The 144,179-nt window shown below is 36.3% G+C and overlaps 1 protein-coding gene and 2 pseudogenes across 3 annotated transcripts; 1 reads left to right on the plus strand and 2 right to left on the minus strand.

Moving 5' to 3' along the window:
• The first annotated feature begins 12,074 nt into the window (after positions 1-12,074).
• On the plus strand, positions 12,075-82,994 carry LOC114258583 (myosin-6-like). 2 transcript variants are annotated; one of them, XM_082877779.1, is made up of 39 exons: positions 12,075-12,502; positions 13,128-13,256; positions 25,041-25,184; positions 25,508-25,653; positions 25,752-25,908; positions 26,906-26,964; positions 27,066-27,225; positions 29,512-29,661; positions 29,739-29,875; positions 29,981-30,127; positions 30,224-30,325; positions 30,729-30,786; positions 30,880-30,981; positions 42,143-42,180; positions 42,327-42,453; positions 42,562-42,732; positions 42,821-42,952; positions 43,048-43,157; positions 43,288-43,348; positions 46,996-47,173; positions 47,306-47,511; positions 62,879-62,998; positions 64,569-64,667; positions 74,280-74,510; positions 74,790-74,929; positions 75,087-75,201; positions 75,286-75,306; positions 75,408-75,482; positions 76,951-77,121; positions 77,840-77,974; positions 78,174-78,359; positions 78,890-79,012; positions 79,101-79,171; positions 79,258-79,357; positions 80,279-80,335; positions 81,019-81,075; positions 81,386-81,466; positions 81,589-81,671; positions 82,417-82,994. In XM_082877779.1, the coding sequence occupies exons 1-39, from the start codon at positions 12,500-12,502 to the stop codon at positions 82,529-82,531; spliced, it is 4,497 nt and encodes a 1,498-aa protein (XP_082733905.1). In that variant the 5' UTR covers positions 12,075-12,499; the 3' UTR covers positions 82,532-82,994. The 2 variants fall into 2 exon arrangements, with proteins under 2 accessions (XP_082733905.1, XP_082733904.1); XM_082877778.1 differs by lacking the exon at positions 12,075-12,502 and having other exon boundaries at positions 13,122-13,256.
• LOC145795045 (trans-cinnamate 4-monooxygenase pseudogene) lies at positions 16,603-17,750 on the minus strand (annotated as a pseudogene). Its single transcript, XR_014335214.1, has one exon. The product of XR_014335214.1 is annotated as a trans-cinnamate 4-monooxygenase pseudogene (transcript).
• On the minus strand, positions 70,599-71,298 carry LOC145795047 (pyrophosphate--fructose 6-phosphate 1-phosphotransferase subunit beta pseudogene; annotated as a pseudogene).
• Positions 82,995-144,179: the final 61,185 nt, after the last annotated feature.

Here is a 144,179-nt window from a genome sequence, read left to right on the forward strand (position 1 = left end):
TTTTCTGCCGTCGCAAATACCCTCTTTTTTTGAGACGGTATTTTCTGCCGTCGCAAATACTCTGTTTTTTTGAGACGACATTTTCTGCCGTCGCAAAAAGTGACTTTTTGAGACAGCAAGTGTGCCGTCGCAAATAGTTCCGTCTTATAAGCCCACTTTTCTTGTAGTGTACACATAAGCAAAAAAAATGGGGGGATAAAAGTCTGCATTTTTACCAAAACTAATCATTTTTTAAAATTAAAAAAAAAAGGTACTTTTTACTTGAGGGTTGTTTTGAGAAGTTGGTAAACGACTGACTTTTGACTTTTTACCAAGCTTTTTTGCTTTTTTATAAGTGATTTGGGAAGTTGGCTGCCAAAGACATTAGCTTGACCATAACTTTCAGTTCATTTTTTTAAGGTAAAAAACGAAGGGTTAAAGTTTAACACATAACTTATTAATAATATGTCGTTGGATAACAACCCATCTCGTTTTTGCATATTTGGTCAACAATATCTTTAGATACAAAAATTGGTTTGAAAATTACTTTTTTAGTTTTTTTTTTCCTTAAATGTTTTTTAAAAAAATAAGGTATTTGGAAAATAATAAAAACTACTTTTGTTTTTATTTTATTTTTTACTTTCTAGATTAGAAAGAACTGCAAATTTTTTTTTAAAAAAATTTGAATGCTTTTTTTTTTAATTTTCACTAAAAATAAATTAAAAATTTGTGATTTTTTGTTACAATTGTCAGTAGAAATGAATTTTGTTATAAAAAACTTATTTTTATGAAAAAGTTAAAAAAATATTTTTTACAATTCTTTTTTTATTAAAAAATCTACAGTAAAATAGGAAAATTTAGACAATTGCATTTTTTCTAAAAATAATGCTATACAATATATATATATATATATACTAGTGAAAAAAGCCCGTGTAAGGCACTGGCTAATATGACATTTGACTCCAATGTTTTATTGAGTTTACTAAATGAAATGGAATAATATGACATTTTTTTGAAAATATTTATATTATATTTGTTTCATTCAAAAAAATAATGCGTTGTAAAAAGAAATAATAATTATTCCATAAGAAAATAAAAAAATAATTATTTCTTTCCATTGCACTTCATTCCATTCAACTACCTGAACTTTTTTTTTTTCAAAAATAAGCTTTCTTACAAAATTGAATAGAGTCAATGATTAAATATATGATAGAAATTTTAATTTCTATTACAAAGTATAATTATGGAATAAATAGATGAGATAAAATTTTAGTGCAAATGAGTGAATTTTTTTAATTATTTTTTATTAGGATGGAATAATCAAATAGTGATATTACACGCCAATAATCACATGGTATCACCGTTAAAATTTCATTTAGTTTTATTTGTAAAAAAATATTTTTAGACCCGTGCAAGGCGCAGGCTATTTTTTGATGAATTTATATTTCAAAAATACAAATCTTATAACAAATTATTTTATTTGGTTTGATTTTTTAAAAATTAATTTAGACAAATTTTCATTTGTTTTAATAAATTTTTTCATATTTTATTCAAATCATTTTTTTTTTCAATTTATTCTGTTAATTTAAAAATTCTAATAATGAATAGTTGTAATTTCTAGTATTGTAGGGACATTTCATATATTAATCTCAAGGGTGTATTTGTATTTTGTCCAAAACCAAACTTATATGTCATAACTGACCAAGAATCTTTGCATTATTACAGAAAACCCCTTCACTCAAATTAGTACCACCAATATTGATAAACATTACCAAAGAAAAGGGTAAAATGGGAAAGTCAAATTGAAGGGTACCATTAGTAAATTATACAAAATAAAAGGGCAAAATAGGAAAAAAATCTCAGGGTGTATTTGCAATTTACTTAAAATCAAAATATCTATATTTCATAACTAATCAAGAATCTTTGCATAATTACAAAAAATCCTTCATCCAAATTAGTACTATCAATATTGGTAAATAATACAAAATAAAAGAGTAAAATAGAAAAACTAAAATACAAACCTCTAATAGTAAATAATTCCAAACCAAAAGACAAAATGAGGGGAAAAAAAAATACGAGCCTCAAGCACCTAAGTACTTTATATATATATATATATATATATATATATATATATATATATATATAGGACAAAATACATGTTAGTGCAACTCTAAAAAATAAATTACTGGTGGATAAAAAAATCAACCGTGCTAGGTCCCCCGAATTTGAAGCCCCCGAATCCCCCGAAATCAACAACGCAGAAGAAGAGGGCAAAGAAGAAGAAGATGAAGAAGAAGAAAGAAAGAAGAAGAAAAGAAAAGAGCAGAGCAGAGAAAGAGATCATCATTTTCATCATCAACCATCAACCAAAAATCAAACCCACCACAACACATCATCATCAACACAGCTTCATCATCAACTAAAAATCAAACCCACCCCATTCCCTTCATTTCAGATCCAGAAAAAAAAAAAAAAAACCGAGCTGGACTGTGACAAAGGCGGAGGCGGCGACGATCGGCGAACCGGGCTAGGCTGCGATGATCGGAGGCGGAGGTGGCGGTCGATCGCCGACCCTCTCTCTCTCTCTCTCTCCATTCTCTCTTCCCCTCTCTTCTCTTTCTCTCTCTTTCTCTCTTCCCCTCTTCTTTCTCTATTTCCCTCTTCTGCTTTTTAACTGTTTTCAGACATAAGGAAAAAAAAAAAACTGCCCAAAACGACGTCGTTTTGGGCGGTCGGGGGATTAGAGGGGAGAGAGATTCGAGCTACAAAGCTTTATTCTAAAAAAATCTATCATTTTATATTTTAATATTTGTAAAGTTTATCAATAATTTATAAATATTTTTTCAACCTACATTGACATGTAATTTTTCCTATATTTGAAACGAATATAGCTAAAATAGATAGTTTTGTTGAAGGAAAATGCTATTATATATACCTCTTGAAAGAGGTGTACCACATTTATCTCTAGTTATGTTATCTTCTTCTTTAGTTAAAATTAATTTTCTTATTTAGTTATAAAATTATTTTAATTATGGTTCAAGAAATCTTTGGTTATGTCTCATGTGATACTTGGCTATAACTTTTTTTTTGGATAAATTACACTGACATCCCCTGAGGTTTATATTTATTACAGTTCCCTCCTCACCTTTTGAAAATTACATCTCCCCTCTGAGGTTTAAAGTTTCATTACAGATTTCCCCCTCAGCAATTTAATTTTTTTAAATACCAAATTTTGCCCTCACTAGGTAAATTACATTGACACCTCTCACATTTTAGAAATTACAATCCCTTCCCTCAGGTTTAAAGTAGTATTACCAATCGACCCCTCGGTTAGTATTAATTGGAAAAAAAATTCATTGAAAAAAAAAATTAATTGAAAAAAAATTTTGTTAGTAAAATTTTTAAATTTCTATTTAAAAACCAACGTAAGCTCATTTTTTGAATTTACGTTTTTTCCTCAAATTTACAAACTAAGATAACTATTTATAAACCAAAAAAATTATCAAACAAGTTTTTATGGCAGTTTTTAAAATTTTTGTAAACATAAATTGAAAATTGAAAACGAAATGGTTACCAAACATGTTTCAAATGGTAAAAATGTCGTAAAATTAACAAATAATTAAATAAGTTACCAACGTAAAAAATGACTTATCAAAAGATTCTTAGACTATGTGTGGTTTGATTTTTAGAATTTTTTTTAAAAAAATTAAAAATTAATTTGGTTAAGAAATAAAAAATAAAAAAATAATGATCATTTTTATATAATTTTTATCTTTCGAGTAGTTAAAATAATTTTTTACAAATTAAATTGAAACAGCCATACGTATTTATATAACCTACTCAAAAATTAAAATGATAATTATTTTTTACCCTTAAATCATAATTAATTTTTAATTTTTATGTCTTAACCAAATTAATTTTTAATTTTTAATTTTTAAAAAAAAATCTAAAAATCAAACCATACATAGCCTAAGAATCTTTTGATAAGTCATTTATTACGTTGATAACTTATTTAATTATTTGTTAATTTTACGACATTTTTATCATCTGAGACCTATTTGGTAACCATTTCGTTTTCCATTTTCAATTTATATTTACAAAAATTTTAAAAATTGTCATAAAAATTTGTTTGATAATTTTTTTAATTTATAAATGGTTGTCTCAGTTTGTAAATTTGAGAAAAAACGTAAATTCAAAAAATGAGTTAACATTGGTTTTTAAACAAAAATTTAAAAAATTTACTAACAAATTTTTTTCCAATTAATTTTTTTTTTGAATGAATTTTTTTTTCAACTAATACTAACTAAGTGGGCAATTGATAATGCTACTTTAAATCTTAGGGAGAGGATTGTAATTTCTAAAATGTAATGGGTGTCAATGTAATTTACCCAATGAGGGTAAAATTAGTATTTAAAAAAAAAATTGCTGAGGAGAGAATCTGTAATGAAACTTTAAACCTCAATAAGGATATGTAATTTTCAAAAGATGAGGAGAGAATTGTAATAAATATAAACACCAGGGGTATCAGTGTAATTTACCTTTTTTTTTTTTTTTTAACGTTATCAAAGAGGCCAAAATAACGGTTCCCCTCCCCGACCTCGCGGAGCTTTTTATTTGTGGGCCCGACAAATCGCTGCGACAAACCTTGGCCGTTAGATCCTGAAGTTTGGTGGGTTAACCGACGGCCAAGAGATGTGTCCGCAGATCGGTGGTAGTGGATGAAGTGGCATTTTGGTTGATTACTAAAATGCCCATCGGGTTGTATGGAATTGACAGGAATGCCATGTGTTCGTGACTTGGCTAATATTTGATTTGATGTTAAAGTATCAATTTCCAGATAAAAAATAAATAAATGGGCAAATTACAAAAAAAAAAATCCTAAGATTTAGCATGTTTTTCACATTAAATCCCAACATTTTAATTTTAACAATTTAAATCCTGAATTTTTAAAAGTGTCCCAATGTTGACCCTCCGTCTGTTTTCGTTGGCTTCAGTTAACTTTTTACATTTATTTGATACACGTGTCACTTTTTGATTTGTCCATAATTATTATATTTCTAAATTACTTTTTTTTTCCTATCAGCTCTCACTTTCTCTCTTTTTGTTCTCTCTCTCTCTCTCTAATCTCTTTCCACCTTATACTCTCAATCTCTTTGCTTTTCTTTCCCCATAAGCCGATGTAGCTGTTGATAGACCGCCCAACTGAACCACCTTTTGTATCGTCGGAATGGCAAATTAACGACCCCTGTTCCACCACTACTCCCATCATTTTCAATCTGGATCGCCCGTTGTTCTTTTTCTTCTTACTCCGTTTCTTATTCTTTGGTTGTTGTGTTCAAGCTCCTTTTGTTCGTGTTGTCGAACTTTCCTATTCTGAAGGACATCTTTTTGGCTGCTTTTGGAACTATGTTGTAGTTGTCATTTCGTGTTGTGGATTGAAGAGACCAAAAAAGAGGGTTTGGTGGTGGGAGGAGGATTGGACGGCGGAGAAAGCGATCACCGCCGTGGTTGAAAGTGGTGGTGCGGCCATAGAGTGTGCCAGCAATGCCACCGCCTCCACCTCCGCCTCCGCCTCTGATGGTGAGAGCCATGTTTGGGTAGATGAGAAAGGATTCGAGTTAAGATTTTTCTAGCAAAGCCTTGTGGATAAGACTTGATATCTGCACTCACTCCGGCGATGATGGCTGAGATGAGGTTGAAATGGGGATGAAGGTTATATGGGAAGAGGTCGGTGGATGGTTCCGACGGTTGCAGCATCGGAAAATCTAGGAATGGTGGTGGTGGTGGTGGTGGTGGTGGCCGTGAAGGCATTGTTGGACAAAAATAGAGAAAAACGAAGAGTGGATATATATATATATATATGTAATGTGTGTATATATATAGGTCAGAAATGGATTTACAGAGAGAGAGATAGAGAGAACAAAAATAATTATAATAAAGAGAGAGAGAGAACTGATAGAAAAAAAAGGTAATTTAGAAATAAAATAATTATAATAATTAAGGACGAATCAAAAAGTGACACGTGTATCAAATAAGTGTAAAAAGTTAACTGAAACAAACAGAAATAGACGGAGGGTTAACATTGGGACACTTTTAAAAATTCAGGGTTTAAATTGTTAAAATTAAAATGTTAGGGTTTAATGTGAAAAACATGCTAAATCCTAGGTTTTTTTTGTAATTTGCCCTAAATAAATAAAAGAAGGAAGAAAGTAACAATTTCAAAATTAAGGGCTGGTTTGGCATAGCCTAAAAAAGACAAAAAGTGACTCAAAAAGTTAAAAAGTTATCATTATTCACCAAAAAAAAAAATTAAAAAATCAATTTTCTAAACAAAAGTACAACTTTGATATCATCTGTGTGCAGTTGCTGCGCTGCGTTTGTTGAGAAAAATGAAATGATTTGGTGTAATTTTAAATGGTTGCTGTTAGGCCCATGGGGGCCATCACGGGTCCCGTTTTGATAATCTGAATCGTTAATTTGTAGAACTCGTCGAGTACTATACGTCTGTGAAAAATCACATTAATTGGATATCGATAACTGCATGATCAAATCAGTTATGTACAACAAATGGGTGACGCTATAATTAACGATTGAAAAAAAAACAAATCTGATCATATAGCTATCGATATCCGATCAATGTAATTTTTTAAGGACATATAGTACTCAACGAGTTCTACACATTGAACGGTTCAGATTATCAAAATGGGACCCGTGATGAACCCCACGGGCCGAACAAAATCGTTCAGTGCAATGCCCGAAAAGTAGCCAATAATTTCTTACTCCCATTTCACTTGTGCAGATTGTACGGCTGTGGCCCACACCTCTCCAATCTTCTTCTGCACACTTCTTTATACAATTTTTTAATACACATTCTTCCATAAAAAGTCAAAAAGTTAACCAAAACATTTATATTTTTTTCCTCAACTTTTTAGTCCAAAAAGATAAAAAGTGCACTTATTTAGGACACCCCAAACAACCCCTAAATTTTTTATCGTGTTAATATATTGTTAGGGCATTCGTTGCATAAATTTAATTTTAAATTTTTTTACTTAAACGTTCACATTCTAAAATATTTTATTTATAAAGATAATTCTTATAAAATGAACAAACTACCTCTATGGTCCTATTTGGTAAATGCATTTTTAGTTTTTTTTGTTTATTAAATTTCATAAAAAGACAAAATAGGTTAAAATAGTTAATAAGACAAAATGTCACATCAAATCCATAATCATTTCACTTTTCTCTCTCATAAACATCATATCCAATTATAAAAAAATTTAGGGCAAACTTTACTTTACCTCCCTGTAGTTTGGGCCGGGTGCGGATTATCCCTCTGACATTCAAAAATCACTACATAACCCCCACGTGGTTTGTGGACTAAAACGTATAGTTAGCTTTTCCATCCAAATTAACGAGTTGTGATTCACACGCCCATGAAGAGAGTAAGTCATGTTTTATGACCAAAATATCCCCTACACATATTTAAATTTTCAAAAGCTTGCCATTCTTCCTCCTCCTCATTTCTCATAGAACGAACAAGGTTGTTTCTCCAACCTTCCGTTTTTCCTATTAGAACTAACCTTTACAGCAAAGAAAATGGTGATATCAAGCTACTAAAGATGCTTTTTGATTCAAGATGCTCCATCTCCATTAATGGGCTCCAATTCTAGATCAGGAATGTTCATGATCTTCGACCAATCCAATCTGGGTCTCTACTATGGAGAGAGATCATTTTTGTTGTAAACAAATCCACAAATTCAAACCCATTTTTCTGATCATATACAAACCTAGTTCACATATACAAATCCAAACCTATTTTGGTTGCTATTGTTTGTCCTAATTGGATGATTCATTTCAGTTTCTTTACCCAAATTTGTAGCAAAAGTTCTTCCATTACTACCCCGTCGACCTCTATCTTTTTGAGCCATCGAATTGAAATCAAGATTGAACATAATTTGTATTGAGAGCAGATCAATTGTAACATAGATCAATCTCCAAATCACAAAAACCAAACTTGAGTTAAATCGAACATTTCAACTGGAATCAACCCAAAACCATCATGGTCAATAAAGAACTCCAAATGTTGAGGATGAATTTCAACAGATGGAACTTGTTTGGTACCAGAACATAAATCTTCCATGATCAAATTCAAGTAATCCTCTTTAATGGGTTGTTGCTTTACCTCTAAAACCAGACCTTTATCTTTATCACATTCCAAGTTGGATACAAAAATAGCGCAATCCATGTATGCATCATTGTCATTTGTGAATGACTTGCCCTCGGATATAAACTAGGAGCTTCAATCGAGTTTGGATCTCAAATAGCTTTAACAGAACAATTTTTTTTTTAACATAATCCCATATTTTTTAACATAACAAAAATTTCTCTTATTCTTTTTTTCTGTCTGTGTGTATATACATACATGTGTGTGTGTGTGTGTGTGTGTGTGTGTGTGTGTGTGTAAACTAGGAGCTTCAATCGAGTTTGGATCTCAAATAGCTTCAGTAGAGCCTTGTAGCTGATGCAACTAAGTTGCTTCTTAGCAAATTTTCATTATGCCACTGTTTGAAGGAGTTGAGATAGAGATAGACCTTGTGTGACTTCCTTGAAGACGTTCTTTACTGGCATTCTTCAAAATGGGCTCAAAAATTCTTAAAAGTGGCTGCAGGTGCGCATTATTTGTGAGACCAAGTTGAACACGGTAAAAGATAAAATACACAGTAAAAGATAAAGTGCACATTATATTTTAGATTTGAATTCAGAAATGAAGAGAGAGAAGAAGAAGATGAAGATAGAGGTTTCTCCTGAAATAATATATATATATATATAGGGGTATAATTGTCAATTTATAACTTCTGTTAACAGAAGTTGGTGTGCGTTTTAGTCTATCAACCATAGGGAGGTTATGTGGTGATATCCGAATGTCAGGGGTAAACCGCACCCGGCCCAAACTATAGGGGATAAAGTAAAGTTTGTCCAAAAATTTAACCATCTTCTCAAATACAAAATTTTTAACTTATTAAAATAATTTATTAAAATAGCCAACTTCACAAACGAGAGCTGTATATATGTATATACCCAAATCAAACCATTTCTAACCTCATTAGCACTACTGCACTGTGCGAGTTGACTATGTAGTAACCCAATATGTGACAACTACTATGACAAAACTACGAACCTTAGTTTATTTGATTATGTTTTTAATCTTTATTTTTTAGAAAACCAAAAAAAAAACTATTTGGCAATTTTTTTCAATTTTTTTATAAATAATTGATTTTTAAAAAATACTAAAAATTTAATTTTCAAATTAAAAAAATATTTCTGCACATAAATGAAAATTATGTGCAGACGGTAAGGTGCTTAATGTTTATAGTTTACTATTTTTAATGTATAAAAAAATATTTAGTACACAAGTATTTTAAAATTTGGAAAAATTACAAAAAAAAAAAAAACCTAGAGGAGTTTGACCTTTAAAATAAAATAAATTCAAAATTTTTAATTTTGTTAATTTAAATATTAATATTTTAATTTGTGGTCAATCTAAAACATTATCTTTCTATTGTAGCTAAATAAAATCAACAAATTTTTTTCATTAAACTCAATAAAAAAGATATTTTAGATATTTTACATACATTTACATTGAGTTTAATGTTTTTTTTTTTTTTGCCATTGAATTTAATGGTTAAACTACTATTTTTTCATCTTAGTTAACAATAATAGGTAAATGGTTTAGATTAGAAATAAATTTAAAAATTAGAGTTTAAATTAACAAATTTAAAAATTTAGAATTTATTTTGTTATAAGAGTTAAAGTCTTTTTTTTTTTTTTGCTGTAATTATTACTTAAAATTTGTTTCAAAAATAAATGAAAGGGGTGACTGTAAGAGATGGCATGTTAAAAGTGGTGGCGAAAGGTAATTACTGTTAGTAAAAGATGGTTAACGGAGGAGCTCATCGGCCATGATAAATGGTGATAGTGATAAATAATGAGTGACAATCAGAAAAGTTGGAAGAAAGAAAAAGAAATGAAAAAACAAAAAAATTAAACAAGTAAAAAAAAAAAGAGGGTAAATTACAAATAGATATTATATTTGAAATTTACTTAAAATATGAATAATTTCTTGTGGTTCTAAAAATTATATTTTATCCTTTGAGGTTTCTAATTTAATAACAAATGACCTATTTAATTAATAAATTATCAAGTTAATCTACAATTTTTAATGATGTTGTTAGAAATTTTATTTTTTCAAAAAAATTGTTAAATAAAATTTTCTGACAGAGAGGTATTTGTAATTTTTCAAATTACAGGAAACAATCTATATTTTAAGTAGACCTCAGTGGGCATTTGTAATTTTCCAAATTACAGGAGGTAATCTGTATTTTAAGTAGACCTCAGTAGGTATATTTGTAATTAGAAAATGATATACAAGCCTATTTTTGAGACCAATTTTCTATACCCAATGATGTATAAGTGATATAATTAGTTAATGCTTATAGAAAATATGAAAAAATATATATCCTTTTAATATCTTAATTGATTATCACATTATTATATTTGAAAAATGACCATAATGCTCTTTGTAATTTATCGCCAAAAAAATTAAAAAAAAATCAATCGTGCCTATTGTACAAGAGTCACGTGGAACCTTAACATTATTTGGATTCATCATAGCATTTCCAACGGTATATCTTTGTGTTTTTTTATTTTTTATTTTTATTTTTTTCACTAAAATTGAATAAACACTTAATTTAATATCAAGCGCTCTAACAAAATATTTTAAACTTTCATCAAAACGCTAGTCGATCGAGTGATCAGGCAAATGTCTGGTTGGTAGATCGATTAGTGTAATTTTTACAAAAAGATGGTCATCCGAGGATATTCGGTAATGAAAATGCAACAGCTATGAATAGTAAAATAATACAAATATTCTAAGGTCATCTCCAACCGTTCACAAAATCCAACATCAAATTCAAATTTGATGAAAAAAATGTGCTAATTGTGCTCCAACGTTTGCACCAAAATAATATTAAATTGAAAAAATATCAAACGTTTCACCAAATTGAGAACGGCTTGCCCCTTTCACCAATTCACTGTGCATAGCTGTTGAGTTAGACCCACCGGACGTCCGGCCGGACATCCGACTGGATGCCCCACCGGATGACCCCTTTAAAGCAGAAATTTGTGAAAATTTTACATTAAGGGGTCGACCACCTTAGCATTTTTTGAAGCAACATAAATGAAGGCAAAACGTCAAATTTGCTCTTACCGGACGACCGGCAAGTCGATCTCCCGGACTACCCTCTCTGTTTGATGCACGCTACAGTGAACGGTTAGAGCTGTTGGTATCAGAATGAGAAAATTGGCTTTTTTTTACTCAAATTTGGTGAAAAATTTGTTCAACCGTTGGAGATGCTCGAAGTGTCCTCAATTTGGTAAAAGATTGATACTTATTTAATTACACTATTAAAATAGGAAAAAAGATAATTTTTTATGAAATTCAAATTTAATAAAAAAATTGATAAATGGTCTCTTAGAGTATCTCTAACGGTGAACCAAAATTTTCACCAAATTTGAGTAAAAAAAAAATCAATTTTCTCAATTTGATACCATTTGCTCCAACTGTGCATCAAAAGGAAAGTGGTCGACCGGTAAGGCAAATTTTTTTTTTTGAACATTTTTGACTGATTTGAACCTACCTATTTGAAAGGGAACCAGTCGACCGATTGGTCAACCGGCCGGACAACCGGTTGGTTGACCGGTTAGCCTACCTCAACAGTAACACACAGTAAAATGGTGAAATCTGAAGGCTGTTCTCACTTTGATAAATTTTTTTGTTCCATTCACATTTTGATACTAATTTAGTGAAACTATTGAAACTCCAAAAAATAACTTTTTCACCAAATTTTAAATTTGATGCAAAGTTTAGTTCACTGTGGGAGATGGTCTTTCGTACCGAGCCAGGTGATTCGAACGATGACGTCAATTTCATCACCTGATGGCAACACTCGCAATTACAGAAAACATCAGGGGGCAAATCCGGAATACAAAAATTAACGACCTTTCTCACCTTTACGCGACCGTTCGTTCTTTCGTTCGTGTTGAGTGTTTTCGTTACAGAGAACGAGGAAGAAAGGAACTCCCGAACCGTAGAGAGACAATCTAGAGAGAGAAAATTGGGGTTGAGGAGGGAGAAAAGTTGCAGAGGGTTTTCTCTTTGTTTTTTGGTTTCTCTCAGAGGTTAAAGCCTCTGCAACACTTCCTATTGTTTCTAAACCCCCGCATTACCGTCATTTTCCATTTCCATTACCGTTTTCAGAGAGAAAATCCCGAGGAAAAGCGAGGAAGATATAGAGAGAGAGTCGTCTCTGGTGCGAGTTTATCGATTTTGGGGGCAAAAATTGAATCTTGTAGGTTATTCACATTGTGGGTATATTGGAAAGAATCAATGGGTTCGCCTACATTGCGCTTTTGAAGGAAATTTAGGGTTTGATCGCTCCCAATCTGATTGATTTGTGAGAAAATGGTATTCACTTTCAATTAATTTTTGCAACAATTTTGTTTTTCATTTTTTGTTGGAATTTTGATGATTTTTGAGTTATATTTGCTGACCTTAGCTGGTAATGGGAGCAAAACAGTCTTCCATTTCACCAAGTGATGCTGAGGCTTGAATGATTTTCTGTTCTTAAACTGGGTTTATTTTATTTTATTGTGGTTACTAATACAAACAGTGAAGGCACTCAATACCCAATTCAATGTTCTGTTATTTTACCTTTATCTGATGTTGAACATTGAGGAACTTTGCTGAAGCTGGAATTTTTATTATTTGTGTCATGGCTTAGTGTAGAAAACTTTGCTATTTTTTTTTTGAAAGTGATTGTTCTGTTTGTTTTTGTTTTGTTTTTTCTGAATGGTAATGAGTCACAATGGTGATGCCATTTGAGCCAATCTACATTCTCCGTGCTTATTGCTGCTAATGGATTTGGATTTCTATTTTGTCTTGAATCTTTATGATTTTAAATTAATTACATTGAATTCTGTAAGTACTGGTTATGGCATTGCAGATACTCTGATGTTCAGTTTTGTATATAATGCTATTTTTAATACCTACATCATGTGAAGCTTATTAACATATCCCCTTGTACATGCAGAGTTTCCCAGTTAATGTAGTGGTTGGATCTCATGTTTGGGTGGAGGATGCTGATGAATTCTGGGTAGATGGGGAAATCTTGGAAGTTAATGGTGAAGAGATTAAAATAAGTTGCACATCGGGAAAGGAGGTGAGTGCTCTTGCATTGAATGCTTGCAATAAAATTGCCGGAGTTTTTGTTTGAAAAAAATTCTCCTGCACAATGTCCTGTTTTTTATTGCTGTCATGTTTTACTTGTATTTAAGGCATTCTTTACTATGACTGGTATTGATTTATTTAGTATACAAAAACTATTTGTTTTAGGAAAATTGATTATGTTGAGCTATGTTAATTTAATTATATTAAGAACTAGAAGTAAGAACAATACATCCTAATCATGCAAAAGATGAATGATAACCCAAATTCATTTTCAATGACACTTAAACTACTTGTTCTCTATTAATAAATTTAATTTCCAATAACCACATAAAAATATCAATCTGTAGAAAAAATGAAAGTAATTGTTTTGGGTTAAAGTAGAAAATGTATCTATTAATGCAAAATAAAAATTGATGCTCACTATTTGTTATTTTGCTGCATTAAGGCCAGAATAGAGATAATGATTAGAATACGAGTCCAAAACAAGGGCCCCATAGAGTTAATTATTGCTGGTGCAAGATTTCTGGCATAGAATGATGTCGATATTATTGCTGTATGTATAAGCTGTAGGAGTTCAGGTTTGATGATAGACGAATTTTTGTTGTCAATTATTTTGTTACATAGACTAATAATTTGTTATATTAAAATATAAAATCTACTGTAAGCGAATGGGTGAATCTAATCAATGTTTTAGGTTTAATATTGTTTATAAAAGACCGATGATGACATACAACAATTCAACTTTAGGAATTGATCATTTATACATTTCTTGCCATTAGTAGGTGAGTTCAGCATGACTTGACTTTCTTTTCTTTTTTTATCTCAAACAACCCTTTGATTTCCATATAAGGGATGAGATATTGAATAAACATCTAGGGAGAGCACAATCTCCATCACCCTGGTGTAGGTCCGTTTATGTATGCAAGAATCATTATTAAAAATTTTAAGCCTATATAACTAAAGTATATTGAAAGGTTAAATGTTTGATTTATTCATTATTTGGCTTTCCTTTGGCTTCCAACTTCATATCTTAAGCAATATGGGATTCTGTTCCATGGTTGAAAATTTTCAAAAAGATTGGCAGGGTGGAATAGAATGTATTTGTCAAAAGCAGGGTGGCTAAATTTGATTAAAAAAAAAAAAAAAAAAACTCTTTTAAGCCTACCCACATGCTTTATGTCTTATTCATTATTCCATTTTTTGTTGCTAGGGTGCTAAAATGGTTGCAGAGTATTTTCTTTGGGGTGGGAATGTGCAACAATTTGCATATCATTTGGTGGGTTGGGACATTTTTGCACTCCTATTCAAAGTTGTTAAAATCGGGATCCTACGTTGGATCGTTGGAGGTGTTTATAGGATCGGATCGTAGAATCGGATCGAGGATCGTAAGATCCTACCGAAAAAGACAAATTACATGCCCCCCGCAAACTCAAGGAGGATAGAAACTAACCAACTTGAGTTTGGAGAGAGGAGCAAAACAAGAAAATACATAAAAATAAAAAAAGATAGGAGACACTGTATGGTCGTGTCAGACCGTTGGTGAAGACACTGAAAGGTGGTGCCATAATGTTGTAGAGGACACTGGATGGTTGTGTCAGACCGATGTAGAAGACAGTTTATGGGGTCATGTCGGACCGTTGTAGAAGACAGTTTATGGGGTCATGTCGGACCGTTGTAGTAGACAATGTTGTGACAGTTGTTGTGACAGTTTACGGAGTCTTGCTGGACCCTTGTAGAAACTAACCGGAATCAATGTCGGGACAGTTTACAGAGTCTTGTCGGACCCATAAAGGAGCTAACCGGAATCAATGTCGGGACAGTTTACAGAGTCTTGTCGGACCCATAAAGGAGCTAACCGGAATCAATGTCGGGACAGTTTACAGAGTCTTGTCGGACCCTTAAAAGGAGCTAACCGGAATCAATGTCGGGACAGTTTACAGAGTCTTGTCGGACCCTTGTAGAAACTAACCGGAATCTATGTCGGGACAGTTTACAGAGTCTTGTCGGACCCTTGTAAAAGTTGCACCCTCAAAAGGTGTGCCTAATTTTGTCAAAAGGCGTGCCATCAAAAGGCGTGCCCAATTCATCAAAAGGCGTGCCATCAAAAGGCGTGTCCACTTTATCAAAAAATGTGCCATGAAAAGGCGTGCCAGTTTGTCGGGCGTCAAAAGGCGCGCGATGCGCGTGGCTGCCTTGGCTATATAACCAAGACGAAGGCAGAGGCGGAGGCAGAGAAAAACTGAGAGAAACCTCTGAAAAATCCTTCGTGTTGCTGAGAAAGAGAGTTCCTTGTGCTGAGAGAGAGAGTCTGTAACACTCTGTTGCGAGAGAAAATGGCTTCGTCGTCCCGTGGTCTGCTGACTCTCTTTCCTGACCTCAACGAGTCAACAAGAGAGATAACGGGTACGGTGGCCAGTGAACCTCAACCAAACACTGCCGGTTTTGCGCCGTTGAACTTTCCGATGCGGTCGGTGGAGCAAAAAATGGCAGTGCAAACGGATGTGGAGGCTAATCAGTATACTCTGAAGGCATGTGTGGAAAGCATGACGGCGGTCACAAACTTGTCGAACCGGCTGCAGAGTAGGACAAATGAGGTGCAGCATTTAAACTCCCAGCTGGCTCTGCTCCAACGCATGTATAAGGATGCGCGAGCAGAGATAAGCGTGCTAAGGGCAGAAAACAAGGAGCTGAAGCGGAAGGCCACCGTGATGTTCCGATTTGGAGGTCCTCCATATGCTGCAGTGGAGGAGTATGGGGGAGTGATCATGCCCAGTGGAGTGGGAAACACGGAGGCAACACCGGCAAGGGCCGCCCAGGACGGAGGCAAGAAGAAGAGACCGGCGGCAGAGTAAAGAAGAAAAATCCCACCTGTGGATGTGGGTGGTTTGTTTTTTTTTTTTTTTTGTGTAAAATGGTGATCGGGGTGAGCCCCAACATGAATAAAATGAGTGTGGTGTGCAGTTCTTCTTCTTCTGTTTTTTTTTGTTTTTTTTTTTTTTGTTTTGTTTTGTTTTTTTTTTTTTTTAATCAATGTTTCAGTATTATACAAAAGATAAAAAAATAGAATAAAATAAAATAAAATAAAAGTAGGGATAGAAAAAAAAAAAATATTATAATAAAAAAATATATATTAAAGAAAGTGAGGATGGGCGACAGCAATTGTTTTTTTTTTTTTTTTTTTTTTTTAAATAAAAAAAAAAAAAAATGAAGTGAGTGGGTGACAGCAATTGGTTAAATAAAATAAAAGAAAGGAAAAGAGGGGTTGGAGTGGGGCGGTGGGAGAAGCAAAGAAAGAAAGAAAAAGAAAAGAAAAGAAAGAAAAGAAGAGAAATGGTTGGGTGTGGTGCCAGCTATTAAACAAATATATATAGATAGATATATATATATATATATATATATATATATATATATATATATTCAATCAGTGGGTTGGTGGATCTCCATTGATAATATTCTATTCTATTCTTTATCATAATATTATCATTGTAGTATTCTATTTGGTCTTGCCCACTTCCCTCCGTGTCTGGTTTACTTGCAAGATCTGCCATTGTTGTTGAGCATTCGAGCTCTCCAAAAATATGATCAATCGCACATTTTAGAGTATTGTTGTCCATGCTCTTCGTGCTTGCTAACTTCTTCCTTTCATCGACAAAATAGTCCTTGAAAAGCTGCAACCTCCTCTCTTTAACTTCTTTGCAGATCTTCAAGTACCCTCTCAAGAACGGCCTCAAAATCGGAATAAAATCGCCGTAGTTATACTCAAAGCTCTGAGCCAACCTACTCCTCTCTCCATTCAACGCCTTCAATTTCACGAACAACGGGTCCTCCTCGCTCTCGAACCTCGAATCAAACATAATCCTGTACATGTTATTGTACATCATCAGCTGCAACCGCCTCCTCAGCACGATCCCATTGGTCTTCGCTTCCGGGTTCTTCTTCACATCCTCCACGACCCGACCCGCCTCGTCCTCCCACCCGAGCCTGTACTGCTGCACCACCTTGTTGGTAAAAAAAGGAACCGTCATGATCCTCCTCATCTTCCTCCAGTGCTCACCGTATACAGTGAACACCATATCCTGACCCTTACCCGTAAAAATATCGAATACCACGTTCCGGGTTCGGGACCCGAACTCGACCCCCTGGGTGTGGAGGACTTCTTTGGCGAGATCCGGGGAAGAGACCACGACCAGGTTGCGTTAGCCCATTCGGAGCAGGAATATCTGGCCGAACCGCTTGGCTAATTGGGTCAAGTTGCGGTGGTTCAAGTCATCACCGACTTGGAGCCAGTTGCCGAATACGGGCACGGGTATGGGACCCGGAGGGAGTTTGAACTTCTTGCCGCGCAATTTAGAGATGGTGATGGCAAGGAATACGGCGACGAAGAGGCCCAAGAGGCTCTTCTCTAGGAGGAGAAGATCCATATTGGCGTAGGTTAGAGGGAATAATGGCGTATGATAGAGTGGTGAGTAATAGTAAAGGTATGTGTTTGTGATATGTGTTGACAAACTCCTGCGGGCAGCGAAGGCAAGGTTGCCGGCCGGCTGCCCGCCGGAAAGAAAGGAGTATAGGCCTAAATCTTATGGCTCTGATACCATGTAAGAAATAATGTATAGAGAAAGAGAGAGAATAAATTGTATGTATTATTATTGATTGATATTTATTGATTTATTGTATAAATTACAGATGGTGTAAATTACAGATGGTGAGGTACTCATTATATAGGAGAGGATTGGGGAGTAGGTGAGTGTGTGTGGTAGGTGAGTTGAGTGGAGGTGGTAGGTGATGATATATTTTAACATTACATAATAATTTAATTTAAATAAATATTTCTTATAAAGTATACACAAAATGAACCTATATTTTATTAAAAAGAAGTGAAGATATTGTGAAAAATATAATACTCCATGTAAAATGTACATATAATATTATGCAATAGAAAACTCGATGGTAAAAGTTCTGTATTTTATCAAAAAAGAAGGTGAAGAAGAAGAAGAATTCTATAACAAAATACTTTACAATGTACAATAATGCATAAAAAGTAAAGAAAAAATATTTAACAAAATTGGATATGAAAATAGATTAAGAACTCAAAAGAGTAGCTTAGTCGAATGATAAGGTTTGTCGTTAGCATCTCTGGTGGAGCGGATTCGAGTCACAAAAATAATTTCTCCAGAAATTGGGATAAAATTACAATCATTTTACCCTTCTTAGACTCCGCTAAAGCTAAGTTTGTTTTTCCGACTATTTAATTTTCTTAAATTACCGCAATATTTGAATGTTTGTTTCCTAGTTTGTTTTTCTTAGTCTATTTGATTCAATACTACTTAATTTTTATGATTTATTTTGACAACATAAATTGATATTTAGACAACAAATATAAAATTTACAACAAAATATGTCATACAATACAAAACAAGGCTTGTAAATTGGATCGGATAGGATCGGATTCGGATCGGGATTCCACGATCCTATAAAATCCCACTACCAGGATCGAAAGATCCTACCTATAAGGAGTTTTTTACACGATCCGGATCGATTGCACTCAAATGGATCGTAAGATCGTAGGATCGTAAGATCCGGATCGGGATTCTGATAACCATGCTCCTATTAGAGAGTGTGGCTGGCAGGTAGGAAGCTTGAGATTTTTAACGAAGCTTGCTTGGGGAAGTGGCGATGGCGATTTTCTTGTGATTGATAAAATTTGGAGAAAAATCGTGAAGTTTAAGCATGGGAGTGCATTGGGAAATGGGAGCTCATTGGAGGTTATTATGTTTTATGGAAAAAGGATTATGGAAACGTATTCTTAGTGTTTGGGACTTATTTGTGGAATACCAAAATGAAGGTGCAAAACGGAGATAGCATCCAATTTCGGCATCACACATGGAGGGAAAAGAAGTAGTTGGAAAGGGCTTGTCAAGCTATACACTATACGCAAAACTATGGTAAACAAGGAGGCTTTATCTCAAAAAGGGGGTCAACATGTGATAGGACATTGCTTTTAAGGGATTAGCAGGATTGGGAGGTAGGTAAATTAATGGCATTTCTTGAGGTGTTATGATATGTAGGGAATCCATGAGGGGCAAGATGAGATGAGGTGGGCCATTTCAACGAATGGGAATTTTGAAGTGAATTTTTATTTTTTATTTTTTATGATGTGATGTTGGGGAGCCAAGAATCATGTTTTCCCTTGGAAGGGGTTTTGATCTTTAAGTCTCCATCCAAGATGACTTTCTTTGTGTGTTGTGCAATGCACGACAAGATCCTAAATATTTACAATTTGTTCTGTATCAAAAGTGATTGTCTATCATTTATTTTTGCATTATCCTTTGTCTTTGACTTTATGGCATTAGTTATCTCAATTGGCCGACATTTGTAAGGCGGTCTCGACTACTTGCTCTCAATTGCTTTTGACTGATTGTAAGGGTTTTGGGACCAACAAGAAAGCAAAAGCTTTGTGGAACTTCGTTATTTCCCCCCCCCCCCCAACCCAATTCTAGAAGTTGTTTGGTTGGAGCATTATGCTAGGTTTTGTCATGATAAGTTTGAGGGTATCAATTCTTTATAGGATAGAGTGTGTTATTTATCCTTTTTTTGGGCTTCGGTATCTGCTCTTTTTAAGGGGATACCCTTATTATTGGTATCTAGCGATTGGTGGAGTGTGCGATTTGTAGTTTGTGACTTTCATAATTTTGCTTCTTCCCCCCCCCCCCCTTTGTTTTTACTTTGGCGGACTCCTCATCCCCCATTTTTTTGTACATATTTTCATCAATGATATTTATTTTGGAAAATTACAAGAAAAGCCCTAGGTTTGAGCCTGATAACAAAATAAACCTTGAGAATATGGTTTAGATTGTAAACAAATCACAAGATTAAGGTTTAAATTGACAAAATTTAAAATGCAAGGTTTATTTTGTTATCAGGCTCAAACCCTAGGGTTTTTTTGTTTTGGTAATTTTTTCTATTTATTTTGTTGCCAATAAAAAAAAATTGCTGGTATATGTGTAAGAGTGATGGGGAATCTGTCACCCACGTCTTCATTCATTGTCATGTGACAAGAGAACTTTGGGTTATGATCCTTGCCATGTTTGGAGTATTTTTGTTGTTTTTAGAGGGGTGGCAGAGCTTCTTATCACGGAAAAGGAAGAAGAACCTTTCAAAATGGATCCCTGTACACTATTGAGAATCATCATTTAAAACTTAAGGGCACACTAATCACACGTAGGCCTACCTCACCAGGGGCATGGCCTCTCTCCAACTGAACCTCAACAATGGTCATCCCAAGCTTGAGAATATGTTCCACAGCAAGCTGTCAAAGGCCAAGATGTGGCTAATTTCTAAGCGGCACACCCTATCCCATTCCAGTTGCTTTGGGGCATCAATTCTTTTTCTTTCTTTTGCTATTGATCTCACATCAAGAGCAACTCAATGAAAGGGAATGAAACTAGAAACCCCAAGTGCAAGTGATGGACGAGCATGAGCCTTCTTCATTCACTGATCTCAACTTGGTCGGGATCGGAGGGAGGCCAAAAATTAGTAGGGAAATAACATAGCTGTTATTGACTTGACGCCTCTCACTTAAAGGCATGCCTACTTTCTTTAAGATAAGAAACGAGTAGTTGAAAACGACTGTCCTTTTATGAAATTCTCTCCTTTCCAAAGCTGAGAATGCAATCCTCCCAAAACAAAGCCCCATCCCTTTTTTTAATCGAGATCTTGTTCCATTAGACCCAATTTGGTTAAAGTAGTTTCATAATATGGCTTGCTCGGACCAGCTTTCAATGTTTGGTCGGGTTGGAGGGCTTTTAGTGTTTGGTCGGGTAGGAGCCATCACTAATAATGCAAGTCTTCCTTATCGTTCACAATACAATAGTGACTTAGTTTTGTTTCTCTCTATTCACTTAATTCACGAGGTTTACAGGCTGGAGACAGAGACCCAAACCTCCCTTTTTTTTTGGTGGATGGGGCCTCCTATACCTCCCCTGTCGCAACTACCAGTAGACAAGTTTGCACTATAGGAAGGAATTCATGGGGACTTTTGATAGAGTAGACAGGTTTGCACTGAGAATGAAGAATTAATAAAAACAGAATCTAAGGTTCCTTAATACTTGGGTGCACTGCGTTTTCAAAAGCTTCCTATTGAATTGGCTCCTATTTCAATTTTTGCTGGACCAATTGATACAACAATAATCAAGTCTTCAGTCAACTAGTGAAAATTTAGAATGGTGGGGAAGGAGGCCCTCCCTACTTAAGTGGAAAGGGGGAATCGCTGTTTCACAGCTGCTCCTCTACAACTACTTTTCTCTTAACATGATCACACGATTCTTTGAACATTTGGAATTTTGTATTTTTGTCAGATCCTCCCTATCTAATGATGATAAGATGGGAAAGACTGATGCAGAGTATAAGAGGCTCAAGAAAGAATAAATTCAAAGTAACGACGATATTTGGAACTTGGCAAGATTTTAAAGAGAAACCGATAGTAAACACGTATAATCATATTTCTAGTATTATTAGAGTATTATTTTATTATTATTTTTATGTTTTCTAGGATTCTTAAGGTTAGGGATATTTTTGGTAATTTGCAGACTTTTTGAGTATGGGTTGTAGGGGTTGCCTATGGGTCGTATTGTGGGTCAAGTTATTTAATTGAGTTTTATTTATATTTCTTATTTGGTCTTAGATTAATTTTTGAAGTCAAAGATATTGTAATAGTTTCCTTCTTTAATTATAGTTGGTTTAGGAAATCTCCTAGTTCTATATCAAATCATGTAATGCTAATAATTTAATAGAATTAATATTTTATAGAATTTCAAGCTTTTGAAGCTTCTTTATGGATTGTGTGATGCAATCAAACCCTATGTGTGATGCCTAAGGGATTCTAGGAGTGATCTTTAGATCTATCTTCTTCTTTTCTCTTCTTTTCCTCTTTTATTTCTGCACTTTTAACAACACAAAACACTGTTCACGGGTACTGTTCACAGCCCCTAAAACAGCCCCTGTTTTGATCTCTTTCAACCGGTTTATCAATCCTAAACCTAAATCATTCCATTCATTAATTAGACTCCTAAAAATCCTATTCATTTTCAGCTTTAAGCCACCATAAAACTCACAGAAAGTCAGATTTACAATCTTTACAGCACTGTCCCTAATCGTCCTACATCAGACTCTTTACCTTTTAGGACGGTAGAGGTTTAACTCGACTGAGCTAGGCTAGGAAAGAGTGCTTCCAGCACAAGCATGCTATCCTTTGTTCACCCTTGACCACGTGGACTGGCACCCCTCATAAAACTGCATTGAAGTCACATCAAGACGCACATCAAAAGCTTTTGATGGTACCCCAAAAATAGATGAGAAAGGATGGAAGAAGTGGAACATTTCATATAAGAAATCATCTATGTCCTAAAAGCTTCTTTGAATCTACCTTTAGGGCGACTTGCCCTCAAGTACATGCTAACCAAAGCTACAAGTGCATATCTCTTCTTATGATTTGTTGATCCTAACCTATGTGATACGAGCCAATAAAGTCAATCAGAAGGATCGGGGAATAGAACTCCCATTCTTGAGGAGGGGAACCCTTGACATCTTTTGGAGCTTGGTGTGGACAAGAGTGTTGCTTTTTGCTCACGGAAACATCTGACCTATATTATAGTCTAGCTGTCCACGTATCTCTCTGATCTCCTTTTCTTTTACTTGTCAGATTTTTGGCTTTGACCGACTCAAGGTGAAAAATGGACAAGGAGGCTTTGCAGCAAGGGCGTCATGCCTTCCAAGTTAACATGTTAAGCTTTGGTGGGACATTCTTGCTATGGACAGGGCCAACCTCTATTATGTTATGCTAGACAAGTGATCTCGAAAACAAGAAATTCAAGAGATGCTGCTTGGAATTCTATTGAAAGTTCACAAGGCCATATTATTCATTCGATTGGGAAGACCCAAAAAATAAATAAAAAACAAGCTTGGAGGAAGAAGAGTTGGAAAAAGATGCAAATCTTTTCCTTTGGTACATTTGTTTTTGCCATGGATTGTTTGAACTGAGCAGAATCAAAGGACATTCAATAATGTTGATAAACCTGTGACCTGGTTGAAAACTAGATTTTTAAATATATTGTATAGCTGGATCTTGAGGGTGGTAAATCCAAAGCTCACTTAGATTTTTCCTTTGGTACATTTGTGTTTGCCATGGATTGTTTGAACTGAGCAGAATCAAAGGACATTCAATAATGTTGATAAACTCCTGACCTGGTTGAAAACTAGATTTTTAAATATATTGTATGGCTGGATCTTGAGGGTGGTAAATCCAAAGCTCACTTATATTTGGATTTTGAGTTCTTAGAGTAACAAGGTGTATAGGTTGGTTGTTGAGTTTTTGTTTTGTTTCTAGATGTGTATGGGTGGCACCTGTGGTTGATGGCACACACAGATGATGACGTTGTTTATTTATTTATCGAAAGGATGTGTTGTCATATTGATTGATATTTGCTTGTTGCTTGTGTCCATCTTTGGTTCTTTCTAATTATTGATGAGTAAATTTATTTCACAAGTTCTCCCCATAGACATTGGGGAAAGGTAGATCTGACAATTGGCTGCCTCCCCAACAACAAATGTTTTTCAATCTTTTGGAGGTCATGTTAAATGCATTAATTTTTTGGAGGTCGTGCTAGGCAAGGCTATGATTTTGTGTTTTTTTTTTTTGTTTTGTTTTGGTTGGTCCCTCACCAACTTTGGTGTAGTGCTAGCAAATGATTGGGTTTGCATCTCGGTACCAACCTGGTTGGGATCTATGAAGCATGGGTGTGGGTATGGATACTAGTATGGGTATGTTACGGGTACGTTGATGTGGCAAAACTTAAAAAAAATAGGATACGAGTATGGTTGGGATACGTCAATAAATTTTTTATTTTTTTTTAATTTATAGTTTTAGATTCAATCTAAAAATCAAAGTTCAATACCAAAACTAAAAGAAAAAAAATTATAAAACCAAAAGAGAAGTCATAGTTCAACAATACCATTACCAAAGCAAAGTCCATAAGATATTTTAATGGCATTAAATAGGAGAAATTACAAAACAAAGCTTAATTTTAAAAGCGAGCTAAGCAAAATTTGAAAACTTAAAACTTCAATTTTCAATTCCATCAATTTCATCATTGAATAATACATGTTTTATTTATGGCACATCAAGTAAAGGATTTGCAATTTCAAGTAAATTAGAACTCTCTAATAAATTAAACGTATCTCATAGTACCCATCCCATACCCATGAAGTACCCACGGTGCCAAAGAATGTATAAGAAGTACCTGATACACATGTAGCCCTATCGGTATGAGTGCTAGTACCTGGTAAGTACCCAGTACGAGTACGGTAACATTTTTGAAGTACCCGTGCTTCATAGGCTGGGATGTAGTGGCTTTGCTTTGATGCTCTACACTCGCTTTCCTTTATTGATGTTTGCCTCTGTATCGTGTACTTGAGTTTTCATCAATAAAGTTTCTTTCTTTTTTGCTGATTAAAAAAAAAAAAAAAGCGTTAAATTTTTCATATTCATTTCTTTTATTTTATGTAAAGCACTTTAATTTTATAGACAACAGTAATGATGTATGGTTAGTCTAACAGTATCTGTACCATTCTTTTCCTAGTTTCTCCATTGGCTCATAAGAATGGAGCCACCCTTTATGTTTATTTTTGTTTCTGAAATATAAATCTAGGGTCATTGTTTCTTCACTGACATAATTTCTAGTGGAGATTATTTCTGATTGATCTTGTTATGCTTATAATATAGGTTGTTGCTAAAGCATCTAGTGTCTATCCAAAAGATGTTGAAGCTCCTGCATGCGGTGTGGATGATATGACAAAGCTGGCTTATCTGCATGAACCAGGGGTTCTCTATAATTTAAAATGTCGATATGACATGAATGAAATTTATGTGAGTATTTGTTGGATGATCTGTATACATCCCCCTGTCCGAACATTTCTTCCATTTTGAACAATTAGGTTAATGTTATTTGATTGATATTTTATGCTAGTATTTGGTTTTCGAGCTGCTTCTAAAAAAATGCTGAACAACCAGTTTATCATAAGCTGCAGAAGCAAAAGCTCGGAAGCGGCACCAATAGGCTACATCAAAATGTGCATTAGTGTGGCTGAGCCTGTTTAGGAATGTGGATGTGAAATTTATTTGCAATATATAGAACCCATAATTCTTAGCATTTCTATTCTGTGAAGCTAACTCATCTGATGTTGTTTCAGACCTATACTGGTAGTATATTAATAGCTGTGAACCCTTTTAAAAGGCTACCTCATTTATATGACCGTCATATGATGGAAGAGTATAAAGGGGCAGCCTTTGGCGAGCTGAGCCCACATCCTTTTGCCATTGCAGACGCTGCATACAGGTAATCTGTCGTACTCTGCTGTTTCAAAATTTGAGTTTTTATTTTTTTATAATAAATATTTCATCGTACCTGTCAAACAATGACATTTTTGAATGCAGACAGATGATTAATGAGGGAATAAGTCAGTCAATTTTGGTTAGTGGAGAAAGTGGAGCAGGTAAAACAGAAAGCACAAAAATGCTTATGCGTTATCTTGCCTATATGGGAGGGAGAGCTGCAGCTGAGGGACGGACTGTGGAGCAGCAAGTCCTAGAGGTAAATGTGTTATGAAATTTCGGTTTATTAACACGGTAACATTGAAGGTTATGATTCTAATTTTGAATTTCTGTAATGAAATGACTTCTGCTTAGAAATTTGGCTGTCACCATTACAGTGTTGTAAAAGGTGCTCCTAAGCGCAGCTCATGCGACTTGTATGTGGCAAGGCGAGGTGCATTCCATGAAGCGCAACAAGGCGCACGCGCTTAAGTCGCAATGTGCAAGGACACAAGTCTTGCGCTTCATTAAAGATTCTAGCTTTATTTTTCCTTTTAATATAAGCTGTTTATTTATTTATTTTTCTATGTTTATATGTGCTGGCGCAGGGGATTAAAACTCTTCTTCTTCTTCTCTTCTTTTTTTTTTTTTCCCCTTTCCCTTCTTCTCCGGCACCTTCTTGGTTCGAGCCTTATTTTTTTCTTAGCTAGGTTGCTTCTTTTTCACATTGTTGATTCTGTTTTTTTGTTTTCTGCTTTGCTCCAGGTGTTTTTTTTTTTTTTTTTTTTTTAAATCTTCTTCATCTTTCTAATTTGCTGCGCCTTCTGGTTTACTTCTCCTCTTCTGAATTTTTTTCTACCTTTGTAGTTATGTGACTGATCAATTTTCTGATTTTTTTTTTGGATATTTGTGTTATGTTGAATCTTTGATTATTTTGCATTTGAAATGATATGTTCTTTTATGGCTTTGGAAATTCTTCTACAATTTGCGTTATTTTTATTTTTTCATTTATTTTTAAAATTTTGTCTTATTGCTTATTAGTTGTGAATTCTTTCATTTTTCTTATGTTGAAGTTTGAATTATTAGCCTATGTTGATTTTCCTAATTTTTTAAACTAAAAAGGTGCACCTTGCTTTAGTGAAGCTTGCGTCTCGATTTGTGCCTAGGTCCCAAGAGACCTTTGGTGCCTTGGTGTGCCTTGAGCCTTTAAAAATACTGCACCAGTAATGTATTGTATTTATTTCTAATTTATCTTCACCTTTTTGTTTGTTTGGCAGTCCAATCCTGTTCTAGAAGCATTTGGAAATGCAAAGACTCTCAGAAACAATAATTCAAGGTGGAAATCCTTTTATTCAAAATTGTCTTTTTTTCCCAGATTACAGAATTTTCTGAAATGAATTGTCTTTTTTCCCCCTGAAATGAATGTTATATTTTCAGTCGTTTTGGTAAATTTGTGGAGCTCCAGTTTGATGAACGGGGGAAGATTTCAGGGGCTGCCATTAGAACTTATTTACTTGAACGATCTCGTGTTTGTCAAGTGTCTGATCCTGAGAGAAATTATCATTGCTTCTATATGCTTTGTGCTGCACCACCAGAGGTAATTGCTCTTTTGCATGCTTATGAATTTTCTTCATGGAGAAATTGGGTTGTCAGGGACGAGTCTATCAAAAAAATTGATGGATTCTAATTGTTTGCATGAAGATGCTTTATCTCTAGTACCCACTTTCTATTTTTCATAAATCTTGCCAAAAATATTTTCTATTGTATGTGATGTTCCAGAACCACAAGATATTTAACATAAAAAGGACTCAACTTTAATTCCAACGACACTACAAGACTTGTTTATTGTCATAAAAAAGAGGAAGAACATGTGATGACCATGGCATGCTGTATGGATGAACTTCGTGTTGCTATTTCCTTGAACTTAGGTAGTAATTAGCTAGTGGTGTAGCTGGTTATAATATCTTGTCTGGTGGGATGGTGTGATTATGTTTTTGCTGTAAACTTCAAGACAAGTGGTCTCATGGTTTGTCACAGGCCTATCGACTGGTTTCTGATGGACAATGGTGGCACTATGGTTGTTGTGGCCCCACGCTTTATTTATTTATGAGTTTGTTCTGTGTGTCCAACTGGCTTCTATTCATGTTATGATGGAAAAGCCATAGCAGTATATGATATTATGTGGAGACTGGAGAGACAGAATGCAAATTTAATGTTCTGACTAGTGTCGTGTGTTTTCTGTTTGCAGCTACTGAGATATTCTTTCTAATGACATTTATGGCGTTAAATGTTATGATCTGTTGGAATACAAGTCACAAAAGTAAAAGCTAGAAAGCTAAAGATTTTTGTTCCTACATTATGAAATTTTATAATGTTTTTATGACATTTCAATTTTTTTCTGCCATTTTTAAGTGATTTCTCATCTGGACACCACGTGGATACCCCCTTTTATCTAAGCTTTGGATGTTCAACTGTTGGTAATTTTTTGAAGCACATCTAGAAATACAAGGGCAGTTAAATAAAAGACAAAATTGCTTTTAATTGTGCAATACACTTGGATCTCAGTGAGGTTTGGTCTATTTGGAAAGTTTCATCTATATGCACTGGCAGTGGAGGGGCGGTCCAGATGGACAATTGCTCCCCCCTGAAATTTACTAATTTTTTCCGTGTGATTACTAGTTAGCAAGTTTGCATTAAAAGAATTATTTAAACTTCAGAAAAGATGTTTTTTTCTAGTCGATCAATGGGATTCAAGCTCAGGTTTGCCAGATTAGATGTAGCACCTTATTTAATGGAACTTCATCGTAACCCTATACTTATTCAAAATATTTAATAAAATATAAAGGACTAGTGTAATTTTTGTGCGAGCTTCTGTTCACATGTGGTGTATTTTTGTAGTTATATTTAGACTATTAATGGCTGAGGTTTGTCCTTGTCCAATTTTGACTTTGGAGAAAAAGGAAATCTTAATTTATGATATCCCTTTACCGTTGTTGATAATAAGCAAATCAATATTGTTAAGAGTTGATGCAAAGCATGAAGAGCAGCTAAAAATTTGTACTGAAAAATGCTAGGTTACATTTGAAGCAGTTAATCTTATTTATGTGAACTATTTGGGTTTTGGTTTTGTTTATGTGATTGTCTATGTTCTTCTTGTTTTTAATTCAGAGACTTTCAATTGGAATCTGTGGATATTGCGTTGTTTTGTCCAATTGTCTATTATAATTGGGTCCAACTGCTCAGTCGAGATCTGTATCAATATTTAGATGTGTTTTTATCGTCATTTTTTTTCCCTTCTTTATATTGCGTGCTTCCCTGCCTGTAACTTCCTTTAGCTGAAGGACCATCGATTCATCTTCAATTTGAATGTTTTCATTATCTCCTAAGTAATAAACTAGTATCTTATAAAGGGGAAAAAAGAATGCCCTTCTTTTCTGACTTGATGGACTCAGTAACGAAAGGTGCTGCCATCCTAACTATATCTCCATGCAGCGTTATAGTTTGATCAAACAGAAATTACTACAATTAACCTGCTGGAGGTGGGGAAATGACTTTGGTGGTGATATGTGTATTTTGTAGCAATTCCAATATAGACTGTTCTGAATTTGATCGGACCAGAGTTGACATTGACACAATGTGTATCTTAAGTTCATTGTGTTCCATGTGGAAAACATATCAAGAGATAATTATGCCATACGAATTAAGGGATAATTACTCTACCGTCATAGGTAACTTAATAATGTCGTGTCAGTAGTTATTATGAATTTGCTTTTCATGTCAACTTGGTCAATGGTTATCTTGACTTGGTTGTAATCAACTCTACTTTATATATTTTATTTTCCTTGAATATATTTTTAGATATGTTTCCTTATGCTGGCTATAGGATGTTGAGAGGTACAAGCTTGGAAATCCAAGGACGTTTCATTATCTAAATCAATCAAATTGTTATGAGCTGGATGGAGTGGATGATTCCAAGGAATACCTTGCAACAAGGAGGGCCATGGAAATTGTTGGGATCAGTTCTGATGAGCAGGTACTGATTTCTAGTCATGGCGTCTTTGTTTATTTAATTGTTAGAGGTATTTTATTACCTTATGACTCTTTTTGCAGGATGCAATTTTCCGAGTTGTCGCTGCAACTCTCCACTTAGGAAACATTGAGTTTTCCAAGGGCATAGAAGCAGATTCTTCTGAACCTAAGGATGATAAGTCTTGGTTCCATCTGAAAACTGCATCTGAGCTTCTAATGTAATTGACTTTTTCTTCTTATTATATTATTCCAAACTTCCACATTTTGTGTTTTGGTGTCCAGAAGGGTAAAAGGAAAATCCATAATGTGCAAGTCTCATTTAGGTGTGATGAGAAGTCTCTTGAAGATTCCTTATGTAAACGTGTGATTGTGACTCGTGATGAGACCATAACAAAATGTCTTGATCCAGAAGCCGCAACTCTTAGTAGAGATGCTCTGGCCAAAATTGTTTACTCAAGATTATTTGATTGGTAAGTTTAAGTTCAATGGATAGATTTTGTATCCATTCTTCGTTCTTGTAGCTGGTTTCTTCTGTTACTTGAAGTCTATGTTCTTTATTGATACAGGATTGTGAACAAGATAAACAATTCTATTGGTCAAGATCCTGATTCAAAATACTTGATTGGGGTTCTGGATATCTACGGATTTGAGAGTTTCAAGACAAACAGGTGCTTAAGCGGTACGCTTTTGTTTTCATCATTTACAGAGGTTAATTTCTTGCAGAGTACTGCATGAAAACCCTGTTTCTTATGCAATGGAAATATGCTATTAGCTGATTTGAAACTCTTGTGGCTATGGTTCCACTTTAAGTTAGTTTGATGACTTCTCATTTTTCCATAAGTTCTTTGGTAGTTAGAGCATGCAAACTCTCCTATCAGGGGAAGTGGAAACCTTTTTGATAGCTTTGCTCTAGGTAGGCCTGGTGCACAGAATTTATTGTTGAAAGATTTTTATGCCATATGTTATATGTCATTGTACAGTGTTTCTGATGGTGAATAAGTGTTTGTGAAATTCTCAAGTTTCATGCTGTCTGCCTATTTGGTGTCATAAATATTGATTGGTTCTATGCAGCTTTGAGCAGTTCTGCATCAATCTAACAAATGAGAAACTGCAGCAGCATTTCAATCAGGTTTGTGTGTGAAATATTTGCTTCATGTATTTAAGTATTCCTTGAAACTCCTTTGCAAATCAACTAAACATAATATGTCGTCAAATTCGGCAGCATGTTTTCAAGATGGAGCAAGAAGAATATACAAAAGAAGAAATTGACTGGAGCTACATAGAGTTCATTGACAATCAAGATATACTTGATCTCATTGAAAAGGTTTGCCTTTGTCTATGTGTTTAGATTACTACCATGAATTTTTTAGCTGTGATTTGTATGGCCATCTAGTATCAATTTGGTTCTAGGTAGTGTATGTTGGGATTTTTTTGTCATCCCCAAATGTGAACAACATTACAACCACACACATACCAAAGAGAAAAATAATCATACAGAGATTTATGTTGTTTGGCACAAACCTGCTTACATCCACGGGTGAGAGAAATGTCCACTATATAACCGTAGAGAGTACAATCACGAAATCAAAAATAACTAGAACCCGAGCCCTTAAACAATTGAGGTCCAAAGCCAATCCTGCTTCCTCGCTCACAACCAGTGGCCCTGGTATTTTTTTTTTGGTCTCCCCTACATCTCTACAAACCCTCTCCTTCTCACACCTCTAGAATGGCCATAAGATTCTTATTTATGGGCAAACCATAAAAATCATAGTCCCATACAATGAATAAAACCTTACACATGCACACACCTAACAATTTCCGTTTGACTTGAATTCTGCAAACCACCCTGAAGATAACTAGTGTTGATGCTGAATTTGCAAATCCTCCACATTCACCAACATGGCCCGCACCTCCACACTTAGATGTCTGCACCCCCTAGGTTGTCAACTGACGTGGCTTCACCTCTCCTTTGTGCACACAACCCGAGAGATCACTGCCAAGAACAAATCCGGAGTGAAAGAGAGTTGCTTCATCTGTAATGTGCATCATCTTGTTACATCAACTGTCTCAATCTCTTTGCCTGGAGCTTTTTTGTGAACATCTAGCAATTGTTGCCGTCGCATCTGGCCAGAATCTCACATCTCATTATCTTTCAAGTTTGTCTTGAAAACTTAATGAGCTTTGAAATATGTTGAAGCTTGGCTTGTTTACATAACGAGTTGATCTTGAACGAGCTTGTAACAAGGAGAACACGAGTCAAACTCTAGTAGCTTTGTTTGTTTTACACCTTTATTAATACAAGACCATGGGATTATCTTTCTTCCTCCATTCAACGGTTAAAAATAATCCTTCCCCAGTATCCCATCTTTTATCCCACCCTAATCAAACATAATACAACTAATCCTATGGTATATATATATAATCCCATCCATTATTTACACCCCAACTAATCCCAACCCCAATTCCTACTCCACCTTAATCAAATATAATAGAGCTAATCCTATGGTATATATAATCATCCATTGTTTACTTATCGTCTATGAAGCACGGACATGTGACATGGTGATTTCAAAAAAAAAAAAATGGTGACACGGACATGAACGCGGACGCGGTGGGGGACACAACAATTTTTTATTTTTATTTTATATATATATTTGCAATGTAGATTAATATTATATTACCAAACACTTAGAAAATATGAGGAAGAAGAACTCCGAAAAATATGAGGAAGAAGGAATATATTTCTGTTATATTCAAAACTTCTTATCTTACAAGACCAAATGACACTCCTTATATAGGAGATATTACAAACATCATTATAACCCATTATATGCCACTTACACATTATATATTACCACTATCTACCACTAACATATTCTATACATGCCACTATCTACCACCAACACCACTATCACATATTCTATACATGCCACTATCTACCACCAACACCACTATCATATTATATACATGCCACTATCTTATTATTAACACAAATTTCCAGCACTCCCCCTCAAGCTGGTTTGAAGATATCTTCCATAGCCAGCTTGCTAGTCAGCTTATCAAATTGCTTCTTGTGTAGTCCCTTCGTTAGCACATCAGCTAATTGTTCACCTGTTGGAAGGTAGGTCATACAGATTATGCCAGCATTGATTTTCTCCTTGATGAAATGTTTATCCACTTCTATATGTTTTGTGCGATCATGTAGAACTGGATTATGAGCTATAGATATAGCTGCTTTGTTGTCACAATAGACCTTCATAGGTGTCGGGTGAGAAAGCTTTTATTCTTCAAGAATTCTTTTAATCCACATTACTTCACAGATTCCATGGGCAACAGCTCTGAACTCTGCTTCTGCACTACTTCTAGCTACCACATTCTGTTTTTTACTCCGCCATGTAACTAGGTTCCCACCTACAAAGGAGCAGTATCCGGATGTTGATCTCCTGTCTGTAACACTTCCTGCCCAGTCTGCATCTGTGTATACTTCAACTTGAAGATGTCCATGTTTCTTGAACAGTAAGCCTCTCCCTGGAGTTCCTTTCAAATATCTTAAGATCTTATAAACGGCCTCAAAGTGCTCTGCCCCTGGTGAGTGCATGAACTGACTTACCATGCTGACTGCAAAGGCAATATCAGGCCGCGTATGAGACAAGTAAATCAATTTCCCTACAAGTCGTTGATATTGTTCCCTCTCTTTGACTTCTTCAGCCTTAGCAGCTTGTAACTTCAAGTTAGGCTCGATCGGAGTCTCCACCATCTTACAACCAAGCATACCTGTTTCTCCAAGGAGATCAAGAACATATTTTCTCTGATTAACGAATATACCTTCCTTGGATCTTGCAAATTCCATTCCGAGGAAATACTTGAGGGCTCCCAGATCCTTAATGTGAAATTCTTTTGCGAGTTTCTCTTTGAGGGCTGCTAACTCTACTTCATCATTACCAGTTAAAATGATGTCATCAACATAAACAATCAAAATTGCAATTTTACTGTCTTTTGAATGTTTATAAAATATTGTGTGATCTGCTTGACTCTGCGAGAAGCCACAACTGATAACTGCCTTCCCAAAGCGTTCAAACCACGCTCTTGGTGATTGTTTGAGTCCGTATAATGACTTGTTCAATCTGCATACTCTGTCGCTTCCAAGTCTCTGCTCAAATCCCGACGGTAGGCTCATGAACACCTCCTCTTCAAGATCACCATTGAGAAATGCATTTTTAATGTCAAGTTGATGAAGAGGCCAATCTGAATTTACTGCAAGAGATAACAGTACTCTGATGGAATTTATTTTAGCAACAGGAGCAAACGTCTCCTGATAGTCGATCCCATAAGTTTGAGTGAAGCCTTTAGCGACCAGTCTCGCCTTGTATCTCTCAACGCTTCCATCTGCGTTACATTTTATCGTAAACACCCATTTACACCCAACTGTTTTCTTGTCTTTGGGTAGATCAACTATATCCCAAGTACCACTTCTCCTTAAAGCATTCATCTCCTCCATGACTGCTAATTTCCAATTCGGATCATCCAATGCTTCCTGTATATTCCTTGGAACAAACAAGTGTGAAATCCTAGATGTGAAAGCTCTATGGTTTTTAGATAGTCTTTGATAGGAGAGGTAATTTGCAATAGGATGTTTAATGCAATTTCGGACACCTTTCCTAATTGCTATAGGAACATCAAGGTCGGAAATAGAAGGAATAGGATTACCTAAAATTTCGATGCCAGAACTCGGGTGGACATTCGGGTCATTAGGATGGACATTCGGGTCATTATTCCTCAGATGAAATCGCTTCCTAGTATAAACCTGAAGCTCAGGATTTAGATCATTTTGTAGTACTTCTCCCCCTAAACAAGAATCTTCTTGACTAGGCACCATAGAACTTGGTTCTCCTAAGTGATCATTATCAGAAAGATGTGGTTTTTGTGTAGGATAAATGACATTGGGGAGCGGGATAGAAATATCCCAAAAACGGTCTTCTACTCCACTTGTCTCCCCCTGAAGAGAAGTGTTGGGGAAATAGGATTTTGTTTCCACAAATGACACATCCATACTCACATGAAATTTCTTGGTTTGAGGATCGAAACACTTATACCCCTTTTTGTTTGAGGAATAACCCAAAAAAACACATTTTATAGCACGGGGGTTAAGTTTTGAACGAAATTGACTGGGAACATGAACATAGGCAGTACATCCAAAAACTTTGGCGGGTAAATCAGAAAACAACCTCGTGTCAGGAAAAAAAGTTTTGAGACAATCAAAAGGTGTTTTGTATGTTAACACCTTTGTAGGCATCCTGTTTATCAAATAAGAGGCTGTTAAAATTGCTTCACCCCATAAATATTTAGGAACATGCATGTAAAACATTATAGCACGTGCTACTTCAAGTAGATGTTTATTTTTTCGTTCTGCAATGCCATTTTGTTGAGGGGTATCCCGACATGTAGATTGATGAAAAATCCCCTTTTTTTCCAAAAAACTCACCCAACTGCTCATTGAAATATTCTGTTCCATTATCAGAATGTAAAATACCAATTTTGGTTTGAAATTGGTTTTCAATCATATTGTAAAAATTTGTGAATAAATTTTTTACGTCAGATTTTTTATTCATCAAATAAATCCAACATAAGCGGGTATGGTCATCAATAAATGTAACAAACCATCTTTTACCAGAAAGAGCAGTGATTTTAGAAGGGTCCCAAACATCACTATGAATCAAATAAAAAGGTTTGGAAGCCTGGTAAGGTTTTGGCAAATAAGTAGAGCGATGAAATTTTGCAAAAATGCAACTTTCACAATGAAAAGAAGAACAATCAATCCCTTTAAATAATTCTGGAAATAAATGTTTCAGATAAAGAAAACTAGGATGTCCTAGCCTATAGTGCCATAGCATTATTTTTTCTCGAACAGAGATTGAACTAGTACTATTAAAGCTCTGAGCTTTTTTATTACTAACAGGTACTTCATCAAAGTAGTAAAGACCTTCAAGCATCCTAGCACGCCCAATCATCATCCCCGAGTTCTGGTCCTGAAATTCACAATGGGATTCAAAAAATGTAACACGACAATTAGAATCCTTAGATAGTTTACTGACAGACAAAAGGTTACAGGCTAAGTTGGGGACGTGAAGAACAGCATTGAGATTAATTTTCTCAGTTAGTTTAATAAATCCTTTTCCTGCAATAGGTGAAAAACTACCATCGGCTATTCTGATTTTGTCATGACCAGAACAAGGGAAATAGGTACTAAATAAATGGGAAAAACTAGTCATGTGATCGGAGGCACCGGAATCTATGATCCACGGAGAGAAGTTTAGGCAAGAGAAGGCTTTAGGATTTCTACCTGTTTGTGCCAACAAAACACTAGGAGTACCGGATGAGTAGTTGGATTTTATCAGCTTTAAGAGTTGATCAATCTGCTCTTTGTTGAAGGGACCTGAATCGGCTTCATTAGCGGTAGGAAAGCCACGATTCTTCTCTCCTTGTTTGCTGCTTTTCCAGTTGACAGGTTTGCCATGGATCTTCCAACACGTTTCGCGTGTATGGCGAGGCTTGTTGCAAAAATCACACCAGACCCGTGGCTTATCATCAAACCTGCGCTGGTAATTTGCAGCCTTGTTGGCCGCAGCATCGCTAATTAAAGCAGAAATTTCAATTGATTCACTAGTACCTTTTTTCTTAAGCATGACGCTCCTTCGACTCTCTTCCCTTCTGACTTCGGCAAATACTTCGCCAATGGATGGGAGAGGAGGTCTGCCAATAATTCTTCCTCGCACTTCATCGAACTCAATGTTGAGGCCGGCAGGAAACTTGTAAATACGGCTGTCTTCCACAGTTTTCTTGTGGTGGTTGCAGTCGTCAACCGATTTCCATTCGTATGTGTTGAAGATGTCAAGATCCTGCCACAACCTTTTCAACGAATTGAAATATTTGGTGACGGAATCATCTCCTTGACGAATCTCTCCCAACTTCAAAGTTAATTCGAAAACTTGAGATTGATTTCCTAGGTCAGAATACATCTGACTAACATTATCCCACAACTCTTGTGCAGTAGAATAGCACATGTAATTAGAGCTTATATCTTCCTCCATGGAATTGACCAACCATGTCATAACCATGGAGTTTTCAGCGTCCCAACTGTCGAATAGCGGATCATTAATAGCAGGAGCCTTCTTGTCACCAGTGATGTAACCGATCTTTCCTTGCCCACGGATATACATCCGGACAGATTGTGACCAGCGGAGAAAATTATCACCATTTAGGCGGATGGTGGTGATTTGGACAGAGTGAGAGTTGGACGTTTTCACCGGAATGGCAGCGGCAGGGGTTGAAGTGGTTTCGGACGTGACTTCCGACATGGCTATGACGGTTTTAGGGCTGCTGTGTTTTTTGTTGCTTTGATACCAACTTAGAAAATATGAGGAAGAAGAACTCCGAAAAATATGAGGAAGAAGGAATATATTTCTGTTATATTCAAAACTTCTTATCTTACAAGACCAAATGACACTCCTTATATAGGAGATATTACAAACATCATTATAACCCATTATATGCCACTTACATATTATATATTACCACTATCTACCACTAACATATTCTATACATGCCACTATCTACCACCAACACCACTATCACATATTCTATACATGCCACTATCTACCACCAACACCACTATCATATTATATACATGCCACTATCTTATTATTAACACAAATTTCCAGCACAAACAATCAAAATTGATAAAAACTAACATTAATTCAATATATATATATATATATATATATAAACCACTACATTTAAATAAATTACTCTATTGTTTTTCTCCTCTTTCTTTTGTTCTTCGATTTAGAGATTTAGGGCAAATGCAGAGGTTTGATTTTGCTTGTCCTTTTTTACTTTCTTAATTTTACACTTTGACCCCAAAAAGACATATACAAAAATAATATAAAAAAAACGGCCATGTCCTATGCAAAAAAATAATGAAATTAAAGGGATGCGCCACGTGTATAAGTGTGTCCCAGGTGTGTCCTCATGTCCCCGGTGTCTCTCCATGCCCGACACCACTACGGCTCCTATTTTGTGCTTCATAGCTTATTGTCACTATTCCCAACCACAATCCAATGATATCCAATACTCCTCCTAAATTAATCGAGCAATCAAATATGGAGATAGGTTATCAATTGTGGTTGATTGAGTTAGTGATCGATGGATTACCTGATTGAAGTGGTTATTGAGAGTTGTCGCGACAATGGCAAAACCTTAGAGAAAGACAGGCTTATGTGAAAAAATAACATAGGTTTTATTTGACTTGTGATATTTTTCACGCCCTCGGATTTGACAACCCAAAGTCATGAATGGGAATAGTATACTAATGTGACAGGTGACAGTTGTTATATGATAGAAGATTTATTTGTTAGTTAATTTAGAGTGATGTAATTTATTTAAGAAAATCATTCATTTTTAATAGTCATTTAGTCAATATTGCTAAGGATTGGTATGGTGACCTCACACCCTCCCTGTACAAGCAACATACATACACTATTCATTCGGTCCAACATAGCAATAAGATTATACATATTACATCTTGTTTGGAGGCTTACAAACCAAGCCTTCAGAAATAAATATTCAAGTTACACCAAGAAAATAGATAGTTTGGGACCATCCATAATGGCTCCAAGTCTCGTGGTAACTAACGAGGGCAAAATTCTCATCTTAGATGAGTCTCCATTCCATGCCTCTCTATGTCTCTTAACATAAACAAAGAAATGAAAGTAAAGCATACAATGAAAGTTTGATTAGAGAAATACAACAAAAGAAAAAAAAAAGTGCGGAAGCGACTCCTTGAAGCCCCAATAATACTCAGTGAGGTCCCTTGTATTGGTTTCCTGATGAGGAAGGGGTGAGCCAACTAGCCCAATACAGTGATAATCTTTCACGGTGGTGCCAAGTGTACAATTAATATCTAGGTACCAAACTAACAAACAAGGGATACATGACCAAGAAGTAAGATAAAATGATGCAAAATTGACAAATGAAATATTAATGATGTAATGTGGGTGAAATGCAATAATTACATAAATTAGAAACAACACCCAACAACTTTTTTATTTACGAGTTCTATGATTTCACAAACACAAGTTCACCACCCTACACAACTTTGGTTTGCGTGTCCAATCCATGCACTTTCCAAATGGAGAAATCATATGATATTTCAGCTTTTCTGGTTACTAGCCAAAGGACCTATTATCCCAATGGCCAAATTTCTGGACTTTCACCCTGGAGCTTGAAACCCAAGTTGCTTAATCCCACAAACCGGCTCACACAAAATTCTGACCAAGTTGGGTAGTGCCCAATATGAAAATCAAACTCATAATTGTGTATTAATTTCAATTCCATAATGTTTATTCATATTTGTAAACACTGATCCAACATGTTCTCATAAAGAGATTACCCGATACATTCAATGGAAATATTATGTATTTCAACATTAATCTCAAAATCTGAAACCAAACCCTAATTTCATAAAAAAAATTAGATAAGTGTTCCAAACTCAAATTAAAATCATAAGATGCTCTAATATAGCTTTAATTACATGTTTAAAGTAACAGATATGAGAAACATTACAAATATCACAAAAAAATCTACCCCTAACATGGTAAGTGTTACAGGGTCAATTTTTGTTTCAAATTACCAGCTTGTAATGGCACTAAGTTGGACTCAGCCAATTATGAATACACACACACACAAATGCTATAACAAATAAGAGAATAGGCAGCAAGAGATTACAGGAAAATTCCCAACCTTTATGAATTGCACCAACAATACAAAGGAGGCCTATGGTAACTCTTACAAACACTTAGTTAATTTTCGAGTTCCATGGCTATGCCTTAAATAGGCTTACAATCAGTTACAAACTTACAACCAGCATTACAAGGAAAGCATGCCAAGTGGCATGACAGTTGACACCCCCAACTGTCTCGGGACTTAGGAACATTTTTGGGACATAACTGCTATTAACTGCTGCTATCTTTCAGCCTTGCTTCCTGAAGTCCAGGCTTGCCTTGTCTTTGCCCAACATGGGTAACTGATGCTAACAAACAAGCATAACTGCTAATAACTGCTGTGTTGTTTGCCTCATCAAGTTAGCCATGAATTTGGTTGTCTTGGCCCCCAGACCAAGTTTTGCCTACTGATTGCTTTGAACCCCCAAGTATGCTGCAACCCATATTCGAGTCATGTTCATGCCTTGCATTTGTGCAATTGCTGCCCATACTTTGGCCAAGGGTTATGTGTTGCTGCCTCAGCAATTAGCCAATTTTTCACCTTGCTGATTTGGCATGCCACCATCATGCCATTGCCTTGGCTGGACATTGGCGCAAGGTGTTGCCAATGCCAAGCTTGCAGCCTTCAAGTAGAAGGTGCTAGCAGTAAGCTACAATATATGTAAATGAATCAAACAAGAAGATACATGATAACATATAGATGAGAGAAGAGTACCCCCTACCTCAAAGGAGATGAAAAGAAAAGGCTCTAAATGATGAAATTGGTTGAAATGAAAATTTGAAACGATAGGGTTGTTGTCCTCGACGAGCTTTACAACTTTCCTTCTTGTGTTGAAAGCAAAATCAAACCCGAGCTTGCTCTAATCTTGAGTTGAAAAAATGGAGTGGGAGAGAATAGACCGAGAGGGCAGGGGGGGAGAGAAATATATATATATATATATAAAGAGAGAGAGAGAGAGGGGAAAAAGAGAGAAAATGAAGGAGAGAGAGTGAGTCTACCGTAAAGAGAGAAGAAAAGAAAAGGAGAGGACGAAAGAGAGCCACGTAGCCAAACCTCTCCGCACGTGCGTAGCCATTTGGCCGCATGTGTGGATTTGGATAGAGCTAAACCGTATTGCACCCCCCTTTACTGCATGTGCAAAACTTCCCACCACGCATGCGGGCCTGCTGCCTAGAATCCCCAACCCCCCCCCCCCCACACAGATCCGCACATGCGAGCCCTTAGTTGCAGAAGCGGGGGCGGAGGAGCGAGAGCATATTGAAGTTCCGTAAGCTAGGAGCGCCTATAGGAGTGTGTATATATATATATATGTATATATATTTATTTAATATATAAAGCTATTCTAACATTTACTTTTTTATGTTTAGTTGTAATATATGTATTCAAATATAAATAAATATTAGAGATTCATATCAACTACAAATTGTCTTTGTTAATAAATAAATATTGTAATAGAAACTATTATAATAACTGAGAGTTGTTTTGCTTTTGTTTTTATGAGATTTATATGTTTGAGAGGTTCTCTCTCAGATGGGATTGAGTTTATTTCTTGACGGGAGCAAGTTTTTTTACTTGGGAGCGCAGTATCACGTTTCTTCTTAGTTAGGGCATCTCCAACGTTTAACCTTTTTTCATCAAATTTGAGCAAAAAATTGAGTAAAAACTCCATTTGATATTGCGCGGTCCAACGGAGAGTCATCAAATCACCAGTCGACTGCCTAGTGTAATTTTCACAAAAATCTGTAATATGTTGTGGGCAATTTTTTATCCAAGTGGTCGTCCGGGGGGACATTCGGCCGGTTGTCCGGTGATGTTGTATTACCTGCAACTCTAACGACTCTGAATAGTAAATTGGTGAAAACTACAACCATCTTCAATTTGATGAAAACTGTAACATATCCGGGATTTGATATTGGTTTGGTAAAACCATTGGAGCAACAAAAAGGTACTTTTTTCATCAAATTCAAATTTGATGAAATAAAAGGTGCTGGGTTGGAAATGGTCTTAGAAACTACTAAGTGCAAGCCCAACCCAGTGCACCTGCGGAGTACCCTGGATGGGTGTTCTCTACAATTTCTAATACGTTCAAATACGAAACAACCAAAACGGCACACGAGGTTCAATACAATCCTTACAACATTGGGAATAGAAAAGTAGCAAACAATTGACTCTGTAAGTCGTGCCAACCCATGGATTCACAAACGGATAATACGAACCTGGAGATAAGTTTCTGAAATCCGGACTATTACAATATTATTTGGATTTGGGATTGTGTGTGGGTGGGTACAAGTGAACAAATACAGACATAGGCAGGTCGGTTCAGTTCAGCACATGAACCGGCCAGCCTGATCTGTTGGGTCAGTTCAGTTCTTTAAAGGATCAACAAATTTTAAAACCACATGCCAAAGACCTGGGCCATTTCATAACATAACCTAGCCAGCCTGACCTGCTCATCCTTTCTAACCATGTGGGTTGGCATGGGTATTTTGCTTATCCCTAAATTTTCATCATATTTCCTATGAGATTTTGGCAGTACATTGTTGGCTTTAAGTGCTGTCGTATCTTATTTGAGTATATTGTCTCTTGCCTTTATATGTTTGGCTTCTTTCCTTTAGTATTCCTCTTCAAAGGTTGAAAGAGACTAGGTGTATTATTGTTGTTAGTGGCCCATTTTATATATTTAATACATCCTTTTATTATTTCAGAAACCTGGCGGCATCATTGCCCTTTTGGATGAGGCTTGGTATGTATGATGAATATGAAACACAAATATTCTTGCTGTTATTTCCTTTTATTTATCATTTCAACTAATTAATGCATTCAGATTGTACACAATGATTTGCTCTATGGTTTGATTTTTTGAGATGCTGACTTGCTTATTCTTCGTAGTATGTTTCCAAGATCAACACATGAAACATTTGCACAAAAGCTATACCAGACATTCAAAGATCATAAACGGTTCAGCAAGCCAAAATTGTCACGTACTGACTTCACCATTTGTCATTATGCTGGTGATGTAAGTATCTTTAATCTATGAAGTTCACAGTGGTAGGACAGGCATGGAGATTGCTAGAAAAAATGTATTAGACCTTAATATGCACTCAAAAGGAAACTCTGATTTCAGGTCACTTATCAAACTGAATTCTTTCTGGATAAGAACAAAGATTATGTTGTTGCAGAGCATCAAGCACTTTTGAGTGATTCAGGGTGCTCCTTTGTGTCAAGCTTGTTCCCACCCTTACCTGAGGAAACTTCAAAATCATCTAAGTTCTCATCAATAGGTTCTCGCTTTAAGGTCTGCTTTTTGTTCTAGTACATTTGGTTGATTCAAAGTTTATGCTTCTTTTGCTTTTAAGTTGTCTTCTGTCATGTACTCCTTGCAGCAACAATTACAAGCGTTGCTTGAAACGCTTGGTGCAACTGAGCCGCACTATATTCGCTGTGTAAAGCCAAATAATCTTCTGAAGCCTTCAATCTTTGAAAATTATAATGTACTACAACAACTCCGGTGCGGGGTAAGTTGATCACTCTCATTATTTCACTATGCAGTGTTAGTGATATACATATTGCATCTGCATGTACTGCGAACTTGACATTTATCTTACTCCAGGGAGTCATGGAGGCAATTAGGATCAGTTGTGCTGGATTTCCCACTAGGAGAACATTTGATGAATTTATAGGTCGTTTTGGCATCCTTGCTCCTGATGTTTTGGATGGACGGTAGTTACATCAACTTTGCTAACATTCATGGAGTGTTCCTTTTCTATGCTTTCAATCTTTTCTTGGACTACGTGGCATTAAACTTTCAGAACTGTATTAACTTCTGCATTCATCCTATATTGATTGATAGCTGTGATGAGGTTACTGCTTCCAAGAGGCTTTTGGAGAAGGTTGGCCTCATAGGTCACCAGGTATATTTCAAAATTTTTAGATTGGATTTATACTTGTCTCAAAGTAACACTGATGTCTTTCTTTACTTGTAAATTTAAAAAAATTAATATTATGCTGTTCTATTGCTTTTCTTATGTGAGTAGAGAATTAGATGAAATGTAAGTTTAGCATAAAGGCTTGTCCTGTTTAGAAGAGCTGATATTGTCACAGCGCAAATGTCTGACATCACAAGCATTCCTTGTCATGTAGACTGGGACATGGTAAAATAGTGGGGTGTGTGTATTGGTTTTAGATTCATCTGATTCTCAAATGTTAAAGGGGACATTGTTTAGTTGTTGCAAATATGACGTGTCTTTGTAGTGTCTTCGACATGAGCATCTTAACCATTTTGCGATATTTATTTATTTTTGATCAGCAACAAAAAACTTTATTGATAATTCAAAAAAAGCAAGCGAGGATGAGGCATCCTCTTACAAAAGGACAATGGTAATACATAAAATGAAACCCGTAACAAGCTAATCCCGAGCAAAAGCTTACATATCACACACTGCCAACCAATCTCTAACTAACAAAAAAAAGTGGGACTCCCTTAAATAAAGAGCTCCCTGACACCCAAGAAGCAGTTTATTTGACAAACATTATCCCACAAACAGCCTATCTCCCGGAACTTATCTTTAAACAACCTCGCATTTCTCTCCATCCATAGAACCCAAAAAGTTGTGAAGACGGCACAAGACCATAGCACTTTGGCTCTCTTTGATCCTCTGAATGTGGGAAAATCAACTAGGAGCATATGCGCACTCCCTTTTGCGGCTACCCACATAACATTTCCCAAAGAAAACAATCTTGCCATAAATTTAAAGCGATTGGACAATGCAAGAATAAATGATCCACGGATTCCCTATTCTTACAACACAGAATGCACCACTGAGGATTTAGAAAATGATTAGGTCTCTGTTTCTGCAATGTATAATTTGTCAAAATGTCTCCATGAACCAAGGCTCACATGAACACCTTTACCTTTTGGGGAGCACAAGCCTTCCAAACTTTTTTGCAAAAAGGAAATTGAGGAACATGAGGATTATCAATGATGTAATCAACAAAAGACTTACAAGAAAATATTCCAGACGAATGAAGAGCCCAAACCTTCTTGTCCTCCAAAAGAGGAGATAAAGAAAAATGATCAATTCTGGACAACAAAGAAGTCACTGTGAAGCCTCCCTATCATTAAGATTCCTAGAAAAATCAAAATTCCAGGAAATTGGAGCCAAAAGTGAGCAAGCCATGGAAGCAATCGAAGAATTATGAGATTGAGCCATCCTATATAGATGTGGGAAGCCAGTAGCAAAAGAAGATTGATCCATCCAAACATCCTCCCAAAATCGAACAAGTTTCCCATTGCCCACTCTTATAGAAAGATGACGAGACCAACATGTGAAAATTTGAGAAATTGACTTCCAAGGATTACGATGGTTACCCCTCAAAACCACCCTTGAATCCCTGCCATTGTCATGAGTCCCATATTTCTTATAACCGCATGCCATAGTGAATCAGTCTCAAGTGGAAATTTCCATAACCACTTGCCAAGAAGGGCCAAGTTCTTAGCCAAAATATTACCGATAGCCAAACCCCCCTTCTCCTTAGGTAACGACACTATCCTAATTCACCAAGTGATCCTTTTTCCCCTCATCCTTGCCTTCCCAAAGAAAATCCCTCATCAACTTTTCTAGTAACCTTGCCACCTTAATCGGAACCTGGAACAAAGATAAATAATAAATAGAAATACCACTCAAAACAGTCTTAACTAAAGTGTATCTACCCCTACATGACAATAAAGCCTTACTCCACCCTTCCAGTCTCTTACCAATCTTTTCCACAACTGGATTCCAAAAAGCTTCACTCCTAGGATAACCCCCCAATGGAAGACCCAAATACTTAAATGAAAGTGACTTTATATCACATCCTAAAAATGTCACCCTGGTCTGAAGCTGATCTTGCTGCATACTAATTCCCACCACACTACTTTTTCCCAAATTAACCTTAAGCCCTGAAATAATCAAAAAAAGTCTCAAAATTGAATAAAGATTAACTATCTGAATTTCATCCACTGAAGAGAAAAATATGATATCATCTGCATATTGTAAATGTGTCATACTAACTCTATCCCTCCCCACCTCCAACCCTGCAAAAAGACTTGCTTTTTTAACTCTATCGACCATCTTTCCAAGTACATCAGTCACCAAGATAAAAAGGAAAGGAGATAATGGGTCCCTTTGTCGAAGCCCCCATAAAGCCATAAAGCAATCCCCTCGTTTACCATTAACTATGACTGACATATTACAAGTCGCCAAACATTCCCTAATCCAAGATCTCCACCGCTCACCATATCCCTTCTTATCCATTACAAAATCCAAAAATTGCCAATCCACATGGTCATATGCCTTCTCAAAATCTACCTTAAAAATAAGTCCTCCCTCCCTGAACTTCTATATTCCTCCATTACTTCATTTGCCACTAAGGCAACATCTAAGATTTTTCTTCCTTTCACAAAAGCCCCTTTGGCCCTAGACACAGTATCCCCTAAAGACATCCTTAGGCGTTTTGATAAAACTTTCCCCAAAATCTTATAGAGTGATTTTACCAAACTGATAGGCCTAAAATCTTCAATTCTTACAGCATTCACTTTCTTAGGAATTAAACAGATGAATGTGGCATTTGAGCTCAAATTAACAACCCCCGACTAATGAAATTCCAAAAAGACTCTCAACAAATCCCCTTTCACCACCTTTCAATAGTCTTGAAAGATAGCCATGGAAAAACCATCCGGACCTGAAGCTTTGTCTCTCTCACAATCAAAGACCGCCTCTTAAATTTCCATTTCATCAAAAGGCCTTTCAAGCCATGTTGCAATTGCTTGATCAATGGATCCCTGCTCAAGTCCTTCAATCCCTGGTCTATTCACCTCTTCCTTCGAATAAAGCGTAGAATAAAAATCATAAATGCCACCGACAATCTGATTCTTCCTTTCCTCCATTACCCCTAGGTTTAGTTCTAATCTCTTGATGAACTTCTTCTTTTTCCCGTTTGCAACCTTGTGAATTTTTTTTGAATTAACATCCCCTTCCTTCAACCATTTGATCTTTGCTTTTTGAGTCCAAGAAATTTGTTCCCTAAAAGACAGCTATTCCAATTTCAATCTCAACTCAGATCTTTCCATTTGCCATTTTGCAATATTAATGTAATTATGGAACCTCTTCCAAAGAATGTCATGGCATGGTGGTAATTAGGATCATAGTCTTCTTCACATTTGACTAGAAATATCATGACTTGTATTTTAAGAGCATATTCTTGTTTGTCTTAGTCCAACACACTTGTCCGATCTGCATTGGGCATTCATGATGTGTACTGATGTCTTCTTGTGTTTACTATGACCCAGTTTGATATGCCCACCTGTGGCTTGGAGGTTGTAGTTGAATCATCATTACCCCTTATTCTAAGCCTATCATCAAGACGTTTTATTTAGTTTATATCCTCTTTTAGTGGCTACTTCTACACTAGGAAAACAAAATTATACGTGATGCTTGGCACATCTGAGTCACAAGATTGAAATGTACATTATTTGAATTGGTTCTACACATGCAATCTAATTGGTCCTATTGTGCTGCAGATTGGTAAAACCAAAGTGTTTCTTAGAGCTGGTCAGATGGCGGAACTAGATTGTAAAAGGACTGAAGTTTTAGGAAGATCTGCGTGCATTATCCAGAGAAAAGTTCGTTCATACTTTGGACGCAGAGGCTTTATTGCATTGCGGTTGTCTGCCATCCAAATTCAATCTATGTGTAGAGGTATTAATTTTTGTTCCATGTATTTGTGTACACATTTTGTTGATGACTGTAGATTGTGAGCTTGACTTTTGATTGCTGATAAATTGAATTTTACTTTGACCTGCTGTTATTTGTTGTCTGAGTTGATTTTAGGACAAATTGCACGCTGTTGCCATGAAATCATGAGGAGGGAAGCTGCAAGTCTGAGGATCCAGAAAGACATTCGCATGTATATTTCCCGGAAGGCTTACAAAATGTTATGCTTTTCTGCTGTCATTATTCAAGCAGGTATCCGTGGAATGGCTGCTCGTGATGAGCTGCGCTTCAGAAAGCAAACAGAGGCTGCAATCCTTATCCAGGTAATATTGAAGGTTTTGTTTTAGTGCAGAAAATTTGCTGGAAATTGTGTTCATGCATATAATATGATGGTGGTGTTGGTGGTAGATAGTGACATGTATAGAATATGATAGTGGTGTTGGTGGTAGATAGTTGTATGTATAGAATATGATAGTGGTGTTGGTTGTAGATAGTGGCATGTATAGAATATGATAGTGGTGTTGGTGGTAGATAGTGGCATGTATATAATATGATAGTGGTAGATAGTGGTAATATATAATATGTAAGTGGCATATAATGGGTTATGATGATGTTTGTAATATCTCCTATATAAGGAGTGTCATTTGGTCTTGTAAGATAAGAAGTTTTGAATATAACAGAAATATATTCTTTCTTCCTCATATTTTCGGAGTTCTTCTTCTTCATATTTTCTAAGTTGGTATCAGAGCAACAAAAAACACAGCAGCCCTAAAACCGTCATAGCCATGTCGGAAGTCACGTCCGAAACCACTTCAACCCCTGCCGCTGCCATTCCGATGAAAACGTCCAACTCTCACTCTGTCCAAATCACCACCATCCGCCTAAATGGTGATAATTTTCTCCGCTGGTCACAATCTGTCCGGATGTATATCCGTGGGCAAGGAAAGATCGGTTACATCACTGGTGACAAGAAGGCTCCTGCTGTTAATGATCAGCTGTTCGACAATTGGGACGCTGAAAACTCCATGGTTATGACATGGTTGGTCAATTCCATGGAGGAGGATATAAGCTCTAATTACATGTGCTATACTACTGCACAAGAATTGTGGGATAATGTTAGTCAGATGTATTCTGACCTAGGAAATCAATCTCAAGTTTTCGAATTAACTTTGAAGTTGGGAGAGATTCGTCAAGGAGATGATTCCGTCACCAAATATTTCAATTCGTTGAAAAGGTTGTGGCAGGATCTTGACATCTTCAACACATACGAATGGAAATCGGTTGACGACTGCAACCACCACAAGAAAACTGTGGAAGACAGCCGTATTTACAAGTTTCTTGCCGGCCTCAACATTGAGTTCGATGAAGTGCGAGGAAGAATTATTGGCAGACCTCCTCTCCCATCCATTGGCGAAGTATTTGCCGAAGTCAGAAGGGAAGAGAGCCGAAGGAGCGTCATGCTTAAGAAAAAAGGTAATGGTGAATCAATTGAAATTTCTGCATTAATTAGCGATGCTGCGGCCAACAAGGCTGCAAATTACCAGCGCAGGTTTGATGATAAGCCACGGGTCTGGTGTGATTTTTGCAACAAGCCTCGCCATACGCGCGAAACGTGTTGGAAGATTCATGGCAAACCTGTCAACTGGAAAAGCAGCAAACAAGGAGAGAAGAATCGTGGCTTTCCTACCGCTAATGAAGCCGATTCAGGTCCCTTCAACAAAGAGCAGATTGATCAACTCTTAAAGCTGATAAAATCCAACTCCTCAACCGGTACTCCTAGTGTTTTGTTGGCACAAACAGGTAGAAATCCTAAAGCCTTCTCTTGCCTAAACTTCTCTCCGTGGATCATAGATTCCGGTGCCTCCGATCACATGACTAGTTTTTCCCATTTATTTAGTACCTATTTCCCTTGTTCTGGTCATGACAAAATCAGAATAGCCGATGGTAGTTTTTCACCTATTGCAGGAAAAGGATTTATTAAACTAACTGAGAAAATTAATCTCAATGCTGTTCTTCACGTCCCCAACTTAGCCTGTAACCTTTTGTCTGTCAGTAAACTATCTAAGGATTCTAATTGTCGTGTTACATTTTTTGAATCCCATTGTGAATTTCAGGACCAGAACTCGGGGATGATGATTGGGCGTGCTAGGATGCTTGAAGGTCTTTACTACTTTGATGAAGTACCTGTTAGTAATAAAAAAGCTCAGAGCTTTAATAGTACTAGTTCAATCTCTGTTCGAGAAAAAATAATGCTATGGCACTATAGGCTAGGACATCCTAGTTTTCTTTATCTGAAACATTTATTTCCAGAATTATTTAAAGGGATTGATTGTTCTTCTTTTCATTGTGAAAGTTGCATTTTTACAAAATTTCATCGCTCTACTTATTTGCCAAAACCTTACCAGGCTTCAAAACCTTTTTATTTGATTCATAGTGATGTTTGGGGCCCTTCTAAAATCACTACTCTTTCTGGTAAAAGATGGTTTGTTACATTTATTGATGACCATACCCGCTTATGTTGGATTTATTTGATGAATAAAAAATCTGACGTGAAAAATTTATTCACAAATTTTTACAATATGATTGAAAACCAATTTCAAACCAAAATTGGTATTTTACATTCTGATAATGGAACAGAATATTTCAATGAGCAGTTGGGTGAGTTTTTGGAAAAAAATGGGATTTTTCATCAATCTACATGTCGGGATACCCCTCAACAAAATGGCATTGCAGAACGAAAAAATAAACATCTACTTGAAGTAGCACGTGCTATAATGTTTTACATGCATGTTCCTAAATATTTATGGGGTGAAGCAATTTTAACAGCCTCTTATTTGATAAACAGGATGCCTACAAAGGTGTTAACATACAAAACACCTTTTGATTGTCTCAAAACTTTTTTTCCTGACACGAGGTTGTTTTCTGATTTACCTGCCAAAGTTTTTGGATGTACTGCCTATGTTCATGTTTCCAGTCAATTTCGTTCAAAACTTGACCCCCGTGCTATAAAATGTGTTTTTTTGGGTTATTCCTCAAACAAAAAGGGGTATAAGTGCTTCGATCCTCAAAACAAGAAATTTCATGTGAGTATGGATGTGTCATTTGTGGAAACAAAATCCTATTTCCCCAACACTTCTCTTCAGGGGGAGACAAGTGGAGTAGAAGACCGTTTTTGGGATATTTCTATCCCGCTCCCCAATGTCATTTATCCTACACAAAAACCACATCTGTCTGATAATGATCACTTAGGAGAACCAAGTTCTATGGTGCCTAGTCAAGAAGATTCTTGTTTAGGGGGAGAAGTACTACAAAATGATCTAAATCCTGAGCTTCAGGTTTATACTAGGAAGCGATTTCATCTGAGGAATAATGACCCGAACGTCCATCCTAATGACCCGAATGTCCACCCGAGTTCTGGCATCGAAATTTTAGGTAATCCTATTCCTTCTATTTCCGACCTTGATGTACCTATAGCAATTAGGAAAGGTGTCCGAAATTGCATTAAACATCCTATTGCAAATTACCTCTCCTATCAAAGACTGTCTAAAAACCATAGAGCTTTCACATCTAGGATTTCACACTTGTTTGTTCCAAGGAATATACAGGAAGCATTGGATGATCCGAATTGGAAATTAGCAGTCATGGAGGAGATGAATGCTTTAAGGAGAAGTGGTACTTGGGAGATAGTTGATCTACCCAAAGACAAGAAAACAGTTGGGTGTAAATGGGTGTTTACGATAAAATGTAACGCAGATGGAAGCGTTGAGAGATACAAGGCGAGACTGGTCGCTAAAGGCTTCACTCAAACTTATGGGATCGACTATCAGGAGACGTTTGCTCCTGTTGCTAAAATAAATTCCATCAGAGTACTGTTATCTCTTGCAGTAAATTCAGATTGGCCTCTACATCAACTTGACATTAAAAATGCATTTCTCAATGGTGATCTTGAAGAGGAGGTGTTCATGAGCCTACCGCCGGGATTTGAGCAGAGACTTGGAAGTGACAGAGTATGCAGATTGAACAAGTCATTATATGGACTCAAACAATCACCAAGAGCGTGGTTTGAACGCTTTGGGAAGGCAGTTATCAGTTGTGGCTTCTCGCAGAGTCAAGCAGATCACACAATATTTTATAAACATTCAAAAAACAGTAAAATTGCAATTTTGATTGTTTATGTTGATGACATCATTTTAACTGGTAATGATGAAGCAGAGTTAGCAGCCCTCAAAGAGAAACTCGCAAAAGAATTTCACATTAAGGATTTGGGAGCCCTCAAGTATTTCCTCGGAATGGAATTTGCAAGATCCAAGGAAGGTATATTCGTTAATCAGAGAAAATATGTTCTTGATCTCCTTGGAGAAACAGGTATGCTTGGTTGTAAGATGGCGGAGACTCCGATCGAGCCTAACTTGAAGTTACAAGCTGCTAAGGCTGAAGAAGTCAAAGAGAGAGAACAATATCAGCGACTTGTAGGGAAATTGATTTACTTGTCTCATACGCGGCCTGATATTGCCTTTGCAGTCAGCATGGTAAGTCAGTTCATGCACTCACCAGGGGCAGAGCACTTTGAGGCCGTTTATAAGATCTTAAGATATTTGAAAGGAACTCCAGGGAGAGGCTTACTATTCAAGAAACATGGACATCTTCAAGTTGAAGTATACACAGATGCAGACTGGGCAGGAAGTGTTACAGACAGGAGATCAACATCCGGATACTGCTCCTTTGTAGGTGGGAACCTAGTTACATGGCGGAGTAAAAAACAGAATGTGGTAGCTAGAAGTAGTGCAGAAGCAGAGTTTAGAGCTGTTGCCCATGGAATCTGTGAAGTAATGTGGATTAAAAGAATTCTTGAAGAATTAAAGCTTTCTCACCCGACACCTATGAAGGTCTATTGTGACAACAAAGCAGCTATATCTATAGCTCATAATCCAGTTCTACATGATCGTACAAAACATATAGAAGTGGATAAACATTTCATCAAGGAGAAAATCAATGCTGGCATAATCTGTATGACCTACCTTCCAACAGGTGAACAATTAGCTGATGTGCTAACGAAGGGACTACACAAGAAGCAATTTGATAAGCTGACTAGCAAGCTGGCTATGGAAGATATCTTCAAACCAGCTTGAGGGGGAGTGCTGAAAATTGTGTTCATGCATATAATATGATAGTGGTGTTGGTGGTAGATAGTGGCATGTATAGAATATGATAGTGGTGTTGGTGGTAGATAGTGGTATGTATAGAATATGATAGTGGTGTTGGTGGTAGATAGTGGCATGTATATAATATGATAGTGGTAGATAGTGGTAATATATAATATGTAAGTGGCATATAATGGGTTATGATGATGTTTGTAATATCTCCTATATAAGGAGTGTCATTTGGTCTTGTAAGATAAGAAGTTTTGAATATAACAGAAATATATTCCTTCTTCCTCATATTTTCGGAGTTCTTCTTCTTCATATTTTCTAAGTAAATTCAATATAAAATTCCGTTTTTAATTCCAATTTTGTCTAAATATAAAATTCCATTTTTACCATTGCCCCTAATCTTCTAACCCTAATTTTCCAAACCCAAACTCTAACCCTAATCCCATCCCCCACCACCTCCGGCAGTCACCACCATCCAGCAGCCCCTAGTTGCTGCAACCACCACTCCCTCTGATGTCTCACCGTTGCGACCACCACCACCTTTGTAGCCCCCTCACCACCGCCACTGAGAGAGAGAGAGAGAGAGAGAAGTGGCAGTCACCCCATCTCCACCTCTGGCAAAGATTGTTGCTTTTAGATTGAAAATCCTAGATTTAGGGTTAGGGTTTTGGGGGAAGAAGAGGAAGAGGAGGATGATTAGAAAAATAGAACAATCAAAGATTTGTATCAATACCCATTTCTCTATTTGTAATGAAAATGACCGATACAGTGTTTTCAAAGCTCTTTGAGTAGATTGTTCTCAACATTTTCTTCATGCTCAAAGACGATCCTCAAAACTGGGCTAGACTCGTTTGCATTTGCACCAAATTCTCTTCTCTCGTTCGGTTCAATAGTTTAGGCCTGAACTACCACCATTTGTTCAACAGTCTTCAACCGAATTGCCACCATTTGTTTGGTAGTTTGCACCCGAACCTCCACCATTTGTTCGGTATTGGTTTTCCAAACTAGGCGGGACGATTTCAAATGAAGAAAAATCAAACATGAGCATGGTGGGGGAGGGCTCTAGGGTTGTTTTGTGGGTGGCGGCGTTGATGAATGACTGAGAGGGAGAGCTACGGCGAGGGGGGTTGGTGTAAGATGGTGGATGGGGGAGAGGAGGTGGTGGTGGTGGTGGTGGTGGTGAGTATGGTTTGGGGGTGAGTGGGTGACGATGGGTAAGCTGCCAGTCGGGGCTATGATGGTGGGGGAGGTTGTTGACCAAAGTGGGTTATGGTTGGGGACCGTTGAGGTAAGAGAAAAGAGATAAAATGTTAGGGTGAGGCTATCTTTGGGGTTATGGTAGGGATCTAAAGAAAAATGAAGAAGGAAGTAATTTTGGTGGTGGGGGTTCAATAAAATGGGGGGTCAATAAAATGGGGGGTCCTAAGAAGAAAGGTAGGGGCATTTAGCAACCCTCAAATTAATAGGAAGTGGTGAGATCATATATAAATGACACTAAATGAATCATTGTTTTTCTTTTCTATTTTGACAATTTGAATTTTGTTGTTCTGTCTGCAATAATTCTGTTAAACTCATTTCTATAATTTTTACGTTGATAATGATTTCTGGATACAGTCCTAAGGTGTCGAGTAGGGATGACAATTTGCTCTATCCATGCCCCATCCCCGCCCCTGTTTGTATGAATTTTCTCCGCCTCCATAAGAAAATGGGTAGGCGATGGGTTTATGTTACCAGAAAACGCTAATACTCTAGCGAATTACGTATTTGTATGCACGTTCCAAAATATGGTACACTTCCATTCCAAAACGATAAATTTAGTGATCCGAAGCGATCTCCAAATTTTTTTCCAATACATTTCCTTAAATGTTAACTTAGGAGAAAACAAATCAAATATATGAACTAAAATCTAAGGTGAGTTAAGTTTTGACAAGACAAAAAATCAAAAAATGAGTAATACCTAAACCTACTCCACTACACACTCCACTTCACCTACTCCACCTACCACCTCCACTTCACCTACTCCACCTACCACCTACTACCACCTACTCTTCTATATATAGGAATCAATAATATCAATTAATAACATCAATCAATAATACAATTCTCTACTTCTTTTTATACATTGAATTTTTACATGGTATCAGAGCTAGGTTAAGAACTTAGTATTTTTCGCTTCACCGGCGGGCGGCAACCTCGCCTTGGCCGCCCGCCGGACCTCAACCTAGTCCGCTAGAATTTTCTACACATACCTTCTCATGCAAATACTCCAATTCTCTTGCAGCATCAAATTCCATCTTGGTCACCTCCACTCCACTCTTCATCCCCGATCTCGGGAGTTTGATTGAAAACATCAATACATAATTCAAACCAGTGGGGTTCGATTGGAGATTTCAAGGGCTGTGATGAGAGGCGTATGAGTTATTATCGTGAATCGAGGTGTATGGAATCGGAGAGAAGAAAGCAGAGATCAGCAAGTAGAAGAAGAGAGATGGGTTTCCATTCTTCTTTCCTCTGTGACTTCGCCCCTCCATTTTTTTTCCATCCTCGAAAATAGGGAGAATCCCATAAGAGAGGCTTCAAGGAGGTTTCTGGCCATGAGAATCTGATCCGTTGGGTTGAGATCGCCATCATCGATCCAACGCTTCTGGATCTTCATGATACTATACACATACGACATCATCACCACGAACACCGTCCCAGCGACGGTCTTGACGACGATTGGAGCGCGACCGCGTTTCACACGATCCAAACCCATGATCACAAGCTTCCTCAGAAGAGTACTCGGGCGAAAGGGGAGCCGACGCCTCCTGAGTTAACTCGTCAATTGATCTCTACCCAAGGACACCATCCAAAACATCTTCACTCAGCCTTAACAAAAGCAGACTCCAAACCCACTCACCGACTCCCCCAAAACAAAATAGAATCATCATCTAACTTTGCCACCCCTCTGATAATTATCCAACTAATCCACTCTACCATAGGTCCCTGACTCTTTTCTTTTAAAACTCATCCTTTTTTCTTTTTTTTAAAACAACTCCTCCTCCACCAAAGACATAATCATCATGCTGACCATACACCATCCTCTAAAATAATAATTCTCCACACACTCACAATTTGACACATTCTTTTTATTATTATTATTATTTTTATATTTTTTTTTCTCTTTCATCCCACTGTTTCAACCCCATTAACAGTCTGTTCCCCACTCCCACCTTTATTATTTTTATTCATCATTATATATTCATCATCCCCATGCTCATTTTCACAAAAAAAAAAAAAAAACCTTCTATTCATTCCATCTAATTTTTCTGTTCAGTCTTGTACCTTCAAGCCATTCGGATTTGCACAATCAACTCATTTTATTCATATCGGGACTTCGCCCTGATCACAATTTTACACAAAAAAAAAAAAAAACCAAACAAACAAACAAACACAAACAAAACAACCACATCCACAGGCGGGATTTTTCTTCTCTACTCTGCCGCCGGTCTCTTCTTTTTGCCTCCGTCCTGGGCGGCCCTTGACGGTGCTGCCTCCGTGTTTCCCACGCCGCCGAGCACGTTCACTCCCCCCTGCTCCTCCACTACAGCATATGGCGGCTCACCAAATCGGAACATCACGGTGGCCTTCCGCTTCAGCTCCTTGTTTTCCGCTTTTAGCACACATATCTCTGCTCGCGCATCCTTATACATGCGCTGGAGCAGAGCCAGTTGGGCGTTTAACTACTGCACCTCATTTGTCCTACTCTGCAGCCGGTGCGACAAGTTTGTGACCGCAGTCATGGTCTCCACACATGACTTCAATGTATACTGATTGGCCTCCACATCCGATTGCACTGCCATTCTTTGCTCCACAGACCGCATCGGAAAGTTCAACGGCGCAAAACCAGAGGTGCTTGGTTGAGGTTCAAGGGCACCCGCACTAGTTATCTCTCTTGTGGACTCGTTGAGATCTGGAAAGAGAGTGAGCAGACCACGGGAAGAAGAGGCCATGTTTTGGGTTGCTGAGTGTTTCAGAGAAGGGTTGGTTACAGAGTGGTTACAGAGTGTTTCAGAATGACAATGCTCAGAGGTTTCAGCCTGGTTTGATTTACACAGCCTCCGCATTGGTTTATATCGACAATGACGACGCGGCCGACAAGCCACTCTGTCGGTCACGTGCATCGCCGCGTGTCCGGCGCCCCTTTTGATGGCTCGACGCTTTCTGTCGGGCACGTCTTTTGATGAAGTGGGCGCGCCTTTTGAGGGCGCGACTTTTGAGGGCTCGATGTATATATACATGTATATTTTTTGGGCAGCCTATATCCACATCATACAGTGTCATCTACAACGGTCCGACATGACCCCATAAACTGTCTTCTACACCGGTCCGACATGACCCCATAAACTGTCTTCTACATCGGTCTGACACGACCACAAAGTGTCTGCTACAACGGTCTGACATGACCCCATAAACTGTCCCGACATTGATTTCGGTCAGCTTCTACTCCGGTCCGACATGACCCCATAAACTGTCTTCTACATCGGTCTGACACGACCACACAGTGTCTGCTACAACGGTCCGACATGACCCCGTAAACTGTCTTTTACACCGGTCCGACATGACCCCATAAAGTGTCTCCTACAACGGTCTGACACGACCATACAGTGTCTCCTATCCTGTTTTATTTTATTTATCAGTTTACTTTCCTGTTTTGTTACTCTCTTCAAACTCAAGTTGGTTAGTTCCTATCCTCCTTGAGTTTGAGGGGGGCTGTTAATGTACACCTAAACCTACTCCACTACACACTCCACTTCACCTACTCCACCTACCACCTACTACCACCTACTCTTCTATATATAGGAATCAATAATATCAATCAATAACATCAATGAATAATACAATTCTCTACTTCTTTTTATACATTGAATTTTTACAAATTTTCATAGAAATGATTTGCTACATGAAAGAAGGAAAAAATTTATTGGATACTTAATTGTTAAAAGAAAATTACTCTAGAAGTATTTTAAATTCTCAAGTGTAATATATATAAGTCTACGCCTATCGTACCACATTTTAGAACATGTGACGTACAACGTTCCTGTTCCATGTATCGGAACGATCCAAGTTCTAGGTAATATAGGGATGGGTTTCCCCGTTCCCACTCCATTTACACTGTTCGGGGCCCCAATATATTATGGCAATAACTAAGTAGGTTTTTTTTTCTTTTATTTCAGTTTCTACTGTTATATACATATAGATACACATATATGATTTGAGTATGCACTTATCAAAGTATACAATATATAGCTATGGGTAAAGATGTTACAACAAATTTTTGAAATATAATACACCTGATTCAATAATATTAAATAAAAACTTCTGGTATAATTTTGAAAAACATCACCAAAGACAAAAAAATTCAGAAAAAAATGACTTGATTTTTGTATTCCCAAACATTTTTTTTAAAAATTTTGCAATTCACATGAATTGAGATTTAATGTATACTTATAACTTATTTTATTTTTTAACATTTTAAAATGTCAAATAAAACTAGTTGTATTTTTTTAAAGGTGTTTGGTTTAGTTTATGAAAACTATTTTTGAGTTTTTTTATTTTTGGTGTTTTTTTGTTTTAGTGAACACTGTTCATATTTTAGTCAATATTTTTACTTTTTAGATACATCTAAAAGCACTTGCAGACTAACTTATTTATGAAGAAATCTAAAAGAAATTAACTAAAGATAAAATGAAAATTTAAAAAAAGAAGAAGAAATTTGCTAGGTTTTTTTTAGTGAATTTTTTTTCTAAAAAGATTTCTATTCAATTTTTTTTTCCACTTTTTATGTATATCTAAATTATAGGCATCCAAAAAAAAAAAAAAAAAAGAGAGACTAAAATATAATTATTTATTTATTTTTTATTATGGATAAAAAAATACAAAAAAATAGAAATACTTGAAAATTGTATTTCGGCTAGCAGCAGAACCTGCTGAAACACAGCAGGCACCCCCAACTCTCATACCTCCCATCCGAAAAATAAAAAAATTTGTGTCTGTTCGTTCAAAAAAAAGAATCTACGGTTCAAGATTTATTTGAACCAATAAAATTTTTACTTTTAAAAAAATAAAATTTGTGTCTGCTCTTTAAAAAAAAAAAAAATCATCTATGGTTCAAGATTTATTTGAACCAATAAAATTCTTACTTTACAATTTACTCCACCATTTTATTGTAAAATATATTAATTCTATCCCAACAATTCCCCATCCCCGGCTCCATCTCCACCCCGTTCCCTATTTTCCCCACCCCATCCCCACCCCAACAAATTAGGGGATGGGGATGGAGACTACAAGCCCATCCTTCTCCACCCCCATTGCCATTCCTAGTGTTGAGCCTTGCGATTCAAGATTCAGAATCAGAATTTTCTTGCTATGCTGAACATCGATAGTCTCCTTGTTTAAGTGTGTGCAAATCTAGAATAGATTACAGCAACAATAACAGTGTGACATAGCAGTAGCACCCCTTGTGTTCTGCATAATTTCTGCAGTACACAACTCGACTATGTGTAGAAAATTTAATGTATAAAGAGAAATAGAGAATTGTATTATTGATAGATGCTTTGATGTATTACAAGATTGATGGATATTGTGTTATGTATTACAACTCCTATATATAGAAGAGAAGGTGGTAGTAGGTGTAGTGTAGTGGAGGTGGTAGGTGAAGTGGGTGCTAGTGGAGATGGTAGGTGGAGGAGCAAATTGGTAAATTCTAACAGCCCCCCGCAAACTCAAGGAGGATAGAAACTAACCAACTTGAGTTTGGAGAGAGGAACAAAAACAAGAAAATACATAAAAATAAAAAAGGATAGGAGACACTGTATGGTCGTGTCAGACCGATGTAGAAGACAGTTTATGGGGTCATGTCGGACCGTTGTAGAAGACAGTTTATGGGGTCATGTCGGACCGTTGTAGAAGACAGTTTATGGGGTCATGTCGGACCGTTTGTAGAAGACAGTTTATGGGGTCATGTCGGACCGTTGTAGAAGACAAAGTTGTGACAGTTTACGGAGTCTTGCTGGACCCTTGTAGAAACTAACCGGAATCAATGTCGGGACAGTTTACAGAGTCTTGTCGGACCCTTGTAGAAACTAACCGGAATCTATGTCGGGACAGTTTACAGAGTCTTGTCGGACCCATAAAGGAGCTAACCGGAATCAATGTCGGGACAGTTTACAGAGTCTTGTCGGACCATTGAAAAAGCTAACCGGTATCAAATGTCGGGACAGTTTATAGAGTCTTGTCGGACCCTTGTAGAAACTAACCGGAATCTATGTCGGGACAGTTTACAGAGTCTTGTCGGACCCTTGTAGAAACTAACCGGAATCAATGTCGGGACAGTTTACAGAGTCTTGTCGGACCCATAAAAAATCGCATCCTCAAAAGGTGCGCCCCATTTGTCAAAAAGGCGTGCCATCAAAAGGCGTGCCCAAATCATCAAAAGGTGTGCCGGTCATGATGACGAGGCACGTGGGCGCCTTGGCTTGCGTGCCTGTTTGTCGGCTGGTAAGAGGCGCGCGATGCGCGTGGCTGGCCCTGGCTATTTAAAACAAGGTTGAGGCGAAGGCTGTGCATACGAGTCTGAAACCTCTGAACGCTCGGAGAGCTTGTCTCTGCAAATCTTGAAACACCCGGAAACCAACCCTTCTCTGAAACACTTAGCAACTCAAAAAACATGGCCTCTTCTTCCCGTCCAGTTACCCAGAACCTGCTCACGCTCTTTCCAGAACTGAACGAGCCCACAAGAGAAATAACTGGTGCGGTGGCCAGTGAACCGCAACCAAACACCTCTGGTTTTGCTCCATTGAACTTTCCGATGCGGTCGGTGGAGCAAAAAATGGCGATGCAAACTGATATTGAGGCTAATCAGTATACTCTGAAGTCATGCGTGGAAACCATGACGGCGGTCACAAATTTGTCGAACCGTCTGCAGAGTAGGACAAATGAGGTGCAGCATTTAAACTCCCAGCTGGCGCTGCTCCAACGCATGTATAAGGATGCGCGAGCAGAGATAAGCGTGCTAAGGGCAGAAAACAAGGAGCTGAAGCGGAAGGCCACCGTGATGTTCCGATTTGGAGGTCCACCATATGCTGTAGTGGAGGAGCAGGGAGGAGGAAACTTGTTTGGTGGTCTAGGAAGCACGGAGGCAGCACCGTCAAGGACTGCCCAGGACGGAGGCAAGAAGAAGAGACCGGCGGCAGAGTAGAGAAGAAAAATCCCGCCTGTGGAGGTGGTTTTTTTTTTTTTTTTTTTTTGTTTGTTTTTTGTTTTTTATTTATGGTGATCGGGGTGAGCCCCAACATGAATAAAATGAGGTTGAGTTTGGTGTGCAGTTCATCTGCTTCATTATTATTATTATTATTTATTTATGTATTTATTTATTTATTTATTTATTTATTTATTTATTTTTTTTTTTAAGAAATAATAATGAAAAAAAAGATTAATAATAAGAATAATAATAATAAGTAAAATGAAGTGTGGGATAAAGGTGAAGAAAAAATTTCGGAAGGTTAAAGTAATAAAAAATAAAAAACAAAAAAGAAAAAAAAAAAGGGGAGATTCAAAGGTGTTGGGGCGGGTCCTACCACTAAGGGAAAAAGAAGATGATGGGTGTGCAAAACAGTGTGTGGTTCGTGTCCTTGTCAAAAAGAGGAGTAAAATAATAAAAAAAAATATGAGTGGGGAACAAGAGTGCCTGGAAAGAAGGAGAAAAAGTATGGGTTGGAGTAGCATCATTTAGTGGAGGGTAACTCCAGCTTTCTGACATATCCTCAAGACCAGTAAATGGACGAACCAAACCTCTTTCCCTCAGAGATTTATGGGTGCTGAATCTGAACAACAAACACGTTGTCAGACGCTAATCTCTTTATGTCACTTGCAACTGATACTGTGTCTCGGCCAGATGCAACCACCAGTAAAGGGCCATCCTTCTCAAATGTCTCACGAGCCATGGCAACAATCTTCTTTACATCTGCTTCTAAAATGGAGGCTAAGCCTCTACTGCCACCATTTTCTGTATGCAAAGATACAAGTTTCTTCCCTCTACCGACTAACAGAATTTGCGTGTAACCATAAATCTGCCTGAGGATGCAATCTAACTTTTTGTGGAGAGAAACTGGGAGCCAGTGAAGCCATTCATTGACTCCTCCTCTTGGTCTTGTAATCCGATATAAAGTTTGCTTCTCGGAAAGACCGAGGGCGCGAACCAGTCCGATGCTTTGGTTCTCGGAGGCCGGAAAACCATTTCCGATGACGAGGGCTCGCCGGATAACGCCGTAAACGCCGCCTTCGAAGATGTCCGGCACGCCCATGGGGGCGCTGCTGGGAGGTTCGGGAAGCTTGATTGGCCTCATCTACTACTTCACTGTCAAAGCAAAACCCTTGAACCAAAAAACACAAGTTCCGAATCGAATCGAATCGAATCCAATTCGACAGTTGGAAAGGTTTCTGTGAAAGAATGAGCACTGTTGTGTGGCAGCGCGAGAGAGAGTAATGGCTTATGCACATGCACACCAGTTACTGAAAAGCAATCCCAAATCAGCTCCAACATGGGCAATGGACATCCGATCTGGTGGGTTTCCCTGGTGGTGGAAAAGGTTGGTATTTATACGGATGTGGTGGTGGTAAGTGGTGCACTGGTGGTGAAGCAGAGTGAAGGTATGTGTAGCAAAATTCTAGCAGACTAGGTTGAGGCCCGGCGGGCGGCTAAGGTGAGGTTGCCGCCCGCCGGGGAAGCGAAAATACTAGGTTCTAAACCTGCTCTGATACCATGTAGAAAATTTAATGTATAAAGAGAAATAGAGAATTGTATTATTGATAGATGCTTTGATGTATTACAAGATTGATGGATATTGTGTTATGTATTACAACTCCTATATATAGAAGAGAAGGTGGTAGTAGGTGTAGTGTAGTGGAGGTGGTAGGTGAAGTGGGTGCTAGTGGAGATGGTAGGTGGAGGAGCAAATTGGTAAATTCTAACAGTTATAAATGCCATTTTTAAGTCTTGGACATTGGGTCTGTGTTGATGACAAGTACCAGTAGTGCAAATATCTATGATGTAAAAATGAGTAAATATTTATTGTCTTAATGTAAACATATAGAAATATATATATTTTTTGCTGCTTTGTGTGCTATTTATATTATTTTTAATTTTTTTCTAAAATTGCCTTGTCCATCATGTCCATATCATGTCGAGTCCGTGCTTCTTTGGTTCTGGGTGCAATTAAGAAATTTCACAATTTTAACAACATTAAATTCTTGACTTTTTGTGCTTCCACTCATTTATTATTTTACTTGTGTACAATGTGCATGGCATAATTAGGAAAACTGGTCATCAAAAGTGCACTTATATGTCACTTCTCTTTGCCTGCTTTTGAGTACAATGATGAAATTAGCCTCCACCCTCCCAAACACACATGCCGTGCACTGTCCATTGGTATTTCCATGGGTTTAAGTTGCTGTTGCATCTTATTCAATTTAATTCTTTGAAATATGTCAATGTCTACAGAGTCAATGTCGACGATACATAGCCCGTCTTCATTATTTGAGGATAAAGAAAGCAGCAATTGCTACTCAATGTGCCTGGAGAGTAAGAGTGGCATGCAGAGAGCTACGGAAGCTTAAAATGGTGAGGTTTCATGCTTACCTTGTCTGTGTACTATTATAGTTATTATTTAAGCTTATAAACTTGTTTAACCATTGCATGGTATTTGTGGGCTGACAGGTTTGGGTGGGTTGGTTGGTTGCTCCAATTCAAATTTTGCCAAATTTTATGCATGTACAATATTTGCCATTTTAACAACCCATTTCAAAGAAACTTCTTCTTTCATTGATAACAAAGTTAACAACATCACATTTCAAAGAAAACAAAAAGCCACCATTTCAAATAGAAACAAAAACTGTAAGCCTCTAAACTTTATTTGCTCAAAAAAAAAAAAAAAAAAAAAAAAAGAAGAAAAAAGAAGAAGATTGTAACTTGAGAATATGGTTTTAAAAAAACCAATGTCATTTGAGCAAAGTTAATTTTAAAATACTTTGAACAGAGTGCATGCTTAAATAAAAGAAGCAGCAAACCATTTCAATAGACAGTTAGACATTAAAAACATTCATAACCATCTCAAAGAAAGAGCATGCAGACAAAGAGGTAAATGAGAGAGAGAGGGTGCTAAAACTAAGGGGATGCCAGAGCAAGGAGTGTCTTGCAATAACAATCAAGATTCACAAATGAAGCATCAAATTTGACACCCTTAATTTAAAAAATAGAAGAAAACAAAATGATACACATCAATGATACTACTTGATGAAAAAACTAGTAACGAAAATTAACAGAAAAATACAGAATCCTTAACTAGGGTTGTTGTTAGTCTGAGATGTATACACCACCAGACACTAAATTTTAAGGGACTTTCACTTTCAGAATTTGATTGCAATGAGAGACTAAGAGTGTATAATGATATATATATATATATTTTATTTATTTTTATGAGAGATAGGGTTGTTGTTAGTCTGAAATGTCTACACCACCAGACACTAAATTTTAAGGGACTTTCACTTTCAGAATTTGATCGCAATGAGAGACTAAGAGTGTATAGTGATAATTTTTTTTTTTTATGAGAGATAGCGAGAGACTGACGGGTGCTTGTGGAGACTTGTGATTTTGAGAGATGTGAGAGATAGGGTTTGGTGAGATTGGATGAGGTGAAATCTCTAGAGCCAATAGGAGGACAACATATGGCATGGTAAAATCTTAGTGTAAATATAACAGGTTGGGATGGGCCAACGGGTTCAAAATATCCAAACCCAACCCTGAACTGAGAACAAAAAAATTTAGTCTTTTATAAGCCAGAGCTGACCGTTGCATCCTTGTCGGACCGTCCAGTCTGGCAGGTTTTATGGTTCCCTGAACACCCCTAAATTTGATCATTTTTGGTGGGATTAAGGCGTATGAAGTCTTGACCCTTAACTTGCTTACTGTAAGGTGCTAGTGATCATATTGAGCTAAAGTTTTGATCTTCTTCCTTGTGTCCATTCATGCATTCACTCACATTGGGAGCAACTGTTTTTTATTTATTTTTAATCTCTTTATGAATTATTAAATTTTATTTATAGCTTCTTAAGTTGTGTGGTATCTTTTGTTCCTTGTGCTCAAGTTGTCTAAAATAGTTGGATGTGATTTTATTTTTCTTGTCTGCCTGTAGGCTGCTAAAGAAACTGGTGCTCTCCAAGCTGCCAAAACCATGCTTGAAAAGCAAGTTGAAGAACTGACCTGGCGGCTGCAGCTGGAGAAACGCATGAGGGTGAAGATCTTTCTTGCAAATATGCTATATCTCATTATTAATTTTATTTGTCTCATATCACATGTGAGCATACTATATCATGGGAATGCCTGGTTTTTAAGATTATTTCCTAGCTACGGAATGTTGGTATTGATATTATGTGATTGCTACAGATTGTATGTTTATATTTTATTCTATATTTACTTGTTAGTCTGGTGTATGGCCAAATATATAGTTTCAGAATTCATGTTTTGTGGAGACAAATATTTCCTTGTTTCCATTGACCTTAGTGCTAAATGCATGTAGAATGTAAATGACTTGTGAAAATGTTCCTGATGTCACCTTTGTCAGCATGGAGATATATATAGGCACCTTTTGTTTTTGGTGGGAGCTTTTTCTCTGACAAGAGCTTTCAACCCGTGGATTCATCTTTTTTGTCATGCTTATGTTGAGATTTCTAGATTCGGGGGACAAATATAGAACAACATTCAAGCGATATCATTCCCGCTTTGTTATCTTTTTTCTTCTATCTAAAAGAAATGCTGCTGTTTCTTAGCTGGAAAATAAGGATAAAATCTGACTGCAACATTTTTGCAATGCAGTTCATGGGGAATAGTCATGTCACACAAAATGGTTCAGAGTGATTTTCTCTCACCTAATTTGAACATGTTCCTTTGAGTTACCTGATCTTGAGGTTCACTTGCATTCCATTTCCAAACATCCTGTTAAATTCGTGGTTTGGAACTTTGCACCCTTCTTTTAAGCAACTTTTGAGAACTGAGACTTACTCAGCACCACTTTAGGTAATTCCAGTCTTACAGATTCATACAGGCTCTAAGGAAGGGCAGAACATCTGCTTTGATTCCAAAATTTGTTTCTGTGTGATCTTTAGGAAGATAAGATTTACTTGCATGGCCTCTAGTTATGCCTACAATCCGCAAGTTGCTTGATTACCAAGAGAGCAATAGTCGAAGTTTGTCTTTTGGTTCCTGGTGGAACCGTGGAGGTATTCATATGCGAGTGAGCCTTGGAAATTGACTACAAGTAAAACAAACCAAGTACCAATCTCAAAGTGTTCTGCTCGATGGGATTCGTACAAACTCCTTAATATTTCATTCCCACATAGAATTTGAGAAACAGTTAGGACATTATCCAAAATGACTTCACCTTAGTGTTTGTCCCATAAAGTTCTTGCATTCCTTTCCTTTCAAATTTCCCTCGAAACGAAGAACATATCTGCTGACTACAACAATTTACCTTTGGCATGTTTACTAGAAGGAAATTTGTTATAACAATGTCCTTTTTGATGGAACCACATGCCTCTTTCTCACATGTCTGGTCCCCACCATGTGAGATGGGAGGGCTGTGGGCCTCCTACTGAAACCTGCCTAGCATATCCTTCATAGAATACTGATGCAATTCAATGCTACCCAATACATGTCTTTTGGCGAGAAAAGTATGTTCTTCAAAGGAAAATAGAAATGAAATAATTTACTGTCTTACTGGTTTGGCATAAAATACAACTCTTGGGACTTAGTGTTCATAAGGTCTCCTTGCTACAAAATATGCCATTGATGCTATCCGTACCATTTCTTTGAGCATTTGCATAATAGCATAAGCAGCTGCTATTTTGATATTCTACTGGGTTTGATTGTCTGTGCTATTCCTACCGATAATTTGCATCCCTTAGATGCGACAATTGACCTTTTCGTATTTCATGTTTACTCTTCTTTTTTTGTGTGTGTGTGTGTGTGTGTGTGCAGTTATAGAGTAAATTGATTAACTATTTGAAAATCTAGCATATTCGTGTTTTGGGATTGTTGATGTGTCCTTTACGAACTCATATTATGTTGGTTGTTTAGCACTAGAGGGGTGTTTTTCTTCATTGCCTCCCTTTTATATCCCTTGTTGATTGTATGGTGTGTCATACATAGACATGACATGAGACTGATACAACCATGTTAACACAACGAATTGGGAAGATGAAGCCCAAGGAAACTCTTGTATATATTACATCTTATAGTACTTTCTTACTTATTACATTTTTTTATTATTATTTAAAATCTGTATTACAAAAATGCTTTAGAGCTCTAATATAGGAGCTCTAATAGCTCTAATGGGAAGGTGGGTCCCACCCTGATGTGATGTTTGTGCCTTGTTTTGTTTTTTTTTGTTTTTTTTTTGTTTTTTTGCTTTGACACATCATTAGAGCTCAAATTAGAGCTCTATATTTAGAGCTCTCTATCATCTCCCATCTGTATTAATATGCACTTTTCTGTGTTATCCATAGTATACTTCTTCTCTTGGTCATTCATATATTCATTTTAGAAACATTTTAAGACTTGTGAGTTGCATGCCTAGGAATGCAGTACATTATTCTTATAAAAAAGATGCACATCTTAGTTCATGTTGGGTGTGCCTAAGAAGTGTCATAGTAGTGTCCAAAATTAAGAAATTTCTTTTTTACATTAGGACATGCCAAAGAAGTTTTGGATACGTTTCTAGGATTGTTTGCTTCTTATCCTTGGAAGCGATCATGCTACTTAGGGTTATAGCTTATAGTGAGAATGGGCAAAAAGCTTTGGATGGGCATGAATTCTGTAATGCACGTAAAATTACTTACATATTTAATTTTATAGATTTTCATGTATTCTTACTAATATATTTCCAAAATATAAAACATAGCCCTTTTCAGTTTTCACTTATAAGATGCCAAGTTAGAACATAGTTGCATGAAGTAGGAGCAGGGGTGAGAACGATAGCAGGGACAGGGTTGGGATTGAGGTTCTAGAGCGAGGTGCAAGGCCCCCATAGGAGTTTTTTGTTACTAAGAGTTAGATCAGGGCCATTGCTAGGTGCAATGGTAAAAGCTCGGGCTATCAAGTTTGATAATTTGACTTTGGGTTTGAAGGCTGCCATTTGGTACATATAATGCCTAAGGTGGGGCCTGCTCCTAGTCTAACCCCCCTATTACTCTTGATTATTTAGGACTAACATTTGGGAATGACCCATATGGTTAAGACACAAAGTTAGCAAGCACCAAGTTTAATGTTTGGCTTGATTTTTGGTTATTGAACTCCTAATGGCCTAAAATCATTTGATCATAGTAATTGTCAACCTATAAGATATTTTGTTTAGATATCCGGTAATAGGTCTGAGTCACTGCAAGTTGTCTAGATGTCCTAGTCCAACAACTGGGAGCTTTCTAGTCATTGAAGAGGCCATGGTAGTGGCGCAAGTGCTTACATATTGTTTAGGTGTTGCAAAGAAATTTTCTTGTTTGTGTTCAAAAAAAAAAAAAAAAATTTCTTGTTGACATCTTGCTATAACAGGTACTTGATGTGCATAGTTGGTGATTTAGTTTGCTGAAGTAGTGCACTCGTGACACTTTGGGTGATATCTAGATTGATCAGCTTTGGCATTCTAGTGTAGTCCCCTTGAATGCATGTTTAGACCTCATATTATTTCTTTTTTCTGGGAAGCAGCAAGTTTTGAGCCCCAACATTTAGGTTGAGAGTTCAACTGGATCCCACCTGGCTTACTGGGTTTGTGGCTTAGTTGCACGAAACGGGAGTGGAAGCGGGGGAATGTGGCCACTTAGAGGAGTCATAGATTAGGAGCGCTTATGTATTATTTTTATTAATTATTGTAAAAAAAATAAATTGATGTATTATTATTGATTACAAGATTGTTGTATTACAAGATTTTTAATTCATTACAATTCCTATACAATCTATATATAGAAGAAAATGTGGTAGTAGGTGTAGTGGAGGTGATAGTGGGTTAGGTGAAGTGGAGTGTGTGGTGAAGTGGAGGTAGGTGAAGTGGAGTGTGTAGTGGAGTAGGTGAAGGTAAAGATGGGAAATTCTAACAGCCCCCCGCAAACTCAAGGAGGAGAGAAACTAACCAACTTGAGTTTGGAGAGAGTAACAAAACAAGAAAATACATAAAAATAAAAAAGGATAGGAGACACTGTATGGTCGTGTCAGACCGTTGGTGAAGACACTGTATGGGGTGTCATAACGTTGTAGAGGACACTGTATGGTGGTGTCAGACCGATGTAGAAGACAGTTTATGGGGTCATGTCGGACCGTTGTAGAAGACAGTTTATGGGGTCATGTCGGACCGTTGTAGAAGACAGTTTATGGGGTCATGTCGGACCGTTTGTAGAAGACAGTTTATGGGGTCATGTTGGACCGTTGTAGAAGACAGTTTATGGGGTCATGTCGGACCGTTGTAGAAGACAATGTTGTGACAGTTTACGGAGTCTTGCTGGACCCTTGTAGAAACTAACCGGAATCAATGTCGGGACAGTTTACAGAGTCTTGTCGGACCCTTGTAGAAACTAATCGGAATCTATGTCGGGACAGTTTACAGAGTCTTGTCGGACCCTTGTAGAAACTAACCGGAATCTATGTCGGGACAGTTTACAGAGTCTTGTCGGACCCATAAAGGAGTTAACCGGAATCAATGTCGGGACAGTTTACAGAGTCTTGTCGGACCCATAAAGGAGCTAACCGGAATCAATGTCGGGACAGTTTACAGAGTCTTGTCGGACCCATAAAGGAGCTAACCGGAATCAATGTCGGGACAGTTTATAGGGTCATGTCGGACCGCTGTAAAAGTGGCACCCTCAAAAGGTGTGCCCAATTTTTTTTTTTTCAAAAGGCGTGCCATCAAAAGGCGTGCCCACTTTATCAAAAGATGTGCCATGAAAAGGCGTGCCAGTTTGTCGGGCGGCAAGAGGCGCGCGATGCGAGTGGCTGGCCCTGGCTATTTAAAACAAGGTTGAGGCGAAGGCTGTGCATACGAGTCTGAAACCTCTGAACGCTCGGAGAGCTTGTCTCTGCAAATCTTGAAACACCCGGAAACCAACCCTTCTCTGAAACACTTAGCAACTCAAAAAACATGGCCTCTTCTTCCCGTCCAGTTACCCAGAACCTGCTCACGCTCTTTCCAGAACTGAACGAGCCCACAAGAGAAATAACTGGTGCGGTGGCCAGTGAACCGCAACCAAACACCTCTGGTTTTGCTCCATTGAACTTTCCGATGCGGTCGGTGGAGCAAAAAATGGCGATGCAAACTGATATTGAGGCTAATCAGTATACGCTGAAGTCATGCGTGGAAACCATGACGGCGGTCACAAATTTGTCGAACCGGCTGCAGAGTAGGACAAATGAGGTGCAGCATTTAAACTCCCAGCTGGCTCTGCTCCAACGCATGTATAAGGATGCGCGAGCAGAGATAAGCGTGCTAAGGACAGAAAACAAGGAGCTGAAGCGGAAGGCCACCGTGATGTTCCGATTTGGAGGACCGCCATATGCGGCAGTGGAGGAGCAGGGAGTAAATGTGCTCGGTGGCGTGGGAAATCCGGAGGCAACACCGGCAAGGGCCGTCCAGGACGGAGGCAAGAAGAAGAGACCGGCGGCAGAGTAGGTCGGTGGGTGGCGGCCTGCAGAAAAGAAAACAAATCTGTTGTTGTTGTGATGGTGATCTTGTGTGGTCTTTTTTTTTTTTTTTTTTTTTTTTTTTTTTTTTTTTGTGTTTGTTTTTGTGGTTGTGGTGGAAAATGTGAACCGGGGTAAATTCCTGAGATGAATAAAATATGATTTGTTGTGCAAATTGGTAAAGGTTTTTTTTTTTTTTTTTTGTTTTGTGAAATATTAAAAAAAAAATAATAAGATAATGGAAAAAGAAAGATAGAAAAAATAAAATAAATAAAATAAAATAAAAGTAGGGATATGAGAAATATATTATAAAAAATATATATAGAGATATATCTTAAAATAAAAGAAAAGTGTAAAATAAAAGAAGAGTGGTGTTTGGTCAGATATGGGGGTGAGCAAAGAGAATAAAAAAAGAAAGGTTTATATAATATGAGCAAACAGCTTTTGCAGGTGCATCCATTAGTGTGTCTCCCAAGCCATCATGATAGCCTTGCTATTGGAGTCCATGAGCTTATCCTCACTAAAAAATAATTCTATCTGCTAAGTAGTCACCATCAGTTGTCTTTGGACATCCAATAACCCGAGTTTTCATATTTTTATTCCTAAAGTTTGCAGCAAGGAGGCAAGCATTTGTGGTTGAGTCATCTCCACCAATGACAACAAACCCATCCAAATCAAGCTTCAATGCTGTTTCTTGAGCTTGCTGAAACTGCTCTGGAGTTTCAATCTTGCCTCTGCCACTGCAGATCATATCAAAGCCGCCCTGATTTCTGTACGGGTAAATGAACTCTGGAGTCAACACCACATATTTGCACTTCATGATTCCAGCTGGTCCACCCCTGAAGCCGTACACCGTGCTTCCTTTGCAACGATCCTGAGGGAAACTCGGACGATTCGCCTGGCACCAACATTGCCGATGGCTGCCCAAATAGGCCAGGAAAGAGCTTCGCGATCTCATCTGGATTGCCGGCGGCGGAGCTAGGGGGGCCATGGACGACCTTGAAGGAACTTTTGAGAACAGAAGGTAGAGGAAGAGAGTGATCGAGACGGCTGTTCTGGCAACGCGAGGAAGGAGTGGGTGCCGACGAAGCCGGCGGCGCCTGTGACGAGGATGGAGAAGCCGGTCTGTTTGAGATTTGATTATGTAACAGGTTAGGGTCCGGCGGGCGGTGAAGGCAAGGTTGCCGCCCGCCGGAAGGTGAAGCTCACCAAGAGCTAACCTATTGCTCTGATACCATGTAAAAAAAATAAATTGATGTATTATTATTGATTACAAGATTGTTGTATTACAAGATTTTTAATTCATTACAATTCCTATACAATCTATATATAGAAGAAAATGTGGTAGTAGGTGTAGTGGAGGTGATAGTGGGTTAGGTGAAGTGGAGTGTGTGGTGAAGTGGAGGTAGGTGAAGTGGAGTGTGTAGTGGAGTAGGTGAAGGTAAAGATAGGAAATTCTAACAATTATATTTTATTTATTATAATAAATGAGGAATAATAAATTATGTTAAAATAAATAAAAAATAAAAATTTGATGTTTTATTTTATAAATTTTTAAAGATTTTTTTATTATATATGATTTAAATAGATTTCTTTTGACAATTAGATGATTTATTTTATTTATTATATGTTAAAAAGGTAAGAAATAATAAATTCTGTTAAAAAAATAAAAAAGAAATAATAAATAAAAATTATATTATATATGATAAAATAAATAATTTTTTATTTTAGACATAAAAATTATATTGTTTATAATAAATTATATTATATATGATAAATATTATAATTTATAAATTATATTATATATAATAAATTATATTATATAAAACAAAGCCAAATATGAAAATGGAGAGGGAGAGAGAGGGAGAGAGAGAGAACAGAATAGATCGAGAGAGAAGCAAGGGAAGCAAAAAGCAAACAGAGACGAAGAGAGAGAGAAGCAAACAGAGACGAAGAGGAGATCGAGAGTGAGAGAAAAGAGAGAGACGACGACCTAGGGCTTCGAAGAGAGAGACGACGACCTAGGGCTTCGAAAAGGAAGTCAAAGGGCGCGAGATCCAAGTTGTCGAACAGATGATTGAAGCCGGCGACCAGGTTCTCTCCTTGCCCTCTCAAGAGTGCTTCCTTCTTGCATCAGATTCGTGTTTTCCTCTCCTCAGATTCGTGATTCTGCTGCAATTCTTCCTCAGAAGCGCAGAATCACGCCTCTTCCTCAGAGTCATCACCATCTGAGATGATTCTTGCTACTAAGGTTTGTGGTGCATTAACTGGTGTTTAGCTAACAAATTTTTTTTTGGATTGGCATCAGGGTGTCCGGATCAAAACCCAACTAATCCCCAAGGGTGCATAGGCCCTTGGCAAAGAGTGTCCCACAAATGCACCACGGTTAATTCAAGGGTTCTCCCAGTCCCATAGCCCCAAGGAATTGTTAGCACCCAAGAAGTTTTGATCCTTGAACCTTGAAGGGAGCTCACCCCCAAGACCCAAGGCCTTGTCACCAGGCCAACCCCTTGGGGTTAACAATTTTTTTTTTATTATTATTATTTTTTATCTTTTATTTTTAATTTAGTGGTTGAGATTTTCCTGCTTCGTAGAGATTGAGTTATATTTGAATTTGGACCTTTGTAACAAACTGTCTTGTGTGAATGATACACGGGCTCAGTAGACGGTGGCAAGGATGGTCTTGAAAATATAGAATTGTTAAAATCAATCTAATGTATATCGTCTCAAGAAAATAATGATGAAACAGTTGTTATTTTGGAAAAAAATAATTAATGTCTGTTTATGACCCTATCAATCTTGAGTAGCTAATTATATCCATCTTGGTGAGGATTTGGTGAATACATTAGCCATTCATGTCATATTGTTGTGGTTTGGAAATTGTTAAACATCACATGAACACAAATTTGAATATTTGCACATTATTTGTTGCCATCAATGTGTGGCTTTGCTACCTAAGTTTTCTTATATGTTTTTATGATGGATGTTCTTTGGACAGTATGGTTTCTGTTTGTAATTTCTGAGGTTAATGAATTTTTATGGTACAATGAGGTGCCCTAAATTGATGTGTTCTACTTAATGTTTTTGGTTTTTGCAACCAGTTAGTGTGATACTTGGCATCACAAATGCCAAGACATTGTAGAAATGGTGAACATAAAAAAGTCATTTTTGGAGTTAGATTGTGTGGGCGAATGCTTCTGATTTCGGCTCCATTTGTTTCAAGGGTAAATTACACTTTGTCCCCTTTATGTTTTACCATTTTTCTATTTTTGTCTTTGAAGTTTTTTTTTCTCCCATTTTGGCCCTTTACGTTGCAAGTTTTTTCCAATTTACTCTGAAAGCTAACTTCTGTTCAAATTTAGACAACAAACACCATGTTGGCTGTCACTTGGCATAAACAAATATGTTATTATATTTTGGTTTTAGTTTGGGTTAGAGGTGTAGGTTAAATATAACATGCCATGTGGCTGTCAATGTGACAGTTTTTGTCAAATTTTGGACAAAAGTTAGCTTTAGGAGTAAATTGGGAAAAACTTGAAATGTGAAGGGCCAAAGTGGGGAAAAAAAAACAAAGAACTTCAAGGGCCAAAGTGAGAAAATGGTAAAACATAAAAGGGGCAAAGTGTAATTTACCCTTGTTTCAATGTAAAATATTTTACTTGTTTTCCGTTGTTTGGTTGGCCAATCAGTAAGTAAAATATTTTTTTGTCATGGAGCCAAAAATGAATTACGTTTCAATAACTGTAAGTCATTTTTGGCTCATCTCATTCGATGGTAGGCTACATCACACACCAGCATTGGGTTTTGGGTTTGTTGTTTGCCTTGAGATAGTTTTTCTCTTTTGCTCTTCAGCAAATACAGAGCATTATCCTTCAAAAATATTTGTGATGGAATTTTTTTCCAACTGTTAACCAAACACGGGAAAATAAAAATAAAACTTTTATTTTGTGCAAAATTATTTTACATGAAAAATATTTTCTTGTGTAAAATATTTTACTTCAAACAAACGGAGCCCGTTTGTTTTTATTTTTTTGGGTGTTACTTTGTGCAAGGTAACAAAAAGTTGCTAAACCCTTCTATTTGTCCCCCTTCCCCATGGATATGCATTTTTCTGATTCTGCATAACTAGAACTGCATTATTGGTATTGCTGGTTTCTAACGCTGGTATCCATTTCATTCTTTGTAGGCTGACATTGAGGAAGCCAAAACAAAGGAAAATACGAAATTGCAGTCTGCTTTCCAAGAGATACAACTGCAATTTCAAGAAACTAAAGAATTGCTTGTTAAGGAACGTGAGGCTGCAAAGCAAGCTGTCGAGAAAATCCCTGTCGTACAGGAGGTCCCTGTCATACAGGAGGTCCCAGTTATTGATCATGAAATGATTAATAAGCTAACTGCTGAAAATGAAAATCTTAAGGTCAGATCGTTTGGAGCCTAATATCAACCCTCCCTCCCTCTTCTTGTTGAATTTGTTCTATTTCGACTTGCAGTTTAAGACATTTCTTGTATGTACTTATGATTGTGCAAGTTTTTGTGTTTGATTTAACTTTTGTTTAGGAGATGTGTTCTAATAGAGATGTGAACTCTCTTGTACACTCAACATACTTGCATAGCATCTTCTCTGGCACTTTTTTGGTGATACATTAGTTTCTTGAATTTTTGTTTTTGATACATTGCTCATTGTGATGCTTTACAGGCTTTGGTAAGTTCTCTAGAAAATAAAATTAATGAAGCCGAAAAAAAATATGAAGAAACAAACAAGCTTAGTGAAGAGCGATTGAAGCAGGCTTTGGATGCAGAGTCAAAGATAATTCAGTTGAAGACTGATATGCAGAGGTTGTTGCATTGACTAATTTACTCTTGTTGGGATGCAATTTTGATCTTTTCACTCAGTGAAGTTGAAATGGAGCTGGAACATTTATATATATTTATAACTAACTGGTGATTGATTATTTTTAATTTTATTTTTTGTATTGTTGCTATGTTATCTCAGGCTTGAAGAAAAACTTTCTGACATTGAGACTGAGGACCAAGTTTTGCGGCATCAAGCTTTGGTGAACTCAGCTTCTAGAAAAATGTCAGAACATTTAGATATTAAAGCAGCTCAGGTTAACATGCTACAGAAAATGTCAGTGCCTTTTTTTGGCTCTTTTGTGGTTTTGTTCTTACCCTTTTGTTATTTTTACTTGCAGCCTGCAGAAAATGGTTATCATGTGAGTGAATAAAACAGAGCTACTATAACTTTTTTAAACATGTTATTTCTTTGTTATCAATGTAGTCAACCCTGTTCATAAGGAAGAGCTCTTTCCTACAGGAACTGCAGAGTCCAACACCTGCTAAAAAGTTTGGTTCAGAATCAATGAGGAAATCCCAGATTGAAAGGCTTCATGTATGCACTTCCCAAAAAAACTAGAATTATATATACATTTACATTTTCTATTTAATTCTATTTGCCTTGCTCTTTTCCTCTCTGTGATTGCTGAGAAATGGTAGGGAAAAGAGGTAGAGCTAAAATCTTGATCCTGAAACTTTTGTTCTTTGGGACATTCAGTATGTGTGGAGCATGGTTCTAAATAGTGGTATTAAGAGACGTATTGGTATCATCACCGTGTTGCAGTGTCGGGAGTTTCAAGCTATATGTATTGGGAATTGGGGGATGTGGGCATGAATTTTCTAAAATCATTCACAGCCCCTTTAAAACTCAATGATACACAACCTCTTAAATTTAATTTCTCACATTTTGTTTATTATATTCATATATAGAATCATTTTTTACTTGATACTTTTCTCACCTCACTTTTTTCGATGTGTGTACCAGTCATAATTCACCACTCCCTTTTGGCTCAATTGATCAGTCACAAAAATAATGGAAGCTGTAGTGAATCCCACATTGCTGGTGTACTTGCCTTTGAGGCATACGCTACACTATTAAAAGCAAGTTATGAAACTTAGATTTTGCTTGTAGACCCACATCGGGTAAGAGACGAAGCTGTGAGGCATCAACCAGTTATAAATATATAAAAAAAGGAGCCTAAGGACAGTTACACCTTCATAGCTGCTGGTGCCGTGCAGCATATGTTTGTGTTAGGTTACCAATTTTCCCCAAAGCCTAAGCTATTAGGAAATGGGCCCAACAATGTATATCAAGCTATCTAACAGTTAGGTCAACTGGCATAATGATAAACATATATAAATATATATATATATATTTTGCAGTTGTTTGAACTGTCCAGTTTAAAAAAGTTTCAGTATTTTTAACTCATTCAAACTTCTTCATCTCATGAACCAGCCGGTTTGTTTATGATTTTCATTAGCAACGGTATACCGGTGTGTATTTAAATTGGTAGGCCAAAAACCCATGTATCAGCCAGTTGAACATTGGTGTTGTGGAGTGCCTGCATTGGACATGTCATGGGTATGGATATGAGACATACGTCTATCACCTCTATTTTCTGACAGTTTGGCCAGCTGGATGGAACAATTCTTTAAGTTTGTTTGAATTCAATCCTTGCATGGGAGCAAGCAATCTTCTTGAAAACTTCATTTCCCCTTGTCATAGGATTTAGGAAATTAAATGAAATGACATTGAATCTGTACATATGATGTGTGCAATAGCATTTTTCTAACATAATGAACTAGGTGAAGAGAAAAGAAAGAATCTCCAATGGAGCCTAATATACTCATCTTAGCTAACGATTTATTTATGTTTTTTTGCAAAATTGGAAAACACTGAAAAAGATTATCTTGAAATTAATGTTCACTTCTTTTCTCTTGTTCCTCAGAAACCAAATTGAGGTTCTGGTGAAGTTAAATGGATTTATTTCAATGTTGGTATCTTTTTCTTATCTTTGCTTCAGGAGAATGTAGACACACTTATCAAATGTGTGAGTCGAGATCTTGGGTTCAGTCATGGAAAACCAGTTGCAGCTTTTACCATATATAAAAGCCTTCTCCGTTGGAAATCTTTTGAAGCAGAAAAAACCAGTGTATTTGATCGTCTTATTCAGATGATTGGTTCTGCAATAGAGGTAACTTGAGTTACATTACACTAAACAGCTATTCCTTTTGGCTATCCAAGAGTCATACAATTATTGGTAATGGGAACTGTGGGGAGGAGTGGGGGGAGGAGGATTAAGAGTAGTCCTTTTGACATGAATCTACCATTTGGTTCTCTAATCCTTCTTTTGATTTTTTAAGCATTTTGAATTTAGAAAGAGAATTTTTTTTCTGTTTTTTCCCCTCACTTTGGCAAGGCAAAGAAATACTAAAAAATGGCAAATGCGGTCAAGAGTTTTAAAAAAGGGCAGGGGACCGTGGCAAAGTGGACTTTCTTCTCTGTTATTCTTCTTGTTCTTTGTTCAGATTTTAGTTTTTTATTTTTTTTATTTTTTAAACCCCCTGTCCTCCGTCCCCCCTGTAACTGCCCCTTTTAAATATGTGGGATAAGACTTCATTTGTTTTCCACCTTTGTTATATCCCACATTTTAACCTTTTTTTTATTTATTTATAAAAGGGTTGTTGATCTTATAGTCCTTTATATTATGAGTTCGAAGCAAGCGTTATTGGATAGTAATACCTGCATCATTCATTAACTTTGATTTTTTCTTGCACAATTTTCAATCAAGTTATCAAGAAAAATTAACTTTATGCACATGTTTGTCTGACCTTTACATTTTGAGTAAAGGAAAACAAAATCCAATGTGCTCTATGTTATTTATTGTATATACATATTCATTTTATGTTCAGGATCAAGATAACAATGCTCATATGGCATATTGGCTATCAAATACTTCGGTGTTGTTGTTTTTGCTTCAAAGGACTTTGAAAGCTACTGGTGGGAAACCACCAACTCCAACTTCATTCTTTGGAAGGATGACTCAAGTAACGAAATTCCTATTTACTCATTTATTTATAATTTTATTATGATTTCCTTTTTATGGGATTGCAGAGAAATGATTGCATTATCACAACAAATGGAAATTTAACTGATGAAATCTTCTATTGCAATATGTAAAGTAATTCAATATTTAGCATTTCTATGAAATTTTTCTGAATGCAAATGATTTTGATATTCTCTCAGGGATTTCGATCATCCTCTTCTTCTGCCAACCTTTCTTTCCGCGGGCTTGAAGTGTACCAGGTTGAGGCCAAATATCCTGCTTTGCTTTTCAAGCAGCAGCTCACTGCTTATGTGGAGAAGATATATGGAATAGTTCGAGACAATTCGAAGAGGGACTTGTCCCCGCTTCTTTCTTCCTGTATCCAGGTACACTGTCTACCAAAGTTTGATCTTTCAACTGCTTGTATCTGGATTCTATTTTTCAGGGTAACCAATCATATCGTTATTTGAAGGTTAAGCACTTGAACCTGTTCCAAGTTATGAATGATATATTTATTGGTAGGAAATTTTTAGGAAATAAATTGTTTTGTTGAATGGTTCAGTCCTTTGAATTCTTGACATTACATTATAGTTTTGGACATCTTTTTCTCTTTTATTCACTAGATGTATTTTTCTGTGAGCCTGTCTGGGATTAAAGATAATAGATCCTTTGTCAAAAAATCTGGGGAAGATGTTAGCTAGAATGAAGTAGTAACATTAGTTTCAATTTTCTGCTTCAGCGGTCATGGTTCACATTCTATTACTTGCCATGTAACTAATAATTGTTGTTAATAAATTAGGCTTTAAGACGATTGAGATCGGATATTGTTGTTTTGAATATTTGAGTTATGATTATTATCTAGTAAAGTTGTAAATTTGTATTGTGACCCCAATCATGTCGTACCCTTACAATTCAGGCAGCAAGAACATCAGGAGGAAATGTGTTGCGAGCTTCTGGGAGCAGTACTCCTCCAGCTAGTCACTGGCAGAACATCATTGAACGCCTAAATGGGCACCTCAGTACATTGAAAGAACATTTTGTATGTGATTTTCACATGGTACACAAATTAAGTGGGACAATGATTTTCTTTTTGATGCATTTTAACTTTTAATACATTGTTCTTTCAGCTATCTCCAATCCTCTGTCAGAAGATGTTCACTCAGATTTTTTCTTATATTAATGTACAGCTTTTTAATAGGTAGGTTCCTCTCTTGTAGCTAGACTATTTGTCATTATATGCTATTAAATTCAGTTGTGAATTTTAATTGTGCTATGCTACTGCAGCCTTCTTCTTCGACGGGAGTGCTGCACATTCAACAATGGGGAATATGTGAAGTCTGGGTTAGCTGAATTAGAACTGTGGTGTGGCCAAGCAACAGAAGAGGTACTGTTTTGGTTTTTTATAACTGGTCAAAGAGGATACTTTCTTAAAGGCCATTACCTATTACCGGTCTCAATATTAACTGAATATGAAAAAGTGGTTCTAAGTCTACATGTTCTGATAAAATTTAAACCACTATTGAAGAAGTTTATAGTATCGCTTTTAATTCTTATTAATGAAATCTCTTTCTGTTGCCAATCAAAAAAAAAAAAAAACGTTTACAGTTCTGTTGTCCTGCAGGGGATGAGTAAGAAAGAACAGAAGAAGAAACATGTGATTAATACCCATGTAACATATTAAAATAGAAGAGACGGAAAAGCAGTACTAAACATAGAGGTTAAAAGGAAGGGGGAAGGGGAATCAACCTTGCTTGATGTAATAGACAATAGACATAACACTTCTTTTGGCTTTGCTTGTTTCAGCCAAGTGTATCCTTGTTGAGGAGTGTCTTTGTGAGCCTAAGCCTTTTCAGTGTATTCCTAGTGGCTTGGGCTGTAAATTTTATTTTGTTAGGCTAGGTGTGTTCATATTTCTTGTTGACCTAGTTTTTCGGGTTGTGATAGGTGTTATCTAATATGTTATACATGCAAGGCATGTGTTACCCTTTAGAGAGGTGGTGCCTTCGGGCGTGTTCTAAGGTTTCGTTGTATATCATATTTTTTTTGGTAATAAAATCACTTGACAAAGAAAAAAAAAGAAAAGTGGATTAGGTAGAAACCTAACACGACTTATGTGGCTGCCCTTAGACTCTAACTGGTTCTGACTTCTCATACTTAACAGCTCTAGTTTTTCCCACATTAGCAACGGCCCATAGGAGACTAATTGCACTATATATATTGTTGTTTGGCAGCAAACTTGTCCTTGGTATTGATATTTTTGGTCAGGCACATTTTTGCTATAATATCTGTTCTCTCCCCAATGCAGTATGCAGGGACATCCTGGGATGAACTAAAACACGTAAGACAGGCTGTCGGATTCTTGGTATGTTCTCTTGGTTCTTTATCATGGTGCAATTCAGATGGTACGCCTTAGATACTTTTAATTTGCTCACTGTTAATGGTTTCACTGTTCTGGAACTAGTGTATACTGTTTGAGCCAAATTAATGTCTTTTTCTTAGTTTTCTTTTTTGAAATTAAGTTTTACTTTTCTAAACTTCTTAGATTCGTTAACCTCTTATTTTCTCTTTATTTAACAATAATCACATATATAAATTTTATAAGTATCCCTCAACAATGGTTACCAAATATATATGATTCAAGGATACTGCGGAATTGTAACTTGTGTGCTTGTCTTTTGACATTAAAGAATAAGTGATCGCATTCCTCCTTGGTAGAACACTGCAATTTTATAAGTATCCCTCAACAATGGTACCAAATATATATGATTCAAGGATACTGCAAAATTGTAACTTGTGTGCTTGTCTTTTGACATTAAAGAATAAGTGATCGCATTCCTCCTTGGTAGAACACTGCTTATATACATAGATTGCTGGTATTTTTGTTACCTTTTTGAAGCTAATCTTCACCCAAAAAAAAAAAAAAAAAAAAAAATAATAATAATAATAATAAAGGAAAAAATAAAAGGAATAAAGTAAATCAAGCCCTGTTAGCCTTGGGCATCTGTGTCTTTGTTAGTTTGATTCATGCTATATATTTATTGGCAGGTTATACATCAGAAATCACGAATTTCCTATGACGAAATTACAAATGATCTCTGCCCTGTAAGTCTTTTTCTCTGTTTGTGCATGCAAGCATGTTTATTGGTTAACTGGTGGTTTAATTTTTGTTCTCAACAAAATTTATCTTTAAAAGAATTCTAATGAATATATGTGTTGGGAAAGCAAACCATATTTGGAAAGATTTGGTTAGGCATGTGTTGTTGTCTTGGAGTTAAGCTTTTAATTTTTATTTTAATAGTTAATTTTTATTTTGCTTTCTCTCTCTCTCTCTCTCTCTCTCTCTCTCTCTCTCACACACACACACACACACACACACACACACACACACACTGATGCTTTCTTTCTATTTCAGATACTGAGTGTACAACAGCTTTATAGAGTATGCACGCTTTACTGTGATGACAATTATAACACTCCAAGTGTATCCCCAGATGTAAGCTGAAAGAAATGACAATATAATCTTCTTCTTTAGAGCTTAAATTAAACTTCTTGTCGTGTAATTTGTTTGTTCCTTTTTGTGGCTCACATCCCTGCTCCAACTGTCACATTGCACAGGTTATTTCCAGCATGAAGATACTAATGACAGAAGACTCGGATGATTCAGATAACAACTCCTTTTTGTTGGATGACAATTCTAGGTATGATAAAATATTACCCTCTTAAAGAATTGATTTTATGTTGCGAACCTATGTTACTTGCAACATTGGATTGTTTCAATATGTGGAATGGGAACGAGAACATGGTATGCTACATGCTATAAAATGTGATATGACAAGAGTAGACTTGATAGATTACACTACAAGAATTTAAGGCACTGCTTGAGTAATTTTCTTTTAACAATTAGATATCAAATAAATTGAAGGTTTTTTCCGCCAAATGTCATGTAGATTACATTTGTGTAAGCATTATGACCCATTTTAACATTACCTTAAATTTTAGTTTATTATATTTGATTTTATTACTTAACCCCCAGGGGTTAGCCTGGTGGCAGGGCCTTGGATCTTGGGGGTGTACTCCCTCCAAGGTTCAGGGATCGAAACCTCTTAGGTACTAACAATTCTTTAGAGAAAAACCCTTAAATCAACCGTGGTGGACTTGCGGGAAACTCCTTGCGGAGGGCCTATGCACCTCTGGGGATTAATCGGGTTTTGATTCGGACACCTTGGTGCCAATCAAATTAAAAAATATTTGATTTTATTACTTTTAAGGAACCCTTTAGGAGAAATATTGGGAAAAAAATTGAGATCATTATAGATTGCTAAATATGTCGTTTACGGATGAAAGTGTACTATGCTTCAGAATGTGCATTCCAAAACTTAATCCGCTAGGGTAGTAGAGTTTCTGGTAACATTGTTTCCAACTAATTGTGCTCCATAAATGCAGCATTCCCTTCTCGGTTGATGAAATTAACAGTTCCGTCAAAGAGAAGGATTTCTCAGATGTAAAACCTCCTGCAGAACTAGTTGAAAATCCGGCCTTCGAATTTTTACAGGAATAAGGCTGTTGTTCTTCGGTTCTTTTCCTTTTATGATGCCCGCAGATCAACAAAGACAAGATGGACAGGCACTACCACTACTACTCGGGTCAAATGCCGCAATGTAAATTCGCCACCAAATTTTCTCTGTAGATACTTCCTCATTAGTGTAACATCCATCAGTAAAATTATTCTTTGAATTTAGATTTGTAACATGCATAGGCTTTTTTCTGATATAATTAGAAGGGGTAGAGGATGGAATTTACACGAGTGCCTCTGTTTTGCTTGGTTCTTCTAACCCCCCCTCTCCCTCTCTGTTGCCCTATTTTTTATTTATTTGTTAGTGGGGTCATTTTAGGCCAGCATTCTTTGTAGTGATGACAAGAGGGAAGCATATTTTTTTATAAATGTAATGTGGTGAAGGGAGGAGCTATCATTTTCAGAAAAATAGTTCAATCTCAATGCAATTTAGTTTTTTTTTGTAGTCTGGACTTGTTATGACTTTCTTCCTGTGTTTTTTGTGGGAGATTTATTAATTGCTGCTCGACATCCTCGGGAGATTTGTTTGTCTTTGGCTAAAAAATAAAAAACTGAGTTCATGGTCGGTGACATAAAAAGGGCAGTCCTAATGCATGAGGCTCCCACTGTTGTGAGGTTTGGAAGGTAGGGTAAGATGTACGTAGCCTTACATGCGTCTACAGAGAGACTGTTTCTATGGTTTATAAGGTGCGAATTTTTAAAATTAATCTAGTGATGTACTCCTGGAAAATTCATTTGCTTCTCTCCATGGTATTGCACTGAAATCAGGGAACCTAAGCTTGAAAGGATGATCCATTTCTTGTTATTCTGAAGTGTTTGAGTTGTGATAGACATGAATAAGCAAATTAAGGTTGTTGATCGCTCTAGCATTTATCAATAATGAGTGCAAAGTTGTGAAGGAATGTAATACTTTGTTTGACAAACATTTAAAGAATTGCTAATTGTGACATTTATTTTGTGAGGATCAAATTCTACATGGTATGGCGATAAGCATTCTTACAACAACTATCAACCGCTAATCACTATTGAAAATCCTTTTTCTTGCTTGATTGATTAGATTCACTTTTTTTTGGAGACAAGCTCCCCTCCATAATTGCATCTCTTCATATTCATCCATACTCTTCTTGTGGGTCCAAATTTGAACTTACATTGATGATCTGAACCGTTTACTTTGTAACTTTTGTAAAAAAAGTCATCCATACAAAAAATTAATTTTATCGGACATCTATAAACACAAGAACAAATCACATTTTATTTTATAAAATAAATAGCAAATAAGATTATAAATTTAAATCATTCATTTTGTAAAATAAAACGTAATTTGTTTGTATTTATAGTTGTCAGATAAATTTAATTTTTTGTATGAATAACCTTTAAAGTGAAGCCTATGAAGTAGATGGTTTAAATCATCAAAGTAAATCCGAATTGAGGCCTACAAGAGAGAATGGAGGGGAGCGTATCCCCACTTTTGGAGTGTCAACTAGGGAAAATTATTTGTTGGTCTTTGGGCAAATCCGTGTGACGCTTCAATTTGATATTTATTGATTAAAAAATTAGAACTTTTTTGTTTAGATAGTCAAAAGAATAGAACTTAAGACCACCAAATTGAGTTTTTGAGAGTTGATTTAACAAATGTCAAGTGATAAATGGTGTGAAATATTGTTTTAAGACCATCAAATAATCTCTCGTCAAATAAGCAATTAGGCGTAATTTCACTTTAATATCTTTTAAAAGTACCCCTAATATCTTTGAATGATATTATATTTGATTTTTCTTGATGGTCCAAACCATACTATTGTAAGCATTGCTTATTTTCAATGTGAAAAAGTTTCACTCACACTAATAGCTGATGTAAAGGGACTATGGGCTTATCAAGGAATGCTATAGAATCCAAAAAGTTTTACGTAAAGTTTGCTAACAATCAAAATCAACACTAATTTCTTTCTGCTCATCTAAATAAATGACAAAATATTCAACACATTATTATTATTATTATTATTATTATTATTATTATTATTATTATTGTTATTGTTATTGTTATTGTTATTGTTATTGTTATTGTTATTGTCGTCGTGGTCTGTCATTTATATATATATATGAGATAATTCATTAATACATTATGAGAAATATTTCAAATTGAACATTGATTATTCTATTCGTAAGTCATGTTTGTTTGGACACATTAGATACGGATTAGCATGCCTAGGACTGTTAGTCATAAGATTATCAATCCATTTGAATTGTCCAAGTCGGGGTCAAGGCAAGTCCAAGTCCTACAAACACATGGCAAAGTCTGTTGAATGCACTTTCAAACAAGTTCACATGCATACAGATGGTCTCGGCATCTTTCAAAACCAAGCTAAGTCAAAACAAAACGTTGTTTCTCATCTCGGGAAAACATGCTGGGCGACTACCAGGTCTAGGCCGAGGTCCCACATCTCCTTGCCGAGGTGTTGCCTCGATGGCCACATTCAAGGAAATGAGGTCGGGAAAATTTGGGTTTCCCTCTCTTGAAGAACACGTCGAACATGAAGAACATGAACATGAGGAAGATGAATGCAAGATCATAATTTTGCTATTACAAAATCTGAGATTTCATGCTATAAATTAAAAAACATGGACCTGGGTACCCATATTCAAGGATCTTGTGAGAACAAACACAAAACATGAATCTTAAGGCAAACTTTCGGATCAAACAAGACTTTTTCTTCAAGAACACATGAACACTATTTTCTCTTCTAAAACTAACTTTAAATCAATGCATGACGTGCAGAACAGGTTCGATCGTGCAATGCAGCTAGGTAAACATAAAGAACGACAAGAGTAAATCAAGAATCTAACCTCAATACACGAATCTAACGGTTTGATCTCTAGGAATCAAGCTCGAAAGCCCACTCTCTCACTCTAAAACTTCTTCTTCTTCTTCCTAGAGCTCCTCCCTCTCTACAAGGCAAAGATATAACACAAAATGTATATTTTCTTGGTCTGTCGGCTGACTTAACCCTCTGCAGGGGTACGTGGCAACGGCTGGTTGGTTCTACTCAAAAAGCTGACTAAGTGAAAAGACAAGACTATGACAAAGTGTACTCAGCAAGCTAGGCGGCAGGAGCACTCCGACAAGTAACGACATCGGCTAACAACAAGACTTCGGCAAGCAAGGGGCAAGGACATCGGCTAGAAAGGACAACACTTGGCCTAGCTGTGCCACACCTTGGCCTAGTTGTGCCACACCTCGGTCTAGGTCGTACCAATCCAGGAGTAAGGTCACTAGGGTTCAAGGGTAACATCTCGGCCTAGATAATACACATCTCGGCCTCGGCGATGAACACCTCGGCCTAGATAATGACATCTCGGCCAATATGTTAGGGCGAAGGTGGAGGTCAAACAAAGTGGTTCCAAGGAAGTTCTAGACTAAAGATGACCTCGGCTAAACTCATACCAAGCAAGGTACAAAACATGCGAGAAACACTTAAGCAAGACGAATCAAGGTTTGCAAGGATGCAACATATCAAGACAAGATCATGTAATATATGCAAGCATGACTAGGGTAGAGTGAGGGTTGTTACAAAATGTATGAGGACTAGGTAAATTGAAACTAAACATATGAATTATGTCATTGAATATGACGGTTTGATTAAATTGTTAAATGTGTGAGTTTTGGTAGTCATTGTATATGACGCGTTTTTTAAATATATTGTATATGTATCATTGTTTAGGAGGAGATAGGGGATGTACTCCATTATTTGGGAGGAGATAGATGATGGACTCTAGTGAAAATTAAGTTGGCCGGAGTATCCAGAGTGAAAGTCCCGAAATCTTATATATATATATATGGGTGCCGGTTCCCTCGGATGAGAATTCTATAAAATGACAAGGAAATTGAAGTGTTTGAATAATGGTTGCTATTGAAGTGTTGATAAATGAGTTATAGCCTCGTTTGGGATTGTTTAGATAACAAGGGATTTTATCTATGAGTTGATTAGAATAAATGAATGGAAATGGTTTAAGATATTGATATCGTTATTGTTTAGTCATGAAAAGAGGATGTCAGTTGGTTTTAAGTGTTAAACATTTATCTAATGCTTATATCTTAGTCAAATCTCATTCATTGTGTTAGTATATCTCTACTGGGCTTTGGCTTACCCTACTTGGGAAGTCATTTTCAGGTACAGGTGACATGCCACCTCCAAAGGCATAGCTTGGGAGAACTTGGGGCTGAAGGCTCTATTTTTGTTGTTCTTCTTTTCATATCAAGTGTTTATTCAAGCCGAGGGCTTTACTAGTATAGAGCTTAAGACTCTTTTGTTGTAACCAAGACATATCTTGGAAAGGTGTAAGCCCGTAGGGCATTTATTTTGTTGTTAACAATTAGTGTTACATGCTGTAGTTTCAAAATGAACATTTATGAAAGTGTAATGCTTGTAACACCTTTTGTAATATAAATTCCAATGGATGAATGTATAACCTTTTCAGTATATTCATAGATCTTGTGTGTGGTTTATTTATATCCCTTTTTAGGGCATACATTTCTCATACTGATTTTCTTAATTTTAAACAATTAAAAAAAAATTCCATTGGTTAATTTCTATTTAACCATATTAAAATAAAACTATAATTAGTTTATGATTTATTTTATATTCCCACATCAAGGGAAAAAAGAAAAAGTGAATTGTTTCACTTATATAAAGTAAATCTTATACTTGTATTTAATATTGTAGTGTTGTACATAATTTAGTTCAAGACAGCTTAATTTTCAAAATAAAAAATCTAATTAGTCTATGATATGATTTATTTTATTACCTTACATCAGGAGAAGAAGGAAAAAGTGAGTTGTTTTGGTTATGTAAGATGAATTTTATACTCCCATATCTATATATTATATAAGAAAAATGAGGTTTTAAACTCATAAACCTTGTGCGAACTCCAATACGTCCATCTTAATTTTCTAATTTTTTGATTTATAAAAATTAAAAGAAAAACCCTCAGCACTTGTTGACTTCTCCTAAGTCTTTTTGACTTCTCTCATACATACCATTTTCAACTTCTCTCATACATATTTAATTATTTTGGAAATAATAATTATCCCCCCTTTTCAACTTTTTCCATAATAATTATCCCTTAATTTATGGATTTCAAATGGAAAGATAAAATATTAAAAATCCCTCAAAAAATTAGATAATATTTTTCATGAGAATTGTGGGTATCTATCTATATCTTATATATTATATTATAACATAACCAAAAATAAAAATAAAAATAAGATATACAAACAGATAAAATTAATAAATATGATTTCTTATTATTTATTCATTTAAAATCTTTCTTTTGCCTCTCAATATCCCATCTTAAATTTTAAAAATCTTTAAATTCTATCTAAACAAATCTAATTTGAAAATATCTCACACCATCATACTTTAAATCAATAAAACTCACATGTCTATTACATATCTAACTCACATCCTAACTTACCTAAATAATAATAATTAAAAACAAATAGAAACCATAAATAAATTAAATTAAAAAAAAATAGAAACTCACAACTCCAACTTAAATAAATTAAACAAAAAAATAAAAATAAAATAGAAACCACAGAAAAACAACAAAGATAAGAATTTAGATATAAATCTCAAAAAGATATGACAATATCTAGATTTGAATTATGATTAACTAATATAATTATCTATTTTTTTTATGTATATCTATCAAAATTTTAAATCACTTAATGAGACAAATTAATCAAGTTTCAAGTTTTGTTTAAAGAATAATCTGATTAGTCATCCAACCCCTAGACTTCACGGGCACTGGCGAAGGAGCTGATGGATTAGGCGAGGCGAGGTCTAAGTTGTTAGGGGGTAATATCTTACCACTTCATAAATTTATTTATTTTTTAATTTTAGTTTTTTCCCTTTGTGATTCTTTTTCTCTGTTGTTGGTTTGGTTTTGGTTTCGGTTCTAAAGAGATTTAAATTTATGTGTTTGTTTACAGGTTTGCATGGTGGAGAAGAATAATTGGTGATGATAGTTGCAATTGAAATATTTATACTCATTCTGTGCCTATAATTTTGATCGGATTTTGTTTTTTGTTTTTTTAATGAAAACAGTAAAATTGAAGTAAAAAAATGGGTATCTATTTTTTTTTAATTTTTTATTGTAATTTTATTTTATAGAAAATGTGAAAATTTATTGAGAATTCAAGATTGTACTATAACATTAGATTTTTGTATAACTAGGTAAATTTAAAATTTTTAAATATCATTGTGTTTTTATTTTTATTTTTATCCTCTTTCTATCCTATTATGCCATTATTGCTATTTGTTAGTTTATTAATCATAATTCAATTAATTGAAAATGAATGCTTAGCATAACTTTTTATATATATTAATTAATTTGTTACTGCTATAACATAATATATAGGGATAACTTTGAAATATAATTTCTTTTTTTTATGTGATTAAAATAGCCCATCTTAAAAAACCCAATCCTTTTTTTTTTATACTTTTAAATTTTTTAAATTGAAACATCAGTAGTTTATATGTACAAAACAAAATTGATAAACACATATTCAAAAGCTACACATTTTTTATTCTTTTTTTTTTCTCTTTTTTAATAGGTAGGATATTTAGAAATGAAAAATGTTTGACACCTTGAAAAACTTTCCATAATCTGACTTATATGATGTAGTCATAAGTGTCAATTTTTATACAGATATGAGAAGAAAATTAATTAAATTATACATTTCAACCAACCACATACTCAAACTTTCACTATTTTAAGATGCTATTTCACTATAATTCAAATTAAGAGAATCTTCAACCCTTAATATTTTTTTTTATCGAATTATAATTGGATAAAAAACTTAAAAAGATGAAACGTTGGAAATTATTATTATTTTCCACCAAAATTGATGAAAATAAAAAAATTGGAATAAGAATTAAAGTTCTTTTAGAAATTGATAAAAAATTAATGAAAAAGTTAAAATAATTCATATCAAATCAAAATTTTTATTCAAATTTAAAATCAAATTAGATAAAAAAAAATTAAAAGAAAATGATGAAAGGTTGGAAATATTCTAAAATCTTCTTATTCTTAAAGACTAGAAATTTGTGTGTATATTATATTCATATTTTATTTTTATTTGTGAAATTAAAACCAAAATAAATGTAACTTAAATTATTAGATTAATAATAGAAACATCATACTATCAATTATTGTTAAATATCATTTCACTACACATTTAATAATAAAATTGTATATTTGTCTTAATTATAACTTTTAAATTTGTATATCTTCATAATAAGAGGAGGTATATCATAACTCATGTAATCTCATTTAATTAAGTTTAACCTTTTTTTTAGGGGTTTTTTTTTTAAGGTCCTTGATCTTATGGTTTTATAGCATAAAGGACATCAAATATTTTTATGATGTCTAAGGTCCATCAACAATATTTTCATAATGTCTAAGGTCCCTCAACCTTGATCCAGAGAAATTTCAGTCCAGAGAAAATTGGTCCAGAGAAATTTCAGTCCAGAGAAAATTAGTGCAGAGAAATTTCAGTCCAGAGAAAATTGGTCCAGAGAAATTTCAGTCCAAATTTCTCTGGAAAATCTAATTATTCTCAGAATTTTATGCAGAGGGAGCCACACATACACCATGCATATTTTTGGTGAATGTTTGTGCACTGATAATCAAGAAATGTCTTTTTTATCTTGAAGAAGTTTACGAATGATTTTTTTTTTCCCCCTTCCCTTTTATCACTTGATGCAAGTTCTTCCCAATTCCTAAGAAAAAACAATGTATTGGCTGTAAATTCAAAATTCTTTCTACCATTGTGTTTCGTATACAATTCGTGGCCTTTATATTTCCGCTTCAGTCTTCCATTAATGGGAGAGTTCTGCAACTTCTTCAGCGCCGAATCATGACCATTGTCATCATCTCACGTCACAAAGAAAATTGGTCCAGAGAAATTCTTCTCTCTGGACCAACCCTGATAAAATTTAGTTCAAAAATCAGAGAATTTCTCTGGTTTCAACCTAGAGAAAATTCAATTCAAAAACCAGAGAATTTCTCTGGTTTCAACTTCAAATGAAAAAAAAAAAATTCAATTCACAATTTGGAACCTGGAATGCTTAATTTGAAACCCAGAGAATTTCTCTGGACTAGCATTGCTATTGCTTGTGGTGAACCCAACACAACTGCAATTGTTCCAGCACTTTTCCATACAATCGCTAATGCTTAAGCCCGAATTATCGTCACGGTCACTGGATTCGGCCGAGTTGGAAGTGAAGGCTCGGAGCAATAATGAGATGAAAAGGACTTTTACTTGACTACTTTGCCTCTTGTAGAACACAGAGATGCTGAGGTTTTGAACTCCAGGTTTATCTTCTTGTTCGACATCTTCATCAACCTCTATATCAGTAACTAAACAGCACAAATGCTGCACAAACTTTATTACCAAGAAACAACAACAATACCAAAAGCACACATGTACAAGAACACATCATTTGTGTAGTTGACAGATATAATACAAGCTGTAGAAGGGGAAATTGAATCAGTTAGGCTCAACTAGTCAGAGAAAATTCGATCTAGAGACTCTAGACGAATTTTCTCTGGACTTCACAGAGAAATTCTAGTTTACAGAGATTTTCTCTGGTCCAATTTTCTCTGAACTTCACATTTCACATATAATTTCTCTGGTCGAATTTTCTCTGGACTTCACAGAGAAATTCTGGTTCACAACAAGTAGATGGCTGTCCACTAGAAGCAGAATCTTCCATCCATGTATGATGTGATAAAGGAACTTTTTCTCTGTCCATAAAACATACAAAAGAGCATCCAGAGTCTTCCATCCATGCATAATCTTTCATCCATGTCTGTCCACCAGTGCTTCAAAAGAGCATCCTGCAAAATAAGATCATTGCTCGCTTGTGCTTCTACATCTTGCTTCTCAGTCTTTTCAATTTCAGGAACTAAAGCATCTGTTTCAAACATAGAAGAAGTTGAAATTTTTTCCTCCCCAAAACTCTTAGTCTTCCCAGGCTCTGAAACAGCTGCATCTTCTATAACCAGACATTCCATTTCTTGTTCTTTTGCATCTTGCTTCCCAGATTGATCATCACACTTGTTCATTGTAAGGTGCAAATCTAAAGCATTAGGGACAGAAGAGTAGGGAAAGTGTATGAAATAGACTGTAAAAGCTTGACGGAATAGTAGGGAAAACAGGGGATGATGAATTAAAATGAAATTGAAGGGGTTCAAGAACTTGAAACCCTAGAATGAGAAAGTGTATGAAAGAGGAGGAGGAAGAGGAACCTCGTTGATTATCGCCCTACATGTCCACAATTCCACTTCTTGGAGACCAATTAAGCATTCGACGAACGATGAGAGTGATAATTCATCGCCGATTGCATAGCAGCTTCGCAATTGGAGTTTCTTGAGCCGTTTACAACTCCTCCAGAGCCAACTGAGGCCGTAATCGCAGTGTTGAATCCCGGACAAACCTAGGGTTTCTAATTGAAGTTTGGTTTCGGAGTTTCCGATCATTGAATCAGTCAAATTGAGTTTGTGTAAATCGAATTGTCCAGTGTTGAAGACGATCGAGAGGTCTTTCAGTGAGTGGAAAGAGATGAGCCAGTGAAACTTTCATCTGATATATGTTTAGGGACCTTAGACATCAAAAAATAATTTTGTGGATCTCTTCCATTACGAAAAGTGGAAGAGGGACCCTAGACCGATTTTCTCTTTTTTTTATTACAAATTATCAAAACTGCACTAAATAAATTTATATATATATATATATATTTAAAAAATTTTAAAACTAATAATTTAAAAGGTTATAAACATAAAAATTAACTTATAAATTTCATGTATACCACAAGACAAAATATTAAATTACTTTAACATATTTATAATCATTTAATATTTTTAATATATAAAATCTCTTGCATAGTACGAATTACAACTAATATATATATATATATATATGCACGCATTAAACAAAAGTAGGAGACCACATGCTTATCATTTGAGAAAGAATCTCAAAACATCAATTTTCTAACCGAAATGATATATCCCTCTAATTTGAGAGATCTAAAAAAGTATTAATGATGTGAAAAATAAAAAAATAAAAAAAAACCAAGGCCAAAACATCACATCACATGAGATCTACACACCAATTAAAGTTATTAGAGCTCTTAATTTAGAGCTCCCAATTTTTTTTTTTTTTTCATTTTCTAATCCTATCATCATCAGAAACACCCTCAAAGCATCAATTTTCCAATCCCAATCACATTCTGCTCCCAATATGGCCAGCTTTCCTATTTAAACCTATCCATCCCTTGCCCCATTCCACACTTTCCTTCCAAACAAACAGCACCATTTTCTTCTTGAATAAAACTATATGCACCAATTAATATATTAATTAGCGTACTAATGAATGATATGTCATAATTTTAGAGGTTTTGAATCTTGTAGTTTGTATAATGGATGAGATCCATAATTTTAAAGTGACAATGCTATAGCATATGCTAGTACACTAATTAGTATATCAATTGATGCATGCAGCACCTCTTAATACTATTTTTTTTTCCCTTCCAAATATGCATATATTGATAAGATTTTATAGAATTTATTAGTAAAATTCAAATTTGAAATTTTTTTGTCCATTAATTTTTTTTGTCATGTCTAGTTTTGTATTGATTTTTGGATTTTTGTCCATCCATTTATTTTATAATCCCACATCAGGGAAAGAAAGAAAAAGTGAATTGTTTCACGTATATAAAGTAAATCTTATACTTGTATTTAATATTATAGTGTTGTGCATATTTCAGTTCAAGACAGCTTAACTTTCAAAATAAAAACTCTAATAGTCTATGATATGATTTATTTTATTATCTCACATCGGGAGAAGAAGGATAAAGTGAGTTGTTTCAGTTATGTAAAATGAATTGTATACTCCCATATGTATATATTATATAAGAAAAATGGGGTTTTAAACTCATAAACCTTGTGGGAACTCCAATATGTCAATCTTAATTTCCTAATTTTTTGATTTATATAAAAAAAAACCCTCAGCATTTATCGACTTCTCTCATACATACTCTTTTCAACTTCTCTCATACCTATTTAATTATTTTGGAAATAATAATTATCCCCCATTTTCAACTTCTCCCATAATGATTATCCCTTAATTTATGGATTTGAAATAGAAAGATAACAAAAATATTTCATAATCTCTCAATTCTAATTTTTCTCATTGATTTCCAAAACAAAATATTAAAAATCCCTCAAAAAATCAGATAATATTTTTCATAAGAATTGTGAGTCTCTATTTATATCTTATATATTATATTATAACATAACCCAAAAAAATTAAAAATCAGATATACAGACAGATAAAATTAATAAATATGATTTCTTATTATTTATTCATTTAAAATCTTTCGTTTGCCTCTCAATACCCCATCTTAAATTTTAAAAATCTTTAAATTATGTTTAAACAAATCTAATTTGAAAATATCTCACACCATTATACTTTAAATCAACGAAACTCACATGTCTATTACATATCTAACTCACATCCTAACTTGTCTAAATAATAATAATTAAAAATAAACAGAAACCATACATAATTTAATTTTTTTTAAAAAAAATAGAAACCCACAACTCCATCTTAAATAAATTGAAGGAAAAAATAAATAAATAGAAACCACACAAAAATAAAGAAGATAAGAATTTAGATATAGATCTCAAAAAGATATGACAATATCTAGATTTGAATTATGATTTAATAATATAATTATCGATTTTTTATTTATTTAGTTATAGCTATCAAAAGTTTAAATCACTTAATGAGACAAATTAATCAAGTTTCAAGTCTTGTTTAAAGAATAATCTGATTAGTCATCCCAAATCCTAGACTTCACGAGCACTGGCGGAGGAGCTGACGGATTAGGCGAGGCGAGGTCTAAGTTGTTGGGAGGTAATATCCTACCACTTCATAAATTTATTTATTTTTTAATTTTATTTTTTCCCTGTGTGATTCTTTTCCTCTGTCGTTGGTTTGGTTTTGGTTTTAGTGAGATTTAAATTTATGCGTTTGTTTACAAGTTTACATGGTAGAGAACAATTATTGGTGATGATAGTTGCAATCGAAGTATCTATACTCATTTTGTGCCCATAATTTTGATCGGATTTTGTTTATTTTAGTAAAAACCATAAAATTGAAGTTAAAAAAAATGGGTATCGAATTTTTTTAATTTTTTTATTGTAACGCCCCAAGAAAATACACGATAAAAGTACACCAACCACCGCTCTCTATGATGAACCGAAATAAATCTCCAACACTTACATTACATGATCAAAAGAGGTTTTTACAAAAATAGTCCCATATGCGAATATACATTCAACAGTTGCTAGCAACGGATAGGTGGATCTAGACTGTTGCGGCTAGGATTGGGATGAAAAAGTGCTCCTGCTCTTCTTGTTAGGCCTAAAGTCGCCCTGTGACCCTTGTCCCTTAGACCTTGAATTCTGAAGTCTTTCCTCCTCGGCCTCCACCGTAATCTCCACGTGTGCCGCCGCCTCTACAAGGCGATCATACTCTCGGACCAGGTTCCCGGCAACCTTGAACAAAATTTTTGTTCTCAACCTCTGCTCATACTCAAAGCAACGGCGTTCCTCCGTCGCTACCAACTCCGGTGCAAACCGGGACAAGCTAGAAAAGGCCGCTTCGAATTCGGCCATGGACATATTCAATTGCTTAAGGTCCTTGAATTCCTGTCTCAACCTCTCCTGAGCCGTGGGAGGTAGGTACTTGTCTTGGAAGGCCGTCACAAAAGACTCCCATGTCGGTGCTATCCGGCCCGTCGCATACTTCCACCATTGGTCGGCGTCACCTTTTAGGTAATAACTTGCAAGGGTCACCCTCAACTCGCCATCATCTATATGGAGCATATCAAAGGTCTTCACGGTTTGTTCCAACCATTCGTCCGCTTTCTTTGGATCGGGGCCGCCATGGAATTCATCCGGCTTGGCCCTAAGAAACTCCCTCGTAAGGAAGCTAGCTCTAGTCTCTGCTACATCCTCCCTTGCATGGGTCTCCGCCCTCAAAATGTTCATGGACTCCCTCAAAGCCCCCGCTATCTCCCGGGCTAAAGCATCCATTGCGGCTTGGCCGGCTTGACCCGGCACTTCTGCTTGCCCCACTTGTTCAGCCATGTCAGCTTGGCCTAAACCCTCTTCTTGTACCGGGACCCCTTGGATCGGTACCTCAAATACACCCCGGCGACCTTGACCTCGCCTTCCACCCTTACCACCTCGAGTTCGCACTCTTCCTGACATCCTAATTGAGAGACAAGGGAAATAATTAAGCACATGATTTCAAATGTGCTCTCCACTAACTTCACACGTTAGGCTAAAGCCACCACATATATCCTACTACACAAACAATTTAATTCACTCCACATAAGCACTTTAGCCACATAAACACATACGAATTATCCTTTAGTGATGAGATTCGTCCCATGAGAAACCAAGAATTCTTAATAGAATGAGTATTGATCAGGTACCCTTCTATTAAGACCTCAAGGAACCTAACAGGCGCAAATTACATCCCAAAAGTCTAATCCCACACCTACATAATCACATAAACATGCTGTCACATAATCACAAAGGCAAAACATTTCCTAGTCATGCGAAATGAACCCATTTTGGTATAACGACTACTTCCCGCGAGCCCCAAGTATTCAAACCCGGTAGCTCTGATACCAAGTTGTAACGCCCCGAAATAATTCAATATGAACTACCCACTAATGATCAACATTTAATGGCAATAATCTGCCCAACTTTACATAAATGCTAATGAGTCTTTACAAAGGTTTTACATGCGGATATACATTCATCAATACAAACATATGAATCTATAGTATGTAAAGCATCCATTCTCAAAACAATACAATGCCCTTACGGGCTTACATCTTCCCAGGCATAAGCCTGGTTACACAAAAAGATGGTTTCTGCAACCCATACACATTAGCCCTTGGCTCAAAAGTGTTACACAAAAATAAAAGAGTTATGTGCTCTTCTCAAAAACATCCACGCCCTTAGTTCGGCGGGTTCACCACATCTTTACCTGTATCAAATCCCATAGGGGGTGAGCACAAGGCCCAGTAGAGAATCCTTTCAAAGTATATACAGTTATGCATACTCTTTTAAAACGATGCAATTGTTAATGCCATGCCATGCATCTTTATGAGAAAGTCCATTTCATGCACCTTTAAAAGTTTCTATATTTCCAACAATTATTTACAATCTCAACAATTTTACCAAAATTTCCAATCATCAATCAATGGGGGTGGTAAATACAACACTGGTAATCCCTAGGTTAGTGTCTGCAAGTAGACTCTACGAATACTACCAAACTGTCATTTTTACCGGTATTTACCGGAAGGCTCGACACCTATCGGTGCGATTTTCTGGTCTTTCACCAAGGACACTCAGGCCAACTTATCAAATTCAACTACACCCCCTACTCGGACTTACCACGTATTTACCCCATTCACATTTCCATGATTCTCATTACAATATGGTCTTTCTCAAAATAAATGTCTTTCCAAAACATGATAAGGTGTACAATAATAATAATAAATTAAAATATGATGCAATGAATCCTATTCTCAAAATATCTCTACAACAATATCAATCAATCATTTCTCATTTCTTCCCTCCAAGGCCAACTATGTTCTCAACACAATTCCAAGACCTTTCGAAGTTTCATAGACATGATACAAAATCATCCATCACTCCCAACAACATACACTTTCAACATTTTTGACAACTTTGCAATGATATCTTCTCACCCATCATCATAATACAAAATAGTAAAGAGTTTCACAAATATTCCATGTGTTTTTTTCAAACATCCCCCAATTTCTAGGGCTTTTATCAAAAATCTAATATTTACCCACTTCAAGGTGAAAACCAACCCAAATCACATCTCATAAGTCAAGTGAAAGGAAAACCCCTTAGAAAGAACAAAGGATTTGAGATTTTAGAAAACCAATTTGAAAACCCTCTTTCTCTTTCTTCATTTAATGCAAAATTTGAGACTACACAACTACCTCATAACAACTCAAAGTCAACATTTAGTAGCAAAACATATATATATAACTCTAGAACTCCCTACCTCAAAGTAGAAGCCCAAGGAGAAGGGTGAGACAAAGGTGAAGCTTCCAAAAATGGCAAAACCCACTTCTTCTTGGATGGAAATGAAGATCTTGAAGAGCTCAATCTTTTTATCTAAGGAAAGGAGGTGAGGAGATCACTAGATCTTGGTCAAATATAGAGAGAGAGGGTGTTTCTAGAGAGAGAAGCTCTCAACTTAGGGTTTGGATGAAAGAGAGATGAAAAAGTTATGTAAAAAGTCCTTTTACGATCTGATATACGCGAAGTCCGCTCGAGTGGACAGTTTCACGCTCGAGCGTCAGACACAACAACAACAACCCGCTTGAGCGCTAAGAGCACCGCTCGAGCTCAAACACGCTCGAGCGTAAGAAACGCCGCTCGAGCGTGAAAAACACTCTTGCAGCATTTTTGCAGAGACACTCGATACTGAAAGGTTGCAAAATCCGCTCGAGCGTAAGAAGGCTTGCTCGAGCGGGAGACTGAAATTTTGCGCAACAAGATTCTAGACCGAAAGGAAACCAACCTGTTCTAAACACGCTCAAGTCATTCCAAAACTCAAATTCAAGAGGAGTAAAGGAAGAAAGATATGACTGGCAACATCAAAAAATGAGATTTGGATCCAGAATACCATGGCAGTCGGGTAAAGACCCGATGTCGCTATAGGGTGGGCACTCGAGTGGCCTTTTTTGCGCTCGAGCGGTTTGTCTGTTGTCTGCAAAAGTACGGAAGGTGTGTATTTTGTGCTCGAGCGGGACTTCTTGTGCTCGAGCGGAACAACTTTTTGTGTCTGATGCTCGAGCGTCAAATCTTGTGCTCAAGCGGACTGTGCGTATATCAAATCACGAAAATAACTTTTTACATAACTTTTTCAGATATTTTTATCTAAAAACCTAAAGTTGAGACATTTCTCCACCTATTTTCCTTTGTTGAAGAAATAGGGCATCTTAAGATCTACACTTTGATTCAAATAGAGTTGGGTTTGGCCACCTTTGAAGCTCCACCCTTGCTTAGCTCATCTTCTCTCTTTAAGGTAGGGACTCTCTGCACCTTAATATGAGTTTTAACTTGATTATAGGTTGTTGTGTGAAAATGGTGGGGTCTGGGCATGTTTTGAGCTAACCTAGGGTTTGGGTTCAAGTTTGAAAAGAGGGGTTTCTATGTTGGGTGTTATATAAATGTAAGTTTGGCATACCATGGTGTTGGAGATAGTTATAAAGATATTGTTGTAGGATAATGAAAATGTGCGTCATACTTATATCTCGTTAATTTTCATATACTGTGTTAGATTGTTTCTGCTGGGCTTTGGCTCACCCTACTTTGGGAAACCATTTTCAGGTACTGGTGACATGCTTCCTCCAAGGACGTAGCTTGGGAGGACCTAGGGGTTGGATACTCTATTTTGTTGTTTTGTACTTAATGTTTATTCAAGCCAAGAGCTATATATGTACAGAGTTTATGGCACTCTCTTTTGTCGTAACCAAGCAATGTCTTGGAAAGGTGTAAGCCCGTAGGGCATTTTGTTTTGTTGACTATTAACTAGTAGTACATGCTATAGATTTAGGGTGAACATTAATGAATGTATACTGCATGTGTTATCCTTTGTAATATGAACTCTGATGAATGAAAGTATTTTAATTTTGTTATTCTACAGCTTATGAGTTGGATTTATTATATTAATTTGGGGGCGTTACAACTTGGTATCAGAGCGTATCGGGTTTGAATACTTTGGGTACATAGGGAATGGTTAGTACCACAATGGGTTGGTCTCACTTAGTTGAGACGTTAGTATGTATTGCATGCTTATGTGATAACATGCTTATGACTAAATGGGTATGGGATTTATTTCCTAAGATATCGATTGAGTCTACGGGTTTCTGGAAGTCCTATTAGAAGAGCACTTGGTCACTGGTGTTTCTAATTGGAATTTTAGCAACGTTGCGGGACGGTCATTATCTAGGAAGGGAATTCATATATGTTTATGTGATTATGTGCTTAGATGGAGTGATTTACTATTGTCCATCGTATAAGGACATGAGTGAGTTAGCTTTGGCACATTTGAAAATGTGCTAATCTCTTTCATTGCCTTTATTAGGATGTTAGGATGTGGAAGTGGTGGTGGTAGGCGTGGTAGGCCTAGACGGCAGGAGATGCCGGTACTGGATGATATTCCGGCATAGGAGGAGAGTGTTGGTCAGGTCAACGTGGCCCAAACCAGTTGGTCAACAGGCCATGATTGCCTTAGCCCGCGAAATGGCCGGAGCATTGCGGGAGTCCATGGACATTTTCAGGGCTGAGAATCAAGTCCAGGCCCAAGTAGCTAAGGCAGGGCTATCTTTCTTGAAGAGGGAGTTCTTCCGGTCGAATCCAGACAAGTTTTTGGGTGATCCTAAGAAGCCGCTGAAGGAAGATAAGTGGTTGGAGCAGATAGTGAAGACATTCGAGATGCTTGGCATCGAGGATGACCAGTTAAGGGTGACCTTGGCGTCTTTCTAGTTGAAGGGGGATACGGGTCAGTGGTGGAAGTATGCACGTGGGTGCATTGGGATGACTTGGGAGGCTTTTGTCAGCGCCTTCCAAGAGAAGTTTCTGCCCCCACAGTTAAGAAGAAGTTGAGAGACCAATTTTCTAAGCTGATGCAGTTGAACACGCCTGTGGTAGAGTTCGAAGCCACCTTCACTAGCTTATCTAGGTTTGCTCCCGAGCTTGTGGCAACTGAGGAGTGTCGTTGCTTGGAGTTTGATAAAAGGTTGAGGACCGGGCTAATGTTTAAGGTGGCCGATTCGATGATTAGAGATTACGGATGCCTTGTGGAAGCGACAGCTCATCTTGAGATCGTGATACAGGAGGAGGAGAAGATGTGGAGCTCCAGGAGAGTCAAGATGCCTAGGGAGACAGTAAGAGGCAGAGAGGTTCTAATCCTTAACAGTCCCAGGGAGTAGAGTCGAGGTCTACCTTTCCAGTACCGGGTTCGGGTTCTGGAAGGGCCAATCAGGGGGATTTCACTTGTTTCAAGTGTGGCCAGTTGGGCCACAAGTCTCCGGATTGCCCATAGAAAGGAGGAAAGCAGCGAGCAGCTTTGTCTTCGGCTCGTTCTCAGAGCCAAAGTCAGGGGAGAGAGCAACCGCTCACATGTTATCAATGTGGATAGGTGGGTCACCTGAAGAAGTTTTGCCCACAGTTTGGTGGCACACCTGGTGCATCTGGTTCTAGGCAGACACAGAGCCACCAGCTAGCTCAGTCAACACAGACCTCGAGGGCTGATCAGGGAGCCTCTTTGACTCAGTCAATGCATCAATCCTATACTCCGAGGGGTGAGTAGGTAGATCAGAGGCCTATAGGGCGTGTGTATGCTGTTACCACGCTAGATCTAGTACCAGTGCCTTCTGTTGTGAGAGGTACTTTCTTGTTTTGTAATTTTGTTGCTAATGTGTTGATTGATACGGGTGCATCCCATTCATTTATCTCGTTTACATTTGCATCGATTTTAGGGTTAGAGTTGGCTCAGTTGGCATCTTATATTTGTGTAGAGTCACCTATCGGTAGTGAAGTTATTTTGAAACAGGGATGTCGAGGTTGGGACATAAAGGTTGCTAGTCATCGACTTCTATTTGCATTTGTATTGATTGACATGTCGAGTTTTGATGTTATTTTGGATATGGATTGGTTGTCGTCATACCGAACTGTTATAGATTGCTACCGTTAGAGGGTTACTATATGTACTCTAAGCGGTGATTGTTTTTATTTCTTTGGGGACCAGGTGGATAGAGTTTTATCATTGGTATATGATCCGCGTGGGCAGAGTGAGCTTAGTTGCCTCCTTGCTAGCTTCTTGAATAGTGAATGTAATGAAGTTCTGGTTGGGTTACCAAGGGTGGTTTGTGAATACCCCGATGTCTTTCTCGAGGACCTTACTAGTTTACCACATCACCGAGAGATTGAGTTCTCTATTAATTTAGTGCTTGGCATGGCACCAATTTCTATGGCACCATATCAGTTTGTACCTGCTGAGTTGAGTGAGTTGAAGGTTCAACTCGAGGAATTGTTAGATAAGGGTTTTATCTACCCTAGTACTTCGCCTTGGGGAGCACCGGCTCTCTAGGGTTTTATCTACCCTAGTACTTCGCGACTTTGTATTAATTATCAGAAGTTGAACCAAGTAACTGTTAAGAACAAGTACCCTATGCCTCGTATAGACGATTTGTTTGATCAGTTGAAAGGGTCGTGCTGCTTCTCTAAGATAGACCTGAGATCAAATTATTATCAATTGAGGGTAAGGGAGGAGGGTATCCCGAAGACAACATTTTGTATGTGGTGTGGCCATTACGAGTTTCTAGTTATCCCTTTTGGGCTGACCAATGCATTAGCTGTATTTATGGATTGATGAATCGGATCTTCCGTGAGTTTCTAGACTGCTTTGTGGTCGTCTTTGTGGACGACATCTTGATTTATTCACCCTCTGAGGAGGAACACAAGGAACACTTGCAGGTAGTACTTGAGTTACTTAGAGTTCATAAGCTATATGCTAAATTTGGAAAATGTGAGTTCTGGTTAAAAGAGGTTAAGTTCTTAGGCCATGTGGTATTCGGGGAAGGGGTGACTATAGACTCATCCAAGATAGAGGCAGTTCAAGCTTGGGAACAACCTAAGAATGCTTTCATGATCCGTAGTTTCTTGGGGTTGGCTGGGTATTATCGCCGATTTATGAAGGATTTTTCTATACTGGCCTCACATTTGACTAGGTTAACGAGGAGAGGAGTTAAGTTTATGTGGAGTGAGACTTGTGAGAAGTCATTCCAAGAGCTTAAGGTTAGACTTACTACTGCTCCAGTCTTGATTATTCCAGAGAGGGGATTGGGCTCTTTAGTATATTGTGATGCTTCATGGGGAAGGTTTGGGTTGTGTTTTGATGCAAGAGGGGAAGGTAATAACCTATGGCTCGTAGCAGTTGAAAACACATGAGAGGAATTACCCTACTCACAACTTTGAGTTAGTGGCGGTAATCTTTGCCTTAAAGATTTGGAGGCATTACCTTTATGGTGAGAAGTTCGAGGTGTTTTCTGATGACAAGAGTCTGAAATATCTGTTTAGTCAGAAAGACTTAAATTTGAGACAGATGAAGTGGATGGAGTTCATAGAGGACTATGATTTTGAGTTGCATTATCATCCGGGAAAGGCCAATGTTGTGGCCGACGCCTTGAGTAGGAAGTCAATTAGCAGTGTGGCTTGTATCGCAGCTTGAGAATGGGAGATGTTAGGCACTCTTGGTGAGTTTGACTTGTATCTAGGCGAGTCTGTTGAGTCTGCAACCTTGTTTTCAGTGGTTGCATAACCTACACTTGTGAATCGAGTGTTAGAAGCACATAAGGGTGACCTTAAGACGGAGTCTCTCCGGGAGAAGATCTCTAATGGGAAGGTACAGAAGGGCTTGTATGTGTATCCTGACCAGAGTGTGAGATACCATGACTGTTTGTTTGTGCCGGAGTCTTGCCGAGAAGTACTTTGAGAGTTTCACCATTTGCGCCTTGCGGTGCATCCGAGAGGCACAAAGATGTATCACGACCTTGGTCGCCAGTTTTAGTGGAGGGGTATGAAGAGGGATGTAACTGTGTTTGTATCGAAATGCCTTATTTGTCAGTAAGTGAAGTCCGAGCAATAAAGGCCAGCGGGTTTGTTGCAACCCTTGCCTATAGCCGAGTGCAAGTGGGAGCATGTCACAATGGATTTTGTTGTGGGCCTTCCGAGGACTCAATGAGGTAGGGATGCCATTTGGGTGGTGGTTGACCGGTTAACTAAATTTGCGTACTTCATACCTATGTACGTGAGTGATTCGGTAGACTATTTTGCCGACTTGTATACCGGGGACATAGTGAGATTGCACGGGGTCCCTGTGATGATTGATTCGGATAGAGATCCGCGTTTTGTAGCTCGGTTATGGCAGAGCTTGCAGAGTGCCTTGGGCACTAGACTGACTTTTAGCACAGCTTATCATCCTCAGACTGATGGGAAGTCTGAGCGTGCCATTCAGATCCTTAAGGATATCCTTTGAGGTTGTGTCCTTGATTTTAAAGGGTCATGGGAGAGACACTTGCCCTTAGTGGAGTTTTCCTATAACAACAGCTTCCAATCGAGTATTGGCATGGCACCGTTTGAGGCCTTGTATGGCCAACCATGTTGATCCCTGGTGTGTTGGGTCGAGGTGGGTGATGCACCTTTGTTGGGTCCAAAGTTGGTTCGGGAAACAATAGAGAAAGTTGCACTTATCCGCAAGAGGTAGGTTACGACCTAGAGTCGCCAAAAGAGTTACGACGACCGTAGGAGGAGACCCTTGTCTTTTGAGGTGGAAGATCATGTGTTCTTGAAAATACCACCTAAGAGGGGTTTGATGAGGTTTAGAAAGAGTGGGAAGTTGTCCCCTTGATTCATTGGGCCTTTTGAGATCCTTGAGCGGGTCGAAGAGGTTGCTTACCGTTTGGTGTTGCCGCCACAGCTTTTTGGGGTTTATGACGCATTTCACATTAGTATGCTCTGGAAGTATGAGCCGGATCTATCGCACCTGTTGGATTAGACCGACTTAGAGGTAGACGAAGATGCCTCGTATGAGGAGATACCGGTGAGTTTCTTGGATAGACGGGACCAAGTCTTGCGAGGCAAGACAATTCCTTTGGTAAAAGTATTGTGGAAACATCAAGGGGTCGATGAAGCGACTTGGGAGTGTGAATTGGAAGTCCAAGAGAAATATCCGGACTTGTTTGTTGATGCATGAGCATGTATTGAGATTTTGATTATGTTAATAAAATGTAATAACATTGTATATGTTTTAAATTGTGAAGATATTGTATATGTTATGGGAGTTTGGAAACATGAATTCAATATAAACATTGTATTTGTTTTAAGAATGTGAAATATTGTGTATGTTGTATTACTTTTTGGGCAAATTGTATATATATTGAGTAAAGTTTGGAAAAAGAACTTGGATTTGATTTAAACATTGTAAATGATTGAGAATTGTGATTAGCATCCTTGATCCTAGAACTTGTGCATGGAGTTGGTAAGAATAGATGACCGGTGAGTAGGTCATAATGTAGAATTGGATATGCTAGTATTGTTATGAATGGTTTATTAACGATTTTGAGCTTGATTTAAAATTTCGGGAACGAAATTCTTTAAGGGGAGGAGGTTATAGCGATCCCGGTTTTGACCCAACATTTGTGGTAGTCCGGACTCGGGTTTATGGTTTCTGAATGTTGTTCAGCGTCTTTCCTCTTTATTCCTCCTTATAATTGATTATTTGGATGTGTTGAGTTTTGTTTGGAACAGGTTGGTTGCTTAGTTTTCAATTCTTGGGTTGCCCAAAATTTTGGTCTTCTGCTCGAGCGGCCCTTTCTGCGATCGAGCGGGGTTTGCAAACTCTCAGTACTTTGCATGTCTGCAAAAGTACTGGAGGGGTGTTTTTTACGCTCGAGTGGCGTTTCCTACACTTGAGCGGGTGGGCGCTTGAGCAGCCTTTCTGCGCTCGAGCGGTTTATCTGTTGTCTGAAGGTGTGTATTCTGCGCTCGAGCGGGGACTTCTTGCGCTCGAGTGGAACAACTTTTTGTATCTGATGCTCGAGCGTCAAATCTTGCGCTTGAGTGGACTGTGCGTATATCAGATCACGAAAATGACTTTTTACATCATTTTTTCAGATCTTTTCATCCAAAAACCTAAAGTTGAGACCCTCTCCCTCTAAAATACTCTCTCTCTCTCTCTTTACATTTTTGCCTAGTTCTAGTGATTTCTCCACCCATTCGCTTTTGTTGAAAAAATAGAGCATCTCAAGATCTACACTTTAATCCGAATAAAGTTGGGTTTGGTCACCTTTGAAGCTCCCCCCTTGCTTGGCTCATCTTCTCCATTTAAAGTAGGGACTCTCTACACCTTAATATGAGTTTTAACTTGATTATAGGTTGCTGTGTGAAAATGGTGGGGTTTGGGCATGTTTTGAGCTAACCTAGGGTTTGGATTCAAGTTTGAAAAGAGGGGTTTCTATGTGGTGTTATATGAATGTAAGTTTGGCATATCATGGTGTTGGAGATAGTTATAAAGATATTGTTGTAGACAATGAAAATGTGCATCACACTTATATCTCGTTAATTTTTATATACTGTGTTAGATTGTTTCTACTGGGCTTTGGCTCACCCTACTTTGAGAAACCATTTTCAGGTACCGGTGACATGCTTCTTTCAAGGACGTAGCTTGGGGGGACATAGGGGTTGGATACTCTATTATGTTGTTTTGTACTTAATTTTTATTCAAGCCAAGGGCTTTATATGTACATAGTTTGTAACACTCTCTTTTATTGTAACCAAGCAATGTCTTGGAAAGGTGTAAGCTTGTAGGGCATTTATTTTTGTTGACTATTAACTGGTGGTACATGCTATAGATTTAGGGTGAACATTAATGAATGTATATTGCATGTGTTATCCTTTGTAATATGAACTTTGATGAATGAAAGTATTTTAATTCTGTTATTCTTCCGCTTATAAGTTGGATTTATTATATTATTTTGGGGGCATTACAATGTAACTAATCTAACTCATAAGAAAAGTGAGTATGATAGAATTGGTATGTTTTCATTCATTAGAGTTCGTATTACAAATGATAACACGTGCAATATACATTTGTAAATATTCATCCTGAATCTATAGCATGTAATACCAGTTAATAATCAACAAAATAAATGCCCTACGGGCTTATATCTTTCCAAGACATTGTTTGGTTACAGCAAAAGGAAGAGTCTAACTCAATACAACTTAGCCCTTGGCTATACAAAATAAATAAACTAAAAAGAAGCTCTTGCTCCAAGTCTCCGCAAACTACTGTCTCGGCGGGGGCATGTCTCCAACACTTGAAAATGGTTTCCAAATAGGGTGAGCCAAAGTCCAATAGAAACACACTAACATAATATATAAGAATTAACAAGATATAGGTATGATACACATGTTCATTGTCCTACGACAAAATCTTTATTACTCTTTCCAAACCATGTTATGCCAAACTTGCATCTCAATTTATTCATTTTGGTTCAATAGATACATCCACTGCATTTAACCCATCAACAGAGGTTACACCTCACAAGTTTCCAACAGATAAAATTATCATATAAATACATTCACTTCTATTTTCCATTTCACGGAAATTTCGTATGCAAAAATCGGCACCCATTTATACAAATGGTTTTCTGGACTTTCACCCTAGACATACAAGCCAACATAGTTCAATGGAGTCCATCATTTTCCTTCTCCTCAAAACATGGAGTACATCATCTTTCTCCTCCCAAATATCATACATATACAATGGATATCATTCATAATCATATTCAATGATAATGGTTGAGGGATTAGTTTCAATTCTTCTAATCCACATGCGGTGTCTACAACAATCATGGCTATCCTCCACTGATAGCCCAAAACAGATATTTATAAACAGATATACAACCTCTATAACAGATAAATCATCAAATTTCTATAGGTGAGTGATTAATCAAATCCAATAACACCATTCATGTATACCTCCTCCCAATTTCACATTTTCCACACCAATTTCATTATTTGTACAAAATAATTGTTCAAGACATTTTAGGGCGAAGCTCCTCATTTTCCAAATATTAACCCAAAGGCCAAAATCAACTATTTTAACACAAGATGACCTCATATCCAAACCCTATAATCATTTATATAACACTCACATAGAAACCCCTCTTTTCAAACTTGAATCCAAACCCTAGGTTTGCTCAAAATACCCCTAAATCTCACCATTTCCACACAACAACCTATAACCAAGTTAAAACTCATATTAAGGTGTAGAGAGTCCCTACCTCAAGTTTAGAAGACAAATGAAGGGACGACGAAACTTCAACGACGCCAAAACTAAACACCAATCAGATTAAAACAGAGCTCTCAAGATGCTCTACCATTTTCCCAAAGACACTAGGGCAGAGAGATCAACAGATCTAGGAGAAAATGTAGAGAAAGAGAGCCTCACTTTAGGGTTTTTGGAAGAAAAGATTAGAAAAATGGTATAAAAAGTCATTTTCGTGAACTGATATACGCATAGTCCACTCGAGCGCAAGAGTTGACGCTCGAGTGTTAGACACAATAAGTTGTTCCGCTCGAGCGCAAGAAATGACCCGCTCGAGCGTAGAATACACACATTCAGTATTTTTGCAGGCAACAGACAAACCACTCAAGCGCCCACCCGCTCGAGCGTAGGAAACACCGCTCAAGCGTAGAAAACCTCTTCCTGTACTTTTGCAGACGTGCAAAGTACTGAGAGTTTGCAAATCCTGCTCGAGCGCAAGAAGAGCCACTTGAGCGGAGGACCAAAAATTTGGGCAACATAAGGTTTGAAAACCAAGCAACCAGCCTATTCCGAATATGCTCAACACGTTTAAATAACAAAATTTAAGGAGGAATAAAGGGAAAACGACAATGAACAACATTTAGAAACTATAAACCTGAGTCCGAACTACCACAAGTGTCGGATCAAAACCGGGATCGCTATACCTAGGTTGGTGTCTGCAAGTAGGCATAAATAGCACTACCAAATCCCCACTTTACCGATAGTTAACCGGAAGGCACATGGTACCTCCTTCGCGCGTGTTTTTGGTCTTTCATCCTGGACACTCAGGTCAACTTAATCAATTTTATCTACACCTCTTATTTGGACTTACCAACGTATTTACCCCAAAACATTTCAATGAGATCTTATTTCACAACATTCCTTTCTCAAAGCAAAAGTTTTCAAATCTCAATTCAAAATTTGTAACAACCAAATAAATTAAAATACCAATGCAACATATATCAAGGCATTATAATAGTCTTTTATTCGCAATATCTCCGCACGATTTCTCCATTTTGATCACAATTTCCATTTCCCTTTCCAATGCAATTTCACAACATAAACATATATTAATTTATATTTATCCAAGAGAAGCGGCACTTCCATATTCTATGCATTCTCAACAATTTAGTCATTTCATGACTATATTCACATTTTTGAATAACAACTTCAAAACCAACTATTCCTCATATTCCATGAAATTCTTTTCATTCAACATTGTCATAATATTTGTCAAAAAATCAATTTCATAACATCACCACATATTCAAAAAAAAAAAAAAAAAAACCCCAAATTTCTAGGGTTTCCATACACTAGGTCTTCTATTCATTTTGAAAGAATTTATTTCAACATAGCTCTCCTTTACAACAAAGTAACCCAAAATCTCAAGGCTTTCTAGAAAACATTATGGAAACCCACTTTTTAAAATTATTCACAACACATAAGTCAAATCCAAGTTTAATCATCACAAGGAAGAGTCGCAATAACAACATACTTTGTAAAAATGTATATATAACTCAAAGAAAAATCCCTACCTCAAGTTTAAAGAAGAAATGAGATGAAACCCCTAAAATTAATGTTGTTGAAACTTGATCTCCATCGCACAAAACGTAGCCCTCGAAAAGTTCTCCAACTTTGATGAAAGGACAAAGATCAAAGCTCCAATGGATTTGGAGAAATCAAACACTTGATCTAGTTTGGTATAGGAAATGTAGAGAAAAGGAAGAGAATTGGGTTTTTAGAGAGAGAGAGAGAGATATACAAAAAGTGAAATACACACAGCCCAAGAAGGAGAAAAGGAGATTTTTTTCGGACTCAGCTTTATCCCGCACGTGAAGCTCTCACCTCCACACGTACGACACTCTCTCCCGCACCCCCTTCTGCACATGCATACAACGCAGAATGCACCATTGACAACCCCCTCCTCTCCGCACATGCGGCCTCATCTCCCGCACGTGCAGCCCAAGCCCTGTAACGCCCTAAAAAAAAAAAACAACATTAAACCCATCAAATAAATATGCATTGATATATAAAAGTCCCACAATCTTCCATTTATCAGAGTTTCATTACAAAAAGTATTACATGTTAACGACAAAAGCAAATGCCCTAAAGGCTTACAGCTTTCCAAGTTAACACTTGGTTACAACCAAAAGAGTACTAACTCATTTACACATTAAGCCCTAGGCTTGAATTTACATGTAATACATCAAAACATAAAACGACAAAAGTATGTCCGCCTCTAGCCTCCCAAGCTATGTCCTTGGAGGTGGCATGCTACCTGTACCTGAAAATGATATTCCCATATAGGGTGAGCCACAGCCCAGCAGAAATACACTAAACCAACCATGAATAATGACTAAAAGATTAGCAATTGATAGATGGCCAACAGTGATACATCCACATAAATCACATTTTATGTCATCCGACTTATGAGTCCAAGTTACTTTTCATTTTCCCTTTTTCAACAGATGAGCATATTAGCTCTATCACCATCTCAACAGATATGTATAAAAACTATATCCCACATTCACCGATAAGCATATAAGCTATATCCACATTCCCAACAGATATGTATAACAACAATATCCCACATTCACAGATAAGCATATAAGCTGTATCCACACTTCACAAAGATAAGCATATTAGCTCTATCTTCACTTCTCTAGACAAGCATATGAGCTGTATCTACGGAGTTCATCCCCTATCTTCTCCCAACACTATCCGATTTAGAGGTACATCCCCCATCTTCCCCTAAACCGCGGAGTACATCCCCCATCTCCTCCTCTACACATAACGTATACAAACACATTGGTTCTATATACAATCACTCAATACATACAGTTAATGTATTCTATCAACCGTCAAATTCCATGACACATTCCATTGATTAGTTTCCGTTTGCCTAATCATCATGCATTGTCTACAACAATCACGACTATCCTCCACCGATAGCCCAAAGCAGTTATCTCTATACAGAAAATAAATGCACAATGGATATTCAATCAATATTTCGTTTCGGTGAGTGACAAATAATTCAACTACACCCTTTAACCCCATGCATTTCCAATCTTAACAATTCTATTTCATTTCCTCATTTCTCACAATTAATTATCCCAATTAATCAACCAATGTAATTAGGTCATTTTCCATAATTAACATTACAACCCTTAGGTCCTATTGTCATCAATGATTCAACATTTATTCCATTCCTCTATACCAAACATGCATCTAGGTTTATTATAAATAAAACCCCAACCTTTGCAAAATAACACAAAAGCCCCAAATCTTTATAAGATTACCAAACCAACCCCAACGTCTCAAAATACCAAAATTTAAAGACAAAATCCATAGAGAGGAGTAGGATATCCCTACCTCAAATTCGGAGCCCCAAGGGAGAAGATGACAAAACCCAACGTGCTCCAAATCCCAAAATTTTCAGATTAAAATGTAGCCCTCGACGATCAACAACTTTTTTGTAAAGGCCAAAGATGAGCAAATCACTCCTACTAGATCAAAACCTAGAGAGAAGGTAGAGTTCTAGAGTGAGAGGCTCAACAATGGTGTTTTTTGGAAAAGTAGGAGAGAGAAGAGAAAGTGAAAAAGTGATTTGAAAAGTCAAAACATGGAACTTAAACCCAGTCGCCCCGCTCGAGCGTCAAACACCCCGCTCGAGCGTCACTCACAGACTCCCGCTCGAGCGTCAACAATCCCGCTCGAGCGGCAGATACACACTCCCAGAACTTTTACAGAACCAGGTCTCCGCTCGAGCTTCCAACTCCCCGCTCGAGCTGCACTCACACAACCCCGCTCGAGCGGCCAACTCCACGCTTGAGCGTCCAACCCTGCACAGGAAATACTGGATGGGTGCAATTCCCGCTCGAGCGCCAAAACCCCCGCTCGAGCGGACAGGTCAAAATCTGGGCAACTAGTTTTGGTTTCTAACCTCAACCAACCTATAACAAACCTGCCCAACACATCCTATAACTCAAATATGAAGTAAAAAGGAAGTAAACAAGATAATAATCAACTACCATCATCCACGGACACATGTCCGGATCACTGTACAACAAGGGTAAATCCGGGATCGCTATAAGCCCCCACACGTGCAGTTTTGCCTCCCAGCCAGAAAATTTTCCAGCTCGACCTGTGACACGCCAGATCCAACCTCGCACCTTCCGAAAGAAGTGAAAGTCAGAATTGAAATGAATAAGAACGAGAATTTTAAGAAAGAGTTTTCAAAGACAACGAAACCAACAGTTGCCAAGACCTCACATTAAAACCCGACACTCTAACAAGAGTAAACCCAACAAAACTCAAAGAGAATGAAACGAAGTACGTACCCGGTCATCACATTTATTGTAATTTTATTTTATATAAAATGTGAAAATTTATTGAGAATTCAAGATTGTACTTTAACATTAGATTTTTGTATAACTAGGTAAATTTAAAATTTTTAAATATCATTGTGTTCTTTTATTTTTATCCTCTTTCTATCCTATTATGCCATTACTGCTATTTGTTAGTTTGTTAATCATAATTCAATTAATTGAAATGAAATCTTAGTATAACTTTTTATATATATTAATTAATTTGTTACCGCTATATTTGTATATAATAGCATAATACATAGGGATAATCTTGAAATATAATTTCTATTCTTTTATGGGATTAAAATAGTCCATCTTAAAATAATACATAGAGGAGTTAGATGGTTTCTTTTATCCCCAAAAAACCCAATCTATTTTTTTTTCTATACTTTTTAATTTTTTAAATTGAAACATCAGTTGTTTATACCCACAAAACAAAATTGATAAACACATATTCAAAAGCTACACATTTTTTATTCCTTTTTTTTTATTTTTTCTTTTTTTAATAGGTAGGATATTTAGAAAGGAAAAATGTTTGACACCTCAAAAAAATTTTCATAATCCGACTTATAAGGATGTAGTCATAAGTGTCAATTTTTATACAAATATGAGAAGAGAATTAATCAAATTATACATTTCAACCAACCACATATTCAAACTTTCACTATTTTAAGATGTTACTTCACTATAATTCCAATTAAGAGAATCTTCAACCCTTAATATTTTTTTTATCAAATTATAATTTGAAAAACAAAATTTAAAAAGATGAAACGCTGGAAATTATTACTATTTTCGACCAAAATTGATGAAAAGAAAAAAAATTAGGATAAGAATTAAAGTTCTTTTAAAAATTGATAAAAATTTAATGAAAATTTTAAAATAATTCATGTCAAATCAAAAAAAAATTCAAATGGAAAATCAAATTAGATAAAAAAAAATTAAAAGAAAATGATGAAAGGTTGGAAATATTCTAAAACCTTCTTATTCTTAAAGATTAGAAATTTGTGTGCATATTATATTCATATTTTATTTTTAGTTATGAAATTAAAACCAAAAGAAATGTAACTTAAATTATTGGATTAATAATAGAAACATCATACTATCAATTATTGTTAAATATCATTTCACTTCACATTTAATAATAAAATTGTATATTTGTCTTAATTATAACTTTTAAATTTTTATATTTTCATAATAAGAAGAAGTATATCATAACTCATATAATCTCATTTAATTAGGTTTAACTTTTTTTTTATTACAAATTATCAAAACTACACTAATATATGTATATATATATATAATTTTTTAAAACTAATAATTTAAAAAGTTATTAACATAAAAATTAACTTATAAATTTCATGTATACCACAAGACAAAATATTAAATTACTTTAACATATTTATAATCATTTATTATTTTTAATATATAAAATCTCGTGTATAGTACGAATTACAACTAATATATATATATATGCATGCAATAAACAAAAGTAGGAGACCACATGCTTATCATTTGAGGAAGAATCTCAAGACATCAATTTTCTAAACGAAATGATACATTCCTCGAATTTGGAAGCTCTAAAAGAGTACTAATGATGTGGAAAAAAAAAATTAAGGCCAAAACATCACATCACATGGGATCTACACACTAATTAGAGTTATTAGAGCTCTTAATTTAGAGCTCTCAATTTTTTTTTTTTATTTTCTAATCCTATCATCATGAGAAACACCCTCAAAGCATCAATTTTCCAATCCCAATCACATTCTGCTCTCAATATGGTCAGCTTTCCTATTTAAACTTGTCCATCCCTTGCCCCATTCCACACTTTCCTTCCAAACAAACAACACCATTTTCTCCTCGAATAAAACTATACACACCAATTAATATATTAATTAGCGTACTAATGGATGATTGTCATAATTTTAGAGGTTTTGAATCTTGTAGTTTGTATAATGGATGAGATCCATAATTTTGAAGTGGCAATGCTATAGCATATGCTAGTACAGTAATTAGTATATCAATTGATGCATGCAGCACCTTTTAAGACTTTTTTTTTTCCAAATATGCATATATTGATAAGATTTTATAAATTTATTAGTAGAATTCAAATTTGAAATTTTTTTGTCCATTAATTTTTTTTTCGCCTCTAGTTTTGTATTGATTTTTGGATTTTTGTCCATCCATTTATTTTATAATCCCACATTAGGGGAAGAAAGAAAAAGTGAATTGTTTCACTTATATAAAATGTGGGGATATATTTTCTGAGTACCAACACGTGGCAAGGTGACGCCGATGTGTCAGCCGAGGTGCCACGTGTCCTGGTCGTGACACCGAGGTGATCTCGGCAAGGCCGATGTTATCTCCGAAGATATCAGAATCCGAGATAAGCGGATAAAGGACAAGAGTCCTAGAATGAAGAGGGAACTCAACCTGGATATAGACAAGAGTCCTAGATTGGGAGAAGACTTCAGTTTGGGTAAAGATAAGACTCTTAGAGAGTTTATCCTAATCCCACTGGGAGTCCCAGATTAGCAGTAATCCTAAGTCCATTTGGGCCAGGCTCCTATTGGGACTAGGATTGTATTGGCTATAAAGGAGAGGCACCCCCATGGGTCTAAGGTATGCTTTTGATACTCAAGCTTGTGAGTTTAGTACTTGATTTATCTTTGAGAGATATACTGACTTGATCGTCGGAGTGCCCCCGGGTGGACGAACCACCGCGGGATTCTTATATTTCTGTTGCAGGTCAGTCAGGTGCCATCTATTCTGCCAGTGCTCTCCAGTTGGTTACTAAGCGGGTAGTATGGTCAGAAAATCACCCACACAATTTGGTACCGTCTGTGGGAAAGAAAGAAGAATAGATGGCCAAGGAAAGAAAGAAGAATAAATGGCCAAAGAAAGAAAGAAGAATAGATGGCCAATGACGGACAGAAGGATCAGATTAGAGACAATGCTCCTGCTGGGAGTGGGAGACCTATCGATCTCGACGTGGAAGGGGACGACCGCAACACAGAAACTCGTGACCAGAGTCACGGAGTGAAAGACGCCGGCCAGGAAGGTAACGCACCAAAGACAACAGATCGAAGCGGATACTACAACGAAGATGACCTCCAGGTATGAAGGGATAGATACTTGCGGAGGAACGAAGACCTTTCCAGAAGGGATGCAAAGACAGGGGGCATGAGCGCTCCCAAGGAAATAAAATTCAAGTATAGAAGAGCTCAACTTGAGTGAGCAAATCCCGAATCCCAGATCCCAGAAGACATGATCTCGGCCTAGATGAGTAGGTTCGAGAAAAGAAGAGCTCAACCTGAGTGAACAGATCCAAGATTCCAGAAGATAAGATCTCGGCACCTGAGTCCGAGAAGAGAAGAGCACAATGAGCAGATCTCAGATCCCAGAAGATAAAAAGGAAACACACAAGATCAGACTAAAGTTGGCCAGAATTGAGAAGTATACTAGGGCCGAGGAGGACATGCCGGGAACAAAGGCGTCGGAACAAGAAAAGAGAAACGGCTCGCCAATGCGAGGCTGAAAATCAAACTCAGGTTGGAGCCAAGTAAGATCAATAGAGAAACCAAGGCCGACAACCTCGGCTTGAATTAAACCTCGGCGACAAGGTTGGAGCTACATGTATGATGAGAACCCAAGTGGATTTTAAGTTCACACTTGGGGGGGCAGAGAGAAGAAGAATGCATTTATCACTTGTTGAAATTTGTAGCAATTTACAAGTTGGTTAAACCGAGATGATGCTTAACGCTTGTTGAAATTTGTAGCAATTTACAAGTTGAAGTTAAACCGAGATAATTGTTTATCTTCACTTGTTGAAATTTGTAGCAATTTACAAGTTGAAGTTAAACTGAAGTAATGCTTAATGCTTGTTGAAATTTGTAGCAATTTATAAGTTGAAGTTAAGCCGAGATAATTGTTTATCTTCACTTGTTGAAATTTGTAGCAATTTACAAGTTGAAGTTAAACTGAAGTAATGCTTAACGCTTGTTGAAATTTATAGCAATTTACAAGTTGAAGTTAAGCCGAGATAATTGTTTATCTTCACTTGTTGAAATTTATAGCAATTTACAAGTTGAAGTTAAATCAAAGTAATACTTAACGCTTGTTGAAATTTGTAGCAATTTACAAGTTGAAGTTAAGCCGAGATAATTGTTTATCTTCACTTGTTGAAATTTATAGCAATTTACAAGTTGAAGTTAAACCGAAGTAATGTTTAACGCTTGTTGAAATTTGTAGCAATTTACAAGTTGAAGTTAAGCCGAGATAATTGTTTATCTTCACTTGTTGAAATTTGTAGCAATTTACAAGTTGAAGTTAAACCGAAGTAATGCTTAACGCTTGTTGAAATTTGTAGCAATTTACAAAGTTAAGCCGAGATAATTGTTTATCTTCACTTGTTGAAATTTGTAGCAATTTACAAGTTAAAGTTAAGCCGATATAATTGTTTATCTTCACTTGTTGAAATTTGTAGCAATTTACAAGTTGAAGTTAAGTCGAGGTCATTGTTTACCTTCACTTGTTGAAATTTGTAACAATTTACAAGTTGAAATTAAGTCGATATATATTGTTTAACACTTGTAGAAATTTGTAGCAATTTACAAGTAGATCATTGTTTAGCACTTGTTATAACTTAAGAAAAGTTTACGAAGTTGAGATTAAACTAGTATATGTTTATCCTTGTTGAAATTTGTAAGCAATTTACAGGACAAGTACTTGCCGAAGTAAAACGTTAGGTAGCATAACCGAGGTGTGTCACCCTAAGAAGATTGCACAAAGAAGGAAAAGTACATAAGACATACAAAATATTCTAAGTATAGAATCATGCAAGAGCAGTTAGAAGAAGATCAAGACAGAATTCATGGTGATTGACACGCCCTCGCCATACAATATCATCTTGGGAAGGCCATGGTTGCATACAATGGGGGCAGTTTCCTCAACGTTACATCAACTACTGCGGTTCCCAACAGAACATGGGATTGAAGAAGTCAGAGGGGATCAACTGCAAGCGGAGAATTTCTCCATGGTAGCAATGAAATCCACCTGCAGCATTCGAGAACCAGAGAAGGCAGAGATTGAAAACGAGGACATAGAGGTCCTAGATGATGTCGGCAAGGAGCCAGCCGAGAAGAGTGAAGAGGCACTGAGGAAAATCCTCATCCAGGAAGGGGATGAAGAACGCTTCTTTCTTCTAAGCTCAGGCTTAGCCGAAGAAGAAGAAAGAGAATTGGAAGCTTTTTTTTTTTTAGAGCAAACATTGAGGTATTTGCTTGGACACCTTACAAAATGCCTGGCATTGACCCCGAGGTCACTTGCCACCAACTGAACATCGACAGGTTGGCCAAACCTATAAATCCAACGAGCAAGAGGACCGACGTTGATGCACGTCGAAGCAGTAGAGGAAAAAGTAGACAGACTTCTGGAGACCAGGGCCATTCGAGAAGTCAATTACCCGACATGGCTATCAAATACAATTGAAGAAGGAATGATAATCAAGGAGCAAGGAATGTTAACATCGGCCAACAACAGACATTTTTCCGAAGCAAAAAAAGGTTACATATGCAAAGAAAACAAAAGTACAAAGATGAAGACCCTAAGAACTAGGGACTAAGGCAAGAACGTCGGACTAATCTACTTCAAACGGTTGATGGTGGTTCAGCATTGGCAGTCAGCTGGAAGAGCATCTCTTCCATTATCTCGGCAACAATTTCAAGAAGGAACGTGGTTCTAAGATTATGCAGAAAACAGAAACGAAGGCAAGAATCTGGAAACAATGTTTTAAAAACCGGACCGGTGAGCGAATCGAAAAAGGGATTGGGTGGACGGGTCACCGGTTCAACCGTCGGGTTGAACCGGAATCGAACCGTGACGTAATAAATATATTAAAATTATATTCAAATAAAAATATAAGTAATAAAATTATAAATTAAAAATATTAAATTATCTTAAATATTTGTCCTAATGTTTTTTTTACTGAAAAATATAATAATATATTTTAAAATATTATTAATTTCAATTTTAGAAGATGAAATCAAATATTTAATATTCCCTCCAAGTGATTTTAATTCAAATAATTCGATTGAAATGAGAGCAAAAATTTTGGAGGGATATCAAAATTTCAATATTCCCTCCAATACATTTGATTGAATCGCACATGGATTTCTTGAGTCTTTTTGAAAGAATTTTTTTTTTATAAATAGGTGAAGACTTTTACAATAATTTCATCAAGCTCTTAATGGGATTCCTCACAAGAGGAGACCCTTGAAAAAGAGTTTCAAATTAAAATTTTCTTATATTCTTATATTTTATATATATATATATATATATAAAATAAAAATAATAAGAAAATAAAAATCGAGGGTATGTAAAATATAAGAAAGAAAGAAAAGAAAGAAAATAAAATTAAAAAAAAAATTAAAAAAAAAAAAAAAATCGAGCCGGATAGCCCGGCGAACCGGCTCCGGTTCGCCGGTTCAACCGCCGGTTTTTCTGGTTCTGGCTAAATACACCGGTTTTCATCTTTGGCCGGTTCAGAGGGTATGTTCGGACCGGAACCCCGGCCGGTCGATGGTTCAACCGGTCGAACTGGCCAGTCTGGTCTGGTTTTTAAAACCTTGTCTGGAAATACAACAAGAAAAACAAGAAGAGAAAAAACAGAGTCAAGAAGATGACAAAGTTCAAAGAATAAAGCCAAGTACACAGGCACTAAGTAAGTATGTGAAGAACAAGAAAGTAATGAATCAGACATGATGCTAGCAACAGAAAGCGGATATGACAAGAACAGTTCCAGGCATTTTAGCAATAAGAAATCAAAAACTTGAAGACAGACAAGAACAGAAGGCCACAGATGGCAAATAAATAGATTCAAAGTAAATCAGAAGAGTTATGAAAGATTGAGCTTAATAAAAAAGTGAGAATTTATGAACCTACCAAATAAACGTCGATATAAAGATCGACGGAGTCAAATAGGTGACTGAAAATCAGGAAACCCACCGGAGAGTGTGAACGGAGCAGTTGCAGAAAGCTTGAAAAGAGATCGATGAAGGATTGGGGATATTTTTTGAAAAGAGAAAAGTTTTAGCACAGAAAGCACATGAAAGAATGCAAAATAAGAAGACAAAGGGAAAGAGAGAAAGCTTTGTTGAAAACTCAAAAAGGCGACAAAGGAGTTGTACCTTGGGTGAAGTACTTGTCAGGCGGCGTACGCAGAAACGATGCAAACCTGATAAGCGCGTACAAGCCAGTAAGAGATGAACGCATGAACAAAACAGTTGAGGAGCGTATGCATGGTAGCTCATGTGCAGATGCAAAGCTTCTGGAGTTTACTAATTGATGGAACCATAAACCTCGGCTAGAAGGTGCGATCTCAAGTAGCCTGGAAGGCATGAATCTTGATACTTGACACAAGTGGACAGTAAGGTCTAGGGAACTTTGAAGTCGGCGAGTTTGATCTCTGACAGAGGGGCACAGATGAACAGTGTAGGTTCCATCACCTCAGAATGCCGAGGTAATAGAACCTAGGAGGCAGTTGTGGGGATATATTTTCTGAGTACCAACACGTGGCAAGGTGACGCCAACATGTCAGCCGAGGTGCCATGTGTCCTGGTCGTGACACCGAGGTGATCTCGGCAAGGCCGAGGTTATCTCCGAAGATATCGAAATCCGAGATAAGCGGATAAAGGACAAGAGTCCTAGAATGAAGAAGGAACTCAACTTGGATATGGACAAGAGTCCTAAATTGGGAGAAGACTTCAGTTTGGGTAAAGATAAGACTCTTAGAGAGTTTATCCTAATCCCACTGGGAGTCCCAGATTAGCAATAATCCTAAGTCCATTAGGGCCAGGCTCCTATTGGGACTAGGATTGTATTGGCTATAAAAGAGAGGCACCCCCATGGGTCTAAGGTATGCTTTTGATACTCAAGCTTGTGAGTTTAGTACTTGATTTATCTTTGAGAGATATACTGACTTGATCGTCGGAGTGCCCCCGGGTGGACGAACCACCGCGGGATTCTTATATTTCTGTTACAGGTCAGTCAGGTGCCATCTATTCTGCCAGTGCTCTCCAGTTCGTTACTAAGCGGGCAGTGTGGTCAGAAAATCACCCACACATAAAACAAATCTTATACTTGTATTTAATATTGTAGTGTTATGCATAATTCAGTTCAAGACAAGTTAAATTTTAAAATAAAAACTCTAATTAGTTTATGATGTGATTTATTTTTATTATCTCACATTGGGAGAAGAAGGAAAAAGTGAGTTGTTTCAGTTATGTAAAATGAATTTTATACTCCCATATCTATATATTATATAAGAAAAATGGGGTTTTAAACTCACAAACCTTGTGGGAGCTCCAATATCTCAATCTTAATTTCCTAATTTTTTTATTTATAAAAAAAAAACCCCTCAACACTTATTGACTTCTCCCAAACCATTTTGACTTCTTTCATACATACCCTTTTCAACTTCTCTCATACCTATTTAATTATTTTGAAAATAATAATTATCCCTCCTTTTCAACTTCTCCCATAATAATTATCCCTTAATTTATGAATTTCAAATGGAAAGATAACAAAAATATTTCATTATCTCTCCATTCTAATTTCTCTCATCGATTTCCAAAACAAAATATTAAAAATCTCTCAAAAAATCAAATAATATTTTTCATGAGAATTGTGGGTATCTATCTATATCTTATATATTATATTATAACATAACCCAAAAAATTAAAAATCAGATATACAAACAGATAAAATTAATAAACATGATATCTTATTATTTATTCATTTAAAATCTTTCTTTTGCCTCTCAATATCCCATCTTAAATTTTAAAAATCTTTAAATTCTATCTAAACAAATCTAATTTGAAATTATCTCACACCATCATACTTTAAATCAATAAAACTCACATGTCTATTACATATCTAACTCACATCCTAACTTACCTAAATAATAATAATTAAAAACAAATAGAAACCGCAGATCAATTAAATTTTTAAAAAAAAATAGAAACCCACAACTCCATCTTATATAAATTTAAGAAAAAAAAAAAAATAGAAACCACACAAAAATAAAGAAGATAAGAATTTAGATATAGATCTCAAAAAGATATGACAATATCTAGATTTGAATAATGATTTAATAATATAATTATCTATTTTTTTATGTGATTAAAAATAGTCCATCTCAAAATAATATATAAAGGAGTTAGATGGTTTCTTTTATCCCCAAAAAACCTATTCTATTTTTTTTTTAATTTTTTAAATTGAAACATCAGCTGTTTATATCCACAAAACAAAATTGATAAACATATATTCAAAAGCTACACATTTTTTTATTCCTTTTCTTTTATTTTTTATTTTTTTTAATAGGTAGGATATTTAGAAATGAAAAATGTTTGACACCTCAAAAAACTTTCCATAATCCGACTAATAATGATATGGTCATAAGCGTCAATTTTTATACAAATGTGATAAGAGAAATAATCAAATTATACATTTCAACCAACCATATACTCAAATTTTCACTATTTTAAGATGTTATTTCACTATAATTCCAATTAAGAGAATCTTCAACCCTTAATATTTTTTTTATCGAATTATAATTTGATAAAAAATTTAAAAAGATGAAACGTTGGAAATTATTATAATTTTCAATCAAAATTGCTGAAAAGAAAAAAAAAATTGGGATAAGAATTAAAGTTCTTTTAAAAATTGATAAAAATTTAATGAAAAAGTTAAAATAATTCATATCAAATAAAATTTTTTATTCAAATTTAAAATCAAATTAGATAAAAAAAATTAAAAGAAAATGATAAAAGGTTGGAAATATTCTAAAACCTTCTTATTCTTAAAGACTAGAAGTTTGTGTGCGTATTATATTCATATTTTATTTTTAGTTATGAAATTAAAATTAAAAGAAATATAACTTAAATTATTGGATTAATAACAAAAACATCATACTATCAATTATTGTTAAATATCACTTCACTTCGCATTTAATAATAAAATTGTATATTTGTCTTAATTATAACTTTTCAATTTGTATATTTTCATAATAAGAAGAAGTATATCGTAACTCATGTAATCTCATTTAATTAGGTTTAACTTTTTTTTGTTACAAATTATCAAAACTACACTAAATAGATTTATATATATATATATATATATATATATAATTTTTGAAACTAATAATTTAAAGAGTTATAAACATAAAAATTAACTTATAAATTTCATATATACCACAAGATAAAATATTAAATTACTTTAACATATTTATAATCATTTATTATTTTTAATACATAAAATCTCGTGCATAGTATGAATTATAACTAATATATATATATATATATATATATATATATATATATATATATATATATATATATATATATGCATGCATTAAACAAAAGTAGGAGGCCACATGCTTATCATTTGAGAAAGAATCTCAAAACGTCAATTTTCTAATTGAAATGATACATCCCTCTAATTTGGGAGTTCTAAAAGAGCACTAATGATGTGAAAAAAACAAAAAAAAACCAAGACCAAAATATCACATCACATGGAACCTAGACACCAATTAGAGTTATTAGAGTTTTTAATTTAGAGCTCTCAATTATTTTTCATTTCCTAATCCTATCATCATGAGAAACACCCTCAAAGCATCAATTTTCCAATCCCAATCACATTCTGCTCCCAATATGGCCAGCTTTCTTATTTAAACCTGTCCATCCCTTGCCCCATTCCATACTTTCCTTCCAAATAAACAACACCATTTTCTTCTCGAATAAAACTATATGCACCAATTAATATATTAATTAACGGACTAATGGATGATCTATCATAATTTTAGAGGTTTTGAATTTTGTAGATTGTATAATGGATGAGATCCATAATTTTGAAGTGGCAATGCTATAGCATATGCTAATGCACTAATTACTATATCAATTGATGCATGTAGCACCGTGTAATACTATTTTTTATTTTTTTCCAAATATGCATATATTGATAAGATTTTATAGAATTTATTAGTAGAATTCAAATTTGAAATTTTTTGTCCATTCATAGATATCGTGTCTAGTTTTGTATTGATTTTTGGATTCTTAGAATAGTAAGTCTACATACTAAGAAAACAACCCAAAATTTTATATCTAAGATCAAGATTCATTCATGAAGTAGCCTCACAACAAAAAGATTATATCTACACCTTATATCTGATAATTTCTTGATTACTTTTTTCGGGTGCATAGGTAGGTTTTTCCTTCTTCAAATCGATAAGGCTATCCTTTGAACTCGTTTTGACTTAGTGAATGTTACTCATAAAATCGCATATATCAATTAAGCCCAAAAGAGTCAAACACACGTGCCACTTCATGCCTAGCTAATTCTCTTTTATAATTTCCAAAAATATACACTTCTTGATGTTGGAAAATTTGATTTTTTATAGGCTTATTTTGGGCCAACTTTGAGCCAAAATTTGAGTGGGGCCCACACATCTTTTGGGGTGGGTCCAAAGAGGTGATGTGTTCCTTGCCGCATAGCAAGTCACACGATGAAGACGGTTCGTCAAAACCATTTATGAGTGAATGGGAACTTGACGTCGTTTTTAGGTTCATGGAATGGACAATTAAAGAATTAAATATGGGTTTCCTTGTAAGGCTTGTCCCACATTGTAACTTTAAGTGAGCTTTTGTGAGTATATAAGCTCTAGGTCTACAAACTTGGGTTGGGCGGCACCCCAAGTTTGTAGAAGGGAGGAGTTATGGACAAATTGAACCTTAGCTCCAACCACCACACACACATGCACACCGCTGTCTGTCTGGGTGTGGGTTGTGGGTCAGGTCGGTTTTAAATTTAATTTTTTCAAATTCTTGTGAGAAAATTATTTGAATTTCTAAACGAAATTAAATTAATTTTTTACAGTCCAAATAGTCCCTTGTTCAGTCCATATCCAGCAGTTTTAAAACTACCCAGACAGATTTAAACTGTCGTGCAGTTATCTGTTGAAACTGCCAACAGATCTATTTGAAATTCAAACTGTATCTGTCCAGTTTGAATTTGCACCTGTTCAATTCAAATAACCTACATGTTCGGGTCTGTCATTTGCCTATAAAAGCAGTCCCTTTCCAGCATTTGTTTCCATCCAAAGAACATCCATAAAAATTATCCTGCTTCCCGATTTTGCACTCTACTTGCATTATTCTTCATATTATTTTTAGAAAAAATTTAGAGAGTATAGAGCACAGTTTTTGTTCACCGTACAAATTGTTTGGAGTACTACTACAATTTGTGAAGATCATTGTATCATGGTAGATAGAGGTCTTTTATCCGTAATGTCACGGATTGGGCGCTTGTCATCCTCCTGAAAAGCCAGCTCCACAAGTGGTACTACATACCCCCGTGCATTATGCCCAAGGACTAACCCAGGAGATGCGATAGGGATCTACCCTGCCTACCTTGCTGCTCACAAACTAATGCTCTTGCAAGGTGCTTGGTGTAGAACTCGCACCTCCAATGAGTCAGTATGTGACATACTACCACCGCCCGTCCCTAACACCCTCGTAGGGGGACATTACCTTACCTGCCTCCATGCTTGTCTGTTCTCCTACCCACAGGAAACCCGCCCCACGCGGACACCACCCTTGGTGCGGACCCCACAATGAAGGTGCTTGGTGTAAGTCCCACGTACCTTCCCCATCACAGTGCCTCTAGGATGGCTCTGATACCACTTGTCACGGACTGGGCGCATGTTATCCTCCCAAGAAGCCGGCTCCCTGAGTGGTACTGCATATCCCTGTGCATTATGCCCAAGGACCAATCTAGGAGATGCGATAGGGATCTACCCTGCCTACCTTGCCGCTCACAAACTAATGCACTTGTAAGGTGCTTGGTGTAGAACTCGCACCCCTAATGAGTCAGTACGTCACAGTAAGCACCGTAACGGGGCAAATCTGTCTTAAGGACAAAGCGTCACACACTCGACTTGATCTTTTTACTTTTACATTTCGGTAAAATAAATTCTGTAAATAATTTATTTTTCTTTGTTTGATTTGTTTCAAGTTATTTATTTTATACAGAAGATTGTTCTAACAATCTTAAGACAAATTCGAATTTTCTGTTTATACGAAATTTTTCGTTTGTTTCTTTTCTTCTTGTTGCAAAAATTATTTTATGTGGTTTTACAAAATAATATTCTGGTTGGAAAAAAAATAGTAGTAATATACTATTTATTTTCTTTGACAACTAGTAGTAATATACTAGTGTCATTAACAATTTAGGATATTTATTTGTGAAGTTAGTCAAAAATTAATTTTTTATTTTCAAAAATAATTTCTGAGTTTTCATTAATTAAAATTTTGTTTCAGTATTGCAATTTTTGAAGTGTTACAGAAATTTAATTTTCTGTGTGGAATTAATTTGTTTAAATTAAAATTTATTTTATTTTTAAATTAATTGGAAATAAAAGTTACAATTCTCGTTTCTTTTATTTTTACAGAATTTAATTTTGTGGTTTTGGTTTAAATTTTCTATGTAGTATAAAATTCTAATTATAATTTTGTATTATAATTTAGAATTCATGGCTACTGAAACTAGTCAAACTAATGCTTAAACAAGTACGAGTATGGTGGCTGCAATTTCACCAACCCCTCCTCCTATAGTGACCGTGCCAATCAATCACGGTGAGAAGCCAGAGAAGTTTCCTGGAACTAATTTTAAAAGATGGCAATAGAAAATGCTATTCTATTTTACAACTTTGAACCTAGCACGTTTTCTTTTCTTCGTGAAGATGCTCCTACTCTGAACGAGGATGAAATCGGGCGACAAGTGATTGCTGTGGTCGATCCTTAGAAACATGCTGATTTCCTTTGCTGGAACTACATCTTGAACAATCCTGACAACACATTGCATAACGTCTACGGTCCTATAAAAATGACAAAGGAACTTTGGAAGTCTTTGGAGAAAAAGTACAAAATAGAAGACGCTGGCTCAAAGAAATTTGTGGTTAGCAAATTCTTGGACTTTGTGATGGTTGATTCTAAGAATGTAATCAACTAAGTTCAAGATCTCCAACTCATTCTGCATGACATTCATGGAGAAATCATGTCTCTCGATGAATCCTTTCAAGTTGCTGCCTTAATTGAAAAATTACCACAAGGCTGGAAGGAATTCAAGAACTACCTCAAACATAAGCACAAAGAAATGACTTTGGAAGAATTGATTGTGCATTTAAGGATTGAAGAGGGCAACCGCAATTTTGAAAACGGGCTGGTAAGCATCCAATAGAGTCTAAGGCAAATGTGGTGGAACATGCTCCAAAAGCAAAGAAACAGAAGTTTTCTGGAGAAAGTTCCTCACAAGGCTCTAAAGGGGGGAAACTAAAAAGTACAAGTTTAATGGCAAGTGTTACATTTGTGACAAAGAGGGACATCGGGCCAAAGATTGTCGTAGCAAAGGCAAAAGCAAAAGAAGAACAAGCAAGAAGCCTGCTCAAGCCAATATGACTGAAGTGAATAAAATTTCCAATGGTGTAGATGACATAAATCTTTCTGTAGTTGTTTCCGAGGCATACCTTGTTGAAGATCCTAAAGAATGGTGGGTGGACACTGGTGCTACTCGTCATATCTGTGCCGACAAAAAGATGTTCACATCTTATTCTACAGTGGACAATGGTGAATAACTTTTTATGGGCAACTCCTCGACTTCTAAAGTTAAAGGACAAAGAAAGATTATTTTGAAGATGATATCTAGAAAGGAACTCACTCTCAATAATGTGCTGCATATACCGGACATTCGTAAGAATCTTGTTTCCAGATCTTTGTTGAGTAAAAATGGGTTTAGGCTAGTTTTTGAAAGTGACAAGTTTGTACTTACCAAAAACAGGATGTATCTAAGAAAATGTTACATGTCTGATGGCCTTTTCAAAATGAATGTAATGACTATTGTACATTCTGTTATTAATAAAAATACATCTTCTTCTTACTTGCTTGAGTCTTCAAATTTATAGTATGGTAGACTAGGACATGTTAATTATGGATATTTGTGTAGATTAATTAATATGGAATGTTTACCTAAATTTGACATTGATTTAAATCATAAATGTGAAATTTATGTTAAGGCAAAATTATCCAAAACTCATTTACATTCAATTGAAAGAAGTACGGAACCACTTGAATTAATTTATAGTGACATTTGTGATTTTAAATCAATTCAAACTAGAGGTAGGAAAAAATATTTTATCACTTTCATAGATGACTATACTAGATATAGTTATGTTTATTTAATTCGAACCAAGGATGAAGCTTTGGAAACTTTCATTCAATATAAGAATGAAGTTGAAAATCAACTTGGTAAGAAAATTAAAAAACTTAGAAGTGATAGAGGTGGTGAATATGAATCACCTTTTGGTGAGTTTTGTAAAAAACATGAAATAATTCATCAAACCACCGCTCCTTACTCACCTCAGCAAAATGGAATTGCTGAAAGTAAAAATAGGAGTTTAAAAGAAATGATGAATGCCATGTTAATAAATTATGGATTACCTCAGAACTTGTGGGGATAAGCAATACTTTCTACTAATTATATTTTAAATAAAGTAACCCCGAAGAAAGTGAATCAAACACCTTATGAAATGTGACATGGGAGAGTACCATCCTACAAATACTTAAAAGTGTGGGGGTGATTGGGTTGATTTGGAAGTAGATGAGGATGCCTCTTACGAAGAGCGACTGGTTCAAATATTGGATGCCCGGGAGCAAGTGCTACTAGGCAAGACTATACCATTGGTAAAGGTGTTGTGGAGACACCATGGGATTGAGGAAGCAACGCGGGAAAGGGAGGCGGAAGTCCACTCCAAGTATCCAGATTTGTTTGAAAATGCTTAAGTTATTTTCCTTTGTAATATTCCCTAGTGTTTGAGGGAAATGTATTAAAATTATTAACCACATGTTGTTATGTGCATTGTTGTTTTGAGCATGAGACTACTATGTATTACCATTATTATTGTTGAAAGGTTCTGTGCTTATGTTGTATCTCGAAACCATTGTCGTAACTATCGCTACTAAGGCACTTCAAAACCATGATAAAAATGGGGAATGTTGGTTGAGAACGGATATTGTGATTTGAAATTATATTTAGCATGGTTTTGGTCGCTTGAGGCCTCTTTTGTTTGAGTAGTTTGATTTAAATTTCGGGGACGAAATTTTCTATGGTGGGGAGGTTGTGATAAACGGGTACATCATTCGTTATGTTCTCTTGGAGTTATGTTGGGTTACTTCCGTTAGAATGTCGGGTTTCAATGCGTGGTCTTGTTGACTAATGGGTTAGTTATTTTTGAAAACTTCTTCCCAAAGATCTATCGTTCTTATTTATTTCTATCTCGAGTTTCACTTGTTCGGATGGTGCGAGGTTGGACCTGGAATGTCTTGGGTTGAAACTGAAAAATTTTCCTGGCTAGAGGGCAGAGCCACACGTGCAAGGGCTTGGGCCGCATGTGCAAGAGAGGGGCCGCACGTGCGGGAGGTGAGGCCGCACGTGCAGAAAATAGGGGTTGGTCGAGTGCTCTACTACATTATATGCAAGTGCGGAGTGGAGGTGCGGGAAGAGAGTGCTGCACGTGCAGGGGTGAGTGCTGCATGTGCGGGAAAGACGCTCTGCACGTGCGGGGATGGGTGCCGCATGTGCTCTCCACTGAGTCCGAAAAATGGCCTTTTTCTTTCCCTTTAGGCTGTGTGTATAACACTTTTTGTATAACTCTCCTTCTCTAAATACATTGTTCTCTCCCTTCTCTCTACATTTCTTACACTAAACAAGATCAAATCCTTGATTTCTTTAAATCCATTGGATTTTTGACCCAACATCCCTCATTAAAGTTGGATAATTTCTCGAGGGCTTTGTTTTGTGTGGAGGGGGATCAAGTTTCAACACTATTGGATTTGAGAGTTTCATCTCATTCTTCTTCAAACTTGAGGTAGGGATTTTTCTTAGAGTTATATATATATTTTTGCAAGATTTTATGGATTTTCAAAATTTCCCTTGTTAATATTGAAACTTGATTGTTAGCTGAAGAATGTGGGTGGTTTCAGAGGGGATTTGCTCCTTGTTTCTTTTGAAATAGTTTCTTGAGGGTTTTGAACTACATGGATTGAGGAAAGATGTTTTTGAAGAAATTCTTTCAAATGATTTGGGTGTGTATAGTTGTGGTGAGAAAACCTAGAAATTTGGGGGTTTTAAAAGTTGTTGAGGAACCATGGATGACATTGTTATTATTGTATTTCTTTTGTGCCAAAATGAATGAATGATTGGAAAAATCCTTATTTTCTTATGTAGATAACGAACTTCATGAAACAAGAGAATATTTTTTATTTTGGAAATTGCCGTTCAAATGTTGATGTAGTCTTGTGATGACTAAATTGTTGGGAATGCACAAAATATGGGAATGTTGTCACTCAATGATGGTTTAAATGAATATGTGGCTATTTTGTGAAATGTCATGGAAAGGAGAAATGAGAATTTTGATTATTATGGAATTATTGTATGAGATAATCGAAAATGGAGAAATGTTATGTAGCGCTGATAATTGTGGCATTTGCATATCCATTCAATTTGTTGTTACAAATTTTAAATTGAGTTTGGAAACTTTTGCTTTGAGTAAAAAAGGTTTGTGATTGAATTTTTCATGGAATTGTTTTGGGGTAAATATGTTGGTAAGTCCGGATAGGACGTGCAAATGAAATTGATTAAGTTGGCCTGAGTGTCCGGGATAAAAGACCGAAAACACGCACGGAGAAGGTACCACTTCCCTTCCGGTTAGTAACCGGTAAAGTGGGGTTTTAGTAGTGCTAGTTATGCCTACTTGCAGACACCAACCTAGGGATTACCTGAGTCGTATTTACCGCCCCTTGAGTTAAATTGATAAATTTTGAATTGTTGAAATTTTAAGATAATATTGAGCATGATGGTTTTCAAAAGATGAGGAATGTGATTTTCTTTCAAAAAAGCATAGCATAGCATGTGCATTTCATTTCTTGAAACTTGTATAAAATGTATATAGTTTGTTAAGAATTTCCTACTGGGCTTTATGCTCACCCTATGGGATTTTGGTGCAGGGAAAGATGTGGTGATTCCACCAAATTCGGGCGTGGATGTGTATGTTAAGAGCACAAGGCTCTTGTTTTGTTGTTGTATATTTTGCTAGCCAAGGGCTATAATTGTATGGGTTCGAGAAACCATTTTTTTGTAACTGGACTTATGCCTTGGAATTTGTAAGCCCTTGAGGGTATTTATTTATTTTTGGATTGAACGTTCTACATGCTATAGATTTATGTACTAGAAATCATTGAATGTATATTCGTATGTGGAATTATTTTGTATAAACCCCATGATCATGTAATGCAAAGTGTTGGGGATTTATTCCGGGTTATCATAAGGAACCATGGTATTTGTACTATCATTGTGCATAGATTTTGGGGCGTTACAATTCATAAGTCAGAACATTTCGAAATGCATGTAAATACTATTATTGAATCTCGGAATGCATCTTTCTTTGAACATGTGTTTGCAAATAAAATTGGACAAGAGATTAATACTAATAAAAGATCTTATGATCCTATTACTAGTCATGATCAAGAACATAATCAAGAACAAGAGCAATAGATAGATCAAAATGAGGAAGAGGAACCTAGGCATAATAAACATGCTAGAACTTCAAAATCTTTTGGTCCAGATTTTCTAACATTTTTGTTAGAAAATAAGCCTTTAACTTTTAAAGAAGCTATGTCCAGTCCTGAGGATCCTTTATGAAAAGAAGCTGTAAACAGCGAAGTTGAATCCTTCTTGCAAAATCACACTTGGGAATTGGTGGATTTGCCACCAGGTTGTAAACCTCTTGGGTACAAATGAATTTTCAAAAGAAAAATGAAAGCGGATGGATCAATTGACAAATACAAGGAAAAACTTGTAGTCAAAGGATATAGACAAAAAAAAAAGGTCTTGATTATTTTGACACATACTCACTAGTTACTAGACTAACATCCATTAGAATGTTAATTGCCATTGCATCTTTGTACAATCTAGAAATTCATCAAATGGATGTGAAAACCGCTTTTTTAAATTGCGAGTTAGATGAAGAAATTTACATGGAACAACTATAAGGATTTTCTGTTCCAGGAAAAGAAAAGAAAGTATGTAAATTGGTCAAATCATTATATGGTTTAAAACAAGCATCAAAGCAATGTCATGAGAAATTTGACAAAGCAATGATGTCAAATGGATTCAAAATTAATGAATGTGACAAATGTGTTAATATTAAAAACACAAGCAAGGGTTATGTTATAGTATGTCTTTATGTGGATGATATGCTTATCATAAGTAATAATAATGATATGATTAAAACTACCAAGAAAATGTTGAATAAACATTTTGACATGAAGGACATGGGGATTGCTGATGTAATATTTTGTATGAAAATTACCAAAACATCAGAAGATTATGCTTTGTCACAATCTCATTACATTGAGAAAATACTTGAAAAATTTGGCAAAGATGATAATCATCTTGCTAGAACACCTATGGATGTTAATTTGTTTCTTTCTAAAAATGTATAGGAAAGCATTTCTTAATTAGAGTATGTCCAAATTATTAGAAGCTTAATGTACTTGATGGACTGCACTCGGCCAAATATAGCTTATGCAGTAAGCAAATTAAGTAGATATACGAGTAATCCAGGAGAACACTGGAAAGCTATTATAAGGGTTCTTAGATATCTCTGATTTACTCATAACACTAGGCTAAATTATACTAGATATCCAACAGTACTTAAAGGGTACTGTGATGCAAACTGGATATCGGATACTAGAGACTCAAAATCCACCAGTGGGTATGTCTTTACTCTTGGTGCGGCGGCTATATCTTGGAAATCTTCCAAACAGACTTGCATAGCTAGGTCTACTATGGAATCAGAATTCATCGTTTTAGATAAAGCTAGGAAAGAAGCAGAATGGCTTCACCACTTCCTTGAAGATATTCCAATGTGGCCAAAACCGGTGCTTGCTATATGCATACATTGTGATAGTCAATCAGCAATTGGTAGAACACAGAGTCATATGTATAACGGTAAGTCACGACACATTCGTCATCGACATAACACCGTGAGACAACTACTCTCCAATGGAATTATTTCCACTGAGTATGTGAAGTCTAAAAACAACACAGCGGATCCACTAACCAAAAAGTTAGCAAGAGAGTTAGTTGCAAATTCATTGAGGGGAATGGGACTTAAGCCTATTAAATAAGAGTTACCACAACGGCAACCCAACCTAATTGACTGGAGATCCCAAGATCTAGGTTCAAAGGGACAACTGAGTTGTGTATCACTCATAAGGATCACTGGGGAGTCAAACTCCTACCCATTTCTATGATGAAATAGTGATGTCTGCAATGTTTTGGGTTAAGTAATACTTTTAATGATTCTTATATTTAGGTATACCTAGTGGAGTATGGTAGGATACTCTTCATAAGAATCACCTATATGAGTGTGAATTGGGCCGATTCGATGAGATTTCTGAAGGGCTATAATTCTCTAGAGCACTCATGACAGACCAGGTTGTTCGGGGCCAAAATGAACACAATAGTGAGAAATAAACTATGTCTGGTGATATATTGTGTGAGTTCTATTGTCTTGGTTTACACAAATGGCTGAACAGTTCAAGACATCATGTTCATTGGTTAGCTAGTAAATCCGATAGTGTCTCACAAGGGAATGTTCAAAACCACAAGCTACCTATCTTTTGTAGAATATTCCCAATTTCTGTACTCTCTGTAATTAGATCATGTTGTTGCATTTTCTCTCCGTCAAATTCCATTCATGTGGGGCATTGTTGGAAATTTTGATTTTTTATAGGCTTATTTTGGGCCAACTTTGAGCCCAAATTTGAGTGAAGCCCACACGTCTTTTGGGGTGGGTCCAAAGAGGTGACGTGTTCCTTGTCACATGGCAAGTCACATGGTGAAGACAGTTCGTCAAAACCATTTATGGGTGAATGGGAACTTGACGTCATTTTCAGGTTCGTAGAATGGACAATTAGAGAATTAAATATGGGTTTCCTTGTAAGGCTTGTCCCACATTGAAACTTTACGTGAGCTTTTGTGAGTATATAAGCTCTAGGTGTACAAATTTGGATTGGGCCCCAAGGGGCACCCCAAGTTGGTAGAAGTGAGGAGTTATGGACAAATTGAACCTTAGCTCCAACCACCACACATGCGCGCTGCCGCCGCCCATCCGGGTGCGGGTTGTGGGTCAGGTTGGTTCTAAATTTAATTTTTTGGACAAAAAATTTTCAAATTCTTGCGAAACAATTATTTGAATTTCTAAACAAAATTAAATTAATTTTTTGTAGTCCAAACAGTCCCTTATTTAGTCAATTTCCAGCAGTTTTAAAACTGCCTAGACAAATTTAAACTGTCGTGTAGTTATCTGTTGAAACTACCACCAGATCTGTTTGAAATTCAAACTGTATCTGTCCAGTTTGAATTTGCACCTGTTCAGTTCAAATAACATACTTGTTCGGGTCTATTATTGGCCTATAAAAGCAGTCCCTTTCCAGCATTCGTTTCCATCCAAAAGACATCCAGAAAAATTATCCTGCTTCCCGATTTTGCACTATACTTGCATTATTCTTCATATTATTTTTAGGAAAAATTTAGAAATGATAGAACACAGGTTTTGTTCGCCGTACAAATTGTTTGGAGTGCTACTACAATTTGTGAAGATCATTATATCCTGGGAGATAGACGCCTTTTATCTGTAAGCACCGTAGCGGGGCGAATCTGTCTTAAGGATAGAGTGTCACACACTCGGCTTGATCTTTTTACTTTTACATTTCAATAAAATAAATTCTATAAGTAATTTATTTTTATTTGTTTGATTTGTTTCAAGTTATTTATTTTACACAGAAGATTGTTTCAACACTTGATGCATTGTACTTGTGATAATCTCCATCCTCATACAACAATTCACACTTGTTATGATGGCACAAACTTGTTTTTCGGTCGATGTACATTGGTACACAGGCCAGACATCATCAGTGTTGGCCCGTCAAGACTCGCAGTCGCCACCGGCCTAAAAAAATGAAATGTGCCATTTATCATCCTAGAAAGAGCCAATTGCATCAACTCTTTCGACAAAACCACACATACAATCACCTTAAACTCTTTCTAACTAAGCAGTTCTCCCAACTACCCTACTTTCCATTTCCATGAAACTTCCCAAAATACCACTCCAAGTGACCATTTCATTGACTACCTTGAATCATATGCAAAGCACTTCAACAGCCAACCATGGTTCAATAAAAATGTTGAGTCTGCCAAGTACGATGAAACTTGTGGGTTGTGGAGACTGAAGGTGGTGGCAAGTGATGATCAAACTAAGTATATTTGTCGATGGCTGGTGGTGGCTATTGGAGAGAATTCCGAGAAGGTGATGCCGGAGATTGAAGGGTTGGAGGGGTTTGGTGGTAGTGTCATGCATGCTTGTGAGTACAAGTGTGGTGAAGGGAATATTGAATCCCAAAATTTGTTTCATGGTTTAACAAGAGTATACATTTTATTTTATTTTTTGCGTCTTTAAAATATATGTCACTTAAAAAGATTTTTCTTTTATAGTAAATTTTGAAATCTCTCTTTTATTTTATTATTATTACTATTACTGTTACTATTACTTTCTTCTTTTTTTTTTTTTGTGTTTTTAAATCATGTCCCATTAATTTCTTCTTCTTCTTTTTTTTGTGTGTTTTTAAATCATGTCCCATTAAAAGTCTTATTTTACAATAAAATAGAGATTTGTAATTTTCAGAATTACAACCTTGGTTTGGCCTACTAATCATGAGGTTACTAGTTTATTTCCTATTAAAAAGAAATTGCAAAACACAAAAAGGTTCCTAGTTTAGTTACTAGCATTGTCATAGAACCAAATATGGCATTGTTTGGTCTCCTGACTTCAGTAGGTTAGACACCATATTATCAGGGGAAAAAAATGGAACCAAAGATGGCCATGAGGTTTCATTTCCCATTTCACATTGTACAAGAAATTATATAAACACTTCATACATAATCAAAAAATAAAAGTATATGTTTAAACATCCCATAAGTCTAAATAAATAAATAAAAACCACTTTGGGGTGTTTTGGAAGGATGGTTAAAAGTTGTTTTTTTGACTTTTTTTAACTTTTTTGTAAGAAGAAAGTGGGTTAAAAGCTGGGAAGTGAATTTTACCCCACTTCCCAAAATAGGCCTTTGTCTCGGTGTCCTCTAGAATTTCTTTTACGAGTTCAGATGCTCTGCCATGGTTTCCTGCCGTGGTCCCTACCGTGGTGTCAAAACAACGTTGTTTTGGCGTTAATTTCATTTTTTTTCCTTTTCTTTTTTCCCTTTCTCCCTCAATCGTTAAGGCAACCCTAACCCTAAAGAGAGGTGAACTCGAACGATTCCTCCGATGCAGGGGGGTGGGCAACGGCGACTCCGGAGGCGACAACGGCTGCAACTAGGCAAGGTGAGGCGGTTGTGAGGTGTCCTCTTCCATCTTCGTTCTTATGTGGTGCTTAAATATGTAAGTATATATATATATATATATATATATATGATTTCTTGATTTGAATTTCTTGTTGATTTCTTAAATGGGTTTTGTTAAGTGGTTTGATTTCTAGGGTTTTATGGGTTTGATTTCTAAGGTTTGATTTCTTGTTGATTTCGTAAATGGGTTTGATTTTTAGAGGTTTTTTTTCCCCTCTTTTCCTTTCTCTCTCATCAGTTTAAAGCCCTAAGCAATTTCAAAGAACAGATAAGTGGTCTGAACTGAACCCCCTCCATCGATTCTTTGTCTTCCCTTTCCATTCAATCTTCTATGGCGTCCATGTCTAGATTTGTTGCCAAAGATTGCAGTTGTAGCCTCACGATGCTCTTTACAGGAAAAACTACTTGCTTACTAGCAAGGAAGCTTCAAACCCATTTGTGTATGTGTTGATTTTTTGATTTGTGCCACTGGTTGACTTGTGGGTATTGTTTAATTGCTTGTTTTGATTTTTTTTATTTTAAAGGGTTTGATCCTCTTGGATCAGTGGTTTTTTTTTTTTTTTGGTACCTTCATTTGATTGAATTTGTTGAGATAAGTATAGAAGATGTGGAATATGAATTGGAATTGGGTTTGGGTGGAAGCTTTGAGAAATGGAATCAATACATGGGGGATCCTGTTTTTAGAAATTAATAGTTTTGGTCACAAAATATTTTAAACAGTCACAAGACTGAATCCACAAAAATAGTAGAAAATATGATTGATTGGGGTGAGGTAATCCATCTTCCCAAGGTCAAGATATGGTTTGTGTTGTCAAAATGGCACATATGATGTGTATGTAGTTAGGCCTTGATGAATTGTGTTAGTATAATGTTCATTTCTAATTACACTATTTGATTGAGCTGATTCACAATTGTTGTTTTTATTGAATGAAATTGTTATATGTCTCAAAACAGAGCATTTCAATTTTTTCCATTAGGGTTGAAGCCATTGACACAATACTGATGAGTTTACTGTGTAAATTTAAGCCTTTCCCCCCTCTCCCCTCTCCTTCTTTTTCCAGGGTTGAAGCCCAACAAAGTGTACTATTATCAATGTGGAGATCCTTCTATACCAGAAATGAGTAATGTGTCCTAAAAATGAAATACAAAGAAGTGATGGAATTATAAGAGAAAGAGTTGTGCTACTACCAAGTGAACGTGTAAGAAACAGAGAGTGTTAGTGAACAACTTTGATTTTTGACTGCGAAGATGCAACAAGCAATAAACTTTTGAATGTGTAATTGGTGTTACTTGTAATTGCTATTATTTTAATTATGAAACAGTAACTATGTTTCAATGTTGTAATTGACTAGTTTGATTTTTGAAATGGTTGGGAATGTAGAACTTTTGAAAACTGTGAAATTTCAAAGAGTGGTGCTATTAACACCCCATAAATTATTTTGGACCCTCTATTTCTTTGTGCCCCCACATATAAATTTTGAAATTCTCAAAATTTCTTTTTTTTCCCCAAATAATACCAAAATTATCCTTGTGAAAACATTACACCCATTGAATGCACACCTCCCACACCCCAAAAACAACCTCTCTTCCAAAAAACCCTAACAAAACCCACCAAGAAGAAGAAGAGCCAATGCGATTACTGTCTCGGCTGTCTAATCCACCATTGTCACAGTTGGTATGCTCTCTCTCTCTCTCTATATATATATATATATACATAATACTTTATTCTCTTGCAATAAAAAAATTATAATAATTGGTTTGGTTGGTTTTATTGGTAGATATTATAAAATTGTGAGATCGGTAGAAAACTATGAAGCAATATTATCAAAGCTACGCAATGAAGGAATAACTTTTGAACATGATAATAGATTTGGGCTACTTCCGATAACTTCTGCAAGTGTTAAAAATTTTGATCATTCAATGTGTTAAGAAATTTCTATGTTCAGGCCTATATTCCTAAACTTGAAAAAATGAAAATTTCTGCAGGCGTTAACAATTTTGACCATTCAATGTGTTAAGAAATTTTCATGTTCGAACTTGCATTGCAGAACATTACTTATTTGTTTAGGAATGCCTTCCCGAACAAATAAGTAATGCTCGGACATATATTTTCAAACTTGAAAAAATGAAAACTTCTGCAAGCATTAACTATTTTGACCATTCAATCTGTTAAGAAATTTTCATGTTCGGACCTACATAATGTTCGAGAATGCCTTCCCGAACAAATAAACAATGTTTGGGCCTATGTTCCCGAATTTTAGTCATATGTTCGGGAGTTCAATCCCGAAAAAATGATGAATATATTTTATTATTTTTGTTATTTTTTTTAAGAAACTTACCCTTACAAGGTCAATCTCCTTTGAGCTAAGAACAACATCAAAACTATGAACCTCCTCTAAGTTTTTATTGTTGTACTCCTCTCGTCTTATGGAGTTGTGGTTACCAGAAAAACTCACTCATTGTCATTGTCGGAGAAGTGTAGGTAGTCAAATGATTGCCGTTGTTACCGCCGGAATATTACCGCCAAAGGGTTTTTAAGGTTTTGAAGGTGGGTAGGTTTTGAAGGTGAAATTTGGGGAAGGTGGATGGATGGTAATGGAGTTAGGTGCTCTCATAAATCCTAATTCATGATGTAGTGGGTGTGTAGGTTTAATTGTGAGATGGGTTGTCCCAAAATTTATGTTATGATGTTCTTTTTAGTAATATTATTTGAGGTTATTATTGTAATAAAAAAAAGTTAAAAATTGGGGGATCCAAAATAATTTATAAGGTGCTAATAGCAGCACTCATTTGAAAATGTTGTGGCTATTAATAGTTGGGAATTTAGAAATTTTGAAAATTGTTAATTTTGAAATGTTGTTGTATTTGCTATTATTGAAATGGTTGGGAATATATGTCAGCGTTGTTCTTGCCATCTTGACAAATATTAATTCTTTTTGATGATTATCCAAATACATAGATGGAATGCCATAGAAACAACCTAGCTCACTCCAGGTGAGAATTTTATTGGAAAAAACAAACAATCAAGTTTAATGCTGGACAACTTAAGCAGTCTTCATCCTTAGTTTATCATTCAGTCAATTAACACAAGGTTGAAATCAATTAACATCAACGTAATTAAACCAAAACATTCTGTCAATTAACATAATAAGGTTGAAATCAATTAACATTCAATCAATTAATTGTTCATATCGAGGCTTTTAGTTTGAACATAAGGCAGAAATCACCAAAACAACATTCAACTAAAATAACATCTAACTAAACCAAAATATTGTATCTTCTTAGAAATGGTTTTGGAAATATCAGATTTTTCCTTAACTTTGGTCTAATTTTAAGGTGGGATACATGCACCAAAGTTGGCGGGTCTAAGTGGTAACACATTCTATGTCGCGTTGTGATTCACGTAGTATATTTGATTGCTTAAAACCATTATCGGGTGAATGGGAAATTGAAGCCAAAGTGAGCACCATGAAAATGGTGTTTTGGTAGAATTTCCATAAAGGTTTGACTTAAAGCTTGTCCCACATTGGTTTGATGGGCAAACTTTGAGTGGGTTTATAAGGCTTGAGTTTGGAACTTGGGGTAGGCCCCAAGGGGCACTCAAGTTTTGTAGAGAGAGAGATTATGGGCAAAGTGGGCTAGACCCATTGGACCCAAAATAAACACACACACCCTCGCCGCCGCCGGTGTCTGGTCAACTGGGCTTGGGCACGGATACGTGGTGTGAGGTTGGGTTGGGTTTGTCTGGACCAATACTTATCTTTTTGGGCCAAAAACATTTGAATTTTATTTTTTTTTTTGGTAAAATAAAATCTATCCAGTTTTAATTTCAAATTTTGGTTGGAAAAATTCAAATTTCTTCGCACCTTTTTAGAATTTCGGTACAGGTTCCATATCTGTCCAAACAGATCCGAATTTGTTCAAATTCAAACCCAAACAATTCTTCATCCGTTCAAAATCCAAACCTGTATCTGTTCATTCAAAATCGAACAGATCTTGTACCTGTTCAAACAAGTTTGCTACCTGTTGAATTCAAACTAAAAAGCCCTCATTTGGTTTTGCCCTAAAAAATTTTCGTCCAAAAATCTGCTATTGCTCTCTGCATTTTGCCGCATTATTTTTCCTGTAAGAAAGAGTGTAAACACAAAGTGTGTTCATTATGTGAATAGTTTGTAGATTTTATCCTGGGAGATAGATGTCCACAACTTGAAAGCACCGTGGAGAGGATGAATCTGTCTTAAGGACACAGTGTTAAACACTGGACTTGATCATAAAATTTGTTCAACATATTAATAAGGTAAGTAATTAATTTACTTTCTGTTTTATTTATGTTTATCAAATTCTGATTTTGTTTTTGTAACAAAATAAGAATATGTTGTTTTATTTTATTTTATACACTGTTTTGATTTTTGTAATCAAACAGTTTCTCTCCTTTCTTTAATTCTTCGAATACAGTGAATATTGTCCAACATATCTTTCATCGCATCATTATATCATTTGAAGGACCTTCATCTACGTGACTGCCTGCAGGATTGTTTTAGGCTTGTGAGTCTTGAATTGCAAAGTGATGAACACTTGAATCTTAAATCAACTCCTAGAAGAACGTGGGAGCAACATCCCTAATTTCGGCTTCCAACAATAATTGTCCAACTCATTAACAAAATTGTTCCATTACCTACAAAAGCACAAGGATTTCAATTATCAATGATTTGAATTAAAATGGATACCCCAATTTCAATAAAAAATGATTTTAAAAAAATTACAACAAAAATGATAAAAGAAATATAGTAATGTGACGATTGGGTGTATTATTCGCTCCGTTTTTCTTTTGTCTTCATTGGGTTTGAAGTGTCCGGAAGTCGTTCTCAAATAAAACTCTTATTCTTGTGTGTTTAGTGTTAATTTCCACTTGTTTCGGTGAGTGCGAGGTCAAGTCCGAAGGGCCTAGAATCGAGCTGAGAGAAAAATTATGGACTGAGGAAATAGGGCCGCACGTGCAGGAGGTAAGGCCGCACGTGCGGAATTCAGGGGAGGTTTGGGGCAGCACACTACAATATATGCAGGTGCTGGAAGTGATGCGGCATGGGCAGGCCGCACGTGCGGGAGGTAGGCTCCGCATGTACGGGGCACGTGCCGCACGTGCGGGATACTGGGCAGTTCGAAAATCTTGTTTTTTCTTTCTTTTGGGCTGAATGTATCTCATTTGTTTTTACATCTCTCTCTCTAAAAACACTTTTGCCCCTCCTTCTCTCTAAAAACCCTCATCAAACACTAAAGATCTTTGATTTCTTGCAATCCATTGGGTCTAGAGCCATCATCTCTCACAAATCTTGGAGATCAAAGCTAGGACTTCATTTGGTGTGGTGGAAATCGAAAAAATCTCTCATCTTGGCTCTAGGGTTTCACCTCTTTTCTTCATCAAACTTTGAGGTAGGGACTTCTTTGAGTTATATATATGTTTTTGCTAAGTTAAATGTTGATTTGGAGTTTTCTTGAATGATGTTAAGAAAGTTTTGATTTTTGGCTCAAGAATGTCATGATTTCAAAAGTGGGTTTAAATCCCAACCTTTTTGTCAATCCTTGAGGGTTTTACTTCCATAATTTTAAGAAAGATGATTTTGGTGAGGTTTCACCAAGAAAATGAGAGGTTGTTGTGGTTTTGATAAGAAACCCTAGAAATTTGGGGGTTTTCAGAAAAATTTGGAGAACCCATGGACTTCTTGTCTCAAGAGAATGAATGAGTGAAAATTTCATAATATTGTTTGTAGAAATGACAATTTTTTCTTGGTATATAAAGATTGGGGATTCGTTTTAAGATTTTGTTAAATGCATGAACATGTGTTGTTATATGATGATAAAAATCGTTGGGTTCCTTGAAAGATGAAAGCTGTGAAATTGGAAGTTGATATGCAAAACATGATAAGTAGCCTTGAAATGACTAAATCATTAAGAATGGTGCAAGGTGGGGAAATGTTGTCACTTGCCAACAATGTAAATTGAACATGTAGCTATTTTGTGATAAATAATGTAGAAGAAGGAAAATGAGGAATGCGGTTGTTGTTGTGTTATTGTTGAGATATTTGAGAAGGGATAATGTTACGAAGCATTAATAATTGTTGCATTGCACACTCATTTCATCGATTATTATACGTTTTGAATTGAGTTTGGAAACGTTTGCATTGAAATAAGTTTATATTGAAATGAGAACTATGAAAATGTTTGGGGGGTAAATACGTTGGTAAGTCCGGATAGGAGGTGTAGATGAAATTGATAAGTTGGCCTGAGTGTCTGGGGTGAAAAACCAAAAACACGCGCGGAGGAGGTACCACTTCCCTTCCGGTTAGCAACCGGTAAAGTGGGGTTCTTAGTAATGCTAGTTGAGCCTACTTGCAGACACCAACCTAGGGATTACCAGAGTCGTATTTATTGTCCCGTTGAGTAAAAATTGTAAATTTTGGAACTGTTGAGATTTCAAACTATGGTCGAACATGGTGACTTTTAAAAGGCATGTAAACAAAATTCTCTTTAAATTTCGGATCGCATGGCATTTGTATTTAATATCGGAAATTTTGCATAAACATATATACTTTGTTAAGGATTCTCTACTGGGCTTTACGCTCACCCCTATGGGATTTTGGTGCAAGAAAAGATGTGGTGATCCCGCCAAGTTAAGAGCGTAGATATATATTTTGTGAAGAGTAGATAACTCTATTTTGTTATGATTTAATTGCTAACCAAGGGCTATTCATGTATGGGTCCGAGAGGCCACTTTTGTGTAACCGGGCTTAAGTCTTGGAAATTGTAAGCCCATGAGGGCATTCTATTATTTTGGTATTTGATGTTTCACATGCTATAAATTCATGTATTTGTATATCACTGAATGTATAATTCGCATGTGGAACTTTTGTGTAAACCTTGTTGATTTATGATGTAAAGTTTAGAGATTTGCCATTATTATTTAGTGGATGCTGGTTAATGCATTTTATTTTTGAGGGATTATTTTCGGTGCATTACAAGCAACATTCGTGATTTAACCTGTAAAAACATAGATTGTATGGCACACCAAAAAAGAATTCCAATTCAATCCTAATTGAACACAATTGCCGTATTATCATCTTCACAAAAAATTTATGTCCTTCCAAGTCATCAAAGTAAGATATCCAATTACTTCAAAGTTTAGCAAAATCTTTTCAACAGGTCCTAACCTGAGACATCATGCACAGCCACAACCAATTGTTGTTGTTCAATCACAAAATCCACTAAATCTACAAATTAATAATCACAGATTACCTTGGTCATTATATAAGCAAAAACAGAAGTATAGTCACAGTGAAACTAGGAACTCCGAAAATTACAAATCATATATGAAAAATATTATAGGAAAAAGAGTGAAACTAGGAACTCCGAAAATTACAAATCATATATGAAAATATTATACGAAAAAGCATATTATATTTGTTTTAACAAGTCCCAATCAGGTCCCTCTTGTTCAAACAATGTAATGGGGAAAATCTCATATTTTTTTATAGATATAGAGTGATTTGGAGAATTAAAAATCAACATGCTCAGATGAAAAGGGGAAAAGAGGGGGAAAAACCCCCTAGAAATCAAACTCATTTACGAAATCAACAAGAAATCAAACCCATACATCAAACCCATAAAACCTTAGAAATCAAACCACTTAAACAAAACCCATTTAAGAAATCAAAGAAAAATTCAAATAAAGAAATCATATACGTATATATACATATAAATCATATATATATATATATATATACATATTTAAGCACCAGATGAGAATGATGATGAAAGAGAAGAGACCTCACCGCCTCCTCACTTCACCTAGTGCAGCCGTCATCCGTTGCCCACCATTCTCTGTGTCAGAGGAGCAGTTTGAGGTTGTGATGACCGGTACGTGAGTTGCCTTGTGCTCTTGAGTTATATCGGATTTGCCTGCGTTAAAGTGTTGGGTTCAAAGTATGATCCAGTCAACAGTTGAGTACGTTGTTTTTGAGAACTTCTCCACATAATTTTTCGCTCTTGTTTGTTTCAAATTCCGAGTTTTCACCTGTCCCGGAGGGTGCGAGGTTGACTCTAGAGGGTCGGGGGAGAAGTCGAAATTTTTCCGGCCTGAAGGGCCAGGGCCGCACATGCGGGAGAAGGGCCGCACGTGCGGGAGATCAGGCTGTACGTGCAGGAAGCAGAGGAGAGGGTTGTGTGCACACTGCCTAAAAGGCAGGTGGGAGGTGGAGGTGCAGGAAAGACCGCACGTGTAGGGGTGGGAGCCGCACATGCAGGGAGGTCGCTCCACACGTACGGGAGAGGGCGCCGCACGTGTGGCCAAGCGCGTTTTCTGTCTCGTTTTTTGTGCATTTCAGCTATATATTGAGTTTTACCCCCTTTTCACTTCATTTCTGATATCTCTCTCTCTCTCTCTCTCTCTCTCTCTCTACAATATTTCTCTCTTTTTCTCTCATCTCTCTTTACCCAAACCCTCAAATCTTTACATTTTCTTTTGATCTCAAGAATCCATTGGGATTTTGGTACTAGTTCCTTATACCAAAATGATGAGCATGTCAGGGGCTTCGTCTTGACCGGTGGAGATCGTTTTCCGGCAAAGTTGATTTTTGGGCTTTTTCTC

This window comes from Camellia sinensis, chromosome 7 (genome assembly GCF_055761805.1).
Source record: "Camellia sinensis isolate YWXY chromosome 7, ASM5576180v1, whole genome shotgun sequence".
NCBI lineage: Eukaryota > Viridiplantae > Streptophyta > Magnoliopsida > Ericales > Theaceae > Camellia > Camellia sinensis.

What these genes read in the sequence shown, in the direction of transcription:
- LOC114258583 (XM_082877778.1), top strand. Translation starts at nt 13,122, where the DNA reads ATGCAGAGTTTCCCAGTTAATGTAGTGGTTGGATCTCATGTTTGGGTG. An exon ending in TAGATATTAAAGCAGCTCAG is followed by an intron (nt 75,202 to 75,285) that starts GTTAACATGCTA and finishes TTTTACTTGCAG; the next exon opens with CCTGCAGAAAATGGTTATCA. An exon ending in TGATTGGTTCTGCAATAGAG is followed by an intron (nt 77,122 to 77,839) that starts GTAACTTGAGTT and finishes TTTTATGTTCAG; the next exon opens with GATCAAGATAACAATGCTCA.